At 30.4% G+C, this 140,806-nt stretch overlaps 3 protein-coding genes across 4 annotated transcripts; 1 reads left to right on the forward strand and 2 right to left on the reverse strand.

Moving 5' to 3' along the window:
- Positions 1-2,174: 2,174 nt before the first annotated feature.
- LOC129962717 (gephyrin-like) lies at positions 2,175-30,364 on the reverse strand. Its single transcript, XM_056076656.1, has 13 exons — positions 30,013-30,364; positions 26,979-27,009; positions 22,994-23,125; positions 22,044-22,136; positions 21,017-21,072; positions 11,384-11,503; positions 11,247-11,302; positions 10,445-10,598; positions 9,440-9,561; positions 9,085-9,172; positions 7,975-8,048; positions 7,057-7,225; positions 2,175-4,500 (listed from the first exon to the last, which is right to left on the reverse strand). The coding sequence occupies exons 1-13, from the start codon at positions 30,031-30,033 to the stop codon at positions 4,273-4,275; spliced, it is 1,344 nt and encodes a 447-aa protein (XP_055932631.1). The 5' UTR covers positions 30,034-30,364; the 3' UTR covers positions 2,175-4,272.
- A 9,099-nt stretch (positions 30,365-39,463) lies between these two features.
- On the forward strand, positions 39,464-48,462 carry LOC129964120 (uncharacterized). The gene is made up of 3 exons (XM_056078810.1): positions 39,464-39,656; positions 43,443-43,545; positions 48,156-48,462. Exons 1-3 carry the CDS (start codon positions 39,607-39,609, stop codon positions 48,327-48,329), a joined length of 327 nt encoding a protein of 108 aa, XP_055934785.1. The 5' UTR covers positions 39,464-39,606; the 3' UTR covers positions 48,330-48,462.
- A 12,042-nt stretch (positions 48,463-60,504) lies between these two features.
- On the reverse strand, positions 60,505-117,571 carry LOC129962578 (long-chain-fatty-acid--CoA ligase 1-like). 2 transcript variants are annotated; one of them, XM_056076368.1, is made up of 21 exons: positions 117,226-117,570; positions 101,529-101,652; positions 98,314-98,381; positions 98,042-98,143; positions 94,712-94,811; positions 90,757-90,929; positions 87,789-87,821; positions 87,560-87,611; positions 79,206-79,279; positions 77,303-77,374; positions 75,390-75,524; positions 75,044-75,126; positions 74,805-74,955; positions 72,119-72,188; positions 70,037-70,125; positions 67,868-67,981; positions 67,130-67,183; positions 66,765-66,854; positions 65,584-65,691; positions 63,064-63,135; positions 60,505-60,804 (listed from the first exon to the last, which is right to left on the reverse strand). In XM_056076368.1, the coding sequence occupies exons 1-21, from the start codon at positions 117,367-117,369 to the stop codon at positions 60,661-60,663; spliced, it is 2,052 nt and encodes a 683-aa protein (XP_055932343.1). In that variant the 5' UTR covers positions 117,370-117,570; the 3' UTR covers positions 60,505-60,660. The 2 variants fall into 2 exon arrangements, with proteins under 2 accessions (XP_055932343.1, XP_055932345.1); XM_056076370.1 differs by lacking the exon at positions 87,789-87,821 and having other exon boundaries at positions 117,226-117,571.
- Positions 117,572-140,806: the final 23,235 nt, after the last annotated feature.

Genomic DNA, 140,806 nt, shown 5'->3' on the forward strand with positions numbered 1-140,806 from the left:
TTTTTTAAACTGTCTATGAAATATTTTTTTTGAATATTACTGCATCAAATAAAAAATAAAAGCTAATATTAAAATCTCATTCTTAAAAGTCCTACAAGATATATTTGAGATCTTTACAAATCAGCCATTCAAATTTGGATTTGCAAAGTTTGAAAAATGATGAATTTTTAGTTAGAATACATTTAAGTTCCTAGATCAGAAACACACCATTAAATTTAAAATTCAGGGGGAAAAGTTGAATATAAATATAATTCTGAAATTATCTAATGAAGATCTATCTAAATATAAAGATGCCAGAAATTCATAGATTTATCACACTTCTATCATAAGTGTTTCAACTTTTTGGTTAAAAACATTTGTACTTTTATACAAAATGCAATTTAAAATTTCGTAATTTTAAAATGATTTGGTATTTAAAACTTTTTTAAGTTTTATAAGTTTTCTTATTTCTGCTTCTACTAAAAATAATAAAGAATTCCAGAAAAACATATCAAAAATATTTCTTAAAAAAAGTGATGATTTATTCAATTATAAAAATGTGTTTGTATTAAAAATAAAGAATGCATTAGTTTAGGTATAGGAGGGAGAAACTGAAACTTCAAAACAAAATTAACAGAATAGATTTAAGATTTGTTGCCATATAACACATATTTGATTCAACTTCACCAAAAATATAGTTACAGAAGACACGAAAGTAACATAAGAAATTATAAAAATTCCGAAATAAATTCAGTTAGAAAATGGTTCCCATCAAACAGTAAAATTAGATAATTCAGTTATTTTTTTCTGTAGTACAATAAAGAAAAACACTAATATAAAAAATAAGAACTTTTATTTTAAAAATAATGAAATTACAACTAATAAATAAAAATAACATTTTCAACAAGTTGTAACAATTTTACAAATGTAAAGAGTGCATTAAACATCTTCTATTTTTGTCACACATTTTAGGACAAATTTATTACTAGCATAATTTCAAGACGATCAATCATTCATAAAATAAGATGCAAAAATATTTTTAAAAAATCTTTTTATTTCAAACTATTTGAGAATAAAAATATTTTGTGTAAAAAATTTAATTCATAAAAATGTTATGAAGCAAATGAAGTAAAAATGCATACATTTCACTTCAGATATCTATTCACTAACAATTATTTACAATAACCGGTACTACAATTTCCACATAACAATGCAATACAAATGAACTGTTTTGCTTTCATAATTTCAAGTTAATTAGTAATGAAAACAAACCACTAAAATAAATTAATCTTTTCAATATAGTTGCACAAAAAAGGCAGTTAGTGTTTTCAAAATTAAAGGGGAAAAAAATAAAAATTGTGTTTCTGTTTCAATTGCAAATTTATATCTAATCATTTTAATAAAAACAGTTTCTAATATCACAGTTTTATTAGCGTGGAAATAAATATTTTAATTTTTTTCAATTATAATAGACTTTATCATAAATTTTAAAACTGTTTTTACAAATATTATAAAATGAATTTTCTTTTTCCATCTAGATCACATGACGCACATGAAGTAAAATTTGAATAAAATCAAATTAATAGATTTGTTGATAATTAAAATCTGGAAATATTAAAATTGTCATTGAGAGTGGTGGTTTGTCAATTCAAAAATTAGCAGTACTGAAAAAATATTTATTAAGAGATTGCAATTTCTTTAAAAGCAAATTTATTCATAAATAACATTCAATTTTAATTTCAAAGTCACATAAGATATCAACTAAGTTAGTTGATTATTATTACAAACCACTCTTTTGCATCATGTGGCATCACTAAAAATGAAATGTTTACCTACAACAATGTAATAAACTCTGAAAAAATTTCTCATGGTAGCGTGGAAACATGAGCATGAACACATTGATGAATATTTTTCTATTAAGAAAATAATACTAATTTTTTAAAAAATCTATCGAATTTAATATTGTCAACTTATACAATATATTAAGAGAATACATTTAAAACATAGTAATTATTTATGAATAAAAATGGAAAATATCTAAGTCATTTTAATGACTGTCATTTTTTTGAAGATCTCACGTCTGTCAAACCATTTATTCCTTCATGATTTTGTTTTGGCACCATGGGCAATTACCTGGGCTGCCACTGAGATGTTACTTTTTCATTCTTATAACTTTGACAAATAATTTTTTATTAAAAAAAAAATCTTATTTAGAAATGCTTATTGTGGGGCAGATCTTCTTAATCTTCTGATAACAAGAATGATTCGTTATTAAAAGAATTATTTCTGTCATTAGTACACCAAATCAAGTCAACACCATTTCTATTAAGAAGACTTCTACAACAACAATATTAGAGTGAACTAAATGTATTAAGCAGAAGTTATGCATGCCTAGTTATATAAATGCCATTTTTAAAATCTCTTTTGAAATGAATTCTACATTCCAATTCATGGAAAATTTATATAATAAATATAAAATAGAGATCTAAACTAAATATTTTAAAAGAATATATTCTATTAGCTCACCCATTTTTTTATATTCATAAGATACCCAGAAGTTTCTTTACATACAAATTTCACTAAACACAAGAAAAATAATAATGGATTAAAAAAAAAAAAACTTAAATTAAAAATTAAAGATTTTTTAATGGGGAAAAAAATGCAGTACAAGATTGCATCAAGAAATTTTTTTTCTAAATATAACTCCAAAACAAATTGATTTTGATAGGTATGACGCATGAATGCACACACAGAATAACATAAAAAAAGTTAGAATTGAAACTCATTTATAAAAACTAATATTGCAGAAATTGTAAAAATATGCAATATTGAAAATGAAGTACATTGAGCATTATCCAAAATGTTCTTTAGATAGATTTTTTCCTAAAGAAGAAGAAATATAATGCAGACTGAGTTTTAAATAAAAGATGATAGAATAATTGTGAATTTAGCTAGTTTATTTAGATAAAAATATCATTTTAAAGTTATACAAAACCCATTTTTTTGATGGATTTAATAATTTTGAAATACAGCTAAATGAAAAGGACAACATCTGAATTGTTATTAACCTCTCCAAGATATTCTATCACAATATAAGAAGGATATTTCACTCTAGCACATTTGACATATACCTGACCTGCGGCTTTTCAATGAAATCAGATCTCAAATCCATGAGATGGGGTCCCCAAAGTCAAGGCATCCAGAAACTACAGCAACTCGAATAATTCCAAGAGAGATTAAATAAGACAATACAAAATAAAGCAATTATAATGGCTATTATAAAAATTAGCAAGCCAAAGCAAACTTTAACAATTAAATTATAGATGATTAATATACAAATGATGTGCATGTTAGTTTCACTCAAAAATATTTTTTTCACCCTTTGGTGCAAATTGGATTTGAAGTTAAAGAAATGCATTCCATAATAATTTTTTTTACTGTACACAACATTTCTTATAATCTTTAAAATTTGTTTGAGGAATGCTTCTTTTCTCAAACATGAGACAATATGAAGAAGTGTGTGAATTTTTTTTTAAATACATAGATAACTAATTTTACTTAGTCTAATGTTGTTCCTTTTCCTTCACTTATTTTAAAAATTAATTAATTTATACTTATTAGGGATACTTTATGGCATTTGTCAATTATTAAAGCTTTGGCTAATTATCAGACAAAAATAACACTAAAATTCAACCATGATGTTTTCCTCAAATATGATAATTCAATTTTTAAAGAAATTCCCATAAAACATAAATTAATAACAGAAAAATAAGAACAATACTCACTAGTTTTTAAAAGTCAAATACAAATAATTTAACAATGAAAATAAAAGTATTAATGATGGATTGCAGTGATAAAATAATGGAATTAATCAACAGCTTACCAGATTCCACTAATTACAGATTAAAAAATTCCTTAAAACTTACTTAGACCAAATTATTCACTGGTATGAAATGCCTAGTTCAATTGCACAACTTGAATCTAGATTATAAATCAAGAAGAATATAATTTTTTTTCTTAGAAGTATAGTAAGGTTGGAAAATTTCAAAGCTCTTCACAGGCAATTCTTAAAAAAAAAAATTATGAAATATTTAATTAGAATAAACTAATTCTAGGGTATATAAAGAACAATGAGTTCAATTACAATTTAAACTAAAAATTAAATTTAATACTTAAATTTCCCTTAACACCTTTTACATTATCATTCTGTTTACTCTATAATAGAATTCCCTGCTTATAGCGACAATGCTAACAGAATCAATATTTATTTTCATTACTGAACAGTTATAATAATTAAATCCTTTTTATAAGAATGGCATCCACTTTCGATCCAGCTTTCAAGAGGGAAAACTGAGGTGACTTGGGAGGAAGGACCAGCAATGCATCTGCCTGCTGTAAGCTCAAAAGACGGCTGCTCTGTTGGCCACCTGTACTGTGTGCTAAGAATATGCCATTATCATTGTACTTGAGAAAGACTCGGTAAAATTCTGGTCGCTCATCCAAAGAAATGTCATGTACAAGCTGCCATGAAAAACATCTTAATGTTAGAATGTTTCCATACACTAGATAGTAAATAAACACAACATTTTTTAATCATTATAGATTTCCAATAGATGTTTTTAGTTTTGTAATAATTAAGACAAGGAAAAACTTGATAAATTTTATGTTTTAAAAATCACAGTTAAGTCACTAGCCATATTTCATACCTGGCATTTTATCTTAGTTCTGCATAGTTTTTATTTGCTTCAATACAAATTTAACCAATTCATAGCGAAATTAAAAGAAAATTTGGTGACTGTAAGCAAGATTGTTTCACTTTGTACACAAATCTCTTTGTGGAAACAGAAAAGGGAAATAGTAATATAATTATTAATACAGCCAAAATTAAAAAAAAAAAAAAAACTATAACTCTTTTGAAGTGTTTAATACAACCTAAAATAATTTCTCATATAATATATTTTTTATTATAAAATTAGCTCATTTTATTTCTCAAAGAATATAAAGCAAACGTCTCATACATACATTAGACAAATTTTATCAAATAAAAATATCTTTCAAAGTCCTCTGCTTAGAATATAATGTACCTTGCTTCTCTGGCTCAAAGATATTAAAGTTTTTTACATGCACTTTTACTTAAAACATGCAAATTTTACATTCATTTAACACAGTTTTACAGCAAGTCTCTTTCTTACCATCTGGGCATGGAGAGAATAAGTGAAAAAAATTAAATGACTTTTTTTTTTAATGTTTTGTGAAATGAATGATTCAAATCACGTAAAAGTTTATATTTAAATAATAATTCACTTGATGTTTATTCAATTCTATAATCATTTTGTTTTAAATAAATAATTTTTCCACATATTTCCTACAAATAAATTAAACATATTAATAAGCTGTAGAGCATTATTTATATAGAGATCTTAGAAAAATATTTTTATTCAAATCATGTACAGTAGTTACATTATTTGTGAGAAAATCCTATAAGAATATTGTAACGATCTACAATTAAATACATATATGAATATAAATCAATTGTGATCAAATAAAAATTATTAATATTGAAATTCTTCCAGGATTCTTTCTTTCAAAATGTAAAAATTTAAATGTATTCATTTCAATGAAATATATCATGATTTAAAAGTTGTTGATTATTTTTAGCACAGAGCACTGAACTCCACTATTATGAAGAAAAATTGCATATGATTACCAAAAATAAGGGTAAACACACACACACACACATTTTGATTTAAAAAAAGTAAATATTAATCCTAATGATGATTTCTTATATATTTCCATTTGTGATATGTCTTCAAATAATGAAGGGTTTTACTGTTAGGCTGGCATTATAACTTTTTGATGATGTCTTATATTATAAATAGGGCTGTAAAATAAGTAAATATAACAATCAATAATACATAAAGTTATTCATAATGAAAAAATTAGAAAATAACAGGAATATTGAAATATAAAAATCCGGTTTGAATGTTTGATATTTTACAACAGATTTCTCATGCACCTTTTTATTTGAATGGTTAAAATTTTAGAAGTTGGTGAAGACTGAGTAGCATTATTGAAAGAGAAAATATGCATTCTCTTATTAATTTAACATCTGGTTTCTGGCAATATATTTTGCTATATTTCATTGTGAGCTGTTTAATTTATATAATTATCAAATCCAAAGTTTGAAAAGTGTTAGTACAAGATCATTCATGAGGAGAAGATGCTGATATCAACAAAGCTCACAGATTAGTATGACATTTTTGAAATTTAATTAAAAATACAGGTAAGTAAAGGCTAAACACCATAGTTGAATCCTTATTTTCGATCCATTATTCATAGCTAGTATTTTATTCTTTTTATTATTCTTTCAGTCAAAGATAAAGTCATCCTGCATTTTAAATTTATGATGCAAATGAATTTCTTCTCATTGCAAGAATTCACAAATGTGTCACTGCAAAAACAAATAAATGTCAACTTAATGAAAACTATAAAGAAACAGTGCTTTGCAGATGAAATGAAATGAAAAATTGCAGCAATATGAATTATAACTTTAAAATAGAATCTCTGTTTATGAAATGCTAAGATATAAAATAACAAAAACAATCTAATCAAAATCATGTGGATAGACATTTTGGTATAGAAAGTATCTTAATAAGAATAGTTGGTGAAGATAAAAATATCTTTTTTCTGAAAAGCCAATTTTTTAAAAAATGAATTTGGATTTTCTTCCTTTATTTGAAATTTTTTCGATTGATAAACAGTTTTTAAGCACAATGCTTTTATTAAAAAAAATTAAATAAAAAAAATAAATAAAAAAATAACAACTCGAATATCTGAATTAAAATGATGGAAATAAGTCAAATATTTCACTCTGAATACTTGACTTATTTGAAAAAAAATATATTGTTATTGGCAAGAAAAAAAAATGCAAGTTAATATGCTTAATTTATATATTCATACAAGGAAAAATAAAAATTCGTGAAACTGATGTTCATTGTTATTCAATTTTAAATCAAGAGACACACTGATTTGAATTTATTACATATATTAAAAACAAATAAAATAAATTGCACCTACTTCTACTTTTATAGTAGCATGTCTTGGTTCTTTGAAACCCATTAATTTTTTTATACATGGAATTACAAATAGATAGAAACAAACTAATGCTGAAACTGGATTCCCAGGAAGACTAAATATTAGCTTTTCTTTATCCTCAAAATATGCAGTTGAAAATGTTGTTGGTTTTCTAAAAAATATGTATAACTTAATTAAAAATATAGTATTTTTTCAAAAGACAGAGAGGATATATAAAATGACATAGTTCAATTTTACAATCCTATTTACTTTTAACTTAATAAATAAAATTGGTATGATAGTTTATGTTGATAAATATACATATACATTGGTTAGTACATTTATACATGTACTATATTGAAATTTTTATTTTCAAAATTAGAGTTGCCATATTTAGCATCTCTTATATCTTTGCTAGGTAAAATTTAGAAACAGGAAACATAGTTTCTCTAATAAAAAAAAAAACTTTTTAAATTAAAATTTAACAACACAATTTTTAGTTTAGTTTTCAAATTCACTATATTTTTTTATAGTAGGAAGATTAATATTTTTTTCTCTTACTTCAAAATAAATATATTTTTTTATATGTATGTACAATTATTTTTATTTAAAAATGTCAAATTTGAATACTTTCGTATGTTCTTTTATATACATTAGAAGAGTACAAAAAAGTGAGAAGAAATCAACATCCAAAAAATGCTCATATTGTTAAAATCTAAAATTTTCAACCAAATTCATATTAAGAATTACATGTCAGACAGGAATTCAAGGCACTCAAAAATCTGAACTGTATATTTGCATTTTCAATAATAAACCTGCAAATTAAAATTGATTTTTTTTACTACATAATTTTCAGGACAATGTATGTATTCAATGAATACACAATATTCTTAGGTTCATTTTTAATTAAAAATAGCATACCCTGGTTTCATATGAACTCTACCAAAATGAACTACAGCATCAAAATCTATTTCCAATACTTGTTTGAGAATATCCTACAAAGTGATGAAACAATGCATCAATGAATATGTTACAAAAATTAAAATTAAAAAGTATATTTGTTTTAAATTCTGATTAATGGACTAACAATAAGAACACTATGTATCTTAATTTCACCTAATTTGATTTGATAGCAATGCCAAAAAGTTTTTAACGAAACTTGAATTTCACTGCATTAGAGTAAGACAAAAATAACAAAAAGCATCTTTCCACAACAGTTAAAATTCTCAAAAGCACCTTTTTAGGACTTTAAATTAATAACTTTGCAGGCCCAGACATAGCAAGGTTCTTTTTATATATTTAAGCACATATTTTTTTAAAAAGTGTTTTTTTTTTATTGTTTATACTACATATATATATATATATATATATATATATAACCAATAACAATATAAACTTAAAGGCAAACCATACAGTACAAGCAAATTGGTTGTATAAAGACAAACTTTTATCAATAAAAATAGTTAAATTTTCTTCAATAAAATTAATATAATTTACAACTTAATGCAATCTCGGGTATTTTAATGCACTGTTTGGCTAAAGGACTTAACTCAGAAGCATATAAATGCACTGCAAAAAACAAAATGAGAATCTAAATTAGTTTTAGAGACCTTATAATTTCAATAACAGTTTTAAAGCTGGAATGATAAAATGAGTCACATCCTTATTAATTTATACCATTATATTATTATCATTGAACTAAAAATTTCCCTTCCAGCTTATAAATTTATTTTAAAGTTTTAATCATATGTCAACTAATTATTGGTAACAATGCATTTTTGTCCTAAAAAGAAAGATTAAAAAAGATGAAATTCATTTATTAAATAAAGTTCCATATTCAAGAGAAAAAAATGATGTAATTTCAGTTTTGACCAATATTTAAAGCTTCAATCAGTTCTGATTACTAAAGAAATGAAATTCATATATAATAACAAGAATATAGTTTGCATAATTAAATTATTAAACAAAATGTTAATAATCAAAATCAACGCAAGCTGTACGATATTTAATAAATATGCAAATGCAATTTACCTTTTCTCCCATTGATACACTTCCAGTTGTAACAATTATATCTGCAGCTCTAAATGCAGATATCAATTTTGTCTTGATATCATCAGCACTAAAAAACAGAATTTTATTGAATAAGATTGATATGATTGCTGAATAATTAAAAAAAAAAAAAAAAACCCTGAAATATTCCTTTAGTTAACTTAAACTAACTTTAGCTCAGCCTTTCCTGAATACCTAACTTAAATTATATCCTATGCTGCAATATCAAAATATGACATAATTGACAGGTGAATTAAAATAAAGAGAAGCAATTATTTTTCACATTAAAAACAACACAATAATTTAATATCTGAAAATAAAGATAGGAATTGCTTACAAATCTCTCGCAATTCCAGCATCAAAAGTAGATATTCCATTTTCATACAACATATATTGGAGACTGCTTTTGTTGCTGTCTCTGATGCAACCAGGTCTCAGTGGAGTACCAGGTTCCAATACCTAGGTTAGCAACAAAAGAGTAGGAAATACTGAATAAACCTTTTAAATGAAGAATAAGAAAGAATAATAACTAAATTTGAGTCCACTGAGAAAGCAGTTATTTTATAATAAGAAATCAGTCAATCAAGGAGAAAAATCTTTTATAGAAACTATGGATAAAAGAACAATTAATTCTAAAATATTTCTTAGAAACAATCATTTACCTTTTATCTAGATTTAATTAAAACCATTAAATAAAAAAAAACTTTTTTGAAAGAAAATAATATTTTAAAATTATTTATTTTTAATCAACTCATTATATCAATCCTTTAGGATTATCTATTAATAGCTAAAAATGAAAAAATACAAATAACCTGAAATTTTCAAGTAAACCAAATATATGAGGACAGATTTTATTACAAGTATTTTATGAAATTTTTCCATTTAAACACTTTGGAAATTTTGCAAAGAATTTTTTTTAAATAATTTATTTTTACAATAATATTATATGTTAAACCCCAAATATCTCTCTTACTTGGTATTAAATTGCCAAGTCTAAAAATTTGCAGTCTGCAAGAAATCTGGATATTTCCGTCGAAGAGTTTTAATTTTATACACAAATCTATGCACAAATGAATTCTAAACTTTGTTGTTTCTATCACTTTTGAATCAAAATATGCTTTTGAAAAATTTCTCTAGAAGTTAATTTTGATTCACTTAAATTCTTGAAAAACAAAACAGTAATTTTAAAGTTAATCATCATATTTATATTCAACTCTGAAAAAATGAATAGACTACTATAAAAAATTATATATAAAGACTCCTTCATAATTATTTTTTTTTAGTTCATATATAAAAACGAAAATTGAACATATTTAAAAGAAATTTATAGAAAATAACTTGCTTCATCTCCAGTAGATAACAGAGCCACCATTGGCTTTTGATAAGCAAAAACTTTGAGGATTCCACATGTTGCCAGGACTCCAATTTCAGCAGCTGAAATTTTATGACCTTCAGGTATCAAAATTTCATCTTTTGATACATCACTACCTATAGGCCTAAAAAACATTCAACAAATTCCTTTTTCAAAATTAAATCTGAAATTGAAAAATTAAAAATACTAAAGTTTAACCAGAATCATACATAATCATATAGCATCAAATACTTCATTATTAACAGTACAATCCAAAAATAAGAAAAAAAAATTGAATTAAAAAAAAACATTTATTGGAATTATATGAAATTTTTTGATTTTTGAAAACCAATATGTCTCAATACATTTTGCTTAAATTAGTTAATTTTAATGTCTTCAAATTTAATGTGCAAAACTGATTAACAGTTGAAATGTATCAAAAATTGGAGTGAATAATCAAAATTTAAGATCAAGATGACAAAACATGTAACAAAAGAACACATACAATTTCAAAAGAATGGAAGGAAGGTAAAAAAGTACTATTTGAATATTTGTTTTAATAGGGTGATACAACAGATCTTAAATGATAAATAAGAGAAAGCCCTTTCTAAATAGATCTTATTTTTAAAATTTTTTAAAAAAATTATAAATGATTACAATGGCAGCACAAGAGAAATTTTATACTGTGAATACAATTTTTAATTCATAAAATATAATCTCAATGAGTATCAAACATTAAAATTACTAACAATATTGAAAGCAATGAAAACAAAGTGCAACAGTTAAACATTACCTAATATCCTGATGTTTTTCTACAATTTTTTCTATTTTGATGCTTATTTCATTGCCCTGAAATCACAATTAATAAATACAAGGCACTTCAAATTAGAAATACAATTGATTAATGCTTTGATAAAATTATGATTGTACCTCTTCATCCTCCTCCACAACAGAAGTATCTTCAACCTGAATGACTGCATCAGCTTTATCTGGAATAGCAGAACCAGTACTTACACGCACACAACAGCCAAGTTTTAAATCAAAATCTAGCTATGGAAAACAATGTAATAGCTTTAGAAATTAACAAATTCTTTGAAAAAAAAAAACAAGTAAATCAAATGTAAATACAATTCAGGGAAACTGTGGCACAGTATTAAATGGGGTGTACTGTTACAGCGAATTTCATTTGAAAGTTGTAGCAACTTTAGCTTCAATTTATTTAAAATCAAATCACTCATCAGTTTCCAGATGTCCATTCGTTGGGGAAGAATTAGCACCTTAGTACCATCTCAACAAGTAAATTTATATTTTTACATGCTGAAACTAAAATTTTTCTGTTTGTAATTAAATTCTATTTATTCATGAATGATGTATGTTTTATTATGAATAATATTTTAGTGTAAAGTTAATTATGTTTAGGTTTTGATAAGTTGAAATGGATAATTTAAATTCGCATTCTAGAGCATAGATTCATTTTATCTTAAAATATAAGGATTTTATAAGTACTTTTTAAGCATCTTTAGAAAAAAATAAGAACCAATCTTAACATAGTATTTTTTATAATAGAATTATGAATTTTGATGAAATAAATTAAGAAGGATATTAATAAGTAAGTGTCTACCTTTGTACAAATATAAAAATAAAATACTATCAGAAGCTAACGAATATTTTTCACTAACATTGAAATTAAATTATTTAAAATCTTTTTTATGCAAGCTTCATTTGAAAAATCTTATTAAAAGACTTTCATTGCATATCTTAAATTATTTAAAAACACTACAGTTAGTAACATAAAAAAAAAAAAAGATTTACTGCTAATTCATTACCATTTTAATCCCTCAAAAAAAAAAAAAAGGGGGGGGGGTAACAACATAAGTAAAAAATATCTATAATATAAAAATCATTCTAATTTTACTAAGTTATTTGTTAGCAATGAAAAGTTTCTGGCTTGCCAAAAAGTACATTAGCTTTATATTCAATTTCAAAAATTTCTTTTTCAAAGAAAACATGCTTTTTCTCTAAACACATCAAGAAATCAGAGTATAACTATTTTTTTGTGTTAGTGAAAGGATGTTTTTTTTTTTTTTTTTTTTTTTTTTTGCTATCTGTTTTTCCAAAACTAAGCCATATTTTGAATGGGCTGATGTTGTAACATGATGTTGTTCTTTAATAGTGCTTACTGTGTAGAGACAGCTTTATGTGGTCATAGACTACTGTAGACATAGAAATGTATGATATTTTTCATTCAAATTTCCCACTTCAATATTTTAATTAATGCTGAATACTCTTTCAACAGATACTTGTTCATAAGAAAAAAAAAAACCGAAAATAATTTTCAATGCATTTAACAGCATTTCAAATTTATAGTCTTTGTCGTCGATACTCATGAAAAGAACTCAAACTCAATAAATAAATTAATGCTCATTTAGCGAACTGTAAATCACTTTTAATCCACACTCAATAATTTGACAAGAGCTGATGGTACACACATCTCTTCCCGGCTGCTCGCCGCTCACTGTTTTACATAAAAATGTTTTGTGTGACTTGTTTACATAAAAATGTTTTGTTTTTGAAAAACATTTTTCATACAGATGGAGCGACGATAATATGCGCAGATACATACCGCCGGGCGTTCCAATGTTTTAACATTCAACAAAATTGTACTCTTTCTCAAATCAACATAATCAACATTCACAACAATAAATGCAATAAGTTTCTCAAATGACACGATATAATGAATAATATGACAGAATAATCTCAAATGAGACACAAAAATTTGATAAGTTAACAAAATAAAATATGATATATGCACTAGATTACGAGTAAATAATATTTAAGATTCAATAGGCAATATACAAAGTTTAGAAATTGGACGTTTGGAAATTCCTTTATTTGTTTTAATATTAGCAACACGAATCTTGCCATCCTTTGCCGAAAAGACCGCCACAGTTCTACCTATTACCTAATTGCACACAGCCATGTTATCTTCTTTTATTACAACCATGTATCCAACTATTAAGTTTTGTTTATCAAAGTACCATTTCGATCTTTGATGCAAGGTTGTAAGATAGTCATTGTGCCATTTTTTCCATATTAGTTGCCCAAAGTTTGTGATTTCTTTGCCATATACCCAGTCTATTTTCTAATATATTTGTCAAATTTGGCTCTACAACTGCAGTAAACGGTCTTCCGATCAGGAAATGGCCTGGTGTGAGAGCGCTCAAATCATCGACATCCGAAGATAAAGGAGTAAGTGGTCGAGAATTCAAAATGGATTCAATTTGATTAATTACAGTTAAAAAGCTCTCATAAGTTAATTTCTGAGCACCTACTACTCTTTTCAGATGAAACTTGAAGTATCTCACCCCAGTTTCCCAAAGTCCTCCAAAGTTAGGGGCTCTAGGAGGCAAAAATTTACATTTTACATTTTCATTACTCATGTAACCACTTAAACTCTCATCAGGATTGTTGACCATTTTAAACAATCATTGTAACTCAGTATTGCTCCCTATAAAGTTTGCCCCGTTATCCGAGTATAAAATACTGCATTTCTTTCTACGCGAAAAAAACCTTTTAAGGGTAGCTATAAATACTTGAGATCTCTGTTAAAGGCTCCAAATGAGCAGCTTTTGTGACGAAGCACACAAATATCGCCACATAAATTTTTTGGTATGTGCCTTTACGCTAGTGCTTATATATAATTGTGAATGGCTCACAAAAGTCAACTCCTGAAATCACAAATGGAAAGTTTTGACTCACACGCTCTTTAGGTGTCATCCATTAGCTGGTCACACGTTACTGGTTTAGCTTTAAAACAAGTTACACATTCGTGGACTATCTTTCTACAATCAGCTCTGCCATTAATCGGCCAAAATCTTTGCCTTATAGTGAACAATAATGTTTGTGGTCCTATATGCAAATGCTTAATGTGATAACTAGTAATTATTAATCTCGTTAACGGATGATTACCAGGTAACAATATTGGAAACTTTTTGTCAAAGCTCAAATTATTGTTGGACAATCGTCCACCAACTCTTAAAATACCTGCTTTATCAATAAAGGGATGTAATTTTTTTTATCTGACTTTGCTTTGAGACTTCACCTGAACATCTTATATCTTTCATCTCTTTGGTAAACACACTTTGTTGGACTAAACTTACCAATGAAAGCTTGGCTTGTCTGAGCTCATCAGGGGATAAAATAACCTCTTGATCTGTCATCTTTCTTTCTACAATTTTCAATGAACCTATGAGCATAACTCACAATACCAATAAGTTTACTATAACTATTACTAATTTTTAGAAAATTATGAAGAAAATTATTGTTATCACTTATAAAACAATTAGAGTCACTAGATGGTTTAAACTCTTTAGAAAAGTCATCTGCAATAACTCTGATTAAGATGTCTCTATTTGGGTATTCACTGCTACACAAAAATGATGGTCCTTTAAACCACAGTTTACAATGATGAAGTTTATCAGGATCGAGTCCTCTGGAGATGAGGTCAGCAGGATTCTCATAAGAAGGGACACATCTCCAATCTTCAATGCAAGAGAGGTCTTGAATTTGGGTTACCCGATTGGCAACAAATATCTTAAGAAGAAATGGTTCTTTGCGAATACATGAAAGAACAATCATGCTTCACTCCATAGATAGGTGCGGGATATTGGTAATTTGAGAGCATGTATCACCTTTTTCACTAACTTGGCTAGAAGAACTGAATCGCAAAGTTCCAATCTTGGGATGGTAACTCTTTTTAATGGAGACACTCCCGATTTAGTGGCAATCAATTTAATTGATGTGTGACCATCTTTAATACACTTACAGTAGATAACTGCACCATAAGCGGCTTCTGTTGCGTCAGCGAACCCATGGATTTCTATCACTTCAGCTCCCTCAGTAAGTATACATCTTTCAAATTTCATGCTACTAACACTTTGTAATGATTCGACGAAATTTGACCACTCTTTAGTTTGCTTCTCAGGCAGTAACTTCATGCCAATCCAGCTTTAAAGACCATAATTGGTGTAAAAATATTTTTGCCTTCGTCATTACAGGTCCTAATAATCCAAGGGGATCGAAAAGTCTTGCTGCAGTGGATAAAACGCAGCGTTTTGTGACTCGACAGTCTTTCCCTTTAGACGGCTTGAAATCGAATTTAAAGTAAAAGCTGTCCTTTTTGGTATTCCAAGAAACTACTAAAACTTGCGTTTCCTCAGAGTGTGTAAAATTATAGATTTCTTCACTACTTGATACTAAGTCTTCACAATTACTATGCCATTTGTGCAGTTGCATGCCAGAATTTTCCAAGATATCAATTAACTGCCTTTGAAGTTCTTTGGCGGTAACTAAATTATCAGAACCGGTTAACACGTCATCCATATAAAGTCATCTTCAATTACGGATGCAGCTAGAGGATAATTTTCTCCCTCTTCAATCGCTATTTCTTTCAATGTACGAGTTGCTAAAAATGGTGCACTGACCGTTCCATACGTCACAGTATTTAGTTCGTAAGTTTTGACTGGTTCCTTCTCATTTCCTTTCCATAGAATGCGCTGTAACTTTCTCTGGCTTGGGTGAACCAAGATCATTCGGTACATTTTCTTTATGTCCGCTGTGAAGGCACAGACATATTTACGAAACCTAATCCTGATGGAAAATAAATCATTGTCAATAAAATAAAATAAATATAATAAAAAATAAAATTAAAATTAAAAAAATCCACAGGTTGCCACATTGGCGACGTTATCGCCACTCGTTTGGCGAAAATTCAAAAAGGCGCCAAAAGGTGGGCTGTACTAGGATCCACCCCTGAAATTATCTAGACAGGACTGAGCTGTTGGTTGAAACTCTCTCAGAACATTTTTTTTAATTTTCTCATATTTATTTAGATCATCATCATCTATGTATGTGATTATATTAGATGATCTTTCACCTAGCAGATTAAGAAGAATCTCAGATTTATATTTTTCCGGTACATTCTTTACCATAAATGGTCGCTCTAAAGATGAAAAAAAGAAACCCCAATTTTCAGGTTTGCTTGGCACTTTAATTGTTAGAGTTCTAATACTCTTTACTAATGAGTCTAAGGAATCATTAGGCTCAAATGATTCTCATTATTTTCTTTTGCCTCGGCACGAATTCGCGCTATTTCAAGCTCAGTTTTTGCTCTTTCTAATTTTAACTTCTCAAATGCTAATTCTTTTTCATCTTCTGCCTTGCGCTCCTCAACAATTAAATTTGCAAGGTCACTTACAGTTTCAGGTTCAGTTTTAAATTTGTCGCTTTTTTAATCATATCAATTAGTTCTAAAACTGTCATTTCATCACTTGTGTTCAAACCAAGTTCTTTGGCAATAAGCCTTAAATCAGCTTTTCTACAAGTCTTAAACATTTTGAAATAAGGTACAGTCAATAAAGAAAACATACCTCAAATGAAGAATTTTTATCCACAAGATATCTCAGTAACTCCAGAAACGAAACTTGATGGTGAATCGAAACTGTTTCACACTAATAATAATTAAACTGTTTCACTCCGTACGAGCAGACCACAAGTCATCGATGCTCATGAAAATAAGTCAAAATCAATAAAAAAATTAACGATCATTTAGCGGACTGTAATTCACTTTTAATCCACACTCAATAATTTGACAAGAGCCGATGGTACACACATCTCTTCCCGGCTGCTCGCCACTCAACTCACTGTTTTACACAAAAACTCTTTTTTCATACAGATGGCACGACGGTAGTATGCGCAGATACAATCTTCAAATAAAAGATTAAAAAAAAAAACATTCAACTTCATTTTCCTGCAATGAAAATTATAGAAATCGTGCAGAAATGATTTGACTAAGAAATCTATAAACCCCATGACAACAGCATCTTCATAACATCTTTTTATCCTTTCTGATGAAAGTACAACACAGAACATGCTGTTTTTTTCTCACTTGCTTGTTCTCTGCTGAAACAATATTTCTTATTGATGTAAAATTTACTGAAGATATATTCATTATGCATTTCAACATATAAAAATAAACTACTGACAATCATGTTTGAAAAACATATCATTTTATCTGATATTGCTTTTGTGGAATACAAATCTTTCAATAGTTTGTTCCTTTTTATGTTTGCACTCACTTTATTAATTGCAGAATAAGATACACAGTTAGAAAAATCATACTGGCATTAGCAATTTTCTGAAGAAATAATTTCAGCTGAGAAATTTTCTTTCAGAATTTTATAAAGCACTATTGTTGTTTTACTAGCTTACATATATCATATACATAAAAGGGCAAAAGGGGATCATTCTGATATCTTTGAAGAAATGACTTAATGAACTATACAATTAATGCATGCGAAACCAACCGAGAAAGTCTCAGCAATGCTTCATGGCATACTTCTTAATAAAGGTATTATCACCCTTCCCTTTGAAATAAAAATTAGATACCTCAAACGTTTTGCTCAACTAAATCCAAAATTTGAGGCAGTTATAGAAAAAAAGATAACCAAATCTCATTTATCTAAGTTGTTGCACTTTTTTTTTACAATGTTTATATGCATGCAAACATAAGACAGACAAATGATCAACTCAATGATATATTTGGTCCAGAATTTTGATATTGATCTCTATACTTTGAATATTAAAACTGTGTGCTACATTTTACTAATGTAATGTTTTGCATTTTGAAGTTATGTTGTCTTGTTCTCGAAGAAACAAACAAACAAACAAAAAAAAAAACCTTTATAGAAATGGATTTATTTAAATTTTGGTAGAAACCTGCAACTTAGTTTTAAGAAATTCCAGCCTCAAAGTGTTTTTTAATTTTCGTGTTCAGAGAGAGACATAATTCCAAAAATGTTTCATTCAGAGGTTTGAATCATGGAGATCGGACAAAATTTCAAGTTTGAAACTTTTGATGATTACAGTTCTTTCTCTTTTAATAGTCTGCAAACAACAAAGTAAAAAAAAGAATTTTATTGGCATTAATTTATTTTTGATATTTTTTGGCAAAAATAATAAGAGACAAAAAACTCTGGAACACCATAAACATTTTGCTTTACTTTTAATTTTAGAAGCTTTGAATTAGTTAAGGCTTCTAAAAAGTCCACAATTCACTTATGTCCACTTCAAATTCTAAAAGTTCACATAAATTCCTCCATGGAAGTCCACAATGAATGAAATGCACATTTTTTGGTATATTGTTACAAATTTTTAAGCTTTCCCACAAAAATTCATTGAAATAAAGATAAATAATTCACTGAATGATGTTGAATATAACGAACAAATGCTGTACAAACAAATAATCATATGTAGAAAGACAATGATGAGCTGAAGTTACTGTTAAAAATGAACACTCATAGTTTTACATGAATATGTAAAATTATCTCTAAGCAGAAAGATTTTCCCCCCCTATCCACACAAGTAAACAAAATAGTCCTAGTGTTGCTTCAAATGGGACGTTAATATAACCAAACCTAACCAAACCAACCAAACAAGTAAAAGAAGGTGAAAGATGAATCATGCAAATGAAAAGGATATATTTCCACCATTTAAAGGAAGTAAAAGAAAAGTCAAGTAAATGAAAAGGATATAATTTTGCCATTCTATCAGTATTTCCCTAAAGTGAGATAAAAAATTTTCCCACAGACTTCTGGTAATATTGAAAAATCTGTCACTATGAAAATGCTTTACAAACAAATAATCATATGTAGAAAGACAATGATGAGCTGAAGTTACCGTTAAAAATGAAATTACAGCCTGCAATAGTGCAGGTCTAGCGTGGTAATTTTTTTTCCACATCAAAAGAAAAATATAAGTACCTGGATAAAAAAAAATTAAGCACTTTTAAGGCGTTCATATAAATAACCATAAAAAATAAGCACCTTTAAGGTTTTTCTACAAATACCATAAAAAGTAAACAGTTTTTAAGGACTTTTAATGATGCATCACAAAATCCTGAAATTATGTTGCCATAAAAATTTTCTAGTTAAAGCTACGTCAAAAACAGCATTGCAGAATGAAATGAAGCACACAGTTACATACACAATTTGCCCAAATAACATATTTCACACAAGCATGTTTTCTTTAAAAAATTATTATTAACAGCTTTGCACTTATCATTTAAAAACTTTTAATTAGAAATATTTGTGATTATATAAAAAAATTAATTCATTTTTTAAAATTGTTTTTTCTATATAAGTGTATCCTCCTTTTCTCTGGTGTAAAATCTTTTCTCCATACACTCTTCCTTTTCATAAAATGTTTACAATATTTCTTTACATTAAAATTTTTAACTTAGTAATTTTCTTTTATTAATATTTGCTTACATTTTGTTTGAAATATTTAAATACAGTAAATAGACCCAAAGAAACAATATATATATATAGCTTTAATATTAGGAAAATACATGAAAACTAAAGTATTTCTGCTGCAGCTGCAATCTTTATGTTTCCCCCACATTTAAAGTAATTAAATTACATATAAGCTTATCAAAGGAGGTGTTTTATAAGGAATAATTAGATTTCTTATATATTTCAATTCAAACGAATTTTAATACAAACTCATTTTTAAACATTGTTGCTATTATAATGTAACATTGGATTCTGACATTGGAATATAGCATTACAATACAATGCCCATGGTTATCAAAAATACTAAGCACTGCAAATGAATGTTACAGCATTAAATTTTAATTATATATATATATATATATATATATATATATATATATATATATATATATATATATATATATATATATATATATATATATATATATATATATATATATATATATATATATAAGTTTTTTTGTATTTCATGTATATATATAGAGAGAGAGATTAAAAAGAAAAGACATTATAAGAGCTTATTTGATACCACAGATGAAGGGAAAAAAAAATGAAACATTGTGCCCAATCTTTCCTTATATCAACAAACAAATTCATTATTACATCCCCCTCCCAGCAAATTATGGCAGAGCATATCTGGGTAACATTAACAGAAGGTAACATGTTGTTTTGATAAAAGTATTCTTATGTAATCTTACAAGAAACTTTACCATAAATGCCATTTATTTTTAGATCAAGTTGAAGGGTTGAAAACAGCTGAATTACAAGTGAAAAAATGACTCATTGATATATCAGATTAAAATGGCTCAGATTAAAAAGAAGAAGAACTGAATTTAAATTTAGTTCTTCTTCTTCTTTTTTTTTTTTGGTAAAATTACTAGCTGTCAAGTGCCACTACTGTTCATTCTCAGAATTGAAAATCCCCCTAGCCTTTGTACAAGCAATAGGAGGCATTTATTTCCTCAAAAAAGGGGTGAGAGTAAAGATGAAGTTTACATTTAGCAATAAGGTGAATGCAAATTATTCATAAAATTAGGAGGCATAATAACCATCCATCTTTCTGAGTACTATCCATTGGAAAACTACATTGGTGTTAGTTCTAAGATCGCAAAACAAACAGCATATCCATCAATTTCTTTAAACATGCATTTTCAAGATTTAAAGAAATATAAGAATAACCACTAACAATGAAAATAACCACTTTTTGTTATACCTGGCATCCTGGAGTGACTGTACCAATAACTTTTCTTACTTCAGAAGTGTCACCAGCTAAAATAGAAGGTAAAAGAAATCTAATTGCAATTCAAAATTTAATTCAAAAAGCAGAATTTCTATAAAAAAAATAATTTTTAAAAATTTCATCTTTAGAAAATTTTAAAATTTAGACAAAAGCACTAAAGGTATAATAATACTTATTCATAATGTGTGGCAATACTTGTTATTAATGGTGAAGTAAGCACTTCACCATTAATAACATAATATAACAAAAAATATAATAATAATAACCTTCAATGCAAACTACTTCTGTGTAAAATATAAAATATTTCAAAACCAAAGTATTTCTATTATAAAAAAAAACAAGATATTTACAAGAACATTCAGTCAAGAAGAGGGGGGGGGGATTTCCCTTTATTATTAAGGTTAAATGTAATTACGAAAAGAAAAAAAATCTAATTGAACCATTCAGTACATTATAAGACTGAGCAAGAAATTGTGCAGATGCTAAAATAACCAACTTTTAGATATTAAAAAAAGTGATAGAAATTATATTTTTTGTCACATATTTAAAAATTATATTTCTAGCCTATTTGAAATCAGTTAATGAAACAAAATAATAAAATTTAATTAAAAGAATAACTATATAAAAAAGTTCTAATAAGAAATCCAAATTCATTGAATAAATAAACTGAATAAAAACACTAGCAACAAATAAATTTTTTGTTATACCTGGATGTAGATTTAAAAATGGATGCACTAAAGACAATATTTTTCTGTTCATTTTATGCATTTGAAAACAATTGACAAGGGGGCAAGAATAAATGCTATTTACTTTTGCCTACCAAATGCTTCAGGAGGGTTACCGAGTTCACAAACTTATGATAACCCAGCTTAATATTAAATCACAACAATTTTTTGCAATAATTCCAAGGTGTCTAAAAATGTAATAGTTCATTGTGTGTATACACTCACACATACAAAACACAACAGTTTTTTCATGCATTAAATATTAAAGTGTTTACCTAGAACAGCATAACCATCTTTAATTGATGCACGGAATGGTGGATATGCTTCTGTGGCAGTTACTGTTTCTGCTAATATATGATCAAAGGAATCTGCAAAATTTTGTATATTCATTATACAACTATTTATTCCATAAGTTTTTTTTTTTTTTTTTTTTTTGGAAAATGCTTTATTTTGATTGACAGAAAAGGTCAAATTTCATTCCCATGAAGTTCACATTTCAACATATATTGCATTCATAACACATTTTAATTGTTTCAAAAAAATAGTAATGCATTTTATAATTTAAAGAAAATAAGAATAACTTCATTCATTTTTTTAAACAGTTAAGAAACTAATTTTTAAAATAATGCTTTCTGAATGATTAGTTGCATTTTGTCACTAATTTTAATTGTGCTTCAAAATCTTTAAAATTACAGTATTTTTATAAATGTTTTAAATTATTTGGCTTAGTTCCAAAAATTAATTATTTTTATTTTTAATTTATTCTTAAAATTAATTTATTTTCTAGGAAAATTTATTCTTCTAAAAATAGGAGATATAGTCGAAAGATTATATATATATACACTATTAAATACTAAAGTTTGTTTTTTTTTTGAGGGGGGGGGGTGAGTGGAAAGTTTATTGAGTTCACATATCAGACTGCTTTTATAGTACGATCAGTTACGATTTAATGCTAATTCTCAGTTTTCATATAAAACTATATATCCATGTGTCTTTTCCCAAGACATAACTTTCAAGATTGTAAGTAACCCAACTTAATACAAACATATTTTTAATCATTTTTAATATAAAAATCATGAAGCAATTTTAGTTTTTAAAATTTTTTCAGCAAAAGAATTGGATTTTGGATAAAGAAAAATTAAAAGATAAGGAAAAAAAATAACAAAAATACATAGAAATTAATAAATAAACAATTTTATTAATAACCATTTCTAAGAAAATCAACCTTTAAAATATTTCCATTCTGCACTCAATAAATAACTTTCTTTAAGAATGGTTTCCACTGCTTCTGGCACAGATATCATAGGGTAAGGAGATTTTCTATACCGCTTGGAGACTTTGGCTGGTTTTACATTACCTAAAATGAAAAATACCGCTTTAATTATTTCTCTCATTAAAGAGAAAAAAATTACTTTAAAAGATTATTCCAATTTAAAAAGAGAAATTCCAATTTAATGCAATCCTGAATTAAGAGATGCAATTTTAAGAATCCTCAAACATGAAATACTAAACTTTGCATAAATTATTATAAAACTGCACATATCATGCCCCCTATATAATATATTGTTACGGATTTACTTCCTCGTCCGTAGGGGTTCTTTTACAATTTGATGGTCGATGCTGAAAGAAACAGTCATTTAGTAGAAAACAAAGACGACAAATATATGCAGCTGAGACGAACACAGGACAGCAAACAGTAGCTTAGAAGTCGTAAACGGTAGTAATAACAGCCACAGCACACAAAGGGGCTAGACAGAATTCAGCAGGAGAGGGAATCTTCGTAGATTCATTCTACGCTCACGTAGGTCTGTCCAGACGGCTGAAATTCTTCACTGTCTCCTCGCTTTAGCTGTATCCAGCTGCCGACACGCTACTACACGACCGGCTACTCCAAAGAGAACTCGATGCTGCTTCCGCAATAAACACAAGGACTCCGCACACAGTTCAGTTCAGCACTCGCTTGAGCTCCACACAACGCTGGCACTTCGCCGGACTATACCGCCTGTTGCTTCGCTATCCTATCGACGACTCGTTACTTGTTTACGATTCCAACTCTGATTCCAATTCACCAGAATAGTAGTATTTATATGGAGAGCCTGGGCAATCAGCCTATAATCTCCAATCCCTAAAAAAATAGTTGTTTGAAAGTGGCTTACAGACTTGAATTAACCTAATAATGTAGTGCAGAATGAGATAAAAATTTTAAAAGTTATTAAAAAAAAAAAAAAAAAAGAAAAAAGAAACCGTTAATTTGAAAACTCTGGGAGAGTTGCTTAATGACGAGAGGGTCGTAATGGTTTTTATATTGTAAGTTTGATGAGAATTAATATTGGAGTTAATAAAAGTCTCAAAAAAAAAAAACATTGGGAAGGGTTAGTAAAAACGTTGACTGGTCTACAATTCGATTTTTCACTAGTCAGTCTAGTAGAGATGTTTGCAGGGTGCTAGGAACTGGGGGGATCCTGTGTACTTGATCCTTAGTTGTTTATCCAAAGGTAGGCGCAAGGAAACGGTTTCGGAACTCACCCCTTTTTTTTCTTTACTTTAGAGTGGTGACGGTTTTACAGTTGGAGTGATGTTTAAATTGAGGTGCTAAGGAGGGTGTTATCAAAGGCTTCTGCCAGGATGAAAAGCTGGTTTTGTGGATTATTTTCTTTGTCAAGTTTATTTAATAGGTCTTTGATGTTTGGGATGGCTTACATTACTATTTTGAGATGTTTCACCAGTTTGGAAATGTCCGAGAATTTTTGATTATTTGAGTTGTTTATTGCTTGGGGTGGGTTTTTGATTGGTGCACGTGAGGAGTGATATTCTTCCTGCGGTCGGTCGATCTGGGCTATTGATCGTTTAAATAGTGAAGCAAATGGCTTTCCTTTTTCTATTTCGTTGTTATTCCTGAACTTCGGGAATTTTGGGCAACCTCTGTATGAAGCAGTATGTGGTCCTCCACAGTTGGCGCATTTTATTTGGGGCTTTTCTTTTTTCTTTCCGGGCATAATCTAGAGTCATGGTTTTCTGACACACCTTACTTGCATTTTGCAATTAGTGCTGGTGTGGGCAAAAGATTGCCAAGCAAAACATTGGTCAATGGTTCTTCTTAAGAATTTTTCTATTTTTACTCCCATATATAGGATTATTGTTTCTTCATAAATTTTACTTAGGTTGGCTGAATTTAAGAGGTGGACTTGAAAAATTGGTAGGAGGGTTTTGGTTCTGAATCTTCTAAATTGATTTTCTTTAGCAATTCTGTAGCCTTTATTTGTTAGCTCTTCTTCAATTTCCTCGCAGGTGGTGTCTATAGAAAGTCCTTTTATTACTATTTTAATTGGTTTTTCAGCTTGCACCGAAATTGCAAAATGTTCCAACTTTTGTTTATTAAGATAATTTACTAGATTTTTGTGGTCCTCCTGTGTTTCACAATAAATGTGAAAATGTTCACCTCTCGGCTTAGCTGTAATATTAATTTTGTGCATATTGATTCTTTGGAAAATTGCTTTACAGTTGCCATCTTTTTAGCATTATATGGGGGGGGGGTTGCTCACTTGCTGTTTTTCCATTTAATTCGTCTAGGTATTTTCCCAGTTCTTCAAATTTATTTTTTAAGTTTAATGCCTGGGGGTTGCTCAGCCGCTATTTTTTTCTTCTTTTTTATTGACACTTGGTCATTTGACAAGGTGCGTTTTTTGTTTTTTTAATTCTCTGAAATTTAAATCCTTCGTCCTCTATTTTTTTTTCTTTCCTCTTCTGCTGAGGTGTTGTCTTCATTGACCATATCAACGTCGGTGTTATCGTTAGTTAGATTAGTGGGAACCTCAACATAGGAAGGCTGGTTAGCATTGTTAGTCACTACATTATTAGTTGAATTAACTTGCCACTTACCCGTTACGCCCAACTGTTCCAGGATGGTTTTGGCTTCCAAAGTTCTTTTTCTAATTTTGCTCTTTCACTTGGTAGGGGATTGTCGCCCTATAAGGTCATAATTGATAGGAGTATATATTCTCAAATGCGAGGTGTTAGGTAATCACTTTGTAGAAGGTCTTCTATATCGTCAAGTGTTTGTATCGATTTGAACCCATTAGTGGGTTGTGACCCTTCCATGATTGACCCTGAAAAGGACGAGTTGGGCTAGGATAATGCTATCGGTTCGGTAGTAGTCAGGGGTTAAGTCCGGAGCAGTAAACAAACACGTCTATTCTGTTCTAAATCCCAAGCTCTCTCTCTGCAAAAATGCCACGACTCGAATCAGCCATCCCAGTTCCAATTCAATTCCGGCATTTTATAGTTCCCGGGGGGGGGGGTGAGAAGGTTCAAGGTTTTCGGACCAATCAGGCGTATCTTTGTTCCTATTGGATGGATTGATAAAATTCTCGAAATTTCCAGCAATATCCATTTTGTCGCCAAGCTCTGATGATGATGCGGCACCCGATTAGCACCCAACAGGGCTCACCGTAAAACGGCCTTTCTTACGATGAAACTATTCGTACTGGGAAGCAAAAATTACTGGTTTGTAACAATATATAAAAATAGTGAGAATACATAAAGATTGAAATAAAGTGACTTAATTATTATAAAAATTAACTTTTATTTTTATTTATAAAGAAGAACTGTAAACATTAAACATGCAAACAACCTACTTTCATAGCTACTGGTGTTTTTATAATGAGCTTAATACTCATGCATAGCACATTCAGACAATAGAAATATAGATCCTGTCAGAGTAAACACTTAATCATATTTAGAACTACATAAATACAAAATCTATATTACTGTTAAAAAAAATCTTTTAACTGTATTTCTTTTAAACACTACAAGAACAATTCTATAATGATAAAAATTTGAATGCACATTTGTATCAATTTTATAAATTTGTTGATTCCATCATTTTTTGGAACATTGAATAAAATAAAAGACATTAAATTATTTTTTAAAGTACAATAATCAGATGTAGGATAAAAAAAAATTAAACAAACCTAATATATCCATAATCTCAGTTAAGCAAACAAACAGTGATAAATAAAAAGTTATTGTAGAAGGGTGAAAACCTGTATTTACTTAAAAATTTATTTAAATTTCCTAATTATATCATAGTATCAATGGTAACTGAAATTCAAATAAACAAATATTTAACAATTATTAATCTTAAAAAACTGACTTTAGGATTCTTAAAAGAAATGCTGTAGCTGTCAAAATTAATAAGCTATAATGCTTACTTTTACACATGCATTCACCAGCAAGCAAAATCTGAAAATGAAGGAAAAATATTTGTAAAAAACTAGAAAAGAAACATATTTGAATCTAAGCAAAACTATGTTAATTATAAATTAGAATAGTAAAACTAGCTTGCTTATAAATTTTGATAAGATCATAAAGTTGGAGAGAGAAAAATTAGAAGTGGAATATTTTATTGAAATATATGCAGTATTCAGTAGTAGTCAAGAATATACAGAGAAATAAATAAGAAAGGTATAAATGACTTGGATGTGATGCATTTTTTTTTTTTCTTTTTCTTTTTCAAAGCCAGAAATTAGTAAATGAGACTGGAGCAAAAGGTAAAAAAATATAAAATGCTCCAGATGTGCTTTATCCTAACTGCATGACATTTTAATTTAAGGTTACTTTAAAATAACAAGTAGAGGTCAGTTACAATATTTTGACAAATCTTGCTACATTATCCTTAGAAAGGACTAGAATACTTTACTATACTTTAAACAGTTAAAACATGCAATGGCAATAGGTAATACTTACCAATTGTACTGATAAAAAAAATACTGATATGTTTAGTCTGAGATCAATGAATTCAAAACCTTCTGCATGATTTGTAACAAATTTGATACAAATGATAATAACTTTAGCATATTTAATAATTAGAAAGAATACAGATATTAAAGCCATAACTATTAAAATGTATCTTTAGACTAAAAAGAAACATAACTTTGATGATGTGTGGTTTGCCATATAAGCACAAAGAATACCAGCTATATGATATAATTCTTATTCCTTTATCATTATACGAAACAAGGAATAGAATTTTCATAAGAACATAAGTACCTACAGTGAAGTAATAACATAATTAAAAGGCAGTAATATATTGTGGGCATCAATATTTGAGTTGACCTGAAACAAAATACTAAGGCATTTATTCTTCTCTCTTTTTAAGTTTAATATAACAAAATTGCAAAAAAAATTACTACTCTACTTTAGACATGATTCACTTTTGCTATGCCATTGATTTCACATGAAAATTTTTACATTGTTGGTTGCAGTTTAAGAGATATAACCAAAAACCAAGCTCCACACAAAAAAAGTAATATTACACAATTTGAAGAATTTAAAAATACAATGTATAATCAGCTGTAAATAAATAGTAAAAGAGCAAGTTTCCTCAGGTATTGAGAAAAATTTGATACTTTCAAAGAACCTCTTGATCAAAGATAGCTTGCACTGATTAAAGGTTTTGAAAAATTTCTCCTAATGAAAATATAAGACCTCAAGAATTGATTGAAATAAGTATAACATTCAAATGTAGGTTTACTATCCATATAATTAAGATATTGCTTTTTCAGCCTATTATTTTATCAGCAATTAATAAATTTCCTTAAAGGAAAAATTTCTAAGTTTTAGAAGATATAAAAATTTATTATGATAAAAAAAAAAAAATCCTAGGAAATATAACATTATAAAATAAGCTAGAATTCGGACCAAGATGTGAATATAATAAGTATTTCATTTGTTAATTATCTTTCTTTTCTTCTAAAAAGTGTTTATTATTAAATAAATGAAAAAAAATTGAACAGCTTTATGTAAAAACTTAATATTTAGCTCATTTATAATTTTTTATTTTATCCATCTCAATTTACAGAAGTTTTATAACTAATATCCCGAAATTTATGAAAAACAAGCAATTATCCTTCAAAGGAATATCAAACTGTTTTTTTCTAAATTTAATTTGTAGCAAAATGATAAAACTATAAAATGAAAAATAATATCATAAAAACTATAATATGTCGTTTATTTCTGAATTTGGTGAAGAAAACTTATTATGCAACTTAGATAACAGCGATAAAAGCAGAATATTAATAATCAATTATAACTCACATAAATATGGTTTTCAGTAAAAATAATCATAATAATAATAGTAGTAAAAAAACAAGTTTTCAGTGTTATACTTGCATTTGTTGAGTTTAACTTAATAAACAAGGAAGTGAAATTTTATCAATGTCCTACTTACATGCACAATTTAAATACTTTATGCAAAAAATTTAAAAATAATACATATTCAAATTTAAAAACATTCTATAAAATTTTCATTGTTGCTACAAATATTACAAAAGATTTAAAAAAATAATTAACAAATTATCTGTCAAATTTCCTTAACTTTGATTACAATATTTTAAATGATTTCCTAACAGTAATTTATAATGTAGTACTTTACACCCAATTGGAAATAATACCAAGATTGGAAAGATAGTATGAACATTTTTAATGTTAACAGTAAGAAGTACTTGTATGAACACTGTTATGGTCCATTATATTTATCTTATATTCAAAATTAATGCCAAATACTTGTATTGCCAAACAAGGAAAAATTATCTAAATGAATAAAATTGTATATGCAGGTCATACTGATAATGATATAGATTCCTTTTAAATGTTACAAGTGATGAAACACAATTCTTGATTAAAGTCAGTAATTTCTAGGACACTTTTCTAACTGTCATTAAAAAAAAAAAAATCTTTTTAAATATATATTTTTACAACATGGGAATTTTTACAATTTAGAAACTAGAATACAAAATTGATATTAATATTATAAGAACTGCAGTGATCATTTTTGATATTTCCATCTATAATCAATGATGAAGAGGGCTATCTGATACTCCATATAAGTATATACATAAACTGCTTTCGGCAATAAATACAGAAATGAGGGAATCAAAATATACAAAATGCAGATAAGAAATGCCTATGAGAAGTACCAAGTTCTTATGCTCATATAGCTCATAAAAACATTTTCTCTATTCATATAAACACTTAAACAAGAAAACAATCACGAAAATTAAAAGTAAGAGATGTGACTGTATGTCTCTGATTCACATATAGGTAGTAACACTGCTATTAACTGAGCATACAAATAATTTACCGAAATTCAAAGGTAATCACACCTTAAAAACAAAGATAATAAATACAATAATAAACATAAAGCAAACCATTAAAAACTAATCACTACTATACATATTTTCCCACCTCAGATCGAGATGTCGACATTTTTTTTGCAGCTCTTTAATTTATATCTTTCCTATACCTAACAAACGCTTCTAATTAGAATACGAAAGTTAAATTTAATACAACTTTCAATTGAATTCTCTTAAGATGAATGAATTGAATAAATACGTAGGGCGACTAAATTTCAATAATATAAATGCCTTGCCAAATCATTCTCTTTGATCTTTTACAAAACAAACAGCAAAATATTTAGCACTCCCCTATTTACTTCTCAAAACAAACGATACGCTAATACGTGCACGTGCAATGAGATTGTTTATGATATATATAATTTGATATGATTGGTTGTTTCAAATAATGACGGTCATGTGAATTGCGAATGATCTTCGGAATGGAATAGATCCGGCATGGAGTATTTTTTCTTTTTTTTTTTACTTCCAAAGTTTCGTCATTCTGTTTCTTTTCTTTTCATTAGCTATTTAAGAATTTCATCTTCAATTCTTGTCATCTCGGCAGAAATACTACTGGTTTATTGAGTGTTCACTTTTCTTTAGTTAAATGTTACTCTCCGAAAAAATATAAAATATTATTTAGATAAAAAATTTCATGAAGGATAATTTTTACATGAAAAAATGATGAACGTTGTTGATCGATTACTGTTCCTTAATCACTTGATATTCATTTCTGGACGAATATATGAGGCGGATGAAAATGGGTGATGGAAAAACCTTCAGATAATTTTATCTGCTGAATTATCATTTCAACAATCACATCATTTTCTATTGACGAAACTGTAAAAAAATTTATATTTTAACTATAAGAAATTTATATCATAATGTGTCAAATGCTACAAATTTCATGTGACAGAGATAAAAAATTAATGGTACATATGGATAAAATGTAAAGATCTAAAGCACGCCGAAGTCAAACGGGAAAGATGGACTGCTACGATGAAACCCATCTAGTAAAAAAGCATCAAAGCACACAGCAGAACACCAAAAAGCAAAACCAGGGACCTTCAGTCGGCCCATTTATATTTAAGTTCTTTGGAATGATAAATAATAAAAGAAAACAGAAAAGTAAATAAAATAAGATACATATAAAAAACAGGAAAATGGAAAAACAAAAATAGAATAAGATAGTATGTGTGTATATATATAAATATAAAACATATTTAATATATATAACTGAATAGTTACATAACATAACTGTAACGGTTTACATAAATAACTGAATTTGAGAAAAACATAATGGTGCCTATATTGATGAGTCATCGTCCAATTCTTTAGTCAATAGTTTCTCAATAATAAAGATGGCAAAGTTCCTGACAAATTGGAATTTCAGTGAAGTTTTCAGTTTTATTTCCATCCAACCAGAAAGACCATCTGTTCATTTTGATTCATTTCTAAGATCATACTCTTTAATAATGCGTGGAATTGTACCTACAGCTTTCCTAACAGAAACGCTTTTCATCTTTAACCAAAAATCTTGCCTGATGACCCTTAAAGGTATCGTTAAGAGTGAGAATTTGGTTAAAGTAAAGATTTCCTTGAGTTCTTTTGATACTGACTTTATCAAAGAAGTTTTTTCGTTTCCCTTTTGTGAATTCCTGCCATTTATTTTGTCAGAAATTCAGCATTTTCATCTTAATTTCAGTTTTAGTATGAATACACAACTCCAACATCTGTTGAAATACATATAAATTAGATTTGTATGAGTAATTCTATATCAGCAAGCTACTTTGGGTACTTTTGGGTATACGGAATTAGCTATTTATAGGCAAATCCGTTTTTAAAAAAATTTCAGTCTCTTGAGAACATTTTTGGGGTATACTGTTAATTGCTGAAATGACTATCTTCTACTATCATTAATTCGTAATTTTAATATTTTCGGATTTCATTATCAATCGATTAATTTAATTTAATTTAATTTGCATTCCATGTGTGACATGCTACCCGGATGAAAGAAAAAAAAATTATTTCAAAATTCCGTAATATCTGTAACAACGAATTAAAAATTTATGATTAGAAGGTAGGGGATAATTAAAACAAAAAAAAAGTCTTCAGTTACTAATAAAACTGTTTTTTAAAAACTATTTACACAATATCAAAATTCAAGCATAGCGATGATGAATATTGCTGACAAAATGACGTAAATCTATCATGAATGTGAATTTTAGATTACGGCTCTTGAATCAGAAATTAAATCGTTAAAAAGATATAATTTGATCTGTCCAGTCAGGTTAACCTCGAGAATAAGAATTTAGTGATGTTTAGAGGAAGATCTTTTTTAACACAAATTCATTGCTGATTCCTTTTTATTTTATCGTATGTGCAATTATAGGGAAAAGAGAGAAATTATAGAGGAAGTACTGTCATTGTCAAAAAAATCGAATTTGAAATTTTGATGAAACTCCACGTTCTGAGGTCAAAAAACACATTTTTGGAAAATGTCCGTCTGTCTGTCTCTGATAAAAGCGAGCGATTTGAAAAGCGAAGCACCAAATTTGTAGATTTCTATCAAATTTTGAGCAAAATTCGTTCTGAGAAAGTCTGTCTGTCTGGATATTCGAATATAAATTTACATGAAAACTACAAAACGAAGGGATCTAGACGGATAAAATTTGGTATACTTATTTAACATCTATAGTGTAGAACCCTCAAAAATTTTGAGTCAAATCCAAAAGAGGGGATGACCGTTTGGCGGTCTGTACTTTCAGAAACGTGTAAACCCGATAGCTCAAAACCATAACGACTTAAATATATCAAATTCAGGAGGCGATTTTAGGACTATTTTTGTACGTAAACCTGTCATTATTACTGAAAAATTAACAAAATTGATGAAACAGCAATATATCCCAGGATATAATGTATGGAATGTATGAACAGGAATCCCACTAACGAAAAGTGTAAACTACAGATGTTCACCAAACAGAAAAAGCGAATAAAGAGCGATAAATTAGCCATAAAGTACACCTGTGTTTTAGGTTTACCATAGAGCAAATCCCCACATGACGTCACTACACACATTTTTCCGTGCGCGTTTACCCACGAAAGTGCAGACGGTATTTGGCCGTGTGATAAGGCCTTTAGAGGACAAACAGAAAATAAGAGGTACATGCTGTTTCAAGACAATAACCGTCGACCCTGGGAATAATGGAAATGCGCTTAGCATGCGACTCTTTCTGTTAGCACAAAATGCTACGCAATATTGTTAAAATGTCTTCGCAGTGTTGTTCGGCATTCAAAGTATCGGGTAGCATCATGCAGAATATTGTTCAATGGCTTGTGCTCATGTGGCTAATTCGTAAATAGGAATAGTTTTTTATTTTCTTCTAATTACATAATTCTTATTTTCGTTATATATATATATATATTTAAAAAATAGCAAATTATGCATTCATATGCATGGACAGCATGCAAGTCAATTGCGCAAAGATAAAAAACAAACAAACAAAAAAACAAAAACAAGTCAAATCAAAAGCGTGAATGAAAAATAAACCAGGCAATAATGAAAAAAATATTGTGTATCAGTTAAGCGCATGATATTTATTTTGTTATCTTTTAATATAGCAAATGATGAGAATCAACGAACACATATCAATCTAGACGATTTTATCAATGGAAGAATTCTGGATAAATTACAAGAGGCGTTCTATCAAAGATATTGCTACTAAATTTCGGAATTACCAAAAATCCATCCAAAATTGGGCGGCCGTGAAAAAGATGTTAAAAAGCTTGAATAATAAACGGAAATAATTAAGGCAACTATAGCAAGTAAGTAATTAACCCAAACTATAGCAAGTAAGGATCATTATTTAACAAACGAAAGAAACTGAAGGCTAACGGCTATTTAACTGGCACAGAGACTATCTACACGAACATAGATTCTTAAATACCATACCAAATGGTGATTGGAAAATTAATCTTTAATATTTTATTCATCTGTAAACCAATTCATTGAAATTTTTAGCTAAAAGAACAGATATGAATGGCGTTGAACTACACTGATCAACAATTAGAAAACATTCTGTTCACGAATGAAAACAAATTTTGTTTTTTGTCCGACTTGATGCATCAGTATATTTCGCTTGAAACCAGAAAAACCTATCCTTCCACTGACATCTTAGAAGTTGATTGTGAAGGCGCTGCTGTGATTAGAATCAGAAAACGAACTGAAGGGAAGAGTGTGGAGGATTAGAACCGCGGGAGAGACGGTGCCGAGGGAAAAAAAGATGAATGTTCGGAGCTTTATGATGTTCTCGTACTAAATTTTGTTATAGTGTTCTTGTATGTTATGTTTCGTCCTACGTCAATTAAATGTTGTCAAAAAAATTTAAATATGGTGTCATACCAATTATTTTCGTTTACATTTACTTACTAAAAGGGCAGTCTTTGCCTTATTAATTTTTCTGATGAGAAATAAAAATTGAAAAAGTTTGGCAGCTCCGACATTGACCATTGCAGAGGCAGTGGTGCACAGTCTAGGAAGGTCGTCTGAAATGGGAAATCACAACTTTATGTTACAGAAATCATGAATGCACAAATATGTGTGCATGATAGTATAATATCTCATGTACGCAATTTTCATGGCACCATTGAAAATTATTTCATGTCCATCTTTATTTTTTACTTATAATAAAATGAATGCGTGTTTGATTTATAGCCATTTGACTTATAGCTACCAAACATAGCATGTATTTGTTTTGGACTTGAGGTTAATTCAATTGCTTTTCATCACAGATGTAATTTAGGCAGACGAAAGAGTTTTCAATAGAAATGGAAGTGCCAATTATCAAAATGTTAACTTCCGAACGAAAAACCATTCGTCAACATGAGGATCATCATTATTAATAATTTTCTACAAATGGATGATGTAGAATTTTTAGAAATTCTTTAATTGATCCTGTTTCTTATAACAGTATGCTGAATGGTGGCCGATACATTCAGTAATTTTTGAATGGCATCATGTCTAAATTCTTTGGCTTTTGACAGATGCAGTATCAATCAGATAATGCCGTCTCGACCAGATAATCTCGTTGTATGTCAGCTGTAGGATTGCGAATTCCTTTACAGAGGAACTGATTTAAAATCACGAGCTGAATTTCCCTCTGCATCACTTGATTGATTCCTGTTGATCTTTATTTACAGTCGCTGCAAGCCTAATTCGGACACCAAAGAAAAGATACTAATGCAATCAGAATTTTTAAACCAAAAATGATGAGAAACATTGTTGAATAAATTTTCAATAGTATATTTATTGAAATTATAAAAACAAATAATAAAAATTATAAATAAATTCATTTTAACCAGAAATTATGTCAAAATACAAAACAAAACAAAAAAAAAATCATGCACAACCCAAACTCGGACGGATAAGAAGATTTTCACATAAGTAATATTTTAATATTTAAATGAATTAATATTTTGTATGCAAATCTTTGTTTTTTATAACCATTTAAAAGTATTGAGGCATAGATTGGATCAATTTTTCACAAAATTGTGTTTAATATTTTCCCATTCCTGTAACAATACTCTTTTTAATTCATCTTTACTGGAAACGGCGTGCCCTCGGATATTTCTCTTAAGGTATTCCCATTACTTTTCGATGGGAGTTATATCGGGGCTTCGGGGTGGAGTGTCCATGACATGAAGACAGTTAAATAAGAGCTAGGAATGCACCTATTTAGCTTTATGTTTCAGATCATTATCTTAGTAAAATCGCCAGTTGTTGCCAAGAGAAAGTTTCTACACACATTGTGGCAAATTTTTTCTTTAAAATGTCGAGGTACGTACTCTGATCCATTCTCCTATCAATAAAATGCAGAGTTTCTGAGCCAGTAGTTGAAAACGACCCCCCCCCCTCCGAGCATAACTGATCAGCCGCCATGTTTTCCATGTTTCATAGTTGCTTTCAAATTTTTTGTGCGCAATTCCTTGTTCGATTTTCCCCAGATGTAAGGCTTGTCATTGGATCTAAAAATGTCGAATTTGCTCTCTTCAGTAAATAAGACATTTTTCCCAATAAAAAAAAAGTACATGTTTTTTCGTTCATTGCACATTTAAGTCCCTGTTTCGCGAATTTGTTTTAGATCTGATTTCGCTTATTTATAAAAGACTTTTGTCTGGCTTTTCTTACACTGAGATCTGCCTTTTCGAACACATTTCTTACTATTGATAGGCTGACTTTCTTTTCAACAACAATATCTAGCTTAGGTGTATTAAGGAATGGATTTTCTTTCATCTTTTTATTAAATATTGCAGATCTGCTTCAGTGAAAGTCTTATTTTGGGCTGTCTTAGGCTTATTTTCCACATGATTATTGGTTTTGAAACGTTTTATTGTGTCATGAACCGTTGGATGACTTTTGTCGACAAGTTCTGATAATTTTTGGTGCAGACTTTACCTCTTCAGCATGCTTAATAACCAGTTTTCTTAACTCAAGGCTCGTTTGAATCCTTTGCCTTGACATTTTAATTAAATTAATGTTTAATTTCACAATAAATGAAAATACCACTATTGGGAAATTCCCATGATCAACTAGCATGTTTACTATAAAATTGGCTGTGATTTTCACCCAGAGTTCCAATTATTTCGTTTTGCATTGTAAGATGTCCGAGTTTTGGCTTACGGGTTCTTTTTCAAAATTTTTACTTTTATGTCTATATTGTTAATTATAATTTAAGAATTGGCGCTATTTGGTTCTGTTTGTAGCTGTTCAATAAATTTACTGTTAAAAAGAATTCTAATGTTCTTCTTCTGAATTCTGAAACGGATTTTTTTTTTCTAATTAAAATATTTTGGCAATATAAGTTTTTTTTTACCTATGGTGTCCGAGTTTGGCTTGTAGCGACAGTATATGTTTGTTCTCCTATAGAATTAGCAGATTTTTGCCGATAAATTCAAGAAGCCCTGCTTGTCGCTAGTGATAAACTGCATAGTATGTACGCAAATATTATTCGAAAAATGCAACTTAATATAGGAGTTGAAGGGTTTCATTTTGAAATTTTTTTATAGTACTTTAATTAATGTTTTATTTGACCATTTTTCAAAATTTAGTGAAAGTTAATTTGTAAAAGTATTATGGAAATGTACATTATGCAAATGTATTATCATCATTATGCAAATGTATTTTGTTACTTTTCCTTTCACAACCTTTTGTGATTAAATTATCACGGGAAAAGACTACAAAAGATTCGTTGAAATATCAGTCTGAGGTGTAGAAAAATGGTTAAAATCAATAAATATGAATTTTAATAGCTCAGATAATTTTACAGATAGAAAAATGAAACTTTGTATGCGTATAGACGAGTGTTAAAAACATTTTACACAATTACATCTGGCCGCTATGGGGGTCGTGAAAAGATTTAATTTTTATAACTTCTAACCTCCACAAAAATTTAAGTATTATTTTCACATATTTGGGTACATTATTTGATGGGAGTTTGAAACTGGAAATGTATCCCTAATTCTAACAGATAAGGACGTAAGCGCTTGTACCAATTTTTATTACACGCTTTATAGACACCCTGATTTCTAAGGGGTAACTAATTTTTATTATAAATATTGATTATATTTTAAGCACTTTAAATTTTAGTTACAAATACTGAAATATTAAAAAAAAAGTTTAATAAAGTTGATATGGCAACTAGTTAAATAGATAATATTTCGTTTCACATGAAGTGGAATCGATATTTTTTCTGTACAGCGAACATGGTTTTGCCGATTTTTCAAAGGCAACAAATTTTTCTTTCGGCAACTACATTATTTAAAAAAAAAATGTTAACAAACATTTCGCAAAAATAACGTCTTGAGAAATAAATTTTTTTCTAGGATAAAATAAAATATTGTGTTTTATTATTCCTTCAAGTATAGCTAATTGATGACAAAAGTGCAGATTCTAAGACAATCCAGATCCCCCCCCCTCCTCTCCCTCGGCTCTGAAATAATGCACTGTTTTTTGGACAAATATATGCCCAAGTCTAACATTAGTTTTTATAATTCTAATTTCCTCTATATTTTTTTCACTATTTCTTATGTTTATTAAGAATACATATTTTCTGCTTAAAACGACAACAACACCGATCAATCTATCAATTTTCATGTTCTAGTAGAACTCTCAAGCAAATTCGTTTTATTATTAATTTTCTTCCATTTATTTAATGTTAGATTTAGTTTCCAAGAAAAATACAAACTTACTACCAACATGTTTGGAATACTTTTATAGGTGATAATGGGAATTATTTAAGAGATCTTAGTGTGAATATTGTGATACTGACTTAGTTTGGCCTACTCTCGCTTAGTTTAGCACATTTAGACGATCCTTTAAAATATTCGTAACTAATGAGTAAAGATCCATTTCGTAGGGGAAATGTGACGTCTTCTGCCAGCAAAACGACCTTGGAACAACTGTATATAAATCTGATTATATGTGAGGAAAGAATTTTTATACCTGGAAGACTATTCAAGAGAAATTGCTATACATTTTTGCTTGGTGGTAAGTCTCCAGCATCTGCTCAACCGCAATGACCGATTTGTTGTCAGAGCGCACGTCGGTCTATCATTTTTTTAGATAATGCTGATTGGAAATGTAGATAGATGTCGGAAGTCATAACTTCTTTCTTCTATTCTTGTTTTCAGCCATGTCTTACTTCAAATCATTAAGTCTAGTTGTTTCAACTTTAAAAGTATTATTAGAAATGAGTAGGAAAAAGAAATTCATCAACATAAAATTTGGCATGTTTCAACATTATATTTTATTCTAAAATATAACAATAAAAATAAAAGTTTATTTTGCTTATAGATTTGAATTAATGATTAATGTGTAGACTGTCAAAAAAAAAAAGTAAAAAATGATGTGACAAAGTGATTACTGAGACCGAAATAGGACAGAAATATGCATTTATCTCCCCCCCCCCCGTCCCTGATATCTTGAAAGAAAATGGAATGGTTTAAAAATAACGTAAACGTGTATTAATTAAAGTTTAAAAGAAAGCAAAAGTCGTTATGAATACTTAAAAAAATGTTATCAAAAGTCATGAACTAGATATTAAAAATAAGCCGCTATATTATGTATGTTTTTTTAAATCTACTTTTATATTTTGGGAAAATATTTAAAATTTGTAAGAAGTATTAAATAATTATTTGGAGTATTATATACTCCATTTATCAATAACAGAAAAAAAAAAAAAATTGCAGCATAAAATATACAAGAATGGAATAGCACCTGCCAATAGAAATAAACCTTACCCAATCTTTTCTGCATCCCGTGTTTGTCAAGTTAATGACCTCAATTCAAACTCAACTGCCAAACGATTTTGATTTACTTGCTTTTGCTTGCTAAGCTGTGAGGGGAAGAGACCCGGGAAGAGCGGAGAAAGCAGACAAAGATATCACAAAACAGTTTTATTACGATCGTTTGCGCTGGACGCGGAAACATTGCTGTCCGCACGCACAGCTGTTTTAAGGGGTGATCGACCGGAATCGATCAACTTTTCCTGGAATAAATTTTCTCCGGTGTTTATCTCTCCTGGGCGGGAAAAGCGAGTTTCGGAAAAACGGGCGTCATTGCACTGCAGGGTGCGTGGTGGGATGGACACACCTGAGTGCAGCATTCATGGGAAGCGAACCGATCCACACCAACACCGTCAGCGTGCCTGTCGCATGGTGAGTGCTTCCTTCTCATACACAATAGGTGGATTCTTTTTCTTACTTGTCATTATAACTGTTACTAGAAAGCTGCTTTCGAAAACATCCGACAAGATTTTATATAAAATAAGATAGCCCTAAATCTTTCCATTATAATTTATTTTGTGTTGACAGTGTTTTTATTCATTTTGTTTCCAGCAATTTAATATTTCATCTTTTTTTCTCCCCACATCTTTGCTCCATTTGTTTGTCTCTCTTCTCCCAAACACCTCTAAGAATGTGCGCCTCGAAGTTACGTTTAGTTAGTTTGAGCAAATTAACGTCTTGCTTTGAAGCTACACGAGAGGTATTTTGGAGTGAACCTCATTAATTTGAACAATGATCAAAGACGATATTTGAACCCCCACTCTCAAAACTTTTATCTGCATATTTCGGTGATCTAGAGGAATAGTATTAAACGGACAATTTCTTCCGATAAATCAAGTCGGATTCTTTTTTGTCAAAGAATGAAATGAAATAAACTTTTGAAAAGAATGAAATAAACTTTTATTTCCTTTAATATTGCAACTAGGCAGATAATTTCAATTACACACTTTCATTAAATAAGATGGAAGATTATATGAAAACATTTTGGCTTTGGGGGAGGTTGACAGTAAAAAAATTTAAAAGAAAAGAAAGAAAGAAAAAAAAAAAGAAAAAAAAGAAAATTTTAAGTAAAAGTGTTAGTTGATAAAGTGTTTCTCTTCCTTTAATCTATGCACGCACAAAATTTGATATTTTTATCTGCAAAATTTGCAGAACTGGGTTTATTTTTAAGTTTAGATGGTTTAATCACACATTTTTTAAAATATTTTTTTTTCATAAAGACAAATTTATTTAACGCAAACAAATTGTAACGTTCAAATCTATGTCCAATAACTTATCATCCAATCGTAACAACGTCGATGAAATTTGTCAGTCTTGCATACTGTTGTTCATTTTGATTGAACGACAGTTGCAATTTCGACTTTATAAAAAGGGAAAAGAAACTTGGGAAATTGGACATCTAAAATATCTCAAAGAAGTATTGGAATGCCAATTCAGGAAAAAAAAATGCGTACTTTCTAAAAGAATATTTTAGTAAGAAAGAACGTTTAGGAATACTGATGATTTATTTATATTGTATGTAATCATAATGCCGACATAGTTGTAGAATGCAAACAACATTTCCTGAATTTCCGGAATCCTTTAAAGAAACCTGTTTACAGAATAGATTAAGCGATCAAATTATTGGATCCTTTCTTCCCTCGGGAAGAAAGGGAAGATGCAATTATACAAATACAATTTATGCAAATGATACAAAAACTGATATTTTGGCTTATTTTTCAAGTTACCTCTTGCTAGAGAAAGAACTTTTTATTCAGAACTCGGCATTTCAAAAACGACGATGCATTACCTTTCATATGGGCGTTTAGTTCTCTAATGAAATTTAAGAGTCTTGACTTTCTTTCAGAAGCCGCAATGAAATTTAAAAAAATTAATTTATACCAAAATTTTTAAAACACTCGCTTTTATCGTTGCACGAAACAGTTATTTTTTAAAAATCAAATATCTGCAGTCAAAATTAAAATCGCAAAGTTTTGAAGAACAGACAATAATGGGTGAAGGCCGTAAAGCCACAAAGAATAACGGAAGAAAGAAAGAAAAAAAAAATCCTAAACATTCATAATACAAAAATTAAAATATGTGATTACAGTTACAATTTACTGAAAATTTTCCTCTTTGTGCCACCCGATTTTACGCTTTTTGTTTTGATCTCCAAATATTTAATGAAAAAAAATTATTTATTCTTTTTAATATATTTATAAAATTATTTTTTTAAAGTTATATTTACTATTTAAAAATGTTTTCATTCTATTTACTGTGTAATTGTTTCAGAAGAAAGATTGTAAGGAAATATCGTTTAGAGATAGTTTACAGATTTTGCAATACATTTCTATGCAGTATGGAGTCTACAATAAATTTCTCAACTATACAATTTCCATACATTATAAAGAAAATTCGCAAAGGAACAAATGTACAGTGGCTCAAACAATTGAGAGTGCACCTTACTTTTACTTGATAAATCCGACTTTCAATATAAATAACACATTACCGATTTACACAATACAAAAGTTTTAACTTAAAGTAAAAATAAAGAACAATAAACAAACAATTTCTAAATGGAAAAATTTTGGAAGCATTTTAAATAAACATACGCAGATTTTTACTACAAAAATTGAGAACAAATACACCAATGGAATTTTTATAATATCTCACATAGAAAGAAAGTGTCAGTATTTAGTTGCATCTCTTTTGGCTTTTATAATGGATTTTAAACTTCGTGGTACCGATTCGACTAATTTTTGGTGGTATCTGAAGATATTTTATTCCATTCTTCATGCAACAATTGTTTTCTTTCTAATTGTGTGCTTTTGAATCACTATTTTGTGTGTGACCCACATATATTCAATGGCATTGAGATTGAGGTATTGTTGTGGTGTATATGACTGCTGTCTACAATGAAAAAGACACCACATTTTGTCGCTACGTGCATTCTGTTTGGGGTTGCTGTCCTGCTGGAAAAGGAAATTTCTATCTAAATCCAAATTTTTAGCACTTTCCTTTAAATTGCTGCGACCATATGGTTCATACAATTTGCTGCAGAAATTTCCCAAATCATAGGCAGAAGTGTAAGCACTGACACTGTGCGAAAGGTAATTAGACAAGCTGAATAGAAAAGATTGTTAGAGATAAACTGTTCATCAGCTTGCAAATTTAGAAAAAGCGTTTGAAGTTTGCAAAAACTCGGCAATTGATGGCCAATAACTTTTGGAAGAAAGTTATTTAGTGATGAAAGTAAACTCAACATTTGTGGCAGTGACAACCATCGCATCAAATGGACAAAGCTTTGGATTCAAAAAATTTATATCCTATAGTTAAACATGGTGGTGACTCCATAATGATTTGGAGTTGTATGTCTTTCGAAACTTAGATTTTGTAGATGGAGTTATAAACCATATGGTTTACTTAGATATACTTCGCAGCAATCTAAAGGAAAATGCTATACATTTGAGTTTAGAAGAAAATTTCATTTTCCAGTAGGACAACGACCCCAAACAGAATGCACGTAACGACAAAATGTGATGCCTTTTTTATTGTAGACAACAGTTACAAACACTACCACAGTCTGCCGACATTAATGTAATTGAACATCTGTGGGCCACACTCGAAAGAGTGGTCCAAAAACACAAAATTAGAAACAAAACCCATTTAAAACAAGTGTTGCAAGAAGAATGGGTAAAATATCTTCAGATACTACCAAAAATTAGTCGAATCGGTGCCACGACATTTAGAGACCATTATAAAAGCCATGCAATTAAATACCGACATGCAATTAAATACCGACACTTTCTTTCTATGTGCAATATTACAAAAATTTCATTGGTGTATTCTCAATTTTTTTGAGGCAAAAATCTGCGTATGCTATTTAAAATGCTTCAGAAATTTTTAGAGGATTGTTCTTTATATTTACTTTAAATTAAAACATTTGTATTGTTAAAAATGGAAACATGTTTCCACTTCTCGGTAATGTTTATTTATATTGAAAGTCGGATTTATCACGTAAAAGTAAGGTATACTCTCAATTGTTTGAGCCACTGTATATATTCAACAAATAATGATTCATACCATTAGAGGCAATCAAGAAACAATAATTGTTTTAACATAATAAATACTTCACGGCATCATTATATAAAAAATTATATTTTTAATTTTTGATTTTAGGGCGACATTCGGTGGAAGTACTTGCCTCCTATTTCTCCTGTGTTACATCTGTCAGAAGAAACTCCAAGAACAAGAAGCCCAATCAGAAAACCCAACGCAACAGGTAGGGATAAATGACGTGATGTTTGGAATAATGACGATGTGAGATGAATTCTAATTTCATTCGAATGAAATGAAATCGTATAGAGAGAAAAAGGTAAAAATGTTTGAAAGTTGTGCAAAACCTTCTTTGTTTATGAAAATTCAAAATTATCGGAATGCGTGGCAAAACAGGTGACTCTCCTTCTGGAAGGATGAAAAGAAACGCTTGAAATAGACTTCAATTATGAACTGCAGAGACGGAGCCTTTAATAGCGAAAAACATGCATTCTATCTGAATGTCTTTTACAAAAATTCTGAGAGCCACGTCAAACTCATTTTAAACATGAAATGTCGTTGATAAGAAAATTAAGACTACATCAAGTAAGCAGCCCATAAAATACCTCTTTCAGTTCATACTTTATGTGCTAGCGCGAAACAAAGTTTAATTCTTTCAATTTTTCTGTAAATTGCATGATGTAAACATCTTTAAGCCAGAATGCAATACCAATTAATGCAATCAAGCCAGATTAAAGGAATATCATGCTATGATGTTTTGGATTAGAGTTTCGATTTTTCTCCATTATTCATTTTCATGTAATTTATTTCATTTGAGACTTTCCTTTTTAATTTCGAAACTTCTTAACGAATTGAAGATCCACTGATATAAATAGAAATAAAATTTAAAAAAAAGCAGTGAACAGTGATTAACTAAGGAAATTCAATTTTATAAAATAAAACATAGTTATAAATTTGATAATTGCCATTAAAATTATGACCCATTCAAGAAGACTAAAATAAATTTGCATATTTTTCTTTTAAATCTTTTATAGTGTCAAATAGTGACGGATATTAACAAAAGAAATCTTTTATAATAATAGAGCTTATTGTTTGAAACTATCGGAGATTTAGTTTAAATAAATTGATAATTCTGTTTTCAAAATATTCAAGGTTTTTGTTGCATTGGATCTCATAATTTCGACGGGTGGTTTGACGGTGAGGAGGGCAGCTAAAGTGGCGCCTCCATTTCAAAGCTTCAATTCAGAGCTTCTACACTTTTGCCCATCAGCAGATTCAAGGCGGCCAGTCTTTGATGGAATCAGGTCTGAAAAAGGGATCCTTCTGTCTTGAAACTGAGTCAGTTGTGTTCCTGTTGTGGGTGTGTCTCAGACAATTGTATCAGAGAGAAAATGCCTCAACGAATTCATCTATTAACAATACTATAAGTATTTCGAAATGAGAAGAAATATTTTAAATAAAGAGAATTTTCGTACGTGAACCGTAAAATAATTTTAAAGAATCTCACAATATCACGTGCGGTCGAAATTAAAAGAGAAATTTTGCAATATTAGCATCGGTGCCAATTGATAGTTTATTCAGTTACAGTATCAGTAGATTGGAAAGAAAAAGTCATTTCCTAAAGAAAAAGTTAAAGCTTCCTGTGTGTTCGTCCACTTATGGCTTTTAAAATGCAAAATAAACTCAAAAATATTTTGTCATTATTGTCATATTTATCAAAAATATTTATCATTATTGTCATATTTATCAAAAATATTTGTCATTATTGACATATTAGTCAAAAATATTTTCTTTTGTCCTTGTTATTGACTCAACGCTCTTAATACCATTCCGTGACATAAAAAAAAAATTACAAATTTTAGAATCCGCAGATTAAATAAAGATTCTATTAAAAAATCTATGCTTTTCCCAGGTGTTTATTCTAAATAAAAGACATAAAAAATGTTATTTAGTATCGAATCTTTTAATGAATTTATAAAAGGTTTTATATATTGATTAACGATAGAAAAGTTTCTTTTAGATAATCTTTGCATTTGAAAAATTCTGCAATCTGCTATTGCCCTGACAATCCCTATCCGCATTAGGAAAGATATGTTCAAATGATAAAAACAAAAATAGAATTATGTTACAAAATTTCTACTTTATCACTGAAGTTAATTGTTCCGACTCTTTCAGTAACGAAAGAAACTCGGTGTGGCAAAAGCAATTTTCTTACTTAATCTCGCAACTAGAATGAGTTTCATAAAATATGTAGAACAACCATACTGAGAAAACAGACTTAGTGTCCATCCATAGTTGATAATACCATGACAACAGATGAACACAGAGCAGGCTTTTACCCGATGTTTCCAAGAAATGAATAGGAACAAAAGTTGGTAAACTCCAAAAGTGCGATTAGTAATAGGCAGTGTGTTCTGTTCCAGATCATTAGGGATTTGAGGGAAAATGAATACCATTCATTTCATCATAAGGTAAGAGTTCAAAGAAATGCTATTAAGTAATTGGATATTAGCAATCAGCATCAGATTGATGGCTGGTTGAAGAACAGCCACAAAAAAAATTAAGTAGTAATATCAATTATAATAAATATTTAGTGGGTTGAGTTTTTGTAAAATAAAAAATGACAGTAAAAAATGTAATCTTGCAAAGAAATCGTGAAAAGTAACCGTGAAGTTGTTGAATTATAAGATAAAAATAAATGATGAATGATACCTTTCTTGCTCCCCATTTTGAAATATCCATTACTTCACTAGTAAAGTTAAATCCATTGCTCACAGTCTTCATTTGTACTCACTATTTTCTACTAATTCAATTTCCTCGGCCACACTTCAGTATCTTACTTGCGTTGTGATGTCATATAGACGAATGGTTGAACAGATTGGCTTCCCCTTTATTCCGCAGGATTTCTAGTTATGGTTTTTAATAGACCATGTTTATAGCAAAAATCTTGTTAGATTTTCGTAATTCCTGTTATTTTTAGATTTTCTTTTAATATTATTTTTATTTTTATTTAATGAATAATGATAGCAACATCTGAAATATTTGTGGTTAAATTTTCGTATAATTTGACGCTATATAACGTCAATAGAAAAAGTGAATTCAAACAACCTTTATTTCCTTTCCTTTACAAAGGATAATTGAATTTAATTATATTATTTCTTTATTTTTACTTTTATTTGATAATAATTTCTGTCTTTTCTAAGCAAGAAAATGCACTTTCTAATATACAGAAATGCATTTTTTATAAAATAGTGCTATTTATAATTTCATAACTCAACTGTTTTTGTCACAAAAGAGTAGAATTTCCCAAGAAAATTTCATTGAGCAAGACTCATGGGTCTGAAGGTCTGCATGTAAGTTTAAAATCCCTTATGTCACTAGAATATTTCTTGACTTAAACAGCATAACATATAATTCTTTATTTCATTTAGATAATTTTTTAATTGATATGTATGTATATGACTAATAGTTTAGAAATTAGTGATTGGGAATTAATTAGTTGTCATTTAACCGGAATATATAACATGTTTACTTTAAAAAACATATAATTATTAAATGATATAGATATTTTGAAAGATCCCAGAAACTGTTTTCTTGCGTTAATGAGAAAAAAAAAAACATTAATTTTATTTTGTAGTAACCGGTACTAAAAACTGCAATCTTATATGCTTAATTTGCAGCAAAAATTAACTTGATCTTTTGATTTGAGCTTTTATCAAATTGCTGTGAATCAATCAAATCAATATGTTGTGTTGGCAACACACTGATAAAAGCTTTTTCACGCAGCTCGTGCCCACTCAGTTAAATATCATTTTTATTTCACTATATTATTCACATCGTGTCGGAGAATATGCGTAAAATAATTTTAATTGGTAAAAAAAATCATACGACAAAATAACATGCACTATCGAAAAGATATTTTTTTAATCCAAAAGTGAGATCAAAATCTTTTTTGAACTGCAGTTCTTTCAAAAGTTAGTGCCGACTCATGTCAAAAAAATTTCTTTCATTTTTTAATTAATTAAAATTGTAATTAAATATAAAAAAACCTCGAAGGATTCATTTTTCCCCTTCAAAGTACATATGGGCCAAGTTATGCAACTCTGGGTAACATGCGTAAGTTTGTAGTTTGTAGAGCATAATTTCTTTTATAAGTAGATGTGGGATGTCTAAAGTTCAAAGTATTCGAAATATGGGAAATATTAATCGTTTTATACTATTCTAACCTGTTTTCAGCATTCTGTAAAACGCTGGATTTCAAACTTTTTCCAGTAATATATATATATTGACATCATTTTTTTTTCTTCAAATCATCGCTATCTCTCTTCCTATTATGACAATTTTTTTGTGTCCACTCGTAGCATCCTCTCCCCCCCCCCTCCGACTTATAATTAGCATATAAAAGATGCATTATTATAGAAAGTCAATCCCAGGGATCTTTTTTAGGATTGTTTTTCTGCTTATTCATGATTTGCAAAGCATTAAAAAAAAAGTGAAACTAATATAGTTTTCTGTTTAAAATGGGTCCTTTTATAACGTACAGACAGGATTTTAATTTTTAAGTTTTGAAAAATACAAAACAGGAATGATTAAAGAAAATTCTTAAGAATGGCTGATTATTGAGTTATGGAAGGATTTGTTACAGTTTTCTCATTTTAAATTTCGCCTTTTATTTATCTTAAAAAGATATTTAGAAAATAGCGCTTAAAGTTAAATGTGAAATAGATGCTTAAACAATGGATTCGTCGAATGAAAGTGTGTAACTGATACATTAGTACAAATATTTTGCTGACTTGTGCTCTTATAAATTGTCCATAATAAAATCTCTGTTTCTAGGTGTACGTTATCTCTTCCGCACCAAGAGCCAATCAAATGGATGGAAATTTCCGTCAAGCTCCGCCTGATTATGAAAGTGCAGTTTACGTAAAGCGTCTGCAAATAGAAGAGCCACCTTCCTATGAGACTGCCATTGCTAACAAAAGTTTTCCTTCGTATTGTTTGACTTTGTAAATACTTTTTTTCTACAAAATTAACATGTTTGATAAAATATATTATTTATTTCTGTACTTTAGAAATTATTTGATTTGATATAATTTAGTGATGCCTCTATCATCTTCAGTTCATTTCTCTAGGGGAAATATATTAATTCTCTTTAAGAACTTTTTTAAAATTTTAAAATCCAGAATTGTTTTCTTATATGTACAGGGGAATAATAAGTTTATGCAAAAAAAAAAAAAAAAATATTAGCATCTTTGAAGTTTCATATGAATTTACAATTTGAATTTATTATTCATTAAATATTACTAATTATCTTTAAAGAATTAACTTCGTTTTGTTCTTGAAATTCCATAAAAAAAACTTTATGATCTGCAGTTTAGCCAATTTGGAAAAAAAATCGGAGGACTTAGACCAAAAGTATAATTTTTTGTGCATCAATGCTATACGTTAGAAGTTAAATCCCATATAAAGGAAAAGCGGTAGTTGTATTTTTGTGGAGTTTATATTTTTGTGATATATTAAAGACTAAATACAATCTGAATGATAAAATCTGAAGCATATGTAATAAGAAGTAAAATTCTAAATTATATCTGAGAAATATCCGACCATTTGCAATCGATAGTTGAAGCTGTCTTAATATTAATTAAAAAAAATACGCGTGTTCTGTTATGAGGACACGCGTATTTTTATAAATTCCGATGGAGTCAAGAAATCTTGTTACATTTGATAATTGCCTATCAACAGGTATATATTGTGATATTATTCCTACTTGTTTTATTGTATATAATGAGCAATAAAAAGCCTATTTTCTCATCCTTTTTTTAAAAATCAAGTCTTATATCACAATCTGTCAATCAAAAGGAAACAACAATCCTTTGGTTTAATAACACTTTAATTGCAAAGAAATTTCAAACAAAATGTGCACGAAGTATACCTTTTCGTAATGCAATGCGATATTAAAGTGCATCAAGGAGTTATCGTTAAGAGTTTAAACCAGTTCCGTCCGAATACAAGTAATTTAAAATTGAAGGAAGCTAAACTCTAATAATTTCCCTTTCAACGTTTAAAGTATTAAGACTTTCAGTGTTCAAATTCTACCACTGAAATTGAAACTATTTTAGATCTTGGAAAGAACAGCGTTAATATATTTATACATATCCAAACAAAGAAAGCCATCATTTCTGCGAGTTCTACTCGGAGACAACGTTTACGAGTCCGTTTTGTGGGAATATCGGTTTACCATTCTTTCAAGTGTTGTGTTCACATTCATTAAAATAAAAAAAAAATATTATTTATTCGAATATATTTTTTAAGTCATAAAAATTAAAATATACATTGATCTGTAATTTTGGAGTTAAACAATGAAATGAAAGAATTTAACTTTCATATTCATATATCTAACATTTGATAATAAGGAGAGAAATAAGCTTCATATTTATTTGAAAACACTGAGAAACGTGGTAATCGTGTAAATAACCACTGATTAATTTAAACTTGAAAGGATTTGATTTCATTATTTCAGTTAATATTTGATAATCTGCAATATCTTTTCCACTTACGTCCATTCAATTTTTGCATAAAGTTGTAAATATAACATCTAAAACTAGCTGTCCTTGGCGATCACTTTGTTCGTCCAAATTATGACTTTTTAACTTGTTAAACCATTAATATTGAATGTAGTTTTAAAAATTTCCTCCTGCTATACTGTACAACTGAAAAAAAAAATTTAATTGAGTCAGTGTGCTACAAATCCCATAGAGCGCAAAATAAAAAGTGAATACTACGGAATAAAAGCGCATGTGAAAATTCTATTTCGTAGCTCTTTTTACCCAAAAGAAAACAAAATTTTTATTCTCTAGAATACTAGCGACAAGAACACATAAGTTTCATGTATATAAGATGTTAGATTTTTCAGTTTTCACATATCCATGAACAGACTAACAGTCAATCATTCAATGGATTTAGTTCAAAATACAATGCAGATTAACAATTGCGGTAATAAAACGATATGCAAAATTTAATCCTTCTAGCTCTTTTCGTTTTTAAGCTATCATACCCACACGCAAACGGGCAACAGATAGGTTTCCTGTTAATGGATTTTAACAAACATTTTATTGATATGAAATAAAATTTCCTCTGTTGCTTATCCAATTTGATTGGAATTTTAAAAATATTTTTTTTTTTTTACGGGGCAAAGGCCGGCTCTGCATGGGCAATGAGAATGAACAAATGAAAACTAAATGAAACAAATGAACAAATCAGACAGCTTTTAAGCGTAATTCGTTATCGTGCAGGCCTTGATTTACGGCAGAAATACTTGAATGAAGAAACCAAAATACCGTGTATAAAATTTCAAATCTACATGTGTAAATCGAGTTCCAGAATGCCGGTTGATTATAATTAAAGCTGCAATTGTAAAGCATTGCAAATTAAAAATCAATAATGCAAATGCTTAATCTATTTGTAAGGACTTAAAGCAATGGAATTTTGTTAAGGGATAGGTGCGTGTATTCATGCGATTCTTTCTCCAGTTGAAGGTTTAAAGTTAAATTTTATTACGCTACAACACAGTTATTCAAGTTTATTTGTTGAAATATTCTTAAGTTTCAGTTATTTGAATAAATTGAGAATTTTTATTCATATGAGTTCTGTGACTTTCAACCCTTAACAAGCGGCGCAGAAAGTCTATTCATTGAATGCATACACGCACTACCAGAAAGTAATATTCCTGATAATAGTCCGGTTTTTTTTTCTTTTTATCGAAAGACAATAAGGACAATTTTTTGCTGTTTAATCCGACAACAGTTGGATGAATATGCTCTTTGACTTTTTTTCTTTGCTTTTAAAAATACCAGATGAACAGTTTGCTGCTTAAAAATCGCAACCTAGTCTTAGTGAAAAAAAAAATATTAAATTTTAACATTTTCTTTTAAAGAAAGTATTAAAATGAAATTAAACATTAACTCGAGGAAGGTGAGCAAGTTTTAGAACATTTCTTGGGAAAGTCGCTGAGGCTACCAGAAATGTTTTCATTTCCTGAAGTGAAGCGACGGAGTTTTAGAGGGGATGTTATAGTGGTCAGATTGAGCAAACATTTATTCTACCGCTTCTTGAAATACCACTTTTAATTACAATCACTTTGCAAGTAGACTGAGCTGTCCCTTTTTCAATAGTCACATGAATTTATGCTATTTTCATAAAACTTCTGAAGTAGTTCAGGAACTATCTTAGTAAAAATTCAACAGGGCTATATTTCTATGAATAAAATAATAATGAAAGTCCGAATCAAGTTATAATAATTGAAACATACGATTCAAAGAAGTATATAAAAATGAAATATTCATAATTTAACGAGGCATTTAAGTATCTAACTTACAAGTGCTCATAAATAATATTTTACCCTCATTTTAATAAATGCATCACACGTCTTACTGACACATCATTACAATTACACATAAATTGAGAAAGACTTGTTTGGAATGGTATCAGCTTTTATTTAATGATGAATTAATATTCAATCTGAATATTGCATAACATTTCATCTGACACAAGAGATGAGAAACACAAATGAGTTCATAAAATTTTGCCATTCTTCCAACGTTGTTAGTAGTTCGCTAATAGAAGCAGAGCAAATCATTCAATGAAATGTTTGCCAATAGTTATCGGAAATATGGATTAGAAGGTAAAATGGAATGAATCCACAATCACTATGAAATACTGAACATTACAAAAAGCCTTACTGCATAGCTGCATAAATTGAGAATTACAAATAAGTTGAAAGTAATAAACAAGCGAGGTTTGGTATATGATATATTCAAAACTGTATTTGTATAGATTTTTTTAAAAACTGCTTCAGAAGTTTAAGTATTCAATTCCATTTTAAAACACACCTTCCATACTAGGAAAAACCAAATGTTACAATAAATTATATCTCCAGTCTTCGAGTATGATAAGAGTCATAATTCAAAAAACAAAAACATTATATCCGAAAGTCAGCAGTACTTTAAAAATGATTCATTCTGCCTCAAATTCGAAATCAGGTCATTGGAATTTTTACGCCCGTACGAAACAATACAGCAAATATCTCAAGAGTCACCTATTGATGACTGTTTATACTATGTTGATTATTTTTTCCTTAGTTATTACACAAATTTATCTAGAAATTGAAGTAATGGCTCAGACCTAGAAACCAGATTAAATTAATTATAATAGGCAACCAAAATGATTGTACTGCGAGTACGTGGAGATGTATTGCACAACTATAATCAAACCAAAATGTGAAAACAGAGCCAACATAAAGTACGAGAATTATACTTGAAAAAACGCAAAACAAAATATCAGGCAGTATTTCCCAACCCTAATCCGAAGTTTTGATTCGGCGACACAATCCGCAATTGTTGCGTTAACTGACTGACTACCTTTATGTATTATTTCTAAACATTACATGGAATTAAAAATATTTCTAATGTATTCAATTATCATTTCTTGCAAAATTTATTAAATGTACTCAATTCATGAGAGAAAGTAGTCAAAGGACAGAATTATTATTAACCGTTTCCTTTTCTGAAATACGACGGGACTAAAAGAACAATGCATGAATAGGAAAGATCACTACTCAAGATCTTGACATCTAAAAATTGAATTAATTTTGCAGATATTCGTCTCAAAATTTTACTTTATGACGATTAACAATTGGAATAATTCTTAGTAACTGCAGAATTAGTCTGGAGTATAACTATTCAAAATACAAAAAATAAAATAATAAAAATGACACCATACAGCGGTTCGAAGTGAGGACTTTCAAAAAGCAGAAAAATTGGACCGCCATTATAACCACCAGACTATCGGAATAATTCGTAGTAACTATCGAATTTGTCTAGACATTGATATTCAAAATAAAAATTTAATCAAAAATAAAAATATTTAAGACTTTTTATTGGTTGTGGAACTCAAATTTAGGACCTGTAATTAGCAGAGAAAATGTTCTGCCGTTATATACAACAAGTCGTTCACCATTTCACCGGAACCCAGAGAAGTCTGCCCAGATGTTCTGCCATATAAATTATTTCTAGTGAATATTTTGGTTGTTAATTAAAAATAACGAATGTATTGGAAGTGTGTGGGGATGGGATCTATGACAGAAAGAGGAGTGCAGCGCTCTAGACGATGATCGCCGATAAAAACCAAAACAAACAACAACAACAAAAATTCAACAACAAATCCAACACCAACAATTCATTTTCTCAATGCAATGTATTTCATTAACGTAACGAACATATACATTGTTTGATTTCTTAAAAGTTAAACGCAAAGTAAAAAAAGTAATATATTTTTTTATCCTAAAGTATAAAAATGAAATAAAGAAAATCAGTATTCATTTTGAAGAGCAATTGAGTATACGATATTTTTTGTCAGTCCGTCTTTAGCCAACACAAATAAGCTCGGTTGTTTGCCCACGCGAGAACATGCCACGTATAATTGTCCGTGTGAAAAACATGGTGTGCCCAAATCGAAGTAGCAAACAGACATCGTTTGGCCTTGCCACTTATTGATTGTCATTGTGAATGCCAATCTAATAGGAAATTGAAAGCGTTTGAATTCAATTGGCACGTCTGTGTGAATCATTGGAATTCGTGGCAGCAAAACATTTTCGGCTCGGAATTTGTCATTCAAAATGGTGGTTTCGATAACGTTTTTCATCAATTTTTTAATGACCAATCACGTGCCATTGCACAGCCATGGTGGGTTCAAATTCCGATGTAAAATAACCGGAGATCCAACTTTTAGTCGTAGAAGGTATGGTGACATGCCTTTCAATTCCAGTGAGTTCAAAAACTCTGTTGGATAATTTACAGCTTCGTTAGCATAGCAAACTGTATCGATCGATTTGTATGATACCAAGTCGCCTGACAACGACTGCTTATCTTAAAGTTTAAATCGTCGACTTCCACATTTTTTGCTGCCAAAATGGCTCTTTCTGCCAGCCAAGTATGATTTATGTATTGTTTGCGTACATCGTGAAATATGCGGTCAATGAGAGCATTTTGCGAATCAACGATAGTGTAGAAATTAGCGAGTAATTTTATGCATCCTGTATTTTCAGAGACAGTAACTTTTCCATCGCCGATATCTAACAATTGGTCCGAGAATGTGTCAGCAGAGAGATCTTGTAGCATTTGGACGCTCATGTTTATTTTTAGCTGGACTTTATCAACATTACGCCACAGAGGCGATGATTTCAATCAAGCGTTTCCATCAGCGTACGTTGAACGTGGATAGGGACACTCTAATTACTTAGAGTTATGAAATATACTTTACGACCTATTCTCATACCTACCAAATAGATATAAAAAAAATTCATAAAAATCGGTTGAGCCGTTTCAGAGGAGTACGAACACAAACACCGTGATGATGACACATGAGATTTTTATTTATTAGATTAAAAATTTTAGCTTGAAATATGATGGCGTTCTGGCCTAAAAGCACAATGATATGAATAGGAACGATTTCTGCGCATTTGCAAAATCTTGAAATCTAAAAATTGCTATAATTTCACAGATATTCGTCATAATATTTTATTTTATTATGCGTAGCAATTACAATAATTCGTAGTAAGCATAGATAAAAGTATGCAGCATAATATTAAAAAAAATTAAGAAGTATGGAAATTTGTAAAACAATTCAGCGTTCCGAAATTCGAACTGAAATCGCGCAAAAGCAGTGAAAAACTGGTGGAGTTATAAAATTGGTAATACGTGTATCGAGACCCATTGATATCTATTAGAAATTAACGACTCCTAGCTCTGCATTTGATGTATCTCTTGTATGGGCTTGAAAAGAAATTTCTTCACACGTGCAAGATATTGACATGTAAAATTGAATTTATTTTACATATATTCGTCGTAAAATTATATTTCATGAAGCGTAATTATTGAAATAATTTGTAGTAATTGTTGAAATAGTTTTGAGCATTATATAAGCAATTGAAAGAAAAAAAGACTACAAAAATATACGATACGATTCAGCATTCCGAGTTTCAATCTGAGGACCTGCAAAAAGCAATAAAAACGGGCGTTATAACAGTGAGATCAGACATACACCGACAGACGAAGAGGTTTAAGTTTCTTTGTACATTTAAACATTCCTTCTACAAGGCCGATGAGTCTCCGGTTTTAAAAGCATAATGTTGTGAATAGGAGCGTTTTTTGTGCATGTGCCAGATTATGAAAACTAAAAATATTGAATTTATTTTATATATATTCGTCGTAACATTTTATTTTATGAAGCGTAACTATTGGAATAATTTGTAGTAATTGCCGAAATAGTTTTGAGCATTATATAAGAAATTTATAGAATTAAACATTCCTGTCTGGCATTACGATGGGCCTCTGGTCAAAAAGCACAATGCTATGAATGGGAGCGTTTCTGCGCATGTGCTAGATCTTGAAATCTAAAAACTGAATTCAATTTATGGATATTAATTGTAACACTTTTTCTTGAAACATAATTATTAGAATAATTTTCAGAAATTGTCGAAGTAGTATAGAACATAATATAAGAAATTGAAAAAGAAAAAAAGACTACAAAAATATATGAATGTATTCAGCGATCCAAGTACCTGAAGAAGGCAAATTAAACGTGCAGACAGTTCTAACCACCTGACCATAAATTCATCAACATGAAACCGCGTTTAATTTCTTTATACATTTAAACATTCCTGTCTCGAAAGATGATGGTCCTCTGGTCTAAAAGCACAATGCTATGAATAGGAGCGTTTTCTGCTCATGTGCAAGATCTTGAAATCTAAAAATTGAATTAAATTTATAGATATTCGCCGCAAAATTTTATTTCATGAAGAGTAACTATTGGAATAATTTATAGAAACTGTCGAAGTAATTTTGAGCATAAAGTAAGAATTAAAAAAAAAATGCGTTCCGGGATTTGATCTAATAATCTGCATAATGCAAAAAAAGAAAGAAAGAAAAAAAAAAAAAAAAAACCCGACTGTTATGAGGATGAGACCATACTTTCATCGACAAGTGGACAAGTCTAAGTTTCTTTATACAATTAAACATTTCTGTCTCGAATGATGGTGGTCATTTGTTATGAAAGCACAATGCTATGAATAGGAATGTTTTCTGTGCATGTGGAAGATCTTCAAATCTAAAAAGTGAATTCATTTCATAGATATTCGTCGTAAAATGTTTTCATGAAGCGTAACTATTGGAATAATTTGTAGTAATTATCGAAATAGATTTGAGCATAATATTAGAAATTGAAAAAGAAGACTACAAAAATATATGAAATATTCAGCGTTCCGAGGTTCGATCCGACGACCTGCAGATCGAAAAGAAACAGTGAAGGTGAGGGTTATAACCACCAGGACTCACTTCTATTGAAAACCATTTCTTTGTATGTTTCTATATACATTTCACCATTACAGCTTAAAATACAATAGACTTATGGCCTAAAAGCACAGTGCTATGAATAGAAACGATTCCTGTGCATGTGCAAGAATTTAACATCTATAATTTTATATAATTTTAGACATTCTTCGTAAAACTTTATTTTATGACGAGTAATTATTGGAATAATTCGTATTAACATTAAAATAATTTTAAAAATAATATGCAAAATAAAATAAAAAGAATAAAAATATATAAAATGTTTTGTATTCCGAGATTCGAACTGAGGACCTCAAAAATGACCAGCTAAATGGTCGGCTGTTATACATATCATGCCAAACATTCACTGACAGCCAAACAGGTCTAAGATTCTATAAACAATTAAGTATTTGTAGCTTGAATTTCGATGGACCTCTGGTCTAAATTCAGAATGCTAAGAAAAGGAAAGATTTCTGTGCCAGTGCAAGATATTGACACTTAAAAATTGATAAAATTTTACAGATATTCTTCGTAAAATCTTATTTTACATAGCGTAACAGAATAATTTGTAGTATAAGGAGAAAAAGTATGGAGCATATTATACATAATTAAAATTAAGCATAAAAACATGTAAAACTATTCAGCGTTCCGAGACTTGACCTGAAAAACTGGAAAAAGCAGAGAAAGTGCGCTGAATCCCCTTTCGATACGCTTACCGAGCGCCAACGTGGTCTTAGAATCTATATATAATTAATCACTCCAAACTTGAAATACGATGGACCTCCAGTCAAAAAGCCCAATGCTATGAATAGAAACGATTTATGCGCATGTGCTGGATTTTGACATCTAAAAATTGAATTCATTTTATAGATAGTTGTCGTTAAATTTTATTTTATGAAGCGTAATAATTGAAATAATTCATTGTGAATGTAGAAAAATTATGGAGAATAATATATAAAATAAAAAAAAGTATAAAAATATAAAAATTATTCAGCGTTCCAAGATTCAATCGACGATGTTATAACCACCTGATCATAAGTTTATCGAGGATCAACGAGATCTAAGATTCTATATACAATGAATCATTCCCAGTTTGCGATGGACTTGTGGCCTAAAAGATCAATGCTATGAATAGAAACGATTTTTGTACATGTGCAAGAACTTTACTTCTAAAAATTGAATTAATTTCATAGATATTCGTAGTTAAATTTTATTTTATGGAGCGTAACAATTGAAATAATTAGTAGTATAAAAGATATAATTCGTATTAGAAAAGATATAGAGCTTAATATACAAAATTATATATATATATATATTGTTACGCATTTCCACCGCCGGATTCTTTTTGATAGTGGGTGTATGGTGTGAAAACCCAATCACCAGGCCTCAGTAGAAAACAACGACGTTTACTTACACGAAGAACACGAGTACACGGACGACATATATTTACAACCGAAACGAACACAGGACAGCACACAGCAGCACACTATAGCAGACAGTAGCGCACAAGTAGTAATCGTCCACAGCTCACGAAACGGCTAGATAGAATCCAGCAGGAGAGGGGATCTCCGGAGCTTCGCTCTAGGTCTCTCCAACGACTGAATTTATCACTCTCTCCTCGCTTTAGCTGTCGACTCGCTACTTCTCACAACTACTAAACACAAGATACGACGCTGCCTCCACAGTAGACAACAGGATTCGGAGCTCACAACTCAGCTCAGTACTGGCTCCACACAATGCTGGCACTCCCCTGTTTCTTCGCTATCCTCTCGAAGACTCGTTACTTGTCGGCTACTCCGACTACCATTCACGACACCTCACAGCATGAGAGTACCGGCCTTTTATAATTCCTGGGAGGCGGGCCTAGAATCTTCTAGACCAGTTAGGCGTACCTCGGTTCCTAATGGACAGATCGACAAAATTCTCGAAGTTTCGAGCATTTTCCATTTTGTCTTTAAAGTCGCCAAATCGACAAATGGTCGCGAAGCTCTGGGATCACTAGCTCGACATCCGATAGCATCCAATACAGATGACTGTAAAACTATTCAACGTTCCGAGAATCGAAATGAAGTCCTGGAAGAGGCAAAGAAAAAGCAACGACGTTATAAGCATTTGGCCATACGTTTATCGAGAGCCAAGCATTTCAAGCAACCTTATTCCAAGTATTTACGAAATAAAAAAAAACTTTCATATACTTGAAAAGCAGGTAAGAGTGGCTTCCTTTTTTTTATTCCATTCTTTTTAATGCATGTACTTGTGTCACCGTCTGCAATTGGCGAAAGAAAACGCTAACATACTTGAATAATTTGATATGGTAAGACAATGCAAGCATACTTTACAAATCGATTCCTAATCATTACAATGGATTGCAAGTTAATGAAAGGTGTATTTTTCGATACACATCGCATTTTTCGGACGGAAATCAGTCTTCTGTTAATGTCATTCCATTTGAAACAAAACTTTAATGAATTTTATTAGTATGAATTTGTCCAGCAATTAAAAGCAATTTGACTTTTACTAAGCAATAGAATATTCACTCTTAATTCTATCGCCAGAAATGTACGACTTCACCTAGTTATATATAAGGCTTTAACCCTTTTCGATCTGTCTATTCGTTTGAACAGACATAGCAACTTAAAAGCATAACATGTCTTGGTATCAAGAACATGTAATATGTGAACTTGATGTCACAAATGAAGATATGTTTATAAAGTTAGAATAAAAGCATAGGGCAGCTGTTTGTCTGTCTACCGCTTTATCCTAAAAGACAGAACTCACAAATGCAACTAGAATTTTTGATATATGATCTTGCCTTACAACTCTAAATTTGTATAATTTGAGTTCTGTCTATCAACGAAGAAAGATCCCGATAAACAAGCGCGAATCTCGAATTATAAATATAAACACAAGACTATGTTAGACTGTATCGAGGAAAGAATTCTTCTGCTTATTTACAAGAAAAGTATTTGATTTTTTTAAAAACTCATTTTTTTTGTCACTCATAATACAAACATAGGATTCAAACATATGCACAGTTGTCAAGAAATAAAGGAGATTGACTAATACGTTTGTTATTCCTTAACAAATATTAGAATCTTGATGTCCGTTCAAATTTAAAAAAATAAAAGTCAGAATTATTATTATTTTTTATTTTATGACGATGGCATATCATATAAGTTACCATAAAATAAAAACTAGAGATGCTTTGATTAATTCAAATAATAGTCAATTAGATGTATGCATTGAGTTACTTCATTTTGCAATTAGAAGTCTGTTCATTAAAAATTACTTTCATATCTAAATAAATTCCTATTTCCACTATTAAATGACCCGCTTTTGAAATAAAATCGGTCTGTTAATGCTCGGGTTCGATGCATTTATTCTTAGCCCCCCCCCCCCCCCCCGTTACAACACTCCTTTTCACTCATGTCTATCGTTCACAACATTTAACAAAAAAAAAAAAGAAAAAAAAAAAAAAAAGGCTCTTTCTCTATAATTAAGAAAGAGTTTCAATAAAAGTGTGAATGACAAGATTCATAATGAAGAACGTATTCAGTGAATCTCAACAACAATGCATGTGTTGGAAAATGAAATAAATAATTAATGGTTTTCGAATAATAAAGTCTGATGTCATTGTATGCGCTATTTGAAATCTAGATTTAATCTTGAATTTGAATTTGTTCAAAGATCAGATTGAAAGAAACCTAGCTCTCAGAAATACTGATTTTCGTGTTTGCAATTGTATTATGATAAAGTCAAACTCATCTGATGAATAAACTTTAGTCATTTATAAAAAGAAATAGTAGAATTTTGAAAACATATATAAATTTATTTAAAAACACTTAGTAAAATAAAAAAAAAAGTCAATAAAACAAGATATCTGAATCTCGGATGAGGCATATTAAAGATTTGGAATGTATTCGAATATTTCTTGTGCACAAAATCTATGTAACAATTCATCATACAAGTGGTCCTTCTTTATATAGAGAATCGAAGAGGCTTTCAAAGTGCTTCCTGGCGTGTCCGCGGCGCACTTTCAGCGTCGGAGACATCAAATCATTCTCCACAGACAGAGGTTCCGACAGAAAGGCAAGATTTTTGGCCTGAAAAAAAATAGATAATTGTCTCTATGATATTTAAGGATTCAAGAATCAATCAACACACACACACACACACACACACACACACACACACACACACACACACACACACACACACACACACACACACACACACACACACACACACACACACACACACACACACACACACACACACACACACACACACACACACACACACACACACACACACACACACAAAGAAAGAACAACTCAATGCATTCTATACTACAAACATACTACATTCTATACTACATAAAAATACAAACTGTCTTTTACCTAAATTGACAAAGTTGGTCCTGCAAGCGGGATAAATGTCTCAATCGATTTGGCTATTTACACTCCATTTTTATCTTATTCCACCAGTGACTTAAAATTTTTATAGCAACATTTCTTCATGAGAAATCGTTGCCATTTTTTGTTATAAAGTAGGGTATCTAACGTTTCCAACGTGAGGCATCTTTTTGGAAGGAGGAAAAAAACTTGCAACCACATTTATATCCAACAAATTAATAAATAAGAAAATAGAACATTAAATAAAGTAAAATTCATTTTTAAATTTAGGTAATTTTATGTGATCATTTTCATTCACAGGGACTTATTATAAATATTGAAGAGCTAGAACACTGAGAAACTGTTTGCAATTCCACTTGCGCAATTAACATTCACTTAAGAAGTCTTGCCTTAAAATAAATTTAATGCTACAGATGTGTACAAAAATATATAATCATAAAAAGAAAATACCCTCTTTGTTGATCTTTAAATATCACGCAAAAACCTTCATCGTCACAATGTTTTGCTCACTCAGTTTACGTGCACGCAGTTTGTATATTACAGCGACGATGCTATTATTCTACGGTTGTAGATCACACTTCATGTTTTCAAAACTATTTAAATTGGGCACAAATGAAATACCCGAGTTTTGTTTCACAGACAACTTATATGCTTTCTTTTACAATTGGAATATAATTTGTTCCGGCAACGCATTTAAAAGCAAAAATAAATAAATTACACTTCCTTCAAATTCTTGAATAGAAAAACTTTGAGGATGGAATTCTTGAATAGAAAACTTTGAGTATGGATTCTTGAATAGAAAAACTTTGAGGATTACTTGAAATGACAGACATCCTTAAATTGACCACATGAAGAATCGGGTTGAAATAAACTTGTTCTATTTTCAAATTTATACAGGATTTCTGGTAGGATGTGCGAGAGACATTTTTTCGCTGTCATTAAGAATGCAGAATAAACAAACAGACAATGTCGGTTTTGAAACAAGAGCTTGTTTTATCCCTTTTATCCAAAATTATCTGACATAGTTTAGTTAAAAAATAATCTTCTGAATTAAAGGTTAATAAAAAAATGAGTGTCCAGTTATTTGAAATCCAGAAAGGGATAGTTGTGAAAAATTTGCGCATTTGTATTATATGAATAGGGAAATGAATCGTTGTGTTGTTTAAAGCAAATCGTGTACGTGGCACAGGGCATAATAGAAATTATTGGTTATCGAATTTATCATTGAAATATATACAACAATTTAATTTGGCACATTATTGGATGGTGTAAAAATCTTTTTTAAACCAAAATATGAAAGCAGTGTTATACTTTCAAACTGAAAGAGACAAAAAGACACGTAAGAGAATTGCATCGGCCGATAATACAAAAATAAACAATCTAAATTAAAATGATCAACTCATTTGAACTGAAGTGCTTAAGATATTTGAACATCTGAATTAATTTCTAATAAATAGTCGATACTGGAGTTATTTCGGATATCTAGATCGTATTCGAGACTATTTCAAAGAGAAAGATAGGAGAATTTGAAAAAGCCATAAAATCAAAAGTTTCTGAATCGATTTTACTGTATACTATTAGTGTATTTAATCTTTTCACTAAGAAACTAGTTAAGATATAGCAAAAAAAGTTCTATTAAGTAATGATGAAAATAGCGAATACTTCCAATAAAAAGTGCCCATTCTTATTCTTAAACGTTTCCATGTAGATGCAGTAAGCCTAACTTGTTTAAAATATCAATTCGAAAAATGGAAATATCGTAAGAATAGATAAATCTAATAAAATTTATAATAAGATGGCATATTTCAACTACTGATGAAACCCGCCTTTGGCCTAAAATAATTATAAGGTGTTTTTTTTTCAGTCATACCAGCATGCAGAATGTTTCAGCAGTTTTTTTTCTTTATTCTTATAAAATGAGATGAAATAATCGATGAAAATTTTTACCTGTTCTAAATGATTGAGTTCTTTCTCATCTCCGATTTTCCGCAACTCCACTAAGAAACTTTTTCTCACTTCCTGTAAAATTTCAAAATTTTGTTAATAGAGAATACGCCTACCAATGCTATATACAATGTGCATTCTCTAATCTCTACTCAAAGGCAAATTTTTAAATCATTAGAAGTATGCATGGTTCTATTTGGAGAAATACTTTTAAAGTATAATCGCATTTTATGTTGTTTCAATCAATCAATATATTTCTGAAAAAAATTTATAAATTTAGTTTTTTTATATGTAACTTTCAGTCCTACTAATCATAGTTTCACCTTTCTTAGCACATTAAACATTTTAATCAAATAAATTTCCATTCTTCAGCGAGCAAAACTGGCTGTGTTGCGAAGCATTGAATTTCCATTAAAGATTCTTAGACATACTTAGGGATTAAAAAGGATATACAAATCTATATCTATATCTATACTTATAATAAAGCTCAATGTGTGTGTGTGTGTGTGTGTGTGTGTTGGCGCTCTACAGGCCAGACCGTTTGACCTACAGCTACCAAATTTGGTACATGTATACCTTGGAGGTTGGGAATGTGCACCTGGGGTTTCTTTTTTCGAATTTTTAATTAGAATTTTAATTATTAATTAAAAACTAACTTTCCCGCCAAAAAAATCTTCCATTTTCCCCACCGCCAACTTTTCCGCCAAAAAAATCTTCCATTATCCCCAGCGCCAAACGAGAAAGGCTTCCGTTTCTTTTTTCTCCCAACAGTAATGAGGCTAGGGTTAAAATTTTTCGGCGGATTATTTCAATCGGTTCTGTTTATTTTCTTAATGTTTGATGCATTTAAAATGAAACATTGTTAATGAATCAATCTTTCAGATTCATTCTGAAGTACTTTTGAATTAAAATAAAACAGAATAAAGGAAATTAAAAATTTCTAATCCGCATAGTGTTACCCCAACTGGCGTAGAAAAAATCACGTATTTGCGTTACGTAACCGGCGAAGAAAATTCACGCATGCGCATTCTGTTCCGATTGTTGCCATGACAACGTTATTAATGGATGATTTAAATTATTTTTGGGTTAGTTGCATGCTTTTGTAAGTAAATTGTATTTATGTTAGTTATATATTTTTTGTATATGCTTATAGTTTTAAGTACATCGTTTTTTAAGTAGTTTTTTTAAAACCTGTTTTCAACCGTTTATTTTAAACGATTCGTTTTTTTTTCTTAGTGTTTGATGCATTTAAATTTAAACATTGTTAATGAATCGATCTGCTCATAATGAATCTAAGAAAATTTTGTTGACCAACTCTTGAGATATTACATAAATTGAAAAAGATATTCTTTAGTGCTCATAAAGTTTAAACGCTGAGTGACTCTATTTTCAGTAATCAGATTATAAAAAAATGCTTTGTTGAAGTAAAAAATATTATTATATTAATTGAAGATAAATTCTTTCCACTTTAATTTAAAGCATAAATTCCACGGGTGCTAACAGAAAATGAGAGAGATACATATTACGTTATGACTGAAGGCCTTTATAATATTATGAATGAATTATATGATAATCAAAATTTGAAGTTTTAAAATATTTTGATGAAGAAGCTATTAAAGTAGAAATTGCATAAAATATTTCATTATTAAAATTTTAACGAACATTAAGATTGGCGAACCGGCTGGTCGCCAAAGGCGGCTAGTACTACAATAAAGCACGGCAAACGCAAATGGCTACTAATAAAAGGACTTTACTATTGAAATAAAAATAAAAGTAACATCCGTTAAAATTTGGAACACATGTTTAATCGAGTACTATTTCACAATTGCACAATAACAAATCTGCGTAAATAATAATACGCAAAGAGTGTGCTATTTGAATGATTAGTATTTCGAACATTTAGTTTAAGTGTTCAAAGAACTCCTATTTCGCCTTATACTTATCAAGCTGCCTTAAGCAGCGTTCACACGAGGTCAACTATTGTGCACAGTGGAAGGTCACGTTTACCTCAGGAAAATCACATGATCCCAACGGGGCAGTGGCAAATGGTTGTCTCATCGGGACAACTATTTGCCATTGTCCCATTGCGCCATGTGATCTTCCTGAAGTATGCGTGGCCTTCCACTGCGCGCAATAATTGGCTTCGTGTGAACGCTGCTTTAGAATGGGGAGAAGGCGCAGTTGAGATGCACTGGAAATGTTGCTATTCACGTAACTGAGCTGCACTCTCGCAAATTTGTCTTCTATCACACTTGATGTAAGCTTTTTATCTGGTGTATCCTCTTCTTTTACTTATTCGCTGATAGCGAGTCCTGTAATCATGTCTAAGTGTGAGACCCCATGTTCTATTGTAAAAATACTTTCTTTCTGCATGCTTGATTTTAAAAATGGTCAAGGAATTTCGAATTATCTCGCCTTTTGTTTTGTTTCGATAATCACACAATAAGCCTGGCACAAAACCTTGACGGACGAAATAAAATTGCTCATAATTGTCAAATGATTGATGTGCATGAAGAAACTCACTTTCTTCAATAAAAGCTGATTGATGTCTTCCACTTCCTTGTATCCTTTAGACCTCAACCAGTCTTTCAAAGCTGAGGGTTCGGGAAGCACTAAGGCAATGACGTAATTCTAAATAGAAAACACAATAAAGTGTAACAATAGCAAATACTTTAGTTTATATTATTGATGCAAATAACCCAAATTATATTGACGAAAAATAATTCTATTGCAATTAAATTTGAGTTTTAGTACTGAAGTAAAATAACACTCTTAAGATTCCAAATCAAATCTTAAAAAGGGAGGTATATTGTGATACTTGTAATTTGCATTTCCTGGCAGTTAATTCGGTTAATCTATCACTATTGTTTTTAAAAAATGAATTTACTTTATAAAATATGAATTATTTTATTACCCTTTTTGAAATGGAATTAAATTTACCCTTCAGAACGTTGCCTCTCAAATACATTAATTTGAGCTTCTGTTATGTACAAATTATTTAGCCTTCTGCTTTAGCCGCTGAATTTAAAACTGAAATTGTCAAAACTCCGGATATAGAAGAGAGAAATATAAATCATTTATATAGTTTTTATAACATTATTTCTTTTATTTACAAATTAAATTACAATGACAGTAGATACCTAAACAATCGATATTATTGCCTCATTTTGAAGCTAAGCGTTAGTTATTTTGGGAGAAGCATCACAATTTTGAACTGCGATCATATAATAAAAAGCGATAGCTAAACGCGTTTCTTTCTCTCTAATGGGATCTTTCATTTAATAAGTGTTCAATCTACTTCTATATTTCTAATATTTATTTTATTTAATTATCATGTTAATAATTTATTCAAATTCATTTTTTTTTTACTTTAGTAACAATATGAAAATATATTTTGTTTTTATTTTTTAATATGCATATCACGGGAAACATGACTAAAGCAATAAATTTTTTGAAAAACTAACCATTTTTATTAGTTAAGGATTGTGTACCTTGTAAGGATAAAAAATATTTTATTTTGTTCTTTCAGAGTTAGTCTGAGGAAAACCTCAGATCAAACGCTAGAACCTTCAAGCAAAAAGGCACAAAAGATCCAAAGAATAAAAATTCCCTGCAAAAAATCATCTCCACACCTACTAAGAATAATGCAAACAATATACATGAAAAAAAAATCATATAAATGACAGATGATATTAATGAGATACCTGATCCGAGTGTCCGTCAACGAATATTTGTGCAACCAGTTTGGACTGGCTATAGACCGTCTCAATTTTCTCCGGTGCAATGTATTCTCCCTAGGAAATCAAGTAAAGATAAACATCCATTTCCCAAAGGAGTTGGGTTACATATAAAAAGTCGGTGCTATTTAACACTTTTTCTATAAAAATCTTGTAAAGAGGGAAAATTTGCATTTAAAACATTCTAAATAAAAAAAGTAAAAATACACCAAACAACAATCAAAATAATATATATATACATATACATAAATATAAGAAATATATAAATATTTCTTATTTTTTATATACATAAAAGATAAGAAAGTACTTCATAATCATGCAAAGAATCTCACCTGAGACAGTTTAAACAGATGCTTTTTTCGATCGACAATTTTCAATGCACCATTCTGGGAGAGAAAAAAAAAGTAAAAATCAGCATATCGCAAGTTCAGTCTATTTTCCTGATGCAATATTTTTTTGGAGCTTACTTCCTCATTTCGCATCGGCTAAACAAATTGATTAGCAATGATAAAATTTCGTAGAGATTGTATCCAACTTTTAGAAAGAGAATTATCATAGAGTGTTTTTTAATTCAGAGGACATGCTTGTCTTGATGGAAACTCTTTAATGCAGGACAAACGGTTCTTATGCCTCAAACTTCCAATATCTATTTCATTTTAAGCTTAATACTTTGGAAATACAGAATGAAGAATGCAGTCATTGTAAACCAGCCCATTTTATTCCTTTAGTATTTCTTTGCTAGTTGCTATTCAAGCATCGGAGTAATCTTAACAATGAAAACAGAAACTCCTCCGAAGAATATCGATAAGGTGAACTAAGCAATATCGGTAATGTGAATTAACCAATCCACATCATCTTTTCTAAGAAAGAAATGAATACAATCAAATTGAACGCTCAGTTTAAGAGAATGATAATGGCACTGGAGTACGAGAATTACTAATAGTTGCAAGAGAAGCACATTAATTGGATTCCGTCCAGACAAGAATGCCTTCTTTTTTCTTCAATATTCATAATTTTATCGAAACGTAGATCTCACCCCTCTCAGACTTTTTATAATGATGTCTACATACCGGTAACCATCTGCCGATGTCCCCTGAGTGCTGCCATCCGTCTATAAGACTCTCTTGTGTAGCTTTTTCATTCTTGAAGTATCCTATGAATACAGTTGGACCTTTCATACACACCTACGGAACAAAGGGTGCATCAGAACAAAGGGAGAAGTATTACATTTTTTTTCATGCAGTATTGTTAAACTTTTATTGTTGAAACCTGCCATAACAATAAAATATTTTAAAAAGTGTTGAGAAGATAATAAGAAGTACATTATCAGCTGTTAGGTACATAGCATTTGACCACGCTATGCAATTCTCGTTCAAAACATCCCTTGTGTCGTTTCAAAACAGGACGTAAATATGAATAAAGTTAAATATAATTAAAGTTGAAATCTACATAATATATTAACAACAGAAGCTATCAATGCCAATGTTATTAGTATTGACTTATAATATTATTCTTTCATTAATACGATTTTAGATAAGCTTGAAGTTAAAGTTTTCACAAACCTTTTTTCTTCTCTCAGATTGAAACGGTATAAAGCAAATAGCAGTCCGCTTCAGAAATTTTAATGCAAAATAATGAAATATGATTAGAAGAACAGAAATTAACTCTCGTGTTCAAAGTAATATAACGTTTTTTTGAAAATTTGTACTTATATAAGAAAGAATTAATAATTTCATTTTAAATATTTTTTTATTTTCAAATTGCGTACACTTTCAAACAGGTGTCTGTGAAGATATAAATCGACTTTTCCCTTTAAAGTAAGTAAGTCTCATTTTTCCATCCATTAAATAGATAAAATAAAAACCAATTAAATAGAATCAATCAATTAGATGAACCACAAGGATATTTTGGTAAAAGTCCAGCCATTTTTAACTCTGATCAAAGGACGATTCTAGCAAGATGAAGATGATGCCCAATATTTTTACTATATTGTTCAAAATTTGTAACATTGCACACCATTATAAAAATATTGTTGAGTGCATCGTGCTGTTTGAATGGGCAACATTTGAGCCGGCACTCCCTCTGTAAACGTCCACATTTCACTAATGACTGATCGATGGATTCAAGGGCACTGGGTCAGAGTGCTACCTGCGTATTGAATGAAATCGGTTAGCAAAACGTTACTGTCTAGTCTTTCGAGACTAGCTATCGCAAACTAATCGCGCTTTAGACAGACTAATCGAATCGCACTTTACAAAAAACTTTGCAGTCGACAAAACTTTACCCCTAGACCAATGCGTATCAAACTCATTTCTCATTTTAAGAATCAAAAGGGCATCAAATGGAAGATATCTGATAATTTGATAGCTAAATCTAAATTCTCCAATGGATTAATGATATAGTATCGGTTTGGAGGTGAATGTCTCCCGGCTCAAAACTCGATTACAGTAAAGATCCGTCGTGCATGTGAGCCTAATGCACGTTAAATAAGTCAAACATTCTCCAGCTGATATAGTACAGAAGTTTGGAGAAAGGGGGCCAACTCAGCTTAAAATTACGAGGTCTGTCCCAATATGTCCCCCGTATCGCTTTAAAATCAAGACATTACTATAACTAAAAACTAAAAAAAATTCATCACTCCTAAAAAGAAAGGGATCTCAATGATACAAATTAAATAAAAAAATAATAAATAAATAAAATAAAAAAATAAAGGGCTTTCATTATAAAGTTTTTCTTACAGAAAATTTAGAGACCTCGTAAATAATCAATTTCTACAGATGCCTTCTGAAGAAAATCTGTTTTATTATCAAATCAATCCTGAATTTGGAATGGATTCAGAATTATTTTCTCCAATGTTAATTGCATTCGTAAATACAATTAACATAGGAGAATAAACATATTTTTTTATCAGTATGTGATAAAATCATGTATTTTATTAATTACATATTAATTTGTTTGTAATTAAAATGAGTTTTTATTTATTTTTTATAAAAGAAGATACACCTGCAAAAAATGAGCCTCAGAGAAATTTTGCAAAGAACACATCACATTTTTTTTTTGAAAATATAATCAGTTTTGTATGATTTTTCGACACAGTTTCAAATATCTGAATAGCCTGACATTCATCTTGATTGTTTGCCCTGAAATTTATAGTATTAATAAGATTTTGCTGATTATGAATACTTATCAATCAGCCACAAGCGAGAACGATTATCAACATTAAATGAAAGCAATATTACTTCACCAAAATCATCTTTTGAGAAGTATCCCATTTCTGGTACATCTTTTAACTTGATAAAATTACAAGGAAGAGGACCACCTGTGTTTCCTAAAAAGAAAAAGTGTTAAGAAAATGTGTTAGCTATCGCAATAAATTTAGAAATCTGTCGTATTTCAGTAAAACAGTGCAAAATTACTGAAATTATGCAAATAACCATATTTCACCTTTCTATCTGATGGTTATATGCAGATAAAGATTACCCAAATTTTTGAATCCTCAGAAGTCTTCATGAAAATTTCAGCAAATTTTATGTAAATTCGAAAATGATGATTTAAAATTAATTCTAAACATTATAAGAATATTTAAAATTTGGTTTTTCCCGACACTATTAACCAAGAAATTCGTATGAGAATAAAAACATGATTGCCCATTCTTTAAATTTCATTTGCGAATAAAAATTTACGAATAACAATAAAAGTACATCATGAGAATTCTAAATGCAGTTCAATCTTTCCCACTTTTTATTCTTTTTTTTTTCTTCTTTTCTGACATTTTATCCGATAACCTCAACATGCATTATCTTTATAGAGATCAGCGATTTTTTAAAAATTTTTTTATCTTGCTTTATGAAGCCTAGATTTTGATATAAATGAAATCCGAATGCTAAACCCTCTCTTACTTGTTATAAAAGAGATGTAGCTATCTAAACCTGTCCCATGAAATGAATTTGAATGAATCCGATGTATTTATATACTATACAGTACACTCCCGGGTATCTGGCCTAATGTAGTGGAAGGAATGGCCGGAAAATACAGAAGGCCGGTGTTCTAAGAATTCATTTCTTTGCCTATCAATACCAGAAGACAAAGCTTTTATACCAAAACTTACTGTTATAATGCGTATTTTCTCACTTCTTATTGAGTACTAAGTCCTCCATTTATCTCAATGTGAACGCAGCCTCAGTCCGATGAATCATAGAAGCAGCTGCCGGTAACGTGTAGAGTTAAAATAGAAGGCTCTATACTAGTAGTTTATATATATTATAAACTACACTGTAAGTTTCAAAAATTTACTAGAGAAAAAGTAAGAATTTATTAGAGGAAAAGTAAGCTAAAGGATATAAACTGCTCACATTTTAACATAAATTCCGTAGTAAACAACAAAAATGCAGGAAAAATAAACAGAACATAAACGTATATCGTAGGCCTAGCTCTTAAGTAAATTGGCTCAAAGTGATTTTATTTTTCATTGATAAATGATTACACAGATGTGAAAAGGCAACTCTAAGATATGAGTCAAAACTTAAAGATTTTAGATTTTGAAAAAATCCTCAACTGATGACTTAACAGTCACCTTGCCTTCCTCATTTAATAATGATAAAAGAAAACCAGGCCGGATATAAGCCGGATGGGGATTTTTAAAGTAATTCATATCTGAAAATAGTGACATGTGGAACATTACCACATTGATTTTTTTTTTTCACATTCAATACCGTATTTTTTTATCACAGCTGGAAGTATCTATTTTATTTGAATTACAGTTATTTCTTTGAATATTTATTACATACAAATTTTTTTTTCTTTAGATAGTTAAGTTTTATTTATTTTATGATAAAGCTGAAACTTTTCATTAAAAAAACAAATTGTTTCATTAATTAATATTGAGGATTGATTGATCTAATAACTGTTTTAGAAGGTTCAATTTATGACTACGGTTACAAAATGTATAGCTTTTCAACAAATGTAATTTTTTAAATTCGATCTATTGTTTTATATTAATTTGATGGATCTAAGTTATGATCCATCAATATTATTAAATTTTTTTAATCGAGAAAATTACAAATATTAGTACTATTATTACTACTATACTAAACTATTATAATTACTATTACTGTTTCTATTATGTTGAATTATTATTCATTGACGATGAATGAAGTGCCTGTAGCAGTCCACCTTTTCGTTTGCATCCCCCTGATTATATTATAAAAATGATTTGCTTCTGTATTTATTCATCGATGCATATTTATTCAATTACTATCTTTTTAATTGACTCGTGATCATTTCGAAATTTCCTGTTCCGGAGAAAGATAAAAATTTCTTACCTCCTTCGTACTCCAAAGGTAAAGTCATAGAAGAAGCTAGAGTCTCTGTTTGACCATAAGCCTCAAACACCTAAAAGAAAAATACATCCCATCTTAGAGGTAAGAAAATAGGTTACAAATTTGAAAAATGGCATGCGACACTCGTGATCTGGTGTTTGTGAAATATTGTATTTTCATTCAATAAACGCAGCAGTATTCACAGCACATGAATTTATTAAGGGCTTTGAACAGCACATCAGAAAACAACACACAATAACTATTACGACATCAGATATATTCAAACATTACAGTCCTTGATGGCCAACAATTAAATGATACACGCAATTTCACAGAAATCTCACTGACATTCCAAGCCGGTGTTTCAAATAAATTCTAGGCAGATTATTTTTACTTGATTACCAACGCAATCAATAGACAATTTCCTCAGTTTTAACAGGTGCCTTCCAAGCGTTTCTTACTATCGACTGACAGCAACCGAAGGAAATCGCGTCACTTCTTGGAAGGCAGAAAAATCCAGGGAGCGGACAATCGATCGTATGTGAGAGTACGAAGAACACAAAGGTGTATTAATTGTACCTATAACAAATGGCTTAACGTTTCTGTAAACAATAACAGGCAGAAAAATTGAATACAAAAGAAGCATTAAGGTTTGTTTACATACATAATATAGGCACCTACATTGTACGTATATCTATATTAAGTATGCATACGTAAACTCTGAATTAAGTTCCCTTGATTATTTCCATTTCACACAGGATATTGTGAAGCGAGTTCGCAGCCACTGACACGCGCTTCGTAGGCACATGCTTGCTCTGTATACGGATCTCTAAATTTGAAATTATTTCTTTTGTCTCCACTTTATTGGAATGCATTGTAGAATCTGTCTTAACTTCTCTTTTGTACAATAAAGAGTGAACAGAATACTAAAATGGCAGTGAAGTGGACTACCACATGAATGTTACCCATGTGGTAACATAACAGAGAAGTCATACAGAATAATTGCATTTGTAAGCAAAATAAATAAATAAATAAATAATATTAATAATTCTGTATTACGTATACGTTCTGTTTTATGTTCAAATTCAGAAGTTACGTTATTAATAAGAAAGTTACAGCCATTCGCATTCGATGCAATTGTTTTAAATAATCCTATATTTACCCTTTTCACTCGGATGGTGCTTGTTACTCACCACTCAAGACAGTGCATCATTTTGACGTTTTATTTATTGATTTATTCAATTTTGATTGTTAAAAACACCTGCGGAGAAGTAAGAAGAGGCAAATTAATTAAAATAAAGAATTCAAGTTGAAACAATTCCATATATTTATATTTCGAAGTAATACACAAATTTTTGTACTAGGTGAATAGTTATGCATCGAATTACTTTTCCCAGTGCAAAGGGTTAATATTGTGAATGGAACATTCTAGTATGCTTTGCTTCCTTTCTCTTACTAAGTTACCATTACTCTTGCTTCAGATTGCAAAATAGAAAATAGAAAAAAAAATTGTATTCCGTATTGACCACTGTTGGGAAAGATGCAACATCCGTGCTAAATTTCTTGCTTAAACCCCTTAAATAATCCATAACGAAATTCGACTCATCATGTGTAACCCCCCAGAAGAGGTTATTTGAATTAAGACAAATCCTAATTACTTAGCAATAAAATTTCGAAATCCAAGCATGCTAAATGGAAGATAAGAATGAAACTCATGAAGGGAAGGAACCAAATTTCATACACAAATTGTGGAGAAACCAATTCCACCAAAACATCTGTAACAGGATAACATCGATAGGATGTATTTTGGCTTCGGCGGAATAGAAACGGGTCACAAAATGAATGAAAGAAAAATGATTTATAAGAGATATCTTTAATGTTTTGAGTGACCCTTACAAAAATGAATGACAAGCAATATGAAAATGCACAGAAGACAATCTTTTATTTATCCACATTTGGATTCATTGATCTTAGTTCATTTTCAATGCGTGATCTTTCTTGATTTCCTAAGTGAACCTTTATCACTTTTTTCGAGGAATTTATCACCTTACGCCTTTTTCAGAAACTATATGAAATTTGGCATCCTTTCATTCTTTAGTCTTAGCCGCAGATATTTCCAAACAAGAAAAGTTACTTGATATTCACCCTGTACAATGTACCGTGCATTGAAATTACAGAAAACTTTCAACATTGAACAGTTACATGTTATTTGATACATTTGTGCGAAGAATAACTTTAATTTTTGAAAAAATTGAAGCAGATGCGAACAACAAGGTAATTATGCCATTGAACAGGATTTAGAAAAAAAGAAATAGCATGTTTGGAGCCTTGTTTGTCTAATGAAAAAGGTCACCATATTCAATCCACCGAATGTCACATTTAAATGAAGAAGTCGTAGTTCAATTATGTTTGGATCTATTGAAAATCCCGTTTTAACAAACAAGAGACCTATCAATCATTCGAACTCCAAAAATATCCATTAATTCTATCGAGAAGGATTCACTAATAGAATTCTTACAACGCAAATGTTTACAGAAATTATTAACAGAAACATAGTTCTACTGAATACAGTGGAACAATGCACACTTATCAGAAGTTTGTAAGCACGGAAGTAAATCACTTTAAGAACTTGATGGCACCTTGACTTTCGTTTTCAAAATCTTAGAAGAAAGCAAGAATCATTTCTTACGTAAGCGCCAGAGCCGCATCTGAAGAAAAACATGATTTCCGGGGAGATGGGAGCAGATGTCGTGATGATCATGTGGACATTCCCACCCAGAGCTTCTTGGAATTTTTTCAACACCAGCTTATCCCAGATGGATTGATTCGTCACTTTTCCTCTACGGAAAAATTACTTTTAAAAATGAAATCAAGTATTCAAAATTTGTATCAGTTTTAAAGATGTTATTGCAATTTAAGCAAGCATACCTTTTCAGTAACTTTTGTTTGCGGGATAAAGCTGTTCGCAGTAAGAAAGATTTGAATGCACTCTCTTCCACACTTTCTTTTACCTGAAGAAGGTAGCACATATTAATAATCACCTTAAAATATTTTAAGCGAACAGCACAAGAAATTCATTGGTGATTCAGAGATAATTAACAGAAATAATAAATTTTTATTTTAAATTTGATTGACTGAAATTCACAATTATTTTTTATTAGATGAATTTGTAACCAGAAGGAAATTTCCTTTCCTGATTAGCAGGGAAATGAATCGACACTGCTTTATAGAACACCGGTTCAGACATACAGGATAGAATGGAGAGAGTAGTTACCCGGGTGTAGAGTGCGTTCATGATCCTGGGCACTAGGGGAAGAATGTTGGGCTTGAGAATTCTCACTTCGTCCATCAGTTTCTTCACGTCGCCGCTGTAGAAGGCGATGCTACGAGCAAAGTAGAGACTCGCCACCTGGAACGGATACGAATTTGGAACCTCAATTCTACAAAGAATTACTCACATTTCAATAATAAAAATTAAAAAAAAACTCTTAGCATTCAGAATCATTTTTCAAGAGAAATAAAGTAATGTAAAAAAATAAAGAGATGATATAGAGAGAACCAAAATTGTTGGTTTTAAATCTTGAAGAAAGAATTGCACTTGTTTTCTTTCATTTTTTTCATATTCATTTTAAGTCGTTAACTATTCACATGTTCTAGAGCTTTCGTATTTCTCAAATTAAAGTTTAAATGTCCAATTCTCCAACTGACTTTATTTGAAGTTCCTGAACATATTCCTGCATTATTATATCAAGACTGCATTATTATTCTAAAACTTATTCCTGCATTATTAAATCAAATTTGCATTATTATTCCAAAACTTATTCCTGCATTATTAAATCAAATCTGCATTATTATTCCAAAACTTATTTCTGCATTATTATATCAGAATTCAATCATATACACATTATAAAATTTCGTTTCTTTCTGTATTGTTTGCAGAAAATCTTTTATTCCTAAACATTTTACGAGCGTGCGCGCAATTTTCCCAGAATTAAAAATGGAACCTTGTACAAGCATTTATATATCTAAGAGCTTTCTGCACTGGAAAAGTGATATTTTTTAATACCGGAATAGAATAGAAAAATCAGAGTTTCCGCACAATAAGATTATTAGTCTGTCCGTAAGAGATTACATTATCAGTCATGCATAAGCTAATACCATGTCTTAACTGAATTAAAAAAACACTATGAGCAAAATGTTATGTTTGTAATATTTACTTTTTAGTAGTAAAATCAGATAAATGTTTTTATTCATAAAGATAAGCCTTTCTTTAAAGTATCAGCAAGTTAAATTAAATAGTTAATGGTTAATATTTGTTCTACAACACAAAAACTTTAAAATTTTATAGCCTGCTGCCGGCACAGACAGAAGTGGCAGAAGGTACAATACTCACCTATCAAGAAAGAATAACTAAACGACTAAAATAAATAAATTAACGCAGTTATTATTTAATAATTTTCTTAACTTACAAATATAATATCGTTACGATCCTACTACAATGCAAAAGGTAATTACAGATATTTTAATTCATTTTTTGAATAATTAAATATGTATATTCACTGTAGTGTTAATATTTTATAAATTTTTAAAAAAATCTTATTTTTTTTTTTTTTTTTTACAAAATTTATTTATAGTCCCCCTCCCACCGCTCCATTCCATGGTCCTAAGCATCTGCCCAGACGGAAATTTGTCACAAGAATTCTTCGCGCGCTTCTTGAGTGAGCAACGCTCAACGTTTGCTTAAATTCCAAACAATAACAGTAGCATTGATAATTTTGCTTATAGAATACTTAGTGTTAACTTTTTTTCTGTTTTTAATATCCACGGGATTTCACAGCTTCGTTTAAATTAATTGCCGCGCTCTTATAAAGGCTTTTCGTATTTTAGTTCAACATTCTCAATAATTTCTTTGAACTATTTTAATTGAAATCAAATTAAATTATTCACCTGCGAATGGGAAACATAGAGCTCAATTGGAATTTAACGAGGAAATAAATTTCAAAAGTTATCATTCTTGAATTTAATGGATGTTTGTAGTCTATGTGTTTTAATGACTATTTGTCTCGTACCTATGATGTAAATGTAATCAAATACGACAATATGTTAGTTTCATTTTGAATACAGTAAATTTTAATAAAATTCAATGGAAATAAATATGAGTTTTGATTTTTTAAAAATAAGGCATACCTCATTACATATTTCGTAAATATGTGCAGGAGGAAGATATGACATAATAGTCCCACCGAATACACCAGCTTCCTAAATAACATGAACAAAAATTTAATTGTTTGAAATAGTTTGGAAAAATAATGTTTTAAAAAATTCAACAGCAGCTGAAAATAAAAAGCATTTTTACAAGTATTATCCAGTTAAAGAATTCTATTAAGACGACTATTTCTGATAAATGAATAATATTAAATGCTTAGTTTAATTTCAATTACATATAAATAAAAAGATATTGACAACTTTGAAATGAATAAAAATTTAAAATTTAAAAATAATAGAAAGAATTAAACGAAATGGAGATTTATAGAAATTTATAGGAGAACAAAACATTTATTAGATTACATTCTAAGATGTCTTTTTTTAACCATTTAAAAAATAATTTTAAAAAAATTGTAAAGGATAGAAATATTATTTTATTCCCTAAAATAATATTTCTATCCTTTTCGTTGCACCTAGCAATAGAACAGTTGAAAGTTTTGTCTATGTTCTTTCTTTTGACCAAAAGTTATTGCAGATATTATAATCACTTAAATGCGAAAAATTTACTATAGGAAATAGAATACTTTCCTGTTCCAAATATACATTGTGTCGAAACAAATAGAATAATACGTAATGAAAGTCCTAATAAACTCCTGAAAGGAATGCATTTGATTGCACCACCTGATAAAAATGCGAACATATAACACACTAATAAATAAATTAATTCATTGTTAATAGAAATAATAAGAGGATTAGAGTTTTCTTAAATGGCATCTAATGTGGAATGTACCGAAGAAAGACGTAATTTTTCATTTATTCGCGTTTTCCGAAAACCTTGATGCAGAATTCAAAGAGGGGTGGAAGTGGAAAGTCTGTGAATAGATCAAAATAAAAACCAGGGAATGAAGCCTTTTATCTATTGTAAGAACGAATTTGAAGAAAGAACAATTTTTCTAGCAACAAGTGAGTTGGACATATTCTTCATATCATACACAAATAAACAAACAAACAAAATCCGCAAGTTCTGGGTTATCATTATCATGCTCCAGCCAGTTATTATAGGAGAAATGTTTCAACCTGTCTTTATATATATTGTACACTGTACATGTAAGGAATTGAAACGGCTCGATGCTCTGCAAATTCACATGCCAAAAAAAAAAAAAAATCTTTGCCTTAGATGGTTTTATTCAGGAATATCAATACAAGAATTCGTCTTAATTCATTCACGGAAGCAAGCTTGTTTTAGAATTTAAATTTGAAATTGCGAAGATAAAGTTAGGTGTCGTTCTTCATGACGTAGAAATCACAAGTTTCATTTTAGCATTGAAAGTTAGAAATATTATTTTATAAAAGCTACTGTAGCTTTTCAAACTTAGTAGTAATGATTCCGAAAAAAAAATGGCAACACAATGAAAACATATTCTTTTTCTTTGAAAAACGAGCATTACCCGAATTTTTTGAGTTATATTAAATTATTATACATTTCAAAAATAGTTCGTTTATTCATTCAGGAAGTTTTGAATAAATGATTTCGGCTAAAGTCCTGATTTTAACAATAACTCAAAATTTATTTCAATTTTATCCAATTATAACATTAAAAGGTACATTCATTTGCATGGCAAAATGCATGAAACTACCGATATCGTAAAGAAGCCGAATGAATTTGCTTGTAAGCAAACTTCATTTTCGTAGCAATCTGTCTACTGTAAAGCAATCTACCTCTTCGAGTGGAAAGTTTGCACGCCATCCGATTGCAGAAAAAATTTGTGTCCGTTTTCTAATCAAGTTGTTAGTAATCCTGCGCTCTTCTTTTTTATTCAGTTCATTTTTTCCGTCTTTCTAATATAGTAGTATGAAATGCAGTAGCATTAATACGTGTACTTACACCATATCCTATAACTAAAGATGCAACGCATGCTATCATGCTTCGATGTGTCAGCATCACTCCTTTGGGCATGCCTAGAGATAAAGAACAAAAATAAAATGTATGAGAGGAAGGAAAAAGAAAAAAGAAAAGAAAACGCGAGCTATACGGTATTGATTAAGAGAGAGAGAGAAAACTAAACCTGAAAATACACATAACTTGTTATGATCAAATTATAAACGATAGAAATCAAACACAATGCAGCAATTTTCCTGATAGTATTTTATTATAGCAGGTCTGTTTTATTCCATGCTAACTTTTTTAATACAAACTCGTAAAGACTTGATAAAAGAGGTTTGACAACTACTCTTGGAATTCTAAATAGTTCTTGAATCACGCTTAATCCTTTACGCTGAAATACAGTTACACTGTGTGACTCTGCTATTAAATTAAATCCATCACCATCAATGTATTCTGTTTTTCACAGTGGATAGCGTTACTTCTTTGTCTATTCTCACAAAACATTTTGCTTATTGCATTCTGTAGACCGTAACCAGTTTTAGATTCTATGCGATATGTGCATGTGAACTCTTGGCGTTTCTCATTGCCCGAAGCATTAAAAATCAAATGATGCAAGTGGAACCAAAATCCTTAAAAGATGATGATATGCCGAGTATTTAAACATAAGATAATAAAGCATCAGCTAAAATATTCTAGCATTGGTTATTACATACAAAAAATTAGACTAAAAAAAACTCAAAACATCCTGTATAATTCTACTGCGATTTTTAAAAAATTCTGATGAAAATAACATTCAAGGAAAAAAGCTATTATCTATCTATATCTATATCTATACTTATAATAAAGCTCAATGTGTGTGTGTGTGTGTGTGTGTTGGCGCTCTACAGGCCAGGTCATTTGACATACAGCTATCAAATTTGGTACATGTATACCTTAGAGGTCGGGAATGTGCACCTGGGGTCCCTTTTTTGAAATTTTAATTAGAATTTTAATTATTAATTAAAAACTAACTTTCCCGCCAAAAAAATCTTCCATTTTCCCCACCGCCAACTTTTCCGCCAAAAAAATCTTCCATTTTCTCCACCGCCAAATGAGTAAGGCTTCAATGTTTTTTTCTCCCAACAGTAATGAGGCTAGGGTTAAGATTTTTCGGCGGATTATTTCAAACGATTCTGTTTATTTTCTTAATGTTTTATGCATTTAAAATCAAAAATTGTTAATTAATCCATGTTTCAGATTCATTCTGAAGTAGTTTTGAATTAAAATAACACAGAATAAAGGAAATTAAAAATGTATAATCTGCATAGCGTTACCCCAACTGTCGTAGAAAAATTCGCGCATTTGCGTTACCGGAGCTGGCGAAGAAAATTCACGCATGCGCATTCTGATTGTTGCCATGACAACCGTTACCAACGGATGATTTAAATTATTTTTAGGTTAGTTGCACGCTTTTGTAAGTAAATTGTATTTATGTTAGTTATATATTTTTTGTATATGCTTATAGTTTTAAGTATATCGTTTTTTAAGTAGATTTTTTTAACCTGTTTTCAATTATTTAAATTATTTTTAGGTTAGTTGCATGCTTTTGTAATTAAATTGTATTTTTGTTAGTTATATATTTTTTTTGTATATGCTTATAGTTTTAAGTACATCGTTTTTTAAGTAGTTTTTTAAACCTGTTTTCGGCCGATTATTTTAAACGATTCATTTTATTTTCTTAAAGTTTGATGCATTTAAAATTAAACATTGTTAATGAATCGATCTGTTCATGATGAATCTGAGAAAATTTTGTTGGCAAATTCTTGAGATATTACATAACTTAAGAAAGATATTCTTTAGTGCCCATAAAGTTTAAACGCTCAGTGACTCTATTATCAGTAATCATATTATTAAAAAAAAATGCTTTGTTTCAGTAAAAAATATTATTATATTAATTGCAGTTTAGTCATTTCCATTTTAATTTTAAGCATAAATTCTACCGGAACTAACAGAAAATTAGAGAGATACATATTATGTTATGGCTGAAGGACTTTATATTATTATGAGTGAATTACATGACTATCAAAATTTGAAGCTTTAAAATATTTGATGAAGAAGCTATTAAAGTAGGAATTACATAAAATAGTTAATTATTAAAATTTTAACGAGTATTAAGATTGGCGAACCGTCTGGTCGCCAAAGGCGGCTAGTACTTATAATAAAGCTCAATGTGTGTGTGTGTGTGTTGGCGCTCTACAGGCCAGACCATTCAACCTACAGCTACCAAATTTGGCACGTGTATACCTTGGAGGCCGGAAATGTGCACCTGGGGGTTATTTTTTCGAATTTTTAATTAGAATTTTATTTATTTAAAAAATTAAGCGAAATTTTGGCGTGTTTCCGCTATAACTTCCGAAATTATTACCGCACAAAAAAGATTTTTACATGAAGTTAAAGATCAAAAATTTATCTTTTAAATGATACCAATGTTTTAACCTTAAAATTAAATTTCTATTTTTAATGAATTTTTAAATAAATATTTTAACTATATTTTTCAACAATTTTTTTCGTACAAAATAAAAACAAAATTTAAGCTGCACGAGCTTGTTTCGCATTCATGGGAAAAAATTAGCTTTTTTCAAAGTGTTGCCATCACATTGATTAAAGCTCAAACTAAAAATAAATTAAATCTTTTTGGAAATGAAATCTGCAAAAATATAATTTTCGGCACGTGTCTGTAAGAAATGAAACAAATATGAAATATTATTTTTTATAAAAAAATAAATTCAAGAAAAATTATTTTATGATCTTTTACACTCTCTATATTATTAATCCAATAAATCAGTTTTATTTTAAGGCAAGTTTTGTTTAATATGAACAGGATATCCATTCAAATCAGGACCACACAGCTAATTTGTAAACCTTTAGTAAGACACTGATCTGCTAAAATGGTCTAAATGGAAAATGATTATATTTTATGTAACTTGATTCAATAAATGCTCTAATAAATAACGAATTTTTGATTTTACATAAAGCTCCTGCTGTGGAAATCACGAATAACAAAATGTTCTTGAAACACTAATATTTTAAATAAAAAGAGTTAATTTCCAATCAACTAAATCAATCACTTAAACTGACTGATTTATGAACATTTGAATATCACTATTCAATAAAAAAAGGATAAGTTTAGATTTTCCAACTATCGTTTCAACGAAAATAGGCCAATCAGTTTCTCAAGATTAATTGGCCTAAGATTATGAAAATGTTGAGTTTTTTTAAATTTTTAACATTCAAAACTTCATAAATAAGTCTTAGTTGATCGTTGAAAATAGAAACATTCATTCATTTATTTAAAATTTGGTGTGTCCAGAATATTTCTCAGAATATGATACCTTACTGCATTAAATTTAGACTTCATAATTTTTAAAATATATTTATAGGCAGGAACAAAATATTTTTATTGATTTCAGTTCAATCCTTTTGAAACCAAAACTAAAAACTGAATTTTATGCTGAATCTGAGAAATTTTTGTTGAATTATTGTTTGAGATATTACATAAATTATGAAAAATATTTTGTAGTTCACATAAGACTTAAATACCGAGCGATTCTGTTTGCAATACTCATGTTGCGGCATAAATCGTAAATATTTTATTTAAAAGTAGCTAACGATTATTTTAATAATTATAAATTTTATTTTGTAAATAGTTGTAAAATTCAGATTGGCAACAGTGATACTTTTGGAACTTGTTGTTTAAAGACGATGCTAGAATGTTGAATGAAAATAAGTTGATGTAAATTTGATAATATTATCTATATGTAATATTTAGTTTTATAGTACGTTTGTCTGCATTTTATTTTTGTTGATGCACGAACACAACACTCATATTCGATAATAATAATAATAAATAAATAACAATAAAGATGATAAATAAAATAAAACGCTTGGTTTTATTAAAAAATATCTTTATATTAATTGCAATTTCATCACTTCCACTTTAAATTAAAGTTGAAGTTTTACCGGAAATGACAACAAATTAGGAAAATATATATAGTAAATTGAACGAAACGATCTAAACAACAGTATAAGTTTGGTGTTACTATCAAAATTTGAAGATTAAAAATGTTTTGTTTGAGAATCTATTAAGAGACCAGTTACTTAAAATATTTAATTGAAAATTGTAGCGAGCGGTAATACTGGTGAACAGGCTGGTCGCCAAAGGCGGCTAGTTACAGAATAATTTTTTGTAATAATTTAACCGTTGAACAAGGAAAAAATGAGCAAGTATGTGTGAAATTTTTCTCTTAAATTAGATAATAAAAAAAGTATAACACTTCTCAAATATATTTTGTATGAAATTTGTATTCTGTAAAAGTTCTGTAAAAGTAAAAGAACTATTCTGTAAAAGTTTTATAAAGTTAATTTAGAAAACAAAAATATTGCTAAATTAGATCTAATTTAGTAACATTGTAGAGTATTATAGGTATACAAATTTTTAAATTTTTAACTAGCTGACCCGGCAAATGTTGTTCTGCCTTATAAATTATTTCTAATAAATATTTTGGCAGTTAATTAAAAAAACCGAATGTATTGTAAGTGTGTGAGGATAGGATCTCTGACAAAAAGAGGAATGGAGCGCTTTAGACGATGATCGCCGATAAAAAACAAAAAACCAACCAATCATTTTCTCAATACAATGAATGTCATTAACGTAACGAACATATACATTATTTGATCTCTTAAAAGTTAAACGTAAAGTGCAAAAACTAATATATTTTTTATCCTAAAGTATAAAAATGAAATAAAGAAAAACAGTATTCATTTTGAAGAGCAATTGAGTGTACGATATTTTTTGTCAGTCCGTCTTTAGCCAACACAAATAAGCTCGATGGTTTGTCCACGCGAGAACATGCCACGTATAATTGACCGTGTGAAAAACATGGTGTGCCCAAATCGAAGTAGCAAACAGACATCGTTTGGCCTTGCCACTTATTGATTGTCATTGCAAATGCCAATCTAACAGGCAATTGAACGCGTTTGAATTCAATTGGCACGTCTGTGAGAATCATTGGAATTCGTGGCAGCAAAACATTTTCGGCTCGGAATTTGCCATTCAAAATGGTGACTTCGATAACGTTTTTCATCAATTTTTTAATGACCAATCGCGTGCCATTGCACAACTGCGGTGGGTTCAAATTCCGAAGTAAAATAACCGGAGATCCAACTTTCAGTCAACTTCAGTTTAGGTGACATGCTTGGCAAATCCAGTGAGTTCAAAAACACTGCTCGATAATTTACAGCTTCGTTAGCATAGCAAATTGTGTCGATCGATTTTTATGATACCAAGTCACTTGGAAACGACTGCTGTATCTTAAAGTTTAAATCGTCGACTTCCACATTTTTTGCTGCCAAAATGGCTCTTTCTGACAGCCACGCATGATTTATGTATTGTGTGCGAACATCGGGAAATATGCGGCAATAAGAGCATTTTGCGAATCAACGATAGTGCAGAAATTAGTGGGCAATTTTACGCATAAAGTATTTTCATAGACAGCAACTTTTCGATTGCCGATATCTAACAATTGGTCCGAGAATGTGTCAGCAGATGGATCTTGTAGCATTAGGACGCGCGTTTTTATTTTTAGCTGAATTTTTTCAACATTTCGCCACAGTGGCGATGATTTCAAACAAGCGTTGATCTCATCAGCGTACGTTGAAAGTGGAATGATGGGAAGTGTTTCTCTGAAATCACCTAAAAGGAGTAACAGAGTGCAGCCAAATAGTTTGTTGTTGTTTTTCATATCTTTGAGTGTTCTGTTCAACGCCTCGAGAGAATGTTTGTGTGTAATAGTGCATTCATCCCAGATGATAATTTTGCATTTTTTCAGCACCGTGGCCATGGACGATGGTTTTTTTTATGTTACACAACATAAAAAATATATTGGGATATTTTAATATTCAGTGGCAGCTTCAATGCTGAATGAGCTGTTCTATAAAGTTGCTGCAGTGACAGATGATGCAACGGCCAATGCGATGCCATTATTAGATTGTATTTCGGCAAGAATTAGCGAAATGAGAAATGTTTTGCCTGTTCCACCTGGTGTATAAAAAAAAAGAATCTATCTTGTTTCGTCGAAACTGCCTGTATAATGCGGTCGTAAATGATTTTTTTGTTCATGTGTCAGTAGTAGGACACTGCGAGTAACAATCGCTGCCATTTCTGCAGTATCGTACTGCAGTTCACGATTCATTTCGGTGCCCATTAAATAAGATGCACTTCGATGTGGCGAACTCATACCGAAATGACTGAGTGGTAAATTGGCAATGACAACGCAAAGATCCTCAATCCTTTATTGAACATAGCGTCGCTGAATGTAATCGTTAGATCGTTGCACCGTGTGCGAATTCGATGCAATATATCGCCAGTCATTGAATCTTTGTGCTTATCCCACAACGTGTCTGCTTGTCCCGGGAAACATGTAGTCAACATTATGGCGAATAATAAACGAATTTCTGTTGTTGTACAGCTCAATGCTGCTTCAGCAAACGTATCGTCCCAGTGATTGTCGTCTTCGAGCAGGCCGAGTGCAAGGCATGCATCTTTATATGTTGGATACTGTTGCCCATTCACTTTGCGTATATCTTGGAATGACAATGGGCCGGTGACATTAACCAACAACAGTCGTACACCCTAATTACCTAGCGTTATGAAATATTCTTTACGACTTATTCTCATATCTACCATATACACATAAAAAATTTCATAAAAATCGGTCGAGCTGTTTCGGAGGAGTACGAACACAAACAAATGCAAAATGAAAGTGTATGAAATGCAATAGTATGCAAAATGAAAAATAGAACATTTATTGGAAAAAGCAATTCTTTTACATTCTTGAAGCTTCCTATATTTAAAGATTTGTCGTATTTGATCAAGAACTTCTGAAATCTCGTGATATATATATATATCATTGTATTCAAGCAAAATACGAAATACTTGGTGAATTTCATGCCAAAAGACATTATTTTTGATCATCTACCCTTTAGTCCAGCACACTCTCGAAGTGCTCCTTGTTAAGCGGGACGATAAGGAGGAAGGTCAGAGATTGGCCATTTTGTGACTGGGAACCAACCGCTCGAAGAGGATGCCAGTTTAGTGAATTGGCCAATGATATGGATGGATTTTGATAAAGACTGCAGTTGACTATATACAAAGCAAAATTATTCTTTAATAGTCATAATAAAGCAGCCCTCGCCAAAGCTACTAGAATGAGTACAACAGTTACTACTACTCAACAGCTTAATTTCTCCATGGAGCAAGCTATCTATTAGGCTCAAGTTTCTGCTCTACAAAGCTATTTTAAGACCAATTTTAATGTACGGCTCCCAAATTTGGGGGGCGACTTCTGCCACTAACAAAAAGAGTTTGCAAGTTTTTCAAAATAGGCGCCTGATGAAGATTGTAAACGCTCCCTGCTACATCAGGAGGAAAATATTACATGACGACCTGTTGAACCTGTTTCGGAATTTATAAGAAGAACATCAATTAATTTCTTCGTCAAACTACCCTAGATTCGTAACAAGTTACTGTAATTACCAGCTTACGATCCAGCTGTATCCAGCTCGAGGGAGAGACCAAGATAATGTTTACATTAAGTTCCCCTCAGTTAAAAAAAAAACAACTGAAAATTAATTAACTCTGTTACCAATCTGGTGGATAAAAGTTTCAAAATTATTTGTTTAGGCCTCAGATAGCTACGATGAACTACACGCGTGAAATTTCTCGACATTTTTTCAAACAAACTAAGCAAAAATAGTGAGATCAGTCCCAATAGTTAGTAAGGCACGTGCGACGTCATTCCATTAAAATTCTCTATATTTACCCCATAAATAATCTAAATATTATTTTTAATTAATTAATTATATCATAAATAATAATAATAATAAATTATGTACCAAATTTTATGACGTTAGAGCTTTATTGCGCTCGTCTAAACTAGTTTCAATTCATTTCAACTTTTCCTTAAACTTACAAATTAAAGTATTTATTCTAAATTATGATACGCTCGTGACCACTTTGTCACATCGCCGTTGCTTTATACAAATCTTGTGGACGCCGATTCATTCAGTGGCTGCACAGATCTCTTCTCCCCAAGTCTCTGGGAAATAAACGTTTAGGAAGTGACGAAGAATGCAGCGACCATCGGGCCTAATGAAAGGGAGGCAGAAGAATATGTATAGCGCGAGATTTCAGAAGCTCGTGATCAAATATTTAAACGTCGCAGGTGATTATGTTGGAAGTGAAGGAAACTTCGTATTTGTGTATGAATTTCTACATATATAAGTGACTGGACGAAATGAAAAAGGAAAAGAATTACCTGTTGTTCCACTTGTGTAAGGAATGCAGAAAAGATCATCTGATTTTGGAAGCTAAGTAAATGAATAAAGAATTTCATGAGAAGTGCAATCGTTCATTCAAGTTCGCAAATCTTCAAATGTAATTTAAAGGAATAATGACAAAAGACCTATGGAATCACATCACTTAATTCTTAACAACATTTGAAACAATAAATATTTTCTAAAAATTTAACATAACTAATTGTTTACCACTAAATCCTGAGGGGAATTTCGTCCAAGTTCCTAAAAAGACATAAAAAATGTATTATTAATATATTAACTCAGAATATATACAGCCTGAGTAAAAACTTTAAGGCCAGTAAAAAATTTTGAGAAAATGTAAAAAGAAATAAAAGGGATTCAAATAATATTAATTATTAAAGTTCATTGATAAGAAATAAATGCCATAAACATAATTTGTAAATACATAATTATGAGAAACATGTGGTTATTTACAAAGTTAGTATTTCTGCCTGAGTAAAAACTTTAAGGCCACCAGTCATTTTTTAAAAATAAATATAATATAATCATGTAATTACCATTGTAACTACTAGCTTGTGACAACGCTGCAATTTTCATATTTGTCATACGTTTCTTCGAAGTATTGGTTATCTTTGTGAAGATGGCGAAGGGAAGAAGTTAACTGATCGTGAAATAGGACAGATCGAAGCTTTGTCTTCAACAGGAATGAGTAGTCGTGCTATTGCGATAAAGATAGGAAGATCAAAGACTGTAGTCAACATTTTTTTTTTAAATTGAAAGACAATTATGGTAAAAAGAATACTGGGGGAAGACCTAAAGCTTTGTCCTCGCGTGATGAATGAAGATTTTGCCAACTTGCATCTACTGGAAAGTACTCAAGCAGGAAACTGATTCCGACGACAGGTTTAAAAGTTTGTCAAAAAACGATTTATAACAGAATTAGAAGGTCTGGAAGGTTCACTTATACAGAAAAATTGACTAAGCCTCAGTTACTGCAGAGACACAAAATAGAGCGTTTGAACTTTGACCAGAAAGTCATGCCCTGGGACAACCAATGGTTAGAAATTATTTTTCCTAACGAAAAAAATATAATTTGGATGGACCAGATGGCTGGAATTTCTATCGGCATGATATAAGAAATGAAAAAGAAATATTCTCCAAGCGCCAATTAGGTGGAGGGTCTGTCATGACTTGGGCTGTTTTGCTTACAATGGTGTGGGCTCAATTGCATTCGTTAGAGGTAGAATGTATTCACAAATATACCAAAATGTCCTAACAAATCATCTTTTGCCAAATGCTGAATGTCTTGCTGGAGAAAATTGGAAATATCAGCAAGACAATGAATCGATCCATTCGAGTAACAGCACAAAAAATTGGTTCCAAGTCAACAATGTTGAAACTGTGAAATGGCCAGCTAGATGACCTGACCTCAACCCAATCGAGAACCTTTGTGGTGACTTAGCAAGAAAAGTTTATGCAAATTGGAGACATTTTACATCAACAACAGAGCTGAAATCTACTATCGAAGATGAATGGTATAAAACCGACCCCACCCTTTGTGAAAAACTCGTTTCATCCATGAAAACAGGAATATTTGAAGTATTTCGAAGAAATGGCTCTTACACAACCTTCTAAGAATTTGTAATTTTTTTCTTATATGTTATTTTCTCTGTTGGCCTTAAAGTTTTTACTCAGGCTCAAATATTCATCTGTGTGTTCTGTAATATTTTCTAATAATAAAATATTTGCAAATTAATTTTTCTACTTTTTTTACTTTTATTTAAGCTCAATAATTAACAATCAAATGGTATTTTAATTCCTCAGTTTATATGTTTCCATTTTCTCAAACATTTTTACTGGCCTTAAAGTTTTTACTCAGGCTGTATATATATTATATAAAAATTATTACAAATTCTATAATATAACTTCCATAGTATGATTGATAAATAATGCGTGTCATTCAATCGAATATTTTGGAGTTTTTCATATAAGTTTTTACAATTCGATGCAAGTAAGTAGTTGTTATCATTACATGGTCCAATTACACATACTGAGTAACGCTAAAACATTATTCAGGTTTTACAGGAAGAGAAGACTGAATTAGTTTGATGGTATATTAGCATGGTATCTTCCAAGAAAGTTTTAAAAAAAGCAACAAGATTTCACTTGAGACAGAATGATTGTATTTGATTTTGCAACACACACACAAACAATATTGTATCATTCGGCTACGGATTTGCAAAATTATGCTAGATATATAGCTCGAGGAGTCAATCGAATTTTCTCTTATCCATTAGAAGTCACAAATAAATACCGAAAAGGGAAATAAAGACCTACAATGAAATAAAAAAAAAGTAAGCAAATTTCTTTATAAATATGCTTACTTGTTGTTTCATGATTTTTTTATGAAACGTTTTACTTCATCCTACTTCGGAAGTAAAATTTAAAGAAAGCAATTTTGAAACTTTAATTTTAATATTGGCAAAAGAACTCGATTGAATGTTTTGATAGATGAGCATGAATTTCATAACATTTAAAAATAATTGTTGCAAATTTTGCATTATATTTAAAAAAATATAAAAAATAAAGAAAAAACATTGTGAAACTGAGATTCATAGCATTAAAAATGTAATGTTATAAGCTTTAACATAATGCTAAAAATATTTTTATGCGATAGCATTTTTTTAAGATATGATCATCCATTTCCATAAGTAAGCCACAGCGATTGCCCACCCGGTGACAGTTATGTCTCTTTTCGCACTCGATTCAACTTTGTTCGATGCCCATTTCTGGATTTCCTTCTTTCATATGAGTGAATAAAACTTTCGGCGAGCACAGTCCAGGGCATTTCTAATCATATTTTATGGCTCCATTAATGAGGGACGCATTGAACGAAGTGAAGCTGTAAAATGTTTCCTCGAAACAATCTGGAACGTTCGTACAAGACTTTGTTCATACTTGATGGTTGCGATTCAACAATAGGTGATATGAGCGATTTTTGTTCCACGTGCGATAGCTTCATATAGGCAGATAGGCATAACAAAATATGGATCGAATAATATGCAATTCCAAGGAATTATTTTGAGTGTAGTCAAAACCAGAATTAAAAAGTATTTCAAAAAATTATAACAATTAATTATAGCACAATAAATGATAAGTTAAATTCCCGATACGGTAAGGACGTATCTCAACTCACGACAAGCGCAGAGAACTGCAAAAGACGAATATTTCTTTCCTTGGCAAGCGTCTGGATCTGGGGAGTGACGGGGTCCACTATCACCAGCGACTTCAGAGACGGCAGATCCCCGACGTTCCGCAGGACCTTCAGGGCGTTCTCCTCGCTGTCCGCAATCACCACCGACAGACGGGCTGCAACGGAAAATCGTCTAATCAGAAGGATTAGCGTTCTCGAATCGGAAATCATTATACCTAAGTTTGTAATAATAAACTTAAAATTCAATCAGTATTAGAATGACCATTAATAAGTTTTAATTTCTGAATTCGAAATGCAAAACCCTTCATGAAGTACTGATATTTTTTATAATAAAATTTATTTCCCATATTATAATGCAATTTAAAAATTTCTGCTGTATATATTAATAGGTTGCAAAATGTTTCGTTTTCGATTCATACGGAATAAAATGATAAATGAGCTGAAAGGATAGAAAAACCTCGCAACTTTTTGTTTTATTGACATATAATGTCGATTTTAATTTCATCGTTTGTCAGTTTATATCGAGAGAAAAAAGAAAAGCAAATGATGCCGAATTGGTAAAGATAAAATTGAGTTGCACAATAAATATTCCTTTATGAATCACAAATAACATGTTTTTTAAAATTAAAAATGATAAAATTCAATGACCTATTATTAGACACAAATAAGAAGGAAATCCAACTTTTTTTAGGTAAACTTTAGAATAGCAGATGGGTCTCCGGTAACCAGCTGTATTGGTCTCCCCAAAACTTTCTCGCACACTCTCTAAGAAAGGGGAATCTATGTTTGAGACACAAACCGCTTGAGATCGACACAGTCGCAATCACAAAATCGGATACATTTCATTCACTGCGCATTTTAGTTACGGCATCCACACTAAAGTAAGGACCGACAGACATCCAATCCCTCCCCGGATGTGACTCGAAATGGGATGGGTGTCTACACTATAGATGTTAAATCTGCGCATCCCTCTACATCTCTTTGTAGTTACCGCTTTCACTTGCAGTTTCATTTCCACGTCATCTGCATTAGTTTCGAACCGCCGAACATAAACTCTTCCTCTAAAATTCCCTTCCTGAAATCGATAATGATTTTGATAATAAAGATTTCGGTTCGTGTTAAATGAAAACTGAGTCTGTATTTTATGTTTGGAATTCTTTCAGATAGTTAAAAGCCAGTTTCACTTTAAAAAATATAAAATTCTTATTGTAATTCAACGCATGTGCATAAAAATACTTCTAAAAAAATCAACTTTTTGTTAGAATTATAAAATTATATCCAGCTTTGTTCCAAATAAATTTATATAAGATATTTACTATCTTATATAAATTTATTTGGAAAAATATGAAAAGAAAAATGAAGTCGCCTGAAATATCTTGAAATTTTTAAAAAGTATGTATATTTTAAACTATTAAAACTAATATATTATGTTTTAAAGAGTTTTTTTAAAAGATATTTGATGTATGGTGGCTGGAAAAAAAAGATAGGGTTAGCGAATAAACCGAAATGAAGTTTAGAAAACACTGCTCATTTACAACATAAATCAAACCAATAATATCGGAAGCCGTCCAAATTAAATTTCTTTTTATCTGAGAAACTTACGCAATTCCAAGGACAATAAGCTGTTTTGTCCATTATACACGATTAATCATTTGTAGTTTGCTAGTGGGGGCCTCATTTTGATACGTGTGGAGATTTTAAAAGAAAATGATGCGCAGTTCCACTCGAACCAAACAGTTGGCTTTTTAATTCGCGAGCGAGGAAAGGGTTCGATCAGACGGAGGCGGTTGCGTGCGGCAAGAAATGATCCACATCAATCAATCGTTTTGCGATTTTTCTGGAAGACTTACAATATTCACACCACTTTTTTCCTTTTTCCATAACCGAGAAAATACTATGATTTCAACAAAAGTGCTTTTAGCCAAAAACAGAAATAACATTAATAAGTAAGTATTTGTTCTAAAAATAAGAAAAATAAAATAACACAATATAATAATGAGGAACAAAGATTCTTTTTATAAAAAGAATAACAAATTTTCGTCAAAACGTATAGTAAAAATAAACCACATCGTTTGCATTAATAAAATTAAAGTTAAAATTTTCAGTCACATTTTTTTTTATTAAAAACGTTTGCCTTTATAAACGAAATATTAAAATCGTTTGAGTGGCCCTATTTTTGGTCACAACTTTTTATTCTGCACAAATATTATAAAAAATGATTAAAATATAAAACATTAAAAAATTACTAAACTTATACAAAAAAGATAATAAATAACTTCTCTCTGTTAGATACTTAACTCCTTAAAAAAATTAATAGATAATATTATAAAATGTAGTAAGCGTCGAAAGATTATAACTGGCCCTATCGTTTTTTTCCACCATTGTATTTTAATGCATATGATAAATTTAATGCATATGATTTCTTAACCCGAATTGAATAATTCGTGAAAACGCCAATAGAATCCACCGTACCCTTAAATATTAAAAGAAAATTGTAACACCACACACAAATAACAAAACACACCACACACACCACCACAATAACCAGCTTTGCTTCACCATACACACATGGGCCGCAGTGGCCTGGTAGAAAGGTCTCGCCTACGGAACCAGAAAGCTTCAAAGTTCGAGACCCAATTCCATCCGAAGAACCGCCGTGATATGGTGCACGTTAAATCCGTCGGGGCCGAACTTTTCCAAGCTGGTGTAGTGTGGTGTGGGAGTTTGGAGAGGAGGTTCCAAATCAGGTGTCGTTCTCGTCATCTGGCAGCGGTTCAAAATGACGAGGCCCGTCCCAAAATAGCCCCAGTATTGCTTTAAAATGGGACGTTAATATAAGTGAAGTAAAGTAAAGTCCCCACACAAACATAACAATCATCACAGCAATTCTTCACACAGTTTTCATACTTTCATTATATGAAACGATACCATTTTTCAGTGTTCTTTTGAAAATGAACAGTGATCTTTTTCGAAGAATTAACAGCTTGGAATAGCGGGTAAAAGGAGATTAAAATTTTGACGAAAAAAATTTACTCTCAATTCAATGCTAGAAGCGTTCTCTCAATCTCAACGAGTTCAACAGTTTAAGACAGAAACGATGCTATTTGAACCACCGATGCACCATCAGTTAATGAGAGATAAGTTCGAAGCCGAACTGTTCAAAATCTTTGATGCAATCATCTTTTCTGAAAATAGTAAACTTAACAGTCATTTCGTAGCTATTTAATTCAAATTTTGACACATTTTAGTTTTGCTTAAAATCGCCTGATATAAAATAAGCACCAGAATTGTTCTTAAATTATAAAATCGGGAATGCCATGGTTTAATGGAAATTAATTCGTAATTTAGAGTTACTCATTTGACGAAAATTTTTTAGAACGTGATATCGAAATTAAAAAAAAAAAAAAATAAATAACAGCCGTTTTTTTTTTTTTTTTTCCTGTATTTTCAAATGAGGATAATTTTCTTCAGAAGCGTAGACTGTTCTTGGAACGTAAATTTTGGCATGGATTTAACATGATTATTTATAGGTGCATTTTTTCAACTATCTTTTTCAAGATCAGTTTGCGTCTTAAATTTCCTTCCATTTTGCTTTTATCAACTTGTCCATGTGTATACTATATTTCAAAAAGCTCCTCGAACTCTCCGGTTCTTAATCATTACCTTAGCCAAAGATTTGTTTGAAATTCTTCCAAAGATATCTTATTTTGATTTGCTTTTTTTTTCAAATACTACTACAAAGAATTGCTTATGATGAATGCTGTTTTCAGAAAGCTTTGTCAACCCTTTCAACCGATTAAATATGAAATGACTGTCATTCACAAAAGCATAATCTATTAAGATGTGTTCTGCTCATTTCCCGAGATGCCTCACTCGTGCATGACGCAACTGGTAAAGAACATAGAATGAATTCGTAATGATATAGTATATTTTTCACCTTGGTTTATGATGTACAGCACCGACTGAAGCCCCAGAGTGAGGTAGAGAGGCACGACGACCATGGAATAAGCAGAGCAGCCATACAGGGTGAGCAAGAACTGAAAGGACGATATTTATATTCAAATCATATGAAATATTAATATATATGTTTTATATTTTAATTAACATGAAGATATTCAAAAAATTAAAATATATACATTTTAAAGTTTCATTATTTTTTTGAAAATCAAAAAAGACGAGTGCATATCTATATCTTTATACAGGGTGATTCAGAACCAATGAGACAAACTTACATTATGGGTAGAGGGCTCCAAGACAATTCAGAATTTCATAGTGCTGCAAGGTCGGAAATGCGCCCTCTAAGCAGCACAAAAACTGTAAGGGCGCTGAATTGCACGTGTGAAAATTCGCTTCTTTACAAACGTTTGGGTCGACAAAGCTGGAGACCATGTCCTAAGATTTTACTTCATGTTACCTTATTTGAATAAAAGGATAAAAAAGGAGACATTCATTTATATTTGATCATTCGAAGATCAAAGAAAGTCTAGACAGAACTTGTTAAAGAACATATTTCTTTGAATACACTGCGCCCTTCGATGTGATTTCAGTGTTATGAATCTCAGCCACTCTTGGAACGTCACTTTGGATCGGGCACGGTAGTTCGATGGATTGGTTTGCGACATAGCCGGGCCTACTTGAATTTTCAACTGGAGTCATGTGAAAGCAAACGTATACGGAACCGCTGTCATATCGCCAGTACTTTTAAAAGTGCCGGAGAAGACCAAGATACAGCAGGAATGTTTTAAAATACTTATACAATTTCTTATCATGCAGTCCGAAATTCTAAAGCATCTTTACTTTTTACTAAAGCATATCTCGTGATTAAAATGCTTTGCTACAATAACGATTGCTGCTTACTTCTATCTGCTCTAACCTGTAAAAGAAACATTTTCGAATATTGTATGATTCCGATGCCAACAGCTGTTCCCATAATTTATCCTCATTTTTGCTAAATCATCTTGCATTCCTTAAATACATAGGGTAACCCAAAACATTCTTCAAATATATACTTTGAATACAGAGCTATTTCAAAACAATTGTCAATGGAACTCGTATTAACTTTAAGCGAGAAATGAGTACGATAAACTTTATGCGAGCGATCGAACAATGACGCAAGTATGAATCGTTGTTCATCATTGTTGAAGTACCAGCAAGGTAAATTAATAAGGTATCTGTCTGGGTTGCCAAGTCAGTTTTTGACTAAAAATCACAAATTTTTTTTATTGTTTCCTTTGAAAAATCAATTATTTACGTTTCCAAATCTGTGTTTGTTTTGCTTCTACAATTATTATATCAGAAGATATAGATGTTTCTTTAAATCAACATTAACGAAAGCGAAAACGGAAGTAGTACAAAAATAACCGGAAGTCAGGTTGTGAAATGTGAATGTTTAGGGCATGTTCAAAAGCGAGTGGTTACTCAATTGAGAACTTTAAAAAAATCCAAAGGTCTCGGGGGTAAAGGAAAGTTTACAGGCAATGTCATAAATAAATGACAAAACTATTATGGCGTTGCAATAAGATCCAATGTTGGTAATTTATTGCAGATTCAAAGTGCAACACCTGCTGCATTTGCTCATGCCTGTTCCAGTAATAAAAAGCCAATGCATCGACAACGCCCAAAGGGAAAGGATTCTTGGTGCAAATACCAACGTGCACTTTCAGAAGGTAGAAATATAAAGGCTCAAGTATAGGATTCCCAAAAAAATATTATGAATATTATTAAGCCTACACATATTAAATTATGTTATCAAAATCTTCTGAAAAAATGCCTTCATGGGAAAACACAAAATGTCAATGAAAGTTTGAACAGTCTATTTGGACAATTATTCCGAAAAATACGTTTTTTGAGTTGAAAATTTGCGTTTAGGGACTAATATAGCTGTATTGTTATTCAATGTTGGTGTTTTACTGGCATAATAGAAATTTTTAATGAATTGGATATTATTACAAGTCATCACAGGCTAACACAATACAGTAGCTTCGACAACGAGCGAATGGTTGCTGCAAAAAGACATTATTTGCCTGTGACAAAATTGTCCAGAAAATTTAAAACGTGCTGTTAGAAAGAAAAAAAAATTAATAAAACAGAGTATAAGGAAGGCATTTGCTACAAATGTGGTGAATTTTAAGTGTTTAAAATGAAATATTATTTTAGATGTATACTAAAAAAACTTTAAATGCCTTTTTTCAAAGAATGTGTTTTTTTGGTAAAATTTTACTACGCAAAACATAGTTTCACAAAAACTTAGGGATATATTTTCTTGAAATTTCGTATATATATTCCCATAAGTGTTATGAAGGCAATGAATTAAGGATTTAGGCCTAATATTAATAGTTTTTGATTTTTAGCACTTTATTGACAGTAGTACCTATGATTTTTACAGTATTTTTACCATAAAAATGCTCGAAGACCCATAACTTTTTTTCATTTTTATATTTTTCTTAGCTTTTAGTTTATTGCCTTTATAAGTAAAATAACTATGTTGTGTGGAAAAATAATTTAAATTGGGGAATTTGAATTTAGTGTAGAGTGTTTTGCGTTTTGCTCGAATTTCATTAAATTTTACCTAAAATATCTCAATTTAATTAATTAAATTATTTAAAAAATTTCTAATTAATGTTATTCATTGTTTTAAGTCATAATCATGAAGAAAATCTACTAAAATTGATAATCGGAGGCGTTTTTAAAAATGTGCCTCCGAAACCAGGCAGATATCTTAATTACTACTGTTGGAATGCCGACAAGGTAAATTAATTTAAAAAAAAAATTTGAAAAAGTGTAAAAATTTAATCAGCTAGCTTTATTTTCTTACGAATAAATTTTTCAGTCGCTGCTTGCTGTCACTGTCTGTGATGGAACGTTTCTATTCTTATTGAAGTACGGAACTGTGTTCTGTCATACAAAAACATAATTTCCATTCATTTGGTGAGTATCATTGTTCTAAATTTTCTTTTTTCAAAGAACGAATGCTTCACAACATCGTGTCTTGCCTCTACTGCAAATACTGAATTTAGTTTGAGCGAATAACAAATTACAAGGTACCTGGGTGGAAACGTTGATACTCATCGTTTCGAAAATTTGGGAGTGTGTAAAATAACGTTGTTTACATGACTTCCGAGCTCGAGTTAGAAAATTAAATATCCGACATACGATTCTGGAATGAAACGGAATCGACTGATATCATTATCCAGCTAAGAGATTTGCTGGGAATCGTAGTGCATAAAGTGAAATAAAATACGTCATTGTTAAGATGACTCATACATACTTCTTGTTGGTTAACAGCAAATATTCCGACGAAACTGTCATTTTGAGGTTTTAAACCCAGGTGTATCAATCCAGATCCTATCGCTTGAGTTCTTGAAATTACCTGTAAAATAAATTGAAAGAAAGCTTAATCTTACGAAAGACAGAAAATTACTGCTTGCTTTATTTTCCCCCTTCGATAACAAATTCAACTCGCAGACTCATTTTAAACGAAAATTAAATGGTCTAACTGAAATAAGAAGGACTTAATATCTGTTGATGCAATTTTCTTACCTCTGAATAACTCAACCATTCATATTCACCGCTGGCAGGGTTCTTGGAGCCGACGCAAGGTCCGTTGTCTACAAATAGATTTAAAAATTGATATTATGAAACAAAGATTACAAAATAGATGCTGGCAGTTTCCTGTTAAAAGAAAGAAAGAAAAGCTTTCAATTTTAGCACAAGTTCCAGAATTTTCGGAAGGTATTTGAAAAGCCATGTTATTAGAATAAATGATATTTGAATTTTGAAGAAGTTACTGCAAACCATCATACTCCTTATTGACTTTTGTGTAATAGCATTCCAGTGTAGTAAATCACTGAATACAAATATTTCTATATATACAATTCAAAGTTAGTTTAATTTAATCCTAAAATTACTGTATTCTTTTAGCTGGTAGAAAGTTTATTACATTATTCTTAAAGCTTGTTGCACGCACTATTTCATGGCTCTTTTTAATTTATTGGAATAACTGGCTTCAAAATTGCATATCGAACATAGGAGATATGGAAATATATTTCCGAATAAAGTCGCTGAAAGAAAAAAAAACTTACCTGAACGCTATTAAAAAGAAAAAAAAAAGAGTTCATATGTTTGAGACTTCCTTGCACATCTATTTATTTCATTTTCTCATTTTTATGAAACTCTTATCAACCTTCGCTGATAAGAAATCATTATGCCAAGTGCTCACTCTAATTTTGGCCCAATGAGTAACTTCTGGGTACTGAACTTCCAGTTTGAAAAGTCCTTTGAGTGACGCAAAGAATTATGTTTTACAAACCGTTTTTCAAGACCATCTGGTTCGATCAAATTTTAGGTTTCATGGCAGTTAAACTATCAATATGGAAAGCATTCATTGGAAATAATTGTTGCTTGCATAATAGTTGTTAGAAAAATCCAAAAAATGACGGGAAAATGAAGTATCTTTTTCTACATATTTTTAAAATAAAGTATTTAATACCAGGTGAAAATGAAATGCTTACACAGAGGTCATATCAAATAATATTTAATTAAAAGGTAAAATGGTTCAATAAATATATATAAGGTTAATATACACAAGAGATAAGTCCTTGTCAATGCAAGTTTATAGAGTTAAGAGATTCCTCACAGTGTGAATATTTCGAGATCATTTCAGTATAATTTTTTTTATATGTTAAGTCAAGGGAGAGTAATAGCACTCAGCATTGCTCTGGTGGACAATTTACTTTTTCCACAACAAGCAATTTAAACTGACACCTGAATAACTCGGTAAGAATTTTCTTTGTTGCACTATCCACGCAGGCTTAGGAATCTGAGTTACGTTTCAGCTCAATGAATATTTCTCTGCTTGTCTTGCTGTTGGCGATTCCTTGGAAAAGGAGCAAATTTCAGATTTTGTAATCAACATTCATACTCGAACTATTTCAGTAGCTTTAATCCTGTTCATTTTCTTTTGCTCGTATGCCTACTCATTAGAATTTATTCTTTTTTTTTTTCGAAACTTTGGAGCAAAAAAAAAAATGTATATATTACAATTGCACTTAGAATACTAAGCTAAAAATTATGTCCATTTTAAGAAAAATGTTTCTTAAGAGGGCTGTAGAAAAATATAGTAGAATAGAATGCAATGAAAATTTTTAAAAACAATGATCTAAAAAATAGCATTTTATTCAATAACTAATTTAAAAAAACTGACGTGAAACATATAATAATACAACAAATGGATCATTCGTTTAAGCTTTATCTTTAAAAGTATTTTATTCCACTTTTATTGCTTTCTCGCATACTAAGAGAAAATATTGTAATCGTAAAATAATAATTAATTAATTAATAAATAATAAAAATAAATAAATAAAAAAACTCCACCGAACTTGACTTTTTTACGAATTACCTCCCGAGTTCGACAAACATTTATCTGCTTGTCGTTCTGTCATCATTTTGAGTACAATAACTCAAAAATTCCTTAAGTTAAAAGGACGGAATTTAGTGTGCTGTCTCTACACCAAATTTATAGATTTCTAGGAAATTTGGACAAAAAGAATTCCTTTTCCTCTCTTATCATCAATCAGAAAGTGAACACGATAACTACAAAATGCAGACACTCTAAAATTTTTAGCATCAAAATCATAGATATGTATCAAGTAAATCCATCAAAGTGTTGATCGTTTGTCGGTCTGTACATTATCGTGCATGTAAACGCCATAATTCGGAAGCGCAATGATTTAGATAAATGAAAACTGGAATGTGATATCATTATTAAAATAGTCAACAATTTTTATATCATGGGGAGGGTGACAACGCTTTTTTAGAGGAGTGTGCGACAAAGTTCCAAGTAAAGCATTTCTTCGTTTTGGTCTTTAATCTTAACTTTTCAATGTCTATATTTCTTAATTGCCATTCTGGGAAAAATAAATTTAACTAGAACAGACAGTTATATATAGACGGTGATACAATTACGCCAAAATGGTTTGCGATTGAAGTTGCATTAAATGAAATGAAAACAAGGAAAATAATATAGAAAGAAATGCAAAACGTATACTGCGAAATGAAAATCATACTTTGAAATTATATTCAAAGGAATTAATTTTTTTTAAAATCCTAATTTTAATAGTATGCCGAGAAACTAGGGCAGATTTCTGAATAAACGCCCACAACTCGTTTAATGACGAGCGAGTGAAATAGATTTCCAAAATATGGCACCAATCTATTCAGCCCTGAACGAAAGTGACGAATGTAATATAACATTCGGTCATCTATTTCAGGAGAAGCGTTTTACTGAATTTTAGTTCCCATGTAGCTAATGTCTTCTCTGACACTTTTTTAGACGTAAGAAATAGTATTGACCATGCTGAAAGAAAGTTTTATTTCTTGTGATAAGCTATTTAATTCTTGTGTGTACCAATTTTAAAAATGATACATCCTAAGATAAAAAGAAAATCTAAATGAAACAATTTTTTTCTCTAGAAGTTATTCTTATTATTTACTTCAAAATTATAATTAACCATGTTTTTATGTTGAAATCAAGTTTCCTATTACAAAATATAATGCTGCGATTTTATAATTTTTCACATTTTAAAATTCTTAAAATTTAAGTAGGTTATTTTATTTCATTTCAATTTGAATTTACGACGAGAAGTGACAGATTTGACTTTGAAAGGAATAGCACGATCGTAAAATGTACCTAGAATGAAAATAATTCAAGATTATAAGGAAAGAAAAAGAAATCCCAAGTACACAAGAAGACTTACTGGAAACCTTTTCTCCATGGCGCAGGCAATCGTAGACAGTATGGACTTCCGGTGATCCGGGAATTTCTGCCACCAATTTGTTGGGGTCTTCCAAAAGCACTGAAGACCGGATGCGTTCCAGACCCTTAGGGGAAAAAAATCAAATAAGTTAAAAATATATGTTTCCGAGATCATCAGGGACTAATTTTGGTATCTTGAGGCAATAGGCAATGTAAATTATGAAGCCCCCTTTTAATAAGTAGCCAATTTAGTTTCACATTTCAGTACATTTTTAATAAGTTAATGATTCATTTTTAGGTTAATATGTTTTTATTTTATTACCTTTGTGAATATGCATTTTTATTATATGTTAAATATATCCGGGCAAGAGTTGGTGGTTCAATCTGATTAAAGGGAAAAGAGGAAGAGAGAAAACTCACCTTTCGAATATGCTTAATTTTACAATGTTTCTGGGCATACAGTAATTTTTCTTGCTCCATTGTTTGTGCGGAAATAGATATTGTCTGGTTTGCGGACTCTAAAACACGCAATATATAATTGCTCATGTGAGAAACAACCCGTGTCATTTAAACGCACAATTCTAAAGATTGGCTCTGAGCTTTGTCGATGGTGATTGCAAAATTCAATCGAAACGAGAATTGGAATCTCTTAAATTGAAATGGCACACATCTATTGGAATTATAGGAATGCGAAGATTGAAGACATCTTCACTTTTGAAAGATCTTATCAAGATTTTTACTTCTATGACAGTGTTATTAATTTTTTTATGGCTATCTGCGCGATAATGCAAAGATTTGCCTGGTTGATATTTAGTAATATGATAAAATGACATTTCGATCTTCAAATGCTGCCTGTTCGATGGAATCCTTGGCAGATCGAAAGAATTCAAAAAAATTCTTTGAATAATTTTCTTCCACAAAGTATTGTAATCGGACTTGTACCTTACTAAATCACTTAGAACGTTCGACTTAATAATATTATTCATAGATGCCTTTGTAATTTACAGCAAGAGTAGTTCATTCATTCAGACAGTCCAGATTTTTTAAAAATTGATCTCATTATTGGCAATACTTTTTTTATCAATTATTTTTTCACCTCAGAAGAATTTTTGACTGCAGAAGTTATGAGACAATGAGGTCAGATCAATCAGTTCTGTCCAACCTATCTGTTTCCGATTTCAAACAATTGGTAAAAGAATATCTCACCTGATCGATCGTTTTACAGTTCGACATGCATATTTGTAGTGGCACATTGTCTTTACGTTTCGCCACAAAGTAGAGTATTTCAGGTAAACATTTATTTCGATCACTGATGTCAATCGAGGAATTGCAGGTAATGTTTAACTAAAAGGTTTTGCAAGCATTCCTAAAGGGTCTGATGTTTCTACACTAATCTTGCCATCATCGATGATGAGATTCGCGCGATTTTTTGTATGTCATTGTATATTCATTTCAAACAACAAATTTGGATTTCTGAAATACTTTGCAGTGGAATGAATAATTTTTCCAACTTGCAGTCTTTCTGACATTCTGATAGCAACGTCGCAGATGTTTCGGAAGCAAAGACTACATCCTTTTGGAATGAAACTTCTGCCAGAATCTATCTAATTAGGAGTGTTTTACCAATTTCTCCGGGCACATCTAATGTTTTATCTGCACTTTTATTTACAATTTGTATTATTTTATCTTAAATGCATTTTTTGCTGACATAGCAATGTACTTTTTGCTAAGGAATATTTGAATGCACATATGACAAAAGATCATCTGTATTATAATTTTGTTTATGAGACATTTTTTACATCGAACGAAGCAGTAGCAACTTGATTCGGTTATAGGACTCTCATTTAATTGAGAACTTTATCTGTGATTTTTAAGCGCAAATCTTGAATCATTACCACCGCTTCGTCGTAGATTTTCGCCGAGAAATCCATGTTCATACTTGAATTTTCCTTGCGTATTGGACAGAGAATATCTTTAATCATATGATATTTAAATTATTCCTCATAAATCTGTAGGAGGTGAGGGAGAGCAGGTGGTCAATATGATTGCAGATAATGCACACATTTGATTTGGATGTGACGTGTCGTGCACATGTCATTAATGCATACAATGCCAGTTTCTCAATGTCGGTGGTTTTCAATAAATTCAGAACTAGATATGAACTGTGGAAACTGGCATTGTAATGCTGTTTACAATTCCTAATTACTGGAAAGATGCTGGATCGGGCACATTTATTAACAGCATGCGAAGAATGAATCATTCATCTTGACTGGGATGCCCAGGGTACAATCTGCCTGTTTTAATTTCTATGATTTCTATATAATATGCTGGATTGTCCGCCAACTCGCTTTCCTCGTTTGTATCGTTATAAAAGCGAATATGGATCAATCCACCAATTATCTACTTCAATATAACCGTTTCCGCATTTCCATGATTGCTAATTCATCACCATCTTCTGTGCAAAAGATACCCATAGTTTCCTGCGACTGGTGCTTAAGAGATTCTTAGAGCATTTCTCGCCTATCTTGCAAGGTGAAACTATATTCAGTGTACCGCAAAATACACGTATCCTATTCTCGTCTCGACTTCATGCAAATCCTTATCGACGTCGACATCGGGTATTTCAGCGCATCGTTTGAAACGATTTAGTTTCAGAGCCAGATTTGTATATGGGCATGGATTGCTACAATCCTTCCTTTTACCATTCTGCTGAGTGCACAAAATGAGCGCATTGATAAAATGCATAGCTCAAGTCCAACAAAATGTCACACGAAATAATTAAATAAAAATGAAAATAAATCGAAGTTCATGAAAATTAAATTTAAGAATGCAATTATAAAACATTGAAATGCAGTCGCAAAGTAATCAGTATAGCGTTTGTTGCTTTTAACTCCGATAGATGACAACGTTTAAAACGGCACTATCTGTTTATCATCAAAAACAGTAAAAAAGAGGTATTTTTTACACTTCTATGTAATAATCCGTATATATTCGAATGCAACCTTGTGTCAAAATTTCAGAGCAATCGGTGAAGAAGATTACCGATTTTGAACGTTTACATTTTTATTCCTGTAGATCATGACTACAGACTGCCTGGAATCCTCGTTTGTACACAATATTATTGAAGCAGGCAATCCGTTTTATTAATAACCAAGTGAATGGAATGAACCCGACCAATGACACTTTATAAAGCGTTAATATTGTACTTATCATTCACATAATTTCCGTTTTTTACAGTTAAATAACTTCGACAACTAGGAAATTAAATTTTTTTTAATCGACTTGCTTGTGACCCCTTCCAAGCCAATGGTCCTAGACAACTGTTCAGATGGAAACCCGCCACTGGAGAACAGAAGTTTTAATTTTTTCAAAGGATGAATCAGGATCTAAATCCGTAACAGGTGTTCAACTATTCTTTCGTAGATACTTTTAAAATACCAAATTATTTTGCGTTGAATATGGAATATGGATTGTGCACAAACTTTAATCTTTTTGTCCTGATAAACTAACTGAATTTGCTTCCATCATGCTATTGAGTTCATGTAAAGAATTTTTATCACTGTTATTTTCAGATATACAGGGAACTTATATTTAATCATTACAAGATTCAACTTCGCATATAAGCAGTTCAGTTATTAATAAAATGATTTTGTTCATTTAACCAACAATAATTAAAAAAAAAGATTTAAAAAATACTTACGGCAAATATTGTATTTTTATAAATTATCAAACAGCTTTCAAATCCTAATTATTATTACGGATTCAGGCGAGAAATACACCTTCTGAAATTTTGCTTCTTATTATTTTCAGTAGATAATTTATTTTCTTACAAAATATTATCCATTTCAATTTGACGACTCCATTTCTCCATTTTTCATGCGAATGCTATGATTCACGATAATCGATTCTACTTTCGATTTTCTGAAGGAAAAAATAGATTTTAGCATTGTTCGATTTCTATTTAGAATAGGATTACCTCTTGGCTAAAATTAAATTCCTAAGACCTTGTGAAATTAATTTTTTTAAGGTGAGTCCGGGAATATGTGCTAAGCCACTCACAGAATTCAGAATTTAGTTTATTTTATACTAGCCACCTTTGGAGACCAGCCGGTTCGCCAATCTTAATGTTCGTTAAAATTTTAATAATTAAATATTTTATGAAATTCCTACTTTAATAGCTTCTTCATCAAAATATTTTAAATCTTCAAATTTTGATAGTCATATAATTCCCTCATAATATTATAAAGGCCTTCACTCATAACGTAATATGTATCTCACTAAGTTTCTGTTAGCTCCCGTAGAATTTATACTTTAAATTAAAGTGGAAGGGATTAATCCGCAATTAATATAATAATATTTTTTACTGAAACAAAGTATTTTTTTGTAATATGATTAATGAAAACAGAGTCACTGAACGTTTAAACTTTATGGGCATTAAAGAATATCTTTCTTAATTTATGTAATGTTTCAAGAATTTGTCAACAAACTTTTCTCAGATTCATCATGACCAGATCGATTAATTAACAATGTTTAATTTTAAATGCATCAAACACTAAGAAAATAAAACGAATCGTTTAAAATAATCGGTTGAAAACATGTTAATAAAAACTACTAAAAAAACGATGTACTTAAAACTATAAGCATATACAAAAAATATATAACTAACATAAATATAATTTAATTACAAAACCATGCAACTAACCTAAAAATAATTTAAATCCATTCCGCAACCGTTGATAATAGTTGTCAACAACCAGAACACAATGCGCATGCGTGAATTTTTCTACGCCAGTTGGGGTAACGCTATGCAGATTAGAAATTTTTAATTTCCTTTATTATGTTTTATTTTAATTCAAAAGTACTTCAGAATGAATCTGAAAGATCGATTAAGTAACAATGTTTAATTTTAAACATTGTTACAAACATTAAGAAAATAAACAGAATCGTTTGAAATAATCGGCCGAAAAATCTTAAGCTTAGTCTCATTAGCGTGGGAAAAAAAAAAAAAAAAAAAAAAAAACTGAAGTCTTATTCATTTGGCGGTGGGTAAAATTAAGATTTTTTTGGCGGGAAAGTTAGTTTTTAATTAATAATTAAAATTATAATTAAAAATTCGAAAAAGGGACCCCAGGTGCACGTTCCTGACCTCCAAGGTATACATGTACCAAATTTGGTAGCTGTAGGTCAAACGGTCTGGCCTGTAGAGCGCCAACACACACACACACACACACACACACACACACACACACACACACACACACACACACACACACACACACACACACACACACACACACACACACACACACACACACACACACACACACACATTGAGCTTTATATAAGTATAGATTACTGATAAACCTTTCACTTTTATCTCGATCGTGACTCTAACAGTGAAATTCTCAGCAATGCTTATAAGAAAGCACTTGCAATTGAATTTGGTATTTTCCCATTCAAATTTCATCTGATTTCAGGATTATTTTTTCATTCGTAACCTTCATACGTTGCTTGTCATACCACGATTTTGAGCTTTATCCTGCTGCTAGTCGTAGGCCTTTGGTTACCAGTTGGTTCGCTGTATATATTGGTTATATTTAATTTCAATTACATCTCTTAAATAAAACTTCATATCCATGATCTGTTTAAATCGACAGATATTAAAGATTTATTCTTTTAAAAGTCTTACATATGTTTTGTTCATTGTGTATAGAAGACTTTTTAATGAAAACCAGTTCTATGACATGAGGTATCTAATATGTCCGGTTCATCTATCTTCAAAATAAAACGGTATGGTAACTTCAATTTTATGCGTATTGGTATGCTTTTTTGGGGGGCTTTTTTTATACACAGATATTTAACAGAATCTTTTCTTTAGCTTCCATTAATGGAAGAAAAACATGCGATCAAATATTTTATGAAGTAATGAAAACGATTTCAATTTCATTCCCACCAATGAAAATATTAATGTGAAATATACTAAAAAGTATGTTTAAAAGTTATTTAAATCTAAATTACAAAAATTTATAGCAATTAAGCTGGCATCATTAAAAAGATAATCCTTTTGGATTTTAAAATAAAGTAAATATCATTTTCGTATGAGAACATTTTCAGAAGTTATTGCGAAAAAACAATAAAAGTTAGCTGAAAAAATCATTTAATTAATTAAAATTTTGAAAAATCTCTCCGAAGTGCACATTTCTAATCTCCTAAGTATATACGGTCCAAATTAGGTACAGCTAGGTCAAAGTGTCCGGCCTATAACACACACATTCATCTTTATTATTATGAGAGAAATATATTGTTCCGAAATACGATACCAAGGTAAAAAAAAAAGAACATTTAATATAATTTCCAAAACATAGTTCTTTAGAAATAACGGCATGAAATAAAAATGGCGTTAAGTTTAAAATATGAATGCATAGAAGAAAATAAATTTTATCAATGCGATATTTCGAAAGAATAACAACTACGATTTGCACGAAAATTAACTAGCCTAAACAAGGAAAGAATGTTTCCTGGAAAACATCAAGAGAAAATTTTCTACGTTTTTCTGTTAAAAAAAAGAACAGAAAAATCTATAAAACTATACAATATTCCTTTAAAATACTATATTTTTAATACACAAAAATTGAATATTCAAGCCACTTCTGCATAATATGCCAATTGAAACAAGAATCACATGAAAGTTAATTATATTCAATAGTTGAAGGTCGCCAACGTGACATGAATCATCATAGCCTATCTAAAATAACTGAAATCTTACAGTTCTTTATTGGCGATAAACCTCATAAGAGGAAGAATAGGGAAAACTATTTGAGATTATTGTCACGAAGTATTTAAAGCACGCCTAGACTGGAAAATCTACTTTCCTGCTTGTAAGTGTAATTTTTCAGCATCTGGCTGAAAAGAAGAGATTTTATTAAAAAGATGAAGCATTTTAGAAATTTTCAGATGAATTTGTTTTCATAGTTTCAACTAGTGAAAAATTATTTAATTATTGATTATAAAGATTTTCAATAAAACCTTTAAATTTATAGCATAATATAATCTGCAACGCGGGTCCTTTGATCTGCGTCATTATCGGAAGAGCATATTCAAACTTCGATTTGGGTGTCAAGAGAATCGATTAGTTTTTTTAAAAAAGAAAATTGTAAAAGGACCGATTTATCTGTATGTGAATAAAACTAGAATGGATAAAAATTTGTTGTTGGATGCGTTATTAAATTTTCCATTCCATTTACACTTTTTTTTTTATTCCGAATTGAAGTAAAGATCAATGAAATGACGTTTGCAATTTTTATTATATTATATTCATGCTGATTCATTACATTCTCACTTCAAGGCTTTAAGAGTTAATTCCTAATAATTTCTTTCAACCCTTTTTCCTTCTGTACTTAGAAATGCATCATTTTTTTGTTAGAGAATGGCTATTTATTTCGGTTATATTTTAGTGTTGGATTTTGATTTAAGTGTTGACATGAAGCATGGAGATGACCCCACTACAAGAAAAATAAAGGTTAGCAAGAGAGAAAATTGCGCGACGGGCTGCGATCCAAAGTAAACGGCATAATCATATTTGCGATATGACAAAATAAGAGCCTGTGAAGAGCCCCCGGTCACATTTTCTAGCATTTTAACATTTGTGACCGAAATTTGCAATACTTGAAACAAAACAAATATTAAAGTCCTCAAATATTAAATCAGTAGTTAAAAGTGATATAGGACAGCCAAGGAAGGATCTACAAACGCAATGCACAGTAGGTGTTTCCGCACATCATGTCATAGTAGGACTCGTTTCTTAGCTCGTCTCCATTTCACATGATATAAAATTAGAATTAGAATTTTATACTAGCCGAAAGAATGGTTGAAAAAATACCAGATTAATGATTGTCTGCTGTTTCCATCTGAAAGCGCATCACAACTTTTTTACTTTATCCGTCTACAAATGTGTTGATTTATTCTGCTTAAAAAATAAAACTGTAACTAAGCAGCATATGATTATTAATTTGGTGAATAAATAAAGGATCAAATCAAATGCAACGGAAACAGTCCACACAATTTGGAAAATACAAAGTCCATAGACGTAAGAAATGAGATACCGCCGTAGGTGTGAGATGCCCACAGTATTATTTTGCATTCAAGAGAAAAGCAAAAACACCTTCAGAAATAAGCTTCTCAGATTCTCGTAGATTTATTTACATAATGCATTTCGCTTTCTGCTTTACTTCGTAGTTAGGGAATTTGTGTCTCTTGATGAATAAGACGGAAAATTTTCAGATGTCTAAAATATATCTCAAGATCATATGCCAAATAACTGTTATCCTGCTAGTTTAGTTTTGGGATTCATCTATAAACAGACAAATGGTGTACCATTTAAGATATTTAGTTAAAAAAATAATAATTTCTGTCCAAATTCCATATTTTATAAGTCAACTGATTAGTTTATTGTGTTTTTGTGATAATGCATACGCATAAATACAAACACGACAGACAATAAACAATCGAATGTTTTAAACAAAATTTTTGACACACGTTTGCTAACCATACCATGAGACAAATCTATCCAATCATTCCGATATCAAGAAACCGTGTTCATATACAAGAGCAAGCAGGCATATAAACTATCTTATGATACATCATGTCCTAAATTTGAAAAAATAACTACATTTTAGATGCAAAAAAGTACACAAATTTTCATTAATCTACGTTACTACGTTTCGTTTTTTATAAACATTGGCCCAAAATTCTCTTCTCCTAACTCAGAGATTTTAAACTTGACGATTTATCCAAATTTTGATGTCGAATTTTTAATATATATGCAGGGTGAGTCAGATTTAATAATCAAGCGAAAGAGGATGGTAAAAGAGCTTGTATGAATTATAGAATATTGTAGCAACCCTGTCCTATGCCTTTCTGTTTGCAGGTTATGATAGATAAAATGAATATATTATAAATAGAGAAAATTCCTAATTTAAAAAGTTTTTGGCAGCACTGCATGTGAAATATGCACATATTTTGAAAGAACAGAGAAAATCCTATAAGTTGGCACCATTTTAATCAGAATACATGAATTTAAGCCGGGCAACAAGTATCGAAACCCTGGGGAAATACAAAATCGAATTGTCGCCAAAATCTTTAATTTTGAATACCACAATTACTTTTCTAGTTATATTCTGTCGATCTTAAAGAAACTTTATCCATTTCATCAGTTTTCGAATAAGTCTACAATAAATCAACTCAATATTCTATTTAAAGAAAAAAAACAGTTTTTAATTTCAAGTATATGTCTGAATAGACATTTATCGAAAAGTCAGAAAATGAAAGGGTGGTAGATAAAGGAACGTACGAACATTCACTAATATGAACTCTTTCGAATATGAAGATGTTTTCTCGCCTTCCAGCGGGCACATCCTGATTCCAGGTATAAAAGAAGGATGTCCCCGAGAGGAACAACTATAATGCTTTTCTAATCGTGTCAATTGTTTCCGCTGAACAGGCTGATATGCTATTTTTATCGAACAGTTTATAAGCCTGTATGCTACTATTACTGCATCAACCTCTGTCTCAGATCTTTTTCACATTGTATCCACCTCTAATCGATTCGGTAACAGCAACTCTCGGCGGTTATTCCCATCAGCCGGATCGATGAGAGTGAGCTCTCGTTCACAATTGCGGTTCGCTAAGAGACATTAAATAAGGAGGCAACTCATTTCAGTAGCGGTTTTAAGTTCAACACACCTTACATAATGCACACGTGCTTTACTAAGACATGTGAACCAAAATGAGTTTATCTGTGTTTTTGCATATACCTTCGTGGAAGGTGTAAGAAAAGGCACATGACTTTCGTTTCCATTATAACTTAATAAAAATGCTACTTTTCATATTTGGTTATAAAATTTTCTTTTCTGAACCTGAAACAGCAGATTTCACGTGGACAGAATTTTAAAATTAGAAGCAACAGTGGGATCTCTCAAGTTTTCTTTCGTTTGTGGTGAACATTGATTTCAGCGATACACTGAAAAAAAAAGACTGATTTTCTCTTGAAATAGAGCACTGGCATGCTTTATTACAGGCTCATTCAAAATGGACAAGGTTTTGGTAAATTTACCAGATTGTATCTAGAACAATATTTATAGGTATTCGTATGATACTTTTCTTCTTCTTTTTCCAAAATATGTGCATATTTTGTGTGTAGATAATTTATGTAGTTTTTAATTAGGATTTTCCGATTTGTAGCATATTCATTTTATCTCCAATGACTTGAAACTGGTAAGAAATACGGCTGAGATGCTCCAGTGTTTTATGATATACATGGGTTCTTCTATCACCCTCTTCCGTTTGGTAGATCAGATCCAATTTTTCCTGTACATTGAAATATATTAACGATAACAACACTTCCTTTTTCTAATTTCTAACTTATTTACAAAAGAAATATAAAATAATCCCACTACATAGCGTTTATAAATTATTTTCTCTGTAGAGTATTTTTTATTTATTAAATCAAATAGCAATGGAATAAAAAAAATTATATTCTATTCCTATTTCTTTCATTTTTAGACATAAGTATAGAATTAGGATAAATATATTTCATTCCGATTTCTGACATAAATAAATTTATTGGAAGGAAAAATGGTTTTGGTGCAAAGATCTTGTTAAGTGAAAGCAGAATTTTTGAACATTATTAGAATAAACACAGAAAACCCTTTAACAAACTCCTATAGTTTGACAAACACAATGCTTTATCTTATCTCTCTAGAGAGATGCCGAGGAACAATAGTGAAAAAAAAAAAAAATCGAATGAACTTCCGAACCCGGACGTGCCCGCAATCAAAATGATAAGATGAGAGGAAGGGTGGAAGCACGTTTCGGTTTGATTTAACCCTTTTTTCATAACTCTGTTAAATATTTACACAATTCACGTGGCAAAAAAAAAAAAAAAAAAAAAAAGATAACATAAACTCACAAAATTCAATAATGCACACTACATGCACGAAAATTTAGAACTCAGGCTACTTTCTAAGGCCATGATCGTGTTTCCTGAAAGCCTTGAGAAATTTTCTAGAAATAAATTTATTCATTTAATCATATACTGAATGAGTGAAAAACACCCGACTGATGAAATTAAACAGTTTATGCATCGCATAGAGAATTTTATTACATAGCATTTTCATTATTGGATTTTAATTTGATTTGTCCCTAAATATATTAATTACTTTTTCAGCACATTAGCATGATATTCATAATATGACGCACTGCCTGGCTTTCCGTGTAGTGCCAACTTAAAACTCACTGATTTCAGAAATAAAATTAGAATACAAAGGGTTGCATGAATCACTTATTCCCAATCAAGTGTTCAGTATAATAATTCACATTTAATAAAGCATAGATCCACATATATTTTTGGTTGCGAGGGTTTCTTAAAAAACTGATTTTATTTGTATCTTCTGCGATGAAAATAAATATAATTTAGATTTTCTTGTTTGCAAGATATGACGATACTGTTACTAATAAAAATATATATTAAGCTAACGTATAGGCGTTAAATTAAAAAAAATTGCTTAATAAAATATATAAAACAATCTACTCATTGAAGGAAAGCACAAAGAAATACTGCAAATCTACAAAAATGTAATTAAAAATGATAATAATTAAAAGCAAAAGATAAGATTACTTAATTTAATTCATGATAGAGATCAGAAAGACCAATTTAATTTTTGGACGCTCTTTTTAATGGTCTCCCCCCCACTTTACATTTGAATTAGACATCTAAGACTGAGAAGCTAAATTCTTATCCTTATCTTTTATTTATAATAATGAATGTGAATTTGTTTGTTTGTTTGTGTGTGTGCGTTTTAGCACTCTATAAGTTAGACCTTAGAGCCTAGAGTTACCGAACTTGGTATACATCTATTTTGGAGGATGGGGGGGGAGAGGGCATACAGCGAAGCGATTTTTTAAAAATTTAATTTGAATTAAAAATTAAGCAAAATTTGAGAGCTTTTCAATAACAACTTTCGAGAATATTGCACTACAAAAATTATTTTTACATAATCTTAAAATAAAAAAATAAAAACATCGTTTCAGTGATAACTATTAATTTGCCGTAATTTTTTTTCACTTTTAAAAAAGCCTTTGAAAGATATGTTTTGACAATACTTTTCATAAAAATACTTGTAGCGGGATGTAACAATAACGGGATGCATAAAACACTGAATGGAACGGTGTACATCTTCCATAATAGTATGAGTTGTTGAGTTGTATGACTGTCAAAATTTGAAGGTTGAAAATATTTTGCAGACGATGGAAGCCATTACGACTATGTTATATAAATTGAATTATATTGAAAGTTTTAGCTGTCATTAATTCTGACGAGCAGGATGGTCTTCAGAGGCTGCTAGTATATAAATATAGAAATAAAATATAAACATTAGAATCAGCAGCAAACATTAGTGGCTGCATATGTCATTGAATTGTTGAGAATAAATATAATCTCAAAAACCAGAGCTAATCAACGAATGTAATTTCAGTTTTGAAATCAGTAACTTCACAATATTTTAAAACCATTGAAATTCTTCAACAGCTAAAATTCTCTCTCTCTCTCTCTCTCTCTCTCTCTCTCTCTCTCTATATATATATATATATATATATATATATATACAAAAGTATTAGAATCAAGTTAAAAGGAAAAACAAAAAATCAAATAAAAATTAAACCAAAAAAATTATAAAAAATACAAAAAAAGAAGAATCCGGCCTGAAGACTTTTTCAAGGGTCACCCTCAGGCAGGGATTCAAAGAAAGGGATTTTTTCTGTGAGGAAATACAGACATTGTCTAATAATGATTCCTCGTGACCCGAAAATCCCCTGAAATTATGCTCAAGAGATATACCATTTTAACAGAAAGGAAATATAAAACAACAAATAAGAAGAAATTAATCACAACAAAGTAAAAAAACAATAACAAAAAAAAAACAAACAATAAAAACAAAAAATAGCACTAAAATTAAAAATTAAAAACGAAAAGGCCAGTACATACCATCAACAGTGAAGGAAACTCTAAACTATTGATTGTGATTCCTGTTTTTAAAAAACTAGCGGTAAATTATGTAAACAGATGTAGGCTCCCAGCGCCATCTATTGAGTGATCCAATATGCAAGGAAAGTTCTATTTTTATTTAAGCCAAAGGATTAATCCCAAACCATACCTTGTTTAATTAAAAAATTGACATTACAGTAATTTCTAGGAAATTCATTTTTAATTAAATTTTTAAGGAGGTTGTTTGATGCTTCAATATAAGAATTTTTATTATTACAAACCCTTTTGATCCAATTTTTTTATACTTCTGGTACACGTAACTATATAAAAGCCTATATTTACATACACATTAATCGTCTAGTTCCGAGATGTTCGCCCACTATCCATATATTAAAAATGATTAGCAAAATCAAAGAACGAATCCTTAAACCACAACCATTGTACCGATTTCATGCATTTTTCAAATGAAAATCGATGACATATATGTAGATACTTCACCAATGTCCCCCTTCTTTCAATTATCTATTTTCTAGAAAAATATCGAAAAACACAACTTTAGGATACATTCTCTGGCAAGAACCTTAAAAGAGTTCCTAGTAAAAACGAACTATATAAAATATCTAATATAAAGAATGTACCAATTTTCATTTCATATGAAAGTTCTGCCTAAATAAGATAACAATCTTTTCTCCACCAACATATTCGAGAGATATGGGAAACTAAAACTTAGACGAAATTCTCAGCCTGAATTAATGAACCGATTTTACCAATTTCCATCGCCAGTTAATTTCTTCACTTTGCAAAAATAAATAATTTACTAGGAAGTAGCAGCATTTTAATGTATATGATTTGAATTGATCTATTAACTTTTATATGAAATTTAAAAGAGTTTAATCCAGTTTAGTATAAATCTGTTAAACACTCCAAATTTTCTTAATTGCAGAAAAATTTAAGAACATATGTTAATATAAAGAAGATTGTTACGAATTAAATGCATAAAAAAATTAATAATCGCAGTTTCATCTTGAATTATATATAAGTCAGAGTTCAAAATCTTGATTATCATAAGACGTCTCATGCAATATAATGATTTTATTATTTTGTTGTTGTTGTTGTTTCTGATGGCAAGCCCCGCTGATTTCGAATTCAACGATTTTAAGCCGAAAGGGAACGTCTCTTGTTTTTAGTAGCGCTAACTAGGGCCAAGAGTACGATTTCGCTACTCACGCATCACATTCGCTTGCACATCCCCTTTTTACAGAGGGGCACATTCACATATCTCACAGATAGAACACATGAAGAACAACCATGCCCGAACCGGAACTCGAACCCAGGACGTCCAGATCACGGGGAAGTCGCGCTACCCCTATGCCAGGACGTTGGCCTTCATTATTTTACTTCCTTTATATACAAGGAATAAAGTTATAAACAGCAGTTAAATTCCGTTAATGCATTAAGTAATAAAGATATGATACAGGCGGGAATCTCCTTTTTGTTTAATTAAAAAGAGCAAAAACAATTTTTAACCCTTTGCACTCGGAAGAATAATTATATGCAGATTCATTAATTTAAGACAAGTACTTGCTCATTGCTCTGAAAAATAAATAAACGTATATAATTGTTTTAATTTATGTTTTCTCGAATTATTTTCCACATCTTCACACCATTTTGTAGATATTTTTAACCCTTAAAATTAAAAAAATAAATAAAACGTCAAAATGATACACCATCTTGAATGGTGAATGAGTCACCATCCGAGAGCAAAAGGGTTAAAAATCATATATATGTTTCTTCTTCTAAAGTTTACTTTTCAAGTAATTAATTACTTAATGCAGATATTTCGATGAAATTTTATTCCTCATAAAAATAGCAATGTGACCAGCATATATGATCAGAAGACAGGTTTGAAGACATAGATGAGACATTTTACATTTTAAATTAATTTTAATATCCATCGGGAAAGCATAATTATTTACATAATTATTAATTACATTGCGCGTCCGCCACAGCGCGGCACAAAAAGTGGAAGCGAGGAAGAAGTGAGAAATAAATTATCCCTCTTCTTATATAACCCGAGATTTTGATAGGGAAAATATTTCTTCATAGTGCTAATATATTAAAAAGATTCTGATGGAGATTTCTGATGCATGCCAATCACAAGTAAGGGAAACACAGGGGACTTTTTAAAAAGAATTTGCTTACTGGACATTTTTTACTCCTTCGCGCTGAGCGTGTGAAAGTGTCGGTCGGCGTTTAGCCGATTCAGCAATTTTATAAAGTTTCTCTTAAATTAATTAAGTAGAGAAAGTGGAATTGGATCAAGAAATAAGAGAATGAACTTACTATGGGCTAAATTAAGATAAAATCTTGGAAATTAATCAAACTGAAATTAGAGTTTAAATATCATTACACACACACACACACACATACATATATGCTTATGTTCAGAAACTTTTTATAAACTCAACTCAGAATAAACTCAAATTAAAAAGTATTGAAACCTAATTAATGAAATTTAACATCATAAACAGAAAAATGAGTGGTGACATTTTTTTCCAACTGAAAAAAAACAGTCCATTCATTTTTTTCCCTTTAAAAAAGCATATTATTGAAATATTTTGTGCATTGAATTCTACGTCAACATGTAAGAAAATCTTACCGGTAAAAGCACGGATTGCTGGCTCAGTGTCACAGGTTTCTGTCTGTAAGGCTGCTTCGCGTAGAAGCAGTAACCTCTGAAGAAGTGAGAGTACGCAACCACAAGCACCCGCTTCTGGAGAAACAAGGCGCGCTGAACGGACATTCTCTCTCAGCTGATGAAGACACGAAGTTAGGAGCGCACTTCGAACCGTGCGCGAGATGTGAATGCTCTCTGCAGTGTCGCGAATTGTTAGAGTGGAGCCCAGCGTAGAGTATTAGTAGAGATTAGATAAAAACAGTGTAATTGCCCTTTGTACAGAGTGATAGCAGAAGAGTCTTTGTAGTGAGCATCATGTGCAGGGCTGCAAAAAAAAGGAAAGGAAAGGAAACCAGTTTTCCTTTTTGCACTGTGTTGATGTTTCTCGCAGTTGGTCGACTCACTCAGGGTCAAGGTCGGTAGGGTAGTGAAGGAAAGGATATTGGACTTGCATCCTTCACCCTGCGGAAATGTTATCAAGGATATTCGGATTTTCAAATGCAGAAAGATACCTCTAACATCGCAAATGCTAGAATTTGTACTCGGCATTTCAGTGAAACCGATTATTCTCGTAAGCGGAAAGTAAGGGTGCATGGTATTATGACGCAAACACAAAAATTAAAACTAAAGTTTGTGCCAGCATTAAATTAGTCAAAGGAGAGTATTGACGTGAGTATTAACGAAAACTCATGCTTCTAATTTTTATCGTTCCAACAAATCTGTGCCCTCTATTTTGATGAAATGACTTAAGATAGCAGAATTTGTTACGATTAGGTGGAAGATCTCATTCCGGATTCTCTTTCGAATGCTGGAACTGCAAAATTAATAATTAAACTACATACACACTTTTATTCGGCTTGTATGTTTAAACAGAGGGACAGTTAATTCAAATTAAGGCAATTATTTAAAAAAGAGCAGTTAAAGAAAGAGAGAGAGAGAGAGAAAAAAAAAAGACTGCAATCTTGTCCTAATCAAAGACATATAAATTTTCAAAAAATTATTCTGTTTAAAATAAAAAATAATATATTTTTTTTTTTTTGCAATCATATATTGTGCAAATAATTATACATACATCATCACACATTTTCATATATTGTGCAAATACTGATTATCGCATTGGTCGAAATTTTTGAATTTATATAAACCTGTGCACAAAAAAGTTATATTTATATTTGTATTATACATATGGATGAGAAATGTGCGATGAAATCAAATAAGCTATTTTGGTTCATTTGTATTTAAAATTATAAATTTGCTTTATTAAAGTCCTTAAAAATATATTGCATTTTTTATTAATTTGAGTGCAACACTATTATTTTTTATAATGCATATTTTAAAAATATCAAGTAAAATTATTCTTAATCGTTCCGTCCACTGTTTCAGCAAAGACATTTTTTAATCTTTTAGTTTTTTGGGTATTGGCGTATTCGTCTCATTATTTCTAGTACGAAAACCATATCAGAAAGCTAGATCACTGAGTCTGATTAAAAGTTTCTTTTAAATATTTCAAATTTTTATAATGCATGATTCTTGAACAATGCTGCCACAAGAGCAATAACAAAAGATCTGATGTAAAAAAAGCTTTTCGGTTGCTAAAATACGTTTCTTTTATTCCGTCACTTAACTCATGCATGCTCCCAGTCTGACGTCATCAAAGCACTCGCTTTCTATGGTCTAACAACCCGACTATTCTATAACCTCTAATCAACATAAACGCGTTTATGGTCAAAGGGTAAAGAAATAAAATCCTGACCCCTGGGTTGTTATTTTTTAAATGGATTCTCTTATCAATTATTATACTAATTGAATTTCATAATCAAATACTGGTACGTTTTCTTTTCTTTATAAAGGCTTAGTGAGAGGGGGCAGTGAATGTAGACTAAGCAAATGCTTTGAGGCCGCTAGCTGAGAGGGTGCTGCAGACCAGGTTGTCAAATAAATAAATTTGCAAAAAACAAAAACAAAAAAAAAAGGAATTGAATTAGAAAATATTAAGATTTTATATTGTGTGCACTCAATAAATTTTTAAAAACATTAAAACATAATTAATTATTTAATCATAATTAAAAACATAATTTTACTTAATTAAAAACATTAATTATAACAAATACGAATTGTCATTCATTATTTTTTTCGTGTGTCCAATTCCATTTGGCAGATTCTGCACTGTATTTTTTTATGTTGTATTTCTTCTATAATTTTTTTATTATTTATCATGACAATTTAATGTTTTTATTTGCAAGCAAGGAAATCCTTAACTAATAATTTCAACTCTTAGAGGAATTTTATTGCTTCATTTATTTTTAATTATTTAAAAATAAATGAAAATCAAAATCAAACTAAAACAAGTTATTATATTTTAACTGAGTTAAAAATAAGTTGAAATGCGAAACTAAATATGCTAGTAATTAAAAGTAAATCATAACATGCACTGCCTAAAGTCTTAAACTGTCAAAATCTGCCCCTACTGGTCGTTAGCATAATGCTTTGCCTTCCTTTCCATGCTATTGATCAAATATCTTCTGTGAAGTTACAACATATTTGTAAAATAATCGGCCAGAATTACGTGAAAACCAGATAACTAGATCAACTAATTGAACTACTATTAAAGGGTATTTTTCACTTTACGAAACATACGAAGAAACTGCGTTGTTATCGTTGAAGAATTTAATCTCGATAAACGTCATTGATTCACGAAAGGGAAGGGATGAGAGTCATTTTATTCATTTCAGTCATGGGACATGAGATGGGAGTCATTTCCCACGGGAATTGTTATTATTATTATTTTGTCTATCTTAAAGGGTAGCTTACAAATTGGAAAACTAGCATGTAGTTTGTACCAAAACTGTACATCCTATCAAATTTTGTGCGAATTCAGTCAATCGGTTTTAGTTTCATTTGGTTATATTAACGTCCGTTTTTAAAGCAACACTAGGGCTATTTTGGGATGGACCTCGTCATTTTGAAGTGCAATCAGATGACAAGTCGGCACCTCCTCTTCAAACTTCTACACCACGCCATCGGGGGTGGTACGTTTGGGCCCGATGGAGTAAACGTGCACCAGGCCGGCTTATACGACGCTTCTTCAGTGGAATCGGGTTTCGAATCTGAAACCCTCCGGTTCCGAAGTCGGGATCACCGCTGCCCACAGTCAGTTAGGAATCCACTCCTCGGTCAGTGTGCGCATGAACTCTAGCAGCGAAGGCGCTCTCCCCGGAATGCAGGCGATTGTATATTTTAAACGAGATTTTTTTCCAAACGGACACTGAAGCCAAAATGTGACACAGAACGACAATTGCAGTCAAAAAATCCATAAGCCAAATTCGATATATTTAAATCAATGCGTTTTAGAGTTATCGAGCTTAGATGCCTCCGAAAATACAAAGCGTGTGTGTTAATTCGGCGTACAGAATTTTTATCCAACTAACTCCTTTCGTTTCGTAATTACCGGATTATCTTATATTCGAACAGCAGGACAGAAGACTTATGAATAAATTTTGCTCAAAATGATACAAATCTGCAAATTTGGTGAAAAGAACAAATCTTATAACACATTTCATCCTTCTAGCTCAAAATGTTCTTGTATTATCATTGCCACAAATAGACAGACGGACATAATGCCAAAAATTTCTTTTTCGAATTCGGGGAGATCTGAAACATAGAGAATCTTCAAAATATCGAGTTCGAATTTTTTTGACGATTGCGGCACTCTCTCTCTCAAAAAGATAAAAATGCAACAGATTCGGAGGAAAAAACTCATCACGTGCATTCAAAGTTTTCTCTATGAGATAATTTATCGCTGGGAGAGGATGAGTTTTGTTAAATAATGTTTTTCGATTAGCTTAGCGTCAACTAGCTGGATTTTGTGTCTTGTTTCACTTGAATGAATGAATAGAACTGAATAGTAAGCAATTCGTATGCTAACAAGTGATTCTAGTTTCTTTCGTTCTAATGAATCGTGTAGGAGGATAAGATTTTACAGAGATCAAAATCCACTCTGGTCCGGCAGTTTTGTTTTAAAGTTTTCAAAGAGGAGACCTCATCAAGTAGAGAGTCAGATTTCGAATGTTGCTTGAGAGTTTAGTTATATTAAACTCTCAAACATCCGTCCCGTTTTAAAGCAACACTAGGGCTATTTTAGGACGGACCTCGGTCAGATGCCGAGTACAACAGCAGAGCTGGTGTTCTTTAGCAGCTAATATGATGTTGCAGAAAGCTACTGTTGTATTTAATATTCTAATGTAATGTCGATAAATATTGAATTCGAATATCAGAAAATTAATCTGTGACAATGTATAATTCAATTCTGATAATAATTGCAAATATATTGCTTATTTCACATGAATCCTTATTTAATGCAATTATTTGAAGAATGCAGATCATTCACACTCTTGACCGTCTGGAAAGAGAAAGGGGGAAAGAAGACATCTTTCATCTAGAAATACATAATTTTTTTTTTATTCCTTTAAAATTTTATATTGAAATGACACGTCCGAAAGAATATAAAATTTTTATATTTAAATTAAAAAATAAAATAGAATAGCGATTTTTTCTGAAAACAAGAACACTTGGACTCCTTTAAGTAATTCAGGCGTCCTTTCCTGTCTTATTTGAATATAAATAGCAAAAACTGTCCAAAATGAAAAAAGGCAGATCATTAGTATTTTAGAGAAATTCTCACTTCACTGGCTTAATATTCCTTTAGTTTTACGACAGAATCTTAGATAAAGTCCATTTCTGATATTGCCGTGGTCTTCACATCATTAGAGTTAAAAAATTTCATTAGCCTATTAAATTTAGATCTTGATTTTCTGTCATTTTTATTCCTGTCTAATGTTTTTGAATTGTTTTAAATATACTTGAATCATTGGTTTATTTGTTTTCTTTAAAACCACCGGAGGTATTGGAAAGCCCTTCATTTATGTAACGCTTACTGGCTCCACCTATCGGAGAAAGAAAGAGCTGCCGTTGCGCACACAATTAACGAATGAAACCGAATATCATTTCAAGCAGAATTTAGAGTAACACAATTTTGGGTATAGCATAAGTACCATTTATTTAAAATTAATAAACATCAACTCGGTTTGACACAATTCAGTAATAATTAATGACCTTTTGTAATTCGTACCATACAAACTTAAATACTATCGACAGCAGACTAGTTTTTAGAACAAAATTCAGAATAATGTTAAAAGAATTTAGAATATAACTTAAATAACATTAATTTAGAACTAACAAGATAAACACATTTAGAGCTATGAGACATCAATGCAAAATGAACGTATAAAAAGAATATCCTTCGGCCAAAAAATTTTCCACTTTATTAGCTGGAAATCAGAAATGTATTTTCAAGATTTAAATTGATCCTAAATGTTCCTCAAACTGTTTTCTTAGCTGATTTAGCTGTTGTTTTTATGATAATTCACGATGCACAAGAATTCAATAACAATACGATCAGTTTTTCTACTTCTACATTTGCAATTTGGACGATCTGAAACGATGTAAGAGATGTGTGTTAATTAATGTCTCAGTGACCTCAGATTCTGCGGATGAAAAAATGTAATCGCTTCCATTGGATTAGTCCAGCGTTCCACTGCTGTACATATAGAAAAGAAAAATCTTAATAGCTTAATTGTTACTTTTAATATTTAGCTTTAGTTTACTTGACCCAAGATCATGTTACTTACCTTTGAACTTTGGATGCATATATCTTATCACTCATATTTCATTCTCGATAAAATCGATTTCCCACTTACCATCTTTTCCGGTATATTACTAACCTCAACACTCATTTCAGCATTTCAGTTTTCTACTGTTTTCTAAAAATAACCCTTTCCTTCGTTTGTCAGCATTTTTCATTCTTATCGTTGAAGCGTGCCATTATAGTTCGGTGAGATATTTCCTGTGATAAATCGCTTGCTTGTTTTTATATAATACAGAAGTCATAGTCAGATATGCTGTTTTGAAATTTCATTTTTATTAGTGTTCCTGCTTGTACAATTCTTCTAAATTTCTGAAATATAACTCATTATTCCAAAGGCAATTATATCGGCAGATTATTCTTAAAAAATGCGCATCAACTCTAAGTCAGCACTTGAATTTGCATCTATTTATAATTGCTATAACTGATTGCAGTTGAAAAATTTTTTTTTTCTCTTTTGCTTAAGGTTTAAAGCATTATTTTCCGATTGCTCTTCCTGTGCAACTAAGGAATTTCTGTTCACTAAATACTGTTCCTTTTCCTATTTCCAAGTGATCTGCATAAAGCAAGATAGAAAATAACAAATCGTATTCGATACTCACTCTATTAACAAGCGGTAAAATCTCTTTTGGTAACGAAACCTGCTTTTCATTGATATCACTGTCGGACTGGGTTTGAAAATATAGGTTGCCAAGAGTGAATAGGGTCCCACTCACACCTACAATCCAAAAATTCAATTTTTACAATAAACAGATAGGATTTTCAAAACTGCATGAATTGAAAAAAAATGCAAATATAATTTCTTTAATTTAATATTAAATAAAAAATTAAACAATTTAATATTAAATTGCTATTTTGAATAACGATATTTTTCACATAAAATAAGTTTTTTCACTCCGCTAATTTCGACTGTCACCAAAAAGCGATTTAACAAATCTGCCCTACTTTCCAGCGACTGTCGACGATTCTGCTTTTTAACACTGTGGCGTCCGTAGCATCATGTTAGCCTTCAAGAAATACTGTGAAAATCATTTTAAGGAAAATTATCGAATAGATGAAAGCGGTAGATTTGTCATCAGAGCAATGGCATAACTAGGGAGGGGTAGGTGCAGTTGTTTGGGGGTTGAAAGTTGAGAAATCAATTAGTTGTATTTGGAAGAAAATTTAATTTTTAATAAACTCTTATTTCCAAGAGTTTTAAATTTCTGAAAATTGTTTCACTAAACTGAGGGAAAATTAAAAGCTCTCAAAGCTAATACGCTTCCTTAATTAGGAATAAAAGCTTATACAAAACTTATTAGCTTATGGCTTAGAACTTATGGTTATTAAATATACTAAGCATAATAAACGATAAAAAAAACTCATATTAGTTAATCTCTTTTTTCCTGAAAAGCAAGAAGTTTAGAATTTAAATCTTTCGGATTTATGCGAAAAGAAATAGTTTTGCTTTCTGATTTTCTCGAACGCAACAAACATTTGACAACAGCATAACTAGAGATCGCATAAATTTCAAAATCTTTCAATATGAGTATCATACGAATGTCAGGAAAGAGATATTTTTCAAATATTTGGAAAATAAAACAGATTACCAGAAACTGCATTCTTAAAAATGGAATCGTGCTTACCTGAAATTATATTTATGATTGATATAACCAAGATTATATATATATTCCAAGCAGGGCCGGCCATCTGGAGGGTGAGGCAGATGCTATACACCAGGCCCCCGTGATTGAGGGTCCCTAACATGATCAAGAACTAAAATAATGTTCTGAACGGTAATAACTAGATGGAAAGAAGAGAGGAAGAAATTTAACTGGAACAATCGATGGGTTTTGAAATATACAGTTTACTGCAAGTGTGCAACATAGTATAAACATAAAGTACGGTCATTTACCTCAGCTACTAGGTTAAATTGCATATATTACTTTGATAATTCATACTATAAAATGTTTAAACTTATTAGATCTAATCATGTCCATGCCAAGCAAGTATCCCTCTGGACGTCAAAACTCGGTTTAAAAAAAAAAAAAAAAAATAGAAGAGAAAAAGGAAGAAAAGCTAAATTTCATGAGTATATTTTTTTTCTTGTCTACTAAGTAATTCTGGCAATGAAATTGTTTCAATTTCAGAAGTTATAATTGAAAAGAAAGTCCGCACAAACTACAAAATTCGTACGATGAAAACGTTGAAACTATGAAAATCTTTGAAGATCATAAGTTTATACAATTATGACTGAATCAGAAAACAACGACGAAAATGACAATAGCACATGTGATCAAGTACATATAAGTGATTCAGATTTATGACCAAGCATTATAACTGATAAGTTTAAACTGTTTTGTGTTATAAACAGACCTATGCAACACAAAGGAGTTTTTGATAAGAATGGCGAAGATCATTTTCCACCACTTGCTACTTTTTTTTAAAAAAGTGCCAATGATGAAATACAGCTTCGCAGCTGGTTGATTTATTACAAAACGTAAGTCGGTATTTTACATTTTGCTGCACATTATTTTCCAGAGCAAAAAATCAAATCAAATAAAAAAATGTCAAAGTTGACTTTAACCTTCAGATAATTGGAAAAATTAACTACAAAATATGCAAAATGTCTTTCAAGTATCCAATATTTTAACTCCGGATAAATTCCTCGTAATGCAACAAGATAAAGACACATGCGAGTTTCTTATCTCGGGAGAAGTTTGAAGCAATTTTCTTGCATGGAATATTGCAGGGAGGATCCCATTCATGGTTTGTCTTCATAACTGGGCTGAATAGGTTATACTCGAATAGGAGTGATATGGAGTATTAATTTGAAGGTGTTCCATTTCAAACTGGAGTAGCAGCTTGAACCCATTTATACGACGATTGAAAGAATATTAAGTGTGTTTGCATGTAATATTCAAATATTGCTCATTTCAAACGACTGCATCATCGAAATGTCTCGATTTCTTTATTTGTCAAGGTTTTAACGTTAATAATCGATTCTTCCTTTGAACAATAAAATGAACATTGCTAAATCGTGCACGCAAAGATTTTTTTGAGTGTAGAAGGTACAAGGAACTGAAATACAACACGTGTGCCAAGCCATCTCTTCAGCGATATTTCTAAATATACAGAGTAATGAGATTTAATAATCATTGTTAAAGGAATTAATGCTGGTTCATTTTATTCATGTTTTTCACCTTTGCTGCTTGCAGCTTCAATAGACAGGCCTGTTGTAAAATAAATGCTGGTTTATTTGCAATAAGTGCATTTAAAATACAGAAAGTATCTGCCAATTGTGTATTTATTAGGAATGACAATTTAAAGCTTTGAGAAAAGATTCGTCAAAAATAATGAGAGTGAAAAAGGTTGCTAGTTTTTATCGCATTTTAATGTAGAGAATGGAATATTTGAAAGTCCTTGTGTAGTATCCTATAACATTATCTGCTTTTACAACTTCTATCCAAGAAAATTCTAGGAAAATCTTTTTCGTACTACAAAATTCCCAACCATTAATGCTACAAAATTGGACAATTTTTTTTTAAAACTGGTAAGTATCTTTGTTTTCATTTCTTAAAACGTCATTATTTGTTCTTTTCACAGACTTCCGAGATTATTCATTAGGAGTAAAAAATACTGCTAATATTTATTTCCATTAAATTTTTCCTACAGTAGTTAATTTGTATGTTTATGAAGACGAAATATTTCATACAATTGTTTTAGATGCGAAGTGAGCACTTGTTAAAAAGCAATTCAAACGTCACAAAAAATGTAAGATGGTGAACGATTGGAGATATTATTTCAGTGGAAAATTTTAATTGAACAAACAATTAAAAATACAATCATTCCAGTGTTAAAAATTTATTCATCTACAAACTTCAAAAATCTATTACCAGTAAGTCAGTAGCTACCTTAACCGTCAAATTTCAAGATAACAAGCACAAATATACAACTTACATCTGCGCATAGCTAAAGACAGGCTCCTTTTAAATACAGCAAAAAAAAAAAAAAAAAAAAAAAGGAAGAAACAAATAACTATTTAAAAATATCTTGAATATTATCTGACCAATCAAAGTAATCTTAATCGATACTTTTTCTGTAAAACCCTTTTGGAGTCATTTGCATAAAATTAATTTTTCTGTATCGATTTCGGCTTCTTCACGGCATAGTGGGTGAGGCCACGCTTTGATAACAGAGGTTTGCTGAAAAAAAAATCTTTTTTTAATTTTCAATAATAAGTATGACAGGTTTATAAACCGAAATGATTCCTTAAAATCAATGGAAGATATGATTAATCGAATTAATTAGCATAAATTATAGCACAATTTTTCAATTATACCTGTTATTTTATCGCCTGGTTTGTCTTATAGTCTTAAAATTATTATATATCAAATTTTTTTTGTAATTCTTTTAGTTAAGTTCTTTGGAATTATGAAGATTTGAATGTAGAGCTACCAGTATTGAATGAACTTTTGAAATAACCATTAGCCCACGTATAGATGTCATTGCACAGAACTCACTTGCCAAAGTTCACGTGTTCTTCAGGTATCTTGAAGCAAAACTTGAGAATCATATGACTGTTCGTTCTATCTAATATTTGTCGAGTACTTGTTCGGTCCTCTTGGGGAATTAAATTCGCATCATAGAATTTCAGCCGCCCGTTCCAGAACGGTTGACATGAAAAGACGAATTTTGTAAAGAAAGACGCTTTTAACTGAATTACCTTCAACCTGAATCATCGCGATCTCCCCAGCTAAATGTTGATGCCAAACAACTATGGATAGAAATCAATACCGATTCACGAATTCTTAACCCGCTTCATTAAGTTCCGATCAGTGCAAAAGAAAAAAAAAAGAATGTTACCTACACATACACTTATTGTTTAATACTGTTATATATTTAATACTGTTTCAAGGTCATAAATAATTTTAATAATAATTCTATTTTTTTAATTCCATTCTTTAACCCTACAATGCACGACTTTTTAGTTTTTACAAAAAAAAAAAAAAAAAAAAAATGTTTCTTTTAAATAGTTTAATAGCCTAGAATTCAAGAAAATTCTTTAACAATTTTAAAGTATTTTTTCGTGAAATTAAAAAAAAATGGACAAAAGGTTACATTATAAATTAAACAAATCCCAGTGACAGAAATCACATTATAACAATTCTGTAATAAAAATAAAAGTCCCGCTTTACCAAAATATTTTTACAAAGCAAAAAAAAAAAAAAAGTATTTTAATTGTATTTTTAATGGTAGAACAATTCATACAACAAGCGTCCTAATATTTTTCCAAATTTCCAATTTAAATCTAATTCTAGTACCGCTATTATAATTTCTCTCTCTTTTTCACAAATTTTTATCAAAAAGCATTTAAAAAAGGGTTTCCAAACATTCATTCTGACCCTTTGGAACAGTCATGTGAAATTTATAAATGGAAATAAAAACATGTAGTCAAATGGCTACACGATGCACTGAAGGGTTAATGCATGCTTGTGAAGCAGTATTAGTTAAACATTTTCTTTTCACCACTGAATGTTGCTGTATATTAAGAAAGGCTGATATATAATATTTAAAAAAGTCATTTGTTCATTATTCTGCTCTATTTACTAAATTTATTATATTTTTTCATTCCAACTTTTATATATATATATATATATATATATATATATATATATATATATATATATATATATATATATATATATATAACGAGGACAAAAAAAAATCAAATATATGAAAAGCTTTAAATACCGATTATATTAAAATGTAATCAAGTGAATAAACATATTAAACAATAAAATATTTTTTTATAGTAACAAAAATCTATGAGTTTTTGACTCGATATTATATTTGTAGTGAAATATTCAAATATTCTAATCAATGATACATTTTTTTTATTCACCGGTACCAAGCGTTCTTGTTTATCTCTGGTTCTCATCCCCTAATGTTGCATAACCAAACAAATTCTAAAAACCTATGAAAATTACAAAACAACTTTGACATGCAGCTAATTTCTTTTTTTCGGGGGAGGAAAAGGATTCTCATTCTTTAAAATACTGCTTTCTACTCGCATAGAGAATATATATATAGATTTATTTATATTATATTACTTTCTTTTCATGACACAAGCAGAATTTTAATATTTAAAATGACCACTAGATGTCACTACAATGGAAGATATGTAAAGTTAAAATCTACAATTTTCCTCTTTGTTTTCGAAACAAATTAACAGTTTAATATATTTTGTCCTTAGATATATACAAGAAATATATTATAATTTCTTTTTATTAAAAAAGTTTTTTTTTTGTTTTTTTTTTAAAGATGAGCATATTTGTTACATTAGAAAAGAAAATACAGATTTCGAATTTGCGGTTAGTGGCGTCATCTCCATTTCGTATGATGTTTTAATCTATTAAATTTGTGGCTCGTTCCACGGTTTGGACTTTTTTAATAAATCTAGATTATAGCTCCAAAGGAAATTTACTTCAAAAAAGGATCAATACTGTTATAAGATTAAAAGAGTATACTTTTATACTATATGAAAAAATATTACAAAACATTTTTTTGATATTAACAATAATCGATTTCGGAAAATAAAAATTTCCTTAAGTCTAATGGTTTAAAAAGTAACTACTTAAAATTTAACACCTGTGACTTCTTTCAACGTTAAGATGAAATACATTTTCACTCTTTGCGTGGCGCATTTTTATATTATGAGGCCACAGGCGCTGATATATTTTGAGGCTTCTCCTCATTGAAACTCTATTAATGAAAAGAAACCAACATGGATAAACTTATTTGAGTTTTCAACTTTATCTTCATGCTTATTTTGTGATATCTTTATATAATTGAAAAGTAATTCCTAATATATTTTTAGCTTTTATTTCTAATTTGTATAGAGAATATACTTTTTATCGACACGATTTCTATATATCATTTTTTAAATGTTTCTACAGCAACGTATTTTGCATTTTGTTATAGTATATATATATTAAAAGCAACAATCATGGAGTTCCCTAATCTTTTATTCTTTATTATTTAAAGGAAATCGTTCAATTTTTAAATTATTTCCCTGGGAAAGGATTCCAATTGAATTATTTCTTTCCCAAGGAAATAATTGAATTTGTTCAAACCCTGGGTGAGTACGCTGTTCGAATTTGAAGGCCGAAAATAGGAAAGAAAGGGCGTGAGAAAGTATTCTGAACTTATAAAGCTTTAGAAAAGATTTTGCTATCGCAACGGCTTCATTCAGCTAGAAAAATAAGAGCTTGTACAGCTGTGAAATTACAAATACAGTGAAATCAGAGCACGACCGATTTAGAAATGACATTATTTATCTTCGCTCAGTTTCTTCATCTTGGATACATATGTGTATAATAGAACATATAAAAATAAGATACGATTCTTTATGGTCCTTCATTTTTATTTTTTAAGCTACACTTAAAAAAAATAAAGTAAAGAATAAAGTGACAGTGATTTCCTTCGATCTTTGTGTCCTTCTAAATCGGATGTAGAAGCACACGGATTTTATATGAAATAGGAACAAAAATTAAAAAATAATAATAATAATAAATGTATCGTTTTTTTAATTTGATTTTTTAAAAATGGAAACTTATTCAATTTAAGCAACGGATGTGCTCTCCCCGAGACTCCCTGGCTAAAGATGTCTCCTCAAAAAATCGTAAGGCCATGAACGCCACAGGTGCTCAATTTTTTTTTCTTCTCAGATGGCCGCACATGAGAGTGTTATGCTTTATCATATGATGAAGAAACTGAAATGTCATTTTTCAACTGGCTGAAAACTTTTTTATGGACACTATCATTATTAATATCAAGACCAGAAACCAAATATATTCATTGAAGTCGTTGTTATCGCGTTCAATGCATTCAGAAGTACAGAGCAACAGATGCTCCATTCTTTGAAAGATTTCATTCTAAATCCAATGAGTATTTGCACTTCAGATGCTTGTTTCGTGTACTAAATTTTATTCATAAAGCTATTCACGCTTTGCAGTTTTCGTGTTCTCGGAGAAGCAGACGGACAGATTTTAAGTCAAGAAATTCCATTCAAAATTGGATGGAAATCTACAGATCCGATGAGGTCCACCCCACATTTCATCTATTTAGTTCAATGCGTTTTTGAGTTATAGTATTATTCATATAAATAGACATAATTCCCAAACTTTCCTTTTCGAATTCAGAGAAGTCTGCGATGTTGAGATTTGTCTAAATGATGGGTTCGATTTCTTTTTGACGGTGAAAATATTTTCTCTTGATGTACTTCGTTATAAGAGAACATAAAAATGGGCTTGATTTCATAAATTGCTGAATGTTTAATGAATTATAATAAATTTTATTATAAACAGAGGACTGCAAAGGGAAATGTTATATTCTTTCAGTTCGAGCTAAAATAAGCATTGTCAACTTCCTACAACCGAAGACTTAACAGCATGTTCTGCACTTTAGAATATTTTGTGACAAAGAAAACAAAAGTAGATCAATATTTTTGAAAGAAAATGACAGAGATGTTAATGCGAAATAAATAAAATGACATTTTAGAGGGATGTAGAAAAGCGCATATTAAATGAGATTAAATTTATTACTTTTGATAGGTAGAAAAAGAAATGAAAAAAAACGAGAGTAAAATTTTGCAAACATAGAAAGGTATATTGAAAAGCAGCAAAATCACCTTTCTTACTTTTAATTGGGAAAACTTGTGCATATTTTTTTGATAATACCATTTTAAATAAATAAGCAAGATAATTGACTCTCTCTATTCCGCAAATAATTCTATTTTAAAAACAGAAAACGATTTCCCTCGATTTTTATAGCAAATTAGCTTTTTCTAGATTTAACTAGCTTTCATACCAATAGCTTTTCCCCAGATTTGAATTTTGAAAAAAGAAAAACTAAACAAAAAGCAATGAAAGAATTTTTTCACTTAAATATTAAATTACCATTTGTATCTTACTGCATTTAGATTGTTTTCACTAATTTAAGTGATCTGACTTTAAATGAACGAACGAAATGGAAGTGCCGGGTTTGAGCAATGATGACACTTTTGGGGGTGGGGTGAGGGAACAAAGAAAGAATCTTCGTAATACTGGCTATTCTGATTCTAGCAGAAAAGAAAAATAAGGCTGTAGCAGCAGAATTCAATAATTGATGTAAATGATTATTTCTCAAAATGAATCAGTTAAACAAAAAACTAATCAATATTCTTTTTATGCTAATTGTTTAAAAGATGATAGCCGCATTCGGTGGCAGCGGTTGACGCACAATACAAATAGTAATAATTTGGCTATGTAAACGGTATTTTACTTAAAACATTAAAAAATATTTTAAAGCATTCCTGCACAATAAACATAAACTGACATAATAGGTGGATTTGCGTTATAGTTTATTTTTCGATAACTTTCGAATTAGAAATAGTAGGAGAAGAGATGCATTATTGATGACTTATCTATCATGATCTCCCATGTGAAATAGAAATTGGCGAAATCAAATCAGTAGCTGAGGCTCGATGACTGTTTAAATTTGTTCCCTTATTATCTTAAATAGATTGTTGATTTAATAATATAGTTTACTTGTCCCATTTATATCTTAGAAACTCCTTGCATATGGCTTTCGAAATGATTTCTGATTTGTTTTTTACCAATATTTCTCCCATTTCATTTACAAATGTTGTGGTTTTTTAATCGTTCATTTCCTTTCTTACGTATATTTACTTTAAAGAAAAAGTAAAAAGGGAAAATTCTGCCATTCAAACCGAATGGGAAACTGAACAGCTAAATTTGTCATCGGCGCAGCATTATGATATTCATCGAAACAGACTTTGAGGCCCCTATAGATTTCAAGACAAGATTCAATCACCTGTGCGGAAAACCGCCACTGACTCTTTGGCTTCAAATAATAGGCTGAAAATATTCAACTAAGTTCACATTTTTCTAAAAAGGATATATGAAATCTGTATAGTTCCAAATAACTGACATGGCCTTAAAATGTCAAAATGTGAGGAAAATATGTATTGCTATTAGTTTATGAAAAAGCTGCTTAGTCAGAGAAATGTTAGTAAAAATGCTCAATGTTAAGAAAAAAAGCACAAGTAAAAAAAAAATGAAAACATTTAATTTTTTTCCTGGTATATATGCTTTTCAAACTATCTAGACAATATAATGGATAAGAAAATATAAATTATTTTATTAAAAAAACATTTGACGTTGTTTGTAAGGGTTTTTTTGTCACGTGACTAAATGAAACTACCTTAATATCTACTGCCTATTGCAATTTCAAACGTTATTGGCATATGCATACCAAATTCATTAGACTGCATTCATTGAATTTTGGAATATCCCGTTTTTTGTGAACCAATCACTACGAAATGTCGGTCCTCTAGAAGAGGCCTTGAGAAAAGGCACTGACACATTAGTTCATGCAAATATACTGCAATGAATGTGTGTTCTAGCCTTTGTTAAGAGAATTTCCTGAAATAAGTAAATGACGTCTGGACAGGTAGACATTGAATGTAAACTGATTTTACATATGCATCCGTTAATATTATACATTTGAGAATGAATGAATGAATGCATGAAGATGTTTTAACCTAGTCTTTTATAAGAACCATTTCCATTTATTCTTATGCGCTGAGCATTGAAAGATTCTTTTTTAACATGACCAAACGTGTTCATCTGGAATTACGCTAGGGTACTTGCAAGCTTTTAAAAGTATTCCTACTTCGAAAAGAAAATCTTCAACTAATCGAGTACAACGAATTTAATTTATCATTCTTGTCCCCGCCCCTCTAAGAAAAAGTGTCCAACAACAGATCTCTCTGCCTCTACACCGTCACTTACCCATTTTCTGTTATGTATGAGGCTATAAGAACGACCGATAAGGTGATCGTTTTGAAAAATGTGCTATTAACCTAGTTGCCAAATAAATAGATTTGAAAAAGTAAATACGGATTCTATAAAATATATGGATGGTGCTAATACTTGATTATTAATTTCTTACAATTTTCATTCCATTTGCTTCATTATTATAATACTTATAAAAATCGAGCCTCTGAACTAAGAATATTATTTAGAAATGTTGATATTATGTAGTCGTGTGCTATAAACAAACGAACAAAAAAATATGCATTTTCACAAAATTACTAAATTATTCTAAAATAAATCATTAACTTGTTGAATGAACAACAAATGTACAGAAAGATGAAATTATATTGGCCTACCTATATAGTGGCTGGTCAATATAGTGGCACTGGTCATTATAAAAGAGGAGATATATAATGCCCACTGCCCAGGGTCATAAAATACCCAAACCCTATAATGGGTCCAACTCTTCGCCTCCAATAATGAAATGTGTTTATTAGTGAAGGATTACATCAAGTAAAACGCTCCCTCCAAATAAAAATCTTTTCAATTAATCTGCCATGATCTCTCGACAAAATATATACGTTCCATAGATCAGCGAACATATATATAAACGCTACGTATATTAAAAACATTGAAGAGAAAAGAATTCGAATAAGTTACATCTATATCTACGCTTTCTTATGGTAATCTTGTGTTGTGTATTGCTTTTTCATTTTGTAATTAGAATTCTAAATTATTAAGATTCAAACACCGAAAATTCCAGCATCTACAGAATTAAAAGATTAGTAGTTTTCCATCATATTAAAATCTAACCTCTAGAACAATAATTGCTATCGAAATATTATTTTTACTCATTTTTTCTTTGAATGTAATTCGAATATTTTGTTGAATGGTTGGACAAAAAGGAGTTAAATATTTTAACCTTTTAAAGAACAATGTTTCTGTTTACTTCAGTACTTCAGAAAATAAGAAAAAATTCGTAAATATTTTTATTTTATTTTATAACTAGCCGCCTTTGGCGACCAGCCGGTTCGCCAATCTTAATGCTCGTTAAAATTTTAATAATTAAATATTTTATGCAATTCTTACTTTAATAGCTTCTTCATTAAAATATTTTAAAACTTCAAATTACAAATCACTCATAATATTATAAAGGCCTTCAGTCATAACGTAATCTGTATCTCTCTTATTTCTGTTAGCTTCCGTAGAATTTATGTTTTAAATTAAAGTTTAAATGATTAATCTGCAATTAATCTAATAATATTTTTTACTGAAACAAAGCATTTTTTTTGTAATATGATTATTGAAAACAAAGTCACTGAGCATTTAAACCTTATGGGCAAAATTTTTTCAGATTCATCATGAGCAGGTCTATTAATTAATAATATTTAATTTTAAATGCATCAAACACTAAGAAAATAAACAGAATCGTTTAAAATAATTGGTCGTAAACAGGTAAAAAAAATTACTTAAAAAACGATGAACTTAAAACTATAAGCATGTACAAAAAAATATATAACTAACATAAATACAATTTAAGTATAGATAAAAAACTAAAACATAATTAGGATAATTCTACTCTTTTTTGATACCAAATGTGGATAAAAGATACAAAGCCAAATTTGCAACTTTTATATCGTTAAAAAATAAAAGAATATCTTAAATATTATCAAAATATTTGAATATTATTTAGCAGTATTATTTGTCATGTTTTGAAAATGTAAAGAAAGTCAGTGGATGAAAGATTTTTTTTTTCAACCCGATAAACGAAAAATAAAAATTAAACAAAAAAAACCGACCTAAAGTAAATTCCGATCGTAAAGATAACAACAAAAAATGCGAAGTAAACTAAGTTAAGACAAACGTCGTTTAAAATCCAATAAAGTCATTGATTTTTCCAACAAATAATTTGTTTTTTTCTTTTTCATTGAAGTCCTCCAAATAAGACATTTAATTGGATTGAAGGAAAAATAAATTTAATCTTGTTTTCATCTGGGTTTTTTAGCTTAATCATTTCTTTAAAATTGGCGAATGAAATGACAGATTGTGGATAATAATCTCAGAATGAACGTTTATTATCATTTGACGCATCCAAAGACTGCATTAGATGTAATGAAATGCTAAAAAATATTTCTTTGATTTTAGAATCGAAAATGATTTTTCTACCTTTCTATTTCAATCAACAATCTCGAAAAAAAGATCAATTCCAACAGTAGAGGAATTTATTGCGTTGTGAAATTTTCTTTAGTGCCAATTCGACTTAAGAATGATACGTCATGGAAAGTTTGGGGTCAAGAATTCACTCTTTGTTTGAGCTCTTTACAAAAAATGAGATAGCTATAGCTTTCGCTTCATGGAGTTTCGATCTTTATATGCAGCTTTTTCCTATCAGTGATTCCATTGAAATAAAATGAACTCATTTTCTGAGTCTTTAACTTACAAATTATGTTGATTTGATCGGTCGAAAACAGGTTAAAAAAAAAAAAACTACTTAAAAAAACGATGTACTTAAAACTATAAGCATATACAAAAAATATATAACTAACATAAATACAATTTAATTACAAAAGCATACAACTAACCTAAAAATAATTTAAATCCAGTCCGCTTCCGTCGAAAATAGATGTAAACAATCAGAACACAATGCGCTTGCGTGAATTTTACATTAGGACGGACTCAGTAAGAAGCTGTGTTTAGGATAAACTCACACGAGCAAAACCCCCTTTGCAAACTTCCATGCCACACCAGCGGAAAAGGTTTTAATCTTTTGACGTCATATTTAATGCGCATCTTACGCGATAGATCTTTGTTCGAATCCGGTTTCGAGCTCGGAACTTTCTGAGTTCGAGATCCACCCTGTTCGTGTAATGAACCGTAAAGATTCGGTGGTTTCTAATGAGATGCACAATAACTCAACCGAACTGAAAAACTTTTTTACTGAAAGAAAGAAGCTAAGAACTTTGCTTCAAAGACTGACTTCGAGATTTATATAGCTAAGATATAAATATAAAGTACTATACATGAGGTTTATTCATCTAAGATAGAGTCTCTAAATGTACTTTATAAACAGGTTTTCCCTTTTTGGGAAATGAACCAGACGCTTCTTATTCGGGTCTTGCTTCCTCTTGCCTAAAAATAAGTATTGAAAAAGTAATTGCAAATATTTCGCTTAGACATCCAATCATCGGATAAGCGTTTACGTTTGCCTTTAAAGATTGTCGTTGGTTCTGCTTAGCAAATGAGTGGCAATAGTTCGTTCCCTTCTATTACGAGTCCACCCAAAAGCCTTAATCTGCAAAATCATTAAATAATGCATAGAATTTTATTTAAAATCCGGCCGTAGTTCACTCAATTCAAGAGACAGATGTGCGTTCCGAGGTCACCTGAGATTAGTAAGTACGTTCTTTTCAGATTTTGCTCATTTTATTCAACTGTTTATAAAGCTGGATTTTGATGAAAATGTATGTGAGTTCTGCGATTGCGACTGTGATTATTAGGGTAGTCTTTAAAAATCAACAACCGATATTTTAATGGGGTGTCTCACCATGTTTTTGATGACGTAAAATATATTTTCATAAAAATTTTAGATTTAAAAAATATATTTCGCTACCAAACTTTAAAGCTACAGAAGAAATTTTCCAAAAATTGATTCATCTTTACATCTTGACAAATACATAAATGATAATAAATAAACCGGTTAAAGTGAAGATTAGTGTACCCCCCCGAGTTTTTCGCCAATATGGCAATCCAAATGGAACGTTCTTCCAACAACCCTAATGCTGTTTTGTTTACTACTTTTTACAATGGTTGAGTTGTACATGAACTACAACTATTTTAAGAAAAATGTTAAATTAAAAATAATAAAAAAATATAGATTAAAGATTTTAATTTTGTTCTTTATTATAATTACAAGTTTTTTACAACTAATAAGACACTGCAATTTTATTTTTGATGTGAATGCGAACAGAAAATATTTATTATTTTGCAGTTTTTAATTGTCAGTATGCGCTTTAAAAAATCGTCTGAATTCTTTCTTTACGAAATCGTCTGCGTTCTTACTTTAAAAGTCAGCTGCAATGGAATTCTTCGAAGTTCTCGCAATTCTTTTGGTGCTCTAACGGTTGGTTCCCTTGATAATTTGTTATGTCGGCAACTATGCAAGAATGGATGTTGGGTAAATGGGATGGAAGAAAGTATTTCGAACCTGCAGGGCGAGTCGAATATATATATATATACACATTATTTGTTGTGAAGCATGATGCAGTTTGAAGATAGTGAAGATACTTTTAATTTTTGTGACGTCGTTTTATTTCAGTTTGAAGAAGCAAGCGTATGTACAAGCGATGAGCACACAGAGCGACACAGAAAAGGAATGAGGAAAAAGCTCTTGGACATTTTATCCCTGGTCTTATATAATCTATGATTTTGATAGGGAAAATATTTCTTCATAGTACTAATATAATGCGAGATTTCATTACACACGCGGAGAAGGTAGGGGGAACACAGGGAGATTTAAAAAAGGAATTTGCCTCATCTTCCTCGTATTTTATCTCTTCACGCGCAGTGTGGGAAAGTTAGATTTCAGCTGATTCAACAATTTAACAAAGCTTCTCTTGAATTAATTAAGTAGAGACAGTGGAATTGGATCACGAAATAAGAGAATATTTTAGAATGAAGTTACTATGGGCTAAATTAAGATAAAATCTTGAAAATTAATTAAATTGAAATTAGAGTTAAAATATCATTACACACACACACACACACACACACACACACACACACACACACACACACACACACACACACACACACACACACACACACACACACACACACACACACACACACACACACACACATATATATATATATATATATATATATATATATATATATATATATATATATATATATATAATATATTACGATTTGATAAAAGGAAAGGATACCTGTTTGAATTTTTTTTTTTTTATGGAGAATGGTTTGATTACTTCTAAGTGTGTATTAAATAAATCAAGTAAGTGCATTAATTCTTTAAAATTCCCTCTGCAATCCGTTCCTATAACGTCCTTCATTCATTCTTTTCTATTGATTACGTACTGTTCTTGTTATCCACACAGTCCTTATGTTCAATGTGCTAGCGAAGCTACTAGGTTCCCACTCCCGCTGCTAGCGAAGCCGTAGGATGTTTTTTTAAAGTTAAAAAATTCTGCCCGGTACCTTCTACAGATGCCGAAGACATCGCAAGCTCTAACTTTTGCTCTGCACGCCACAGTACGGCGCAGCCGGTCTGAAAAAAACAATACTTATCAGTAAAAAAAATCATTTTATTGCGGAAAATGGTAACCGTAACTGTTCCACAGAAGTGTTTGTTTACTTTGTCCGCCATCTTCATTGGCGACTTGGCCTCCTTGGCGCAGCAAGGGGTACACTTAACTTCACTTTTACCAATTGGAGTGTTCTGGTTTCCTCGTAACTTTCTCTCATCCTCCCAATAAAGAAGTTATCTTCCCTTCCCCACATAAAAATGTGAACCTTGAATAAAGTTGCGAGTACCAGCAAGGCATTGAGAAAAAAACAACGAAATATTGATCTTTGGCGTAAATCTCGCATTTTTAAAAAAATATATCGGGAGAGTATGTATCTTGGACGCTTTTTTCCAGACCGATTGAAAGCAAAATTTCAAACAAGCTCACATTTTGTAGACTTAAGTCACGCGTTGCGTTTACATACACGCATTAATACACGGCAACTATTCTACAGACTCGGTTTTAAATTAGTTGAGAGTCTGCACTTTAGATTCTGCACCTGCGCATCTATCAATTTAACTCTTTGCGTTTCGTAGTTATAGAATTTATTTGCACTCGAAAATCTGGACAGATAGCAGGCAGATGTAATGTCAAAAATAATAACTACGGGCATACAATAGATATGTTTTTTAAACCACTTTCATTACAAAGAGGTCTGAAAATTTTTAAAAACCTCGAGTCCGAAATTTTTGACGATTACAATATTTTCTCTATATTTTTTATACTAGAAAGTGAAAAAAAAAAGTTGAATTTAGGAGATTACATTTCCTAACGTTCTCGTCTTTCTTCCTTTTTCACTAAGAACTCCATTCACAAACATTTTCATTTTGGGACAAGAATCGTCAAGGTCACATTCCCAGCTTGGATCTGACTCAGGACATCATTTCATTATTCATTATTGCACTGAATGTGCAGTATTATGATTGTTTTCTGCTAAATTTTTGAGTTTTAATTTATAGTATGCCTAATCCAAAGTGATTCAAGTATCATTATGGTGGAATAGTTTGAAACAATATTATAAAGATATTTTTGTGCATTTTTTACAATTAACTTCAAATAGTAAACCGCCTGTTTTAACAGGAAAAATTTACAGCTATTTGGCTTGGTACGTCAATATGCCAAGGAAGGTTGCCATCGAAATCAGAAATTCTCAATATTTATTTTCTTCATAAAAATGAATTACATTCGAAATTCTGTTTACTGCTCGACTAGTGATGTGCTGTTTGGAGAAGAGTTCCACTAAAAGCACGTTTAAGATATAACCGATTGAATTTTTAAAGAATGATTAAAAATAACAATGACAATAAAGCCGAACGTTCCGAAACTTTCAAAAAATAAAGAAGTTTGGACAATTCCTATAGAAGACCTCTTTGATATTTCTCACACCCCTCATATGACCAACATACTAAAAAATAAAAAGGTTTTTACTCTTTTAAAGACAAAAATGGCGGACTTGTAAACTAAGAAATGACGATAAAAAAATTTGAAAGAAAGAAGTGAAAGTCTGTAAAGGGGGAAAAAATGCAAAAGCTCCTTGAAAAAAAAATTACTATTTAAATAGATATTCCTTTGCACGTATATGAAGGGAAAACTATTCTTCTGAAAGAGACAGTTGTTCAAAAAGGGAAAAGTTTATTTTGTTGAACAATCATCCAAGAAAATAGGTAGGAAAAATATTCTAAACAATAATGTCT

This window comes from Argiope bruennichi, chromosome 3 (genome assembly GCF_947563725.1).
Source record: "Argiope bruennichi chromosome 3, qqArgBrue1.1, whole genome shotgun sequence".
NCBI lineage: Eukaryota > Metazoa > Arthropoda > Arachnida > Araneae > Araneidae > Argiope > Argiope bruennichi.

Coding starts and splice junctions, on each gene's coding strand:
- LOC129962717 (XM_056076656.1), bottom strand. CDS start 30,033: ATGTCGACATCTCGATCTGAG. Junction 9,173..9,439: donor GCTGGAATTGCGAGAGATTT/GTAAGCAATTCC, acceptor TCTGTTTTTTAG/TGCTGATGATATCAAGACAA. Junction 7,226..7,974: donor AGAGTTCATATGAAACCAGG/GTATGCTATTTT, acceptor CATATTTTTTAG/AAAACCAACAACATTTTCAA.
- LOC129964120 (XM_056078810.1), top strand. CDS start 39,607: ATGGGAAGCGAACCGATCCACACCAACACCGTCAGCGTGCCTGTCGCA. Junction 39,657..43,442: donor GTCAGCGTGCCTGTCGCATG/GTGAGTGCTTCC, acceptor TTTTGATTTTAG/GGCGACATTCGGTGGAAGTA. Junction 43,546..48,155: donor CAGAAAACCCAACGCAACAG/GTAGGGATAAAT, acceptor CTCTGTTTCTAG/GTGTACGTTATCTCTTCCGC.
- LOC129962578 (XM_056076368.1), bottom strand. CDS start 117,369: ATGTCCGTTCAGCGCGCCTTGTTTCTCCAGAAGCGGGTGCTTGTGGTT. Junction 98,382..101,528: donor CCATGGAGAAAAGGTTTCCA/GTAAGTCTTCTT, acceptor ATCTATTTGTAG/ACAACGGACCTTGCGTCGGC. Junction 87,612..87,788: donor ATTCCCCTCAGGATTTAGTG/GTAAACAATTAG, acceptor TCATTTACTTAG/CTTCCAAAATCAGATGATCT.